The sequence below is a fragment of the Sarcophilus harrisii genome, chromosome 5 (assembly GCF_902635505.1).
Source record: "Sarcophilus harrisii chromosome 5, mSarHar1.11, whole genome shotgun sequence".
In the NCBI taxonomy this organism is placed as follows: Eukaryota; Metazoa; Chordata; class Mammalia; order Dasyuromorphia; family Dasyuridae; genus Sarcophilus; species Sarcophilus harrisii.
In genome coordinates this window covers 64906419-65050597 of record NC_045430.1, presented here as the reverse complement: position 1 = coordinate 65050597, position 144179 = coordinate 64906419, and the positions used below count along the sequence as shown (strand labels likewise).

Genomic DNA, 144179 nt, shown 5'->3' with positions numbered 1-144179 from the left:
TGTCATCTTGGCTCTACATTGTTCAAACAACGCCTTTATTACATCTACCATTTAAAAAGCCAGGCGTGGGTCAATTGTCCTGTTGGTGACTATTTTCTCTGATTCTTCTCCTGTCAGCCACCACTGCGCTGATAGACACTACCAGCACTGTATTCATAGACTTTCGGACTAAACTTCTAAGGGTACCCCCATCTCAAGACTGCTTCTTGGCCACCCACTCAAGAAAAGAAATTCAAAAGATAAAAAACTAGGCAGGGGCCCAAGGACAAGCTTGTAATTGACTCCCTCTGAATTACCTGCCTCATAGGTGTGGTCACCAAGATGCCAAGATGGAGAAAGGTCAGTCTTTCCTCAATCCTCACTGGCTACAGGAGAGTTGAAGGCTGAGTTTGAAGCTGTCTCTTTTTTAACTGATATAGCATCCTGCCCCACCTTTTGCTGTCAGGATAAGGGCAAGATGAGTAGCATCCAGGACCCATTCATAACAAAGCAATGATACCTCTAAATGCTGAACTACCATATGGATGAAAGGTCCCAAATTCCAACATGATCCCTTGGAACCAGAAAAGGCACCTCTGAGCTTGACTTTCGTTTTTGTTTGCTGCTACAATGTTCTCTTGGTTCTGCTCATTTCCTTTTTTTCCATCACTTCAGATAAGTCAGAAATTACTCTGATGGTCATTTCTTACAGCACAGTAGTATTCCACAATCCTATACCATAACTTTTTCAATCATTACCCAGTTGATGGGCACCCCATAAGTCTCCAATTTTTTGCCACTGTAAAAAGTTGCTGTAGATATTTTTGTACATAGAGATCTTTTTTCCTTTTTGTTTGATCTCTTTGGAATACAGATGCTTTTATCATTTTGAAGTATGTTTTTTAATGTGGAAAGCATAGTCAAAATCATTCCACTCATTTTAGTTCTGATGCCTTAACTAGATTAAAATACATCTCAAACTATCCACACCTATAATCCCTAAGCTTGGGAAAGGATACTTTGTACCAACTATTCTTATTATATCACTATAGCAAATACCTCTTTCTAAAAACTACTTAAGTCTAACTGACTGAATAATTCACAAATGATAATTTGGGGGAGGTATACTGGTTGAGGATCAAACTAATGGCTTTAGAGATATACCTCTGAGTCCTCAGAAGTATCCTCTAGAACCATGAGTGGAGATGTAGTTATCCAATATTTGGAGTCCCTAGTCTCCAGAGTAAAATTTGGGATAAGGATCCTCATAACCTACATGGACTACAAATATTAAATTGGTAAAGTTGCTTTTAATTGGATTTTTTAAAATTTAGGAGTGCTTGTTGTATGACAGATCTACAATTTACTGGACTGATCATTGAAGGAATCTTTTGAATGTTGGAGTTGGTTGATGGAGAACAAGAAATTTCCCAAATATAGGATAGGGACTAAAAATGGATGCTGCATTCTAAATGTTTCAGAGTTGTATTTTACTTTTCATCCCCCTGCTTAAATTAAAACACTAAGCAATGAAGTTTTATTTCCTTGACACCAATAATTTCACTGAATTGGGCCATCCCACATCCATAGAGAATCTTTGTTTGATAGGACCACTGTACCGGTGTCTGGGGTAAAATGCCTCCTGATGAACAAAATGATAAATTATCTATAAAACCTTGCCAGATAATCCTAAGATACTCTGCTTTCTGGAAATGTACAGGTCCAGCCTGTCTTATTGCTTCTGAACCTGAAGTGTAATCTGTGAAGGAAATCATTTTGAAAAATATAACTTCAGTCAATGCAGTGACAGGCTAAATTAGGAATCATTCTTTCTATTCCTTGGCAGGGAGGGGATGGATTAAAGAGAAGAAAAAAAGGGAGGAAGAGAAAGAAAGAAAATAAGGAAGGAAAAGGAAAGAAGAAAGGAAGGGAAAGAAAGACAAAAGGAAGAAAATGACCCAAGGTGGAAAAATCTAATGTTGACAAACAAATTACATATCTACAAATCTTGATGAATGTCACAGAGTATCTTAATACAAACCAAGTTTTCATCACCTTCATATATCTCTAGAGAAGGGTTGCAAACAAGCTGTAATATTTTTTGATCTTCTTGCACTTTGTCCTGGGGTTTGGTTTTCCTCTCTTATATTTCTGGATGTTCAGTGCTGAATACAATTCATTTTGCCTAGACTCAGAGTCATTAGTGAAGATAACACTGATTAAATTCTTTGAATAGAGAACCTAATGAATAGAGCTCTGCTTCCTGGGAGAGGAAGTATCAGAGTCCATTAAAGGCTATGACTGGGGAGCAGGGTGGAATCCTTATGTTGAGATGCTTTTGCTCATTTGGATTTTCTTTTCTGTCATACTTTAAGAGGAAAAGATTTAATCTTGTAATATCAAAAAACCTCCCCAACTTTTTAGGAATGCTTTTCTCTTTTGATAAGATCAGTAAAAAGATATAACTTCATATAACTTATGCCTAAAAATATCTTCCCTGCTGTACTGTATCATTGTCTGAAATTCCAGCCCTACATCACTTCTTCAAGTTAAGGCACTGCATATCTAGAAATGTTCTTCTAAAGGGGAGTAATCTACTAAACCAGGGGTTCTTAAACCTGCAACCTGTGAATTTGAAAGGGGAAAAAATTACATCTTTACTTCAATAAAATTGGTTTCCTTTGTTAAAAAAAAAAAAAAAAAAAAAAGGAAGGAAGAAGGAAAGAAATAAAGAAAAAAGGAAGGAAGGAAGGAAAGAAGGAAGGAAAAAAAGAAGGCAAAAGGAAAGGAAAAGAAAACGATATCAATTTTTAAAAATATATAAAAACCAGGGGCAACTAGGTAGTGCAATAGATAGCACACCAGCCCTGAAGTTAGGATGACCTGAGTTCAAATCTGGCCTCAGATGCTTAATACTTCCTACCTGTGTGACCCTGGGCAAGTCACTTAACCCAGTTGCCTCAGCAAAAAACAAAAACAAAACAAAACAAATATATATATACACACACATACCTTTTGCAAGGGGGTCCCACAGGGACCATGGGATTATAATTCTTCCCAGTTTAGGAAGAGGAGACACTTTAGTCTTTGGTCTTATTTTACTGATGGTCATGGTGGAACTTTGTGTCGTCGTTCAGTTGTTCAGTCCAACTCTTTGTGACCCCATGGACCTTGCACATCAAGTCCTTCTCTCCTCCACTATCTCTTAGAGTCTGTCCAAATTCATGACATTATTTATCCATCTTATACTCTGTCACTCTACTTTCCTTCTGCTTTCAATTGTTCCCAACATCAGGGTTTTTTCCCATTGAGTCCAATCTTCTCATTATGTGGCTAAAGTAGATAAGCTTCAGCTTCACTATTTGACCTTTCTGTGAATGACTTGGATTAATTCTTTAAGTTTTGATTAATTTGACCTCGTTGCTCTTCAAGGAATTCTCAAGAATCTTCTCTAGCATCATAATTTTAAAGGGTTAATTTTGCTGCACTCAACTTTCCTTTTTGTCCTACTCTCACAGCCATTCCTTGATGCTGAGGAAATCATAGTTTTGGGACTCTTAAATAGAAAAATGACAGGCAGCATAAGTATCTGCCATATCTGCAATTTTTCAAGATCATGAGAAATGACTTCTCAATGGACAAATAGAGAGGTATTTGACTCTGTGTGTATGTGTTAAAATTCTGTTGAAGAAAACATTTGTCAGATTTAATACTATTTCTCATACCTATGGTTAACCCTGTCCTTATCTTTTCTGGTTTTCCTTTATTTGGGACATGAAGGTACAATAGAGACAGTTATTAAAGAGTTCATTCTCTAACTGGGTATATAAGCATAAATCATATCATAACTCCATAAGTGCAAAATTACTGTGAATGAAGGTCATAGTTTATAAATCTGCCCATAGACATGAGTCAGTATTACACTGTGGTAATCTCATCTTGGGATCTAATTTTTTCTTGTTGTTTTTTCCATATTACGCAAAAACCCGTAATACCAACATTACCAGGATTTATTTCTCATCTTGATTTTTAAGATGAATTTTGTTATTATTTTTTTATTATTGTCATCATTCTTATTTATCACTTGAGTTGGAAGCTGACCTAATTTTGAGGAAATTTTTGTATATCAGTTATCATGAATGCTATGCTGTTTAGATTTTTCTGAGATAATTTTTTTCTTCTGGTTTTAGAATTGATATTTTTTCAGATTTTACTTAGTGGGATCCTCATATATTAGTCAATCATTTATAAATATTAATGATTGATATTTGGTGTCGCCAATGAGAATGTCATTTGTGTTGTGACCATCTTTAATATTATAACTGTTAAAATGACACTTGCTTATGACTAAGTTATTTCTGCTGTTGAATTATATAAGATTTGTCTAAATTGCTTGGTCAACCGTATATTATTTTTAAGTAAGTCAACTGTATATTTTTCTTAAATAAGTGGTTAAATATTGATATTATAGAATGGCATTTTGATTCTCTAAAAGAGTTCTTGGCAAAATATTTCCCCACCTTAAAAGTATTTACATGTTTGACTGATGTTTGTAATAGGCCATGTATATGAAGTGAAGATTTTATACAAGTTTTAAAATATATTCATTGTAAGTGAATTAGGAGACAGGAAGATAATCAATCTAGGATCTTCCCAGGGTTAGGGCAAACTACTATGAATGTGCTATATATAAATAGTCTGAATCATGTGAACATAATAAGTTAGAAAAAATTCAAATAGGGCCTGACTACTAGAGAGTGGTTTGGTATATCCCCACTCCTTCATACCAAGTAGAGGAGGCCTTTAATAAAACTAATATGATAACTCTAATGAGCAAAGGGGCAAATAGAACACAAAAATTCAGAATCAAGCTTAAAAATACTGGATTTTTTCCTTGTTCAAGAAGTTAAGGAAAAAACTTGTCCAGCTTCAATAGAAAACAGATATGGTAGTGATGGTAAGGCTGTATTCCCTCAAATAAAGAGTTTGTTTCTATTTGTATTCAGAAGTCCAAGATAGGATATTTCCCTTGAGAATGATGTCAGTGTGAGATCAAGGGAACAATACAATGCCAGGTCCAGTCAGTCAATGGAAGACAGATGGATGGAACCTGATAGGGGGTGGGGTTGGAGTTGAGCCAGTTCCCTTGAGACCCACAATGAAACCTTTTCTAAAAATAAAAAAAAATGGAAGAGGCCTGCTGGATTAGCCAGAAAAGCTCCTCTGATGGCAGGTATATCGTAGCAGAGAGAGGCCAGAGATCCAAGTAAGAAACTTTCTCAGGAGAAGACCCTTTTTTGGAGGTATGGCTCTTAATTCAGGTTCAATGTTGGGATGAAATGAGGCATATCATAAACTTTTGTACATTTACAGAAGATTTACTTTGTATTCACATGCAACAGTGGCAGTTTCTGTAGATCTGGTCCCTGTCATTTCCATATGGAAATGGGCTTCAGAAATCTAACAAATGGGGCTCTAGAGTCTGTGTCTCTGGGAACTTTTTTTGCCCTTAGATGACCAGAAAGCTGCATCAGGGAAGCCAGAGATAGCTTTGTCCTAGGTTACTCCATGTTAATTGGGAGGTGAAGACTAGTAGCAATAATTATTAAGGGATTGGAAAAGAAGGGAAGATACTTTCCTTGAATTTGAAGAAAATAGGAGAGATCTAGCAGGGAAAAAGAGACTTAAAGGTTATATAAGAAAAAGCAAGCAAGCATTGTAATCAACATTGGAAAATAAGTTCAAGGTTGTTTGGAAAGATACCCTGAATGCCCAATGAAGGATACCTAAAATAGCCCAGGAATGCATGTTAAAACAAGGACCAAAATTATGAGACAGAGGAGTGACATAGAAGCTAATAAGAAATGTTCTGAAGGAAAACACCAGAGACTATATCGTTCTTAGAAGAGTCCGAGCCTGAGGGAATGGAGACCATGAAAGACTGATACACATGCACCATAATCTGGGGAAGTTCTAGGAAGTAGATTCCATTCCATATACAACCTGAATATACTCAAGAAGAGAATGGGACCTTAGAATTGCAGAAGCTGAGAATTATAGGACCCATTTTAAGGAAAAGAAAATAGGGGAGGAGACCCACCCAGCCAGACCCACCCAGCCAGACCCACCCAGCACTGACAATGATCTCATCGGCTAGTTCTACTTGCTCTTTTCTATGTGGATTTACACAACCTTCCACAGAATTGTCTAAAAATTGGAAATGTGGATTATATTGCTATTTGAACAATGGCGATATGGGACCATTATGTTTTAGTCATTCTGTGACAAACAGTCACATACAAGAAGAACCTAGTCAGACCTTGTATTTTTGAGCTTGCAGGAATGACAGGGAGAACTTCATGGTTCTACTATTTTCTTAGAGAAAAGATGTTTGTATCTTTGGGCCTGGATGTGTATGTATGTATAAATGTATATGTTTGTTTATTTATACATACACCACACACACAGAAACACATACACACATGACATCAATATATTCATACAGAGAGATTATATATATTTGTGCAATTATGTTCTGGAAGTACAATATGGTAAGGCTGTGAATGGTGAATCCTAGGACTGAATCAGGAACCCCAGTGCTTGAGAGAAGATGTGAAAGCTGAGGAGAAAAGCACCCACAAAGTGAAGTTCACAATAGGTCCCTTTTTTTGTAAACTTTAGACAATGGATTGTTGCCTGATTAGTCTCCAGGGGAAGCTAAACCCAGTTTTTCACTCAGCAGGTAAAAAACAAAACCAGATACTCTATCTACTGTGACCCAGCCCAAGCACCCATTTAGCCTCTTTGATTTTGTGGTAATGGGGCATGGGGATCAAACCACTTTACTCCTCCCAAGTTCTCTCTTCCTTCTCTGGAGGTATCTACCTCCTTTCAATGACTCTATGGTTTTTGGAACTTTCTCTTTGTTACAGATGGCCTCAGCTCTCAAGGAAATTGGACTTACTCTCCTCTTTCAATTCCTCCCACTTACACCTCCACAAAAAAAACCCAAACCTCAAATCCCAACAGCCATCCCCTCCCCATGAATTTTAGTCTATATTTTTTTTGTCCTTGGAAATTTTGATATGCCAGATACTCCTCATTCCCATCTGGGCAGATCAGCACAGTATTTTAGGGAAATATTCCAGGTGGGTAAGCAAAGAGCTTTCCAGATTTCCACTAGCCTGAGGGAGGAGGTTCTACCATTTGGCCAAGCCCAAATCCTGTTGTTTTGGAGCAAATGATGAAATTATCTGGTTATATGCCAGCCTAGTTTGCCCAACCCTGCCACTCCCTTTGCCTCCTAGAGCTACACATATCCCAGGAACTGCTCTTCCTAGCACTCACTAGCCTTTTAGCCAGTCTAACCTTTGAACAAACTAAATTGCCCAGTTGGGTGGCTTATTAGGTTTGGGATGGTCAAGAAGTTCAATTCTCCCTAAAATTGAATTATAACTTCACTATTCATTTGAGTCTACCATATTTATAATTCAGGGATCATTTTTAAATTTATTTTAAAAAATGTTTTATTATAACTTTTTATATACAAAATATATGCATGGGTAATTTTTCACCATTGACCCTTGCAAAAACTTCCGTTTCAACTTTCCCTTTCCTTCCTTCCACCCCTTCCCCTAGATGGCAGGGAGTCTCAAGGATCATTTTTGACTCTTCTTTCTTCCTCATTTATAGGTTGCTAGGTGAAACAGTGGAGAGAGTGGTAGACCTGAAATCAGAAAGACTTATTTTCCTGAGTTCAAATCTGGCTTTACTCACTAGCTGTGTGACCCTAGGGAAATCAATTAATTCTGTTTGCCTCAGTTTCCCATTTGTTTTATGAGATGGAGAAGGAAATGACAAACCACTCCAGTGTCTTTGCCAAGAAAACTCCAAAGTGGAGTCATGAAGTGTCAGACATACCTGAAACCTTTGTACAGACATTCACTCATTCTGTTATTCACTCAGGAAGCACTATCTAGGCAAATACTCTCTTTTTAGAGTTCCATTGTTAGATGAAGACATAGCCTAGTCAAGATCAAGCACATAAACAAAGATCTACTATCTGAGACCCTTGTGCCTTGTAAGTGATACAGATCATATTACATGAGCACCCAGTATGGAAGTATAATCAGGGAAGGTATCCTGGAAGAAATGGCATTTGAACTTTTAAAAAGAGCATCTTCATAAGAATAGATCTTAAGATAGAGAAATGGCATTCTAAGTAAAGAGAATGGCATGAGTAAAGGTAAAGAAGAGAATAAAACATATTCTAGAAAAAAAATCAATAATCCTATATCACAGGAAAACTATCTCAGTACCAGATTGTGAAAGGCGTTGAATAATACCTAATAACAATAGCTAACATTTATATAGCATCAATTGTGTGGCAGGCATTGTGTTAAATGCTTTAAAATTATTATTTCATTTGATCTTCACAACAACCTTGAAAGGTAGGTGCTATTATTATGCACATGTTACAGTTAAGGAAACTGAGACATATAGGGTTGAGTGATCTCCCCAGGATCACACAGCTAGTAAGTGTCTGAGGCCAGAGTTGAATTCAGGTCTTCCTGATTCTAGTTCAAGCTCTCTAATTGCTGTGTCACCTAGCCACCCCAAGCTAAAGAGTTAGAACTTTCTTCAGTAGGCGATGAGAAACAACTGATTTATTTATTTATTTTTTGGGAGGAGAGTGACATAATATTAACAAAAATAACTGACTTTTTTTTTAGTGTTCTAAATTTGTAAAGTGCTTTACAAGCATTATATCATATTATCCTCACAACAACCTTATGAAGTAGATATTACAAGTATTATTACCCTCACTTTATATATGAGCAATTTGAGCTTTAATTTTCTTATGCCATTTGCCTATGTCACACAGCTAGGGAGTGTCAAAAGCAATATTCAACCCCTATGGCTGAAGCTCTGCTCTTTTTACTACATCTTCCTGCTCCATGGCTAGACATGAGACATAATTAAACATGACACAATCAGATCACACATTATCTCATGAGGTCAGAACAGCTGTGATTTAGGAAGATTAATCTCAAAGAAGAATAAAGAATAGATTGGTAAAAGACAAAATAAGACCATAAATTAGAAGTCTTATTTTTATAGTCTAAATATCCTCCTAATGGGTCACCTTTCGTTGATATCCCTTCTAATCCATCCTCCACACATCTGCTAAAGTGATTTTACTAAAGTACAAGTCTGTTTCTCTCTCCTACTCAATAAACAACTTCTAGGATAAAATTAGGCAGTTAAATGGCACAAGTGAATAAAGTACTGGGCTTGGAGTCAGGAAGCCGAGTTCAAACCAAGCCTCAAACTCTAACTAGCTGTATGACCCCAGGCAAGTCACTGAACCCTGATTGCCTCCATTTACTCATCTACAAAATGAGCTAGAGAAAGAAATGACAAACTATTTTGGCATCTTTGCCAAGAAAACCCCCAAAGGGGTCACAAAGAATTGGATGTGACTGAAAACGATTAAACAGCAAGGATAAAATTTAATTGCCTTGTATGGCATTTTAAGCCCTTCATAACTTGGTTCCAATAGGTCTTTTCCCCAAACCCTGCCTCTCTCCAAACTTCCCTATGACTGTTAAGAGCAACACCATCCCTTCAGTCCTCAAGGTTCAAAACCTAGATGTCATCTTCAAATTCCACCTTATTTCTCATCCTGCTCCTCTCAACCCCCTCTCCACATCCAATCTGTTGTCAAGACTTTTGCACCATTTCTTGCACATGCCCCTTTCTCTCCTCTTGCTCCATCACCAGACTGGGACAGGAATTCATCTCCCATACCAGGATTACTACAGTATTCTCACAGTGAGTTGCCTGCCTCAAATCTCTCCCAATTCCATTCAGCCAACAAAGTGATCTTCCTAAAGCACAGATCTCACTGTCACCCTCCCTACCTTCCCTTAGTGAACTCCAAGATCAAAGACAAAATCCTTCAAAGTCCCCCCACCAAGTATCACCTCAACATTTTCAGTTTTCTTTCTCTGGCCTCCCCTACCCCCAAGCATCCTTTGTTTTAGTGACTTTGATCTCTTCATTCTTCTATGAAGAAGATACTCTGTCTTCTTGATGGTCTCTGGCCATTTCCTTTGACTCCATATCTCGAATCCTTCCCTTTCTTAACTCTGTTTTCTGGCTTCCTAGGTTTCCTTCAGATCCTAACTAAAATTCCCCCCCCCCCCTTTTTTTTTTTGCTTTTCCAAAATCCTCTAAATTCTAATTCCTTCCATCCTTTAGTTATTTCCTCTTTCTTCTGCATGTAGTTTGCTTATAAATATATTTGTTTGCTTCTTATGTCCTCTGTTAGACTGTGAGCTCTTTGAGTCATGATTGAAAATGACTGAACAAAAACTCCTACTTTGTAAAATCACATCTACTATTAAATAATTAAATGAAACTGAAGGTGGTAATCACTGGCTCCTTCACAAATGGGGAATTTGAGCTAGTAAGGGCTAAAAAAGAGGCTGCCTTTTGCCTTTTTTTGTATCTCCAGTGTTTAGCACAGTGCCTCACATAGTAGGCACTTAATAAATATTTATTGACTGATGGATTGACTTTCCAGACATGCTCAAAATTACAACCCTTTGCACACTTCATAGTCTCTCCAAGTTGACTTTCTTGCTTCTCACTCACAACTCTCTTTTGATTTGCTGTGTCCCTGTACTGGATATCCAGTTGGCCTGGAATGAATTTCCTCTTTATTTCTTAGAATCTCTATCTTCCTTCAAAGCTCAGATTAAGAGTACCTTCTGAATGAGGTTCTGTTCTCCCAACTGCTAATGCCTTTCTCTCCTCTTCCCCCATTTCCTCATATTAATTTTGTATATAGTTAAGATAAATACATGTAGAATGTAAGCTCCTTGAGAACTGGAACAATCTCATTTTTGGTTTTGTAACATGACATGCTCCAGTTTGTCATTATATTTCATAAAAGATAGTACCTATATGTAGACAAGGACAGAGTATATACAATTCTTATTTTTTCAACAATCTTTCTATCTCAATAATGTAAACATAAGCAAAATGAGTTAATTTTTTTCTGCTTTCTAATCATTCATTATTACTCTATCCACCCCGAACAGCAGTGCTACACCTTGTTTCCCTAGCATTGCTAAGAACAGACCACTTGTGTTGTCCTTAATTCATTGCCAGTTTTAGCTCTTTATAACACTATTCTTTTTTTTTTTTGTCTTAGTTTTCTTTTTTAATTTAAATGACCTTTGGTTATGTAGTATATAGAATATTGTTTTTTTTTATTATAGCTTTTTATTTACAAGACATATGCATGGGTAATTTTTCAGCATTGACAATTGCAAAACCTTTTGTTCCAACTTTTTCCCTCCTTCCCTCCATCCCTTCCCCCAGATGGCAGGTTGACAATACATGTTAAATATGTTAGAGTATAAGTTAAATACAATATATGTATACATGTCCAAACATTATAACACTATTCTTAAGAGATAGTGTCCCTCTTTTTCTTCCTTTGCTTCTCACTTTTGCTTTTGCCATCTGATATTTTTGTATCTGGGTTGGCTAAGGAATAGAGAATCTAGGAATGATTCCTACTTTTCTTCTGTAATGGAGGTTTTCCATCTCCCCATAGAGATATGATGGGATCCCTGATCCCTACTTCTGGGAAAAATGTAAGGGAAATACTTTCAAGAGGACTACAGGCTACACAGACATTCTAGCTTGGTTCTGATAAGGGAACCACATGGTAAGGAGGAGCCCCTTTCACTGTATAAAGAATCATTCATAAAAGGCCTGTCAACTTAAGTCTCATTTTCTGACTCAGCACTCTTGGGGGAGTTTGGCAAGTGATGAAAGGGGTGGAATCTAAGACCCTGTGGGTTTGAAAGGTCTAAAGGGATCTTTGTTATCCTGGTATTCCAGGATCTGGGTTTCACAACTGGCTCAGAACTGAAACCACGAAGAGCAAGGAAGGATTTGGGGAGTGACTTTTGACATCCTATGGCAGCAGTAAGGGAGATCCAGGATCATCCATCAATCTTGCCTCATTTGGATATGAATTTGTTGAAAACAAATGCCTTGAAAGAAATGAGCTGCACTTCAAGTTTGCTCCCAGAGACTGAAGTAGTATAGGGGAAATCATGCCCCTAACATCAGGAGAAGAGATAATGCTCATATGCTTATATTTTTGATGTTAAAAAAAAAATCACTTTGTAATGTGGGAAAGCTAGTTGGTGCAGAGGACAGAATGCCAGGATAGGAATCAAGACTATCATCTTTCTGAATTCAAATCTGGTCTCAGACACTTACTAGCTGTGTGAGCTGGACAAATCACTTAATCCTATTTGCCCAATTTTCTCATCTCCTAAATGAATTGAAGAAGGGAAACCATTTTAGTGTCTTTGCCAAGAAAACTCCAAATGGGGTCATGTCTGACTCTAACATGATTGAAAATGACTGAACAAAAACGCCTACTTTGTAAAAGCACATCTAATATTAAATAGCTAAATCAAACTGAGGGTGGTAATCACTGGCCCCTTCACAAATGGGGAAGTTTAGCTAGTAAGGACTAAAATGATATTAGAGAAGTTCTCCAACCACAACAAGCATACAAGAACCTGGAAATGGGTTGGAGGCAAGCACGATATAGTGGCTTGGTCCTGAGAGATTAGGGCCAGAACACACTTGTTACTTCCCTTATTAGAATTTTTGTATTTGTGTGATTGTGATTTATACTTCTCTGTATGATTTTTCCCGTAGAACTTTAGGGAACAGTAAATCAGGCCAGGACCATGAGTTCTATAGGGAGGAGAAAAGTCTCACTCAGACATAGATGATTTTTAAAAAAGTCTGGTATCCCAAATAAAGTGCTTCCAATCAGCAAGGTTACATGGGTCATGAGGTTTTTCATCAGTGAAGAGTTCAAGCACAGAAAATTCCAGAAAACAAAGGGACAAGGTTCTGGGTACAATAAATAGACATATTTAGAACTATGGAAGAAATACAAAGCCAAGAAAACCCAAGAAAATTTCTGCATCTCTATAACTGGTATCAGAAAAATAATGATGATCTATTTGCAAAGTGCCCAGTTCTGGGCCAAAAGACAAGTTCACAACAGATGTCTGGATGTGGAGCTAAAGCTCAATCTTTTTTCACTGATCTTAGACAGTATCTGATCTGGTGAGCGTTACGGCCTCAGGGAGTGAAATGAAGAATGAGACACCACTCCTCCACCACTACCACCAACCTAGAAGAGCTGATGTTACTTTTTGTCTCACTCACTTCCAGGAAGGAAAAGTGATGTCAGTCCCATCATGTGCAGGCACACTCAGTTCTATCTTGGTCTTTCTGAGTCATTCAGTTTTCTAGGCTCTGAAGGCACTTAGAAGACTTTTCTAAGACTTGTAGCAATAGCTCTTAATACTCATGGAGTGACAACAACTCCCTAAAGTTTCCTCATGGATTAGTGGGAGAGAAAGAAAATCTGAACATGATGCTACAAGAACTGGGTCTTCATTGGCCAGGTCCTGCCCATTACATAAGGAAAAGCAACAGCTCTATTTCATACTATCAGTAGTGGGAAATGAAGGTTGGGAAGCTTTGTGTGTTAGGAAGAGGGATTGCTTGGGAAAATATCAGGGAGCAGGGAAGGGATAGAATGCTGGATAAATCAGCATTTCAATAAAATTAGTCCTTTTCCCCCAAATAGTTCCCCCAAAATATCTTTGTCTTTTTTCATAGACATACACTTAGATTTATAGATTATTAGATTTGAAAGAATTTTTTAAATTCCTAAATATAGAAACTGAGACTCTTCCATTCAATATCATTATTTAATATTGCTAATAAGTTCCTATCATTTTATCTATATAACATATATTATAATATATAATACATATCTATATAAGACACATATATATCATATATTATATATATAATATTGGACATGGACAAAAGGAAGATTAATCATAATATAATAATAAAAAATGGCTAACATTTATATAGCAACAACTATGTACCGGGATCATTATGTTACTTGATCCTCACAACCTTGGGAGGCAGATACTATTATTATTATTCTCATTTTAAAGAGGAAGAAACCAAGGCAAACAAAACTTTTTCAAGGTCATATTAGTGTCTGAGTTATTCCTAATCCCAACTCTAAAGTTCTATCATCTGTATGATTTAGTTGCCCCCAACCTATCCCAGAAAAGAGTCCTCCACTTTATTCTGGGTTGGTGACTGAATCAATCTGAGTTTCTGAAACTTTGGTAATTTTTGAGAAAATTCTAGTATATAATATACATTTTGAGAAAATTCTAGTCTGCTTTTGTATCTATAACAAGACAACTAATAAGGATAAAAGCCAGTAGTGAAGAGCTGATGAAGTTGTCTCTAGACCATATCTCCCTATTTGCTTACAATATACTTTTAAAACCCTAGTGAATCAGTAAATAATCTCATTGAGACAATTTTTTAAACAAAATTGAAGGTTACAAAATATATACAAATACAAAAATAGCAATATTTTAATATAATAAACCCAAGAAAAAAAAAATCTTGTTCAAAATAACTAGAAAAGATTTGGGAGTAAATCTATCAAAGCACACTCAATACTTGAATAGATTCAATTACAAAATACTCAAAGAAATAAAGAACAACTTAAATCATAGAAAAAAATATTCAGTGCTCAAATTTACGTCTTCCTAATGTAATAAAAATGATAATACTACCAAAATTAATTTCAGTCATTTATTTAAACAATTAATAAGTACCTGCTCTTGCCAGGAATTATGCTAAATCCTGGGGATACCAAGAAAGGCTGTCAAATGAGGGAAGCAAACACATACAAATAAGCTGAAAGGAAGAAAAACCACCACAAACTTATGGAAAATGACTGCTGACAAATTATAAATAATAAGTGAAGAAGAGATATGAGAAGAAACTTCCCCCAACTACTTCATGAGGTAAAATAAGCATGATGTGAACACTGTATCTAATGTTATTTTAAAATGTACTTAATAGTTTTGATGATTTTTTTTCCTTTTCTTCTTTTAAAAAATTCTTTCTTATAATTTGTGGCTCTCTGGGGGAAGGGGGAAAAGAGATGCCTGGGGAAATCTAGGCAATCTAAAAATTAAAGATATCAGTAAGAATCCGTTTTCGAAAAAGTATGTATTATACTCCTCAAGAAAAACTGCTGATAACTTCTGGAGCTGTATTTGAAATCTTATTTGTGATTTTTGTTTTTCTCCAGTGGAACATATGATCCTCAAAAGCAGTAGTCAATTTCATTTTGGTCTTTGTAACCTCAACACTTAACACAGTGCCTGGCAAATAGATTCAGTTAATACTTGTTGAATAGAATGGAAGTGAACAAGTCACTAGAAAGCTATATCTCCTCTTCTTTAATTGTGATACTCAAGCCAAACTTTTCTTATCCATTAGTAGCCTGATCATCATGACCTTAGGAAAAGATAAGAGAAATCTTCCAGTGAGGTTTAGAGAAATTCTTGAAAAGCCTTGGTAAGAATTTCTGACTTAGAAATCTATCACCACCCTCAAGTCTCTAAAACAAGTCTATTGTTTTGAATTTCTTTTTAAAATCAAATTGCAAGCATTTTATCCTTCTACTCTCCCTATCCAATTGAACAATTAAAAAAAATGCATTGTACAATAAAACAAATACCCATATTGCCCATGTTCAAAAATGCACGTCTCATTCTTCATTTTAATTCTTTAACAAGAGGTGAGTAGTAGTGTGCTTCATCTTCAGTCTTCTGGAATCAATTTTGTTATTGCACTGATCAAAGGCTTTTTTTAATCCCCCTTTATAATTTTATCATTGTATAAATTGTTCTCCTAGTTATGCTTGCTTCACTCTACATAAATTCATAGAAGTCTTTCAAATTTCCTCTGAAATCATTTCATCATTTCTTATGTTGCAATAATAATATTCTGTTACATTCACATAGTGTAATTGTTTAGCTATTATGCAGTGGGCACTTCCTTTGTTTCCAGTGTTATGTTACTATGACAAAAGCTGCTATAAATATTTTTATATATAGGAGTTCTTTTCTTTTTTTTTTTTAAATCTTTTTAGTGACATAGTCCTAGTAGTGGTCTTGTTGGGTCAAAGGATATGGACAGTTTAATATTTTTGGGGAAGTAGTTACAAACTGCTACTTAGAAGTTCATTATCCTTGATTATTTGCCTTATAAATTTTAATCTGTATATACACATATATATAGATATATGTATCTATCTACATATAGATATATAACACTGTTTTTTTAAGACCTTTATCAGAGAAACTTACTGCTACATACTTTTATTTCAGTTACAGAGTTCATTCTCTACTTTTACATTTCTCAATCAATGAATAACCATTTATTAAGTGCCTACTATGTGCCAGACACTGTGCAAAGTGCTGAAGATATAAAAAAGAGGACAAAGACAGTCCCTGCCCTTAATGAGCTTATAACCTAATAGGGGCAAAAAAATATGCAAATATGTACAGATTAACTATATACAGGATAAATAGAAAATACTTAACAGAGAAAAGGCATTAGAATAAAGAGAGATTGGGAAAGATGGGATTTTAGTTGGGACTTAAAGGAAGCAAGGAAGGAGTATAATTGATGCAGAGGATGGAGATCATTTCAGGCCTGAGAGAGAGCCAGGGAAAATGCTATGAGCTGAGAAATAAATGTATTACTTGTGGAACAGCCAGGAAAGAGTACTTGGGAGGGAAGGGGCAGAGTAAGGTTTGAGAAGTCTGGAAAGATAGGAGGGGACTAAGTCATGAAGGGCTTCTAATGCAAACTAGGACATTTTGTATTTGATCCCAGAAGCAATAGGATCCATTGAAATTTGAGGAGAGGGAATACATGATTGCACTTAGACTTTAGAACAATCATTTTAGTGGCTGAATAGAGTAGGGATTGGAGTGGGGAGAGAAGTGAGATAAGCAGACTCACAGCAGGCTATTGTAATAAACCAGGTGTAAAGAAATGGGGACTTCTACCTGAGTGATGGCAGTGTCTAAAATGGTATATTTGAGAGGTATTACAAAGGTCAAATAGCTTGGATAAAGGGGTCACCCTAGTAAGGAATCCAGGATGATTCCTAGGCTGTTCTGGAGCATCAGGGAGGATAGCGTTACCCTCAATAGTAATACAGAAGGTAAGAGTAGAGCAGAGTTTAAGGGAAAAGATAGAGTTCTGGCTTGAATATATTGAGTTTTAGATACTTATTGGACATCCAGTTCAGGATGCCCTAAAGGCATTTGGAGATGTGAGATTGGAGTTCAGAGAGAGATGAGGGCAGGATAGGTAGACAAGAGTTATCAGCATAAAGATGATAAATAAATAAATCCCCAAGAGGTGATGAAATCACCAAATGAAGTGGTATAGAGAGAGAGAGAAGGGCTAGGACAGAACTCTGAGGGATACATAGAGCTTATCCAAGGGGGATTCCAAAGAAAAGACTGAAATTTAACATTTTGAGTGGAAATTTGGGGGAAAACAGAAGAAATAGAAGAACTATTCACTAGCCTCTACTCTCCCCAGCAGCCACAACTGCCAGTTTGGCCAAATCTCAGCTTCTATCTGCTTCCTACTCTGCTTACATCTTTCCTCTTCTAGCTCTTTAACTAGAAGATGGTTTGTTATATTTCTACTGGTTATGACCTCTTGCCTTCCCTGGCTGGCACCCCCAAATTTGGACAGAAAGCTCTTCCAGGATCCCAAAATGAACTGGGTTTTCCTGTATGTCTGTGACTAATCCAATCCAAAGATTCTCTCTTATCTTGGCAAAGTCCTTTAGAGGCTCTGTGGCCTTCAATTTCAAGATTCCAACTGACATGAAAGTTGACTGTATTTATATTTCAGAAACTGGCAAATACTACAAATCAGAGCTTGATTTATTGTTCTGTCTAGTGTCTAGACTTTAAAAAACATTGGAAAACTAATAAAGCAAATTTAACATAAAAATGGTTTATAAGTAATTCATGTTTCTCTGTCCCAGTCAATTGTTATTTACCAGCATATCCCTAGCTACATAATTATATACAAAGTAAATATAATGAAACAAGGGGGAAAGGCTGCCAAAAAACTGGTGACCAGTTTAGCATAGGGATCAGCATTTAAGTAGAGCCATAAAGTGAGATAGGAGTTGCAATACTTTTAATACTCCAAAGCTCTCAGATTTTGTTGAAATGTGTTCTTCCCCAACTAACATAGCTACTAAACTGTCTTTTTTTATTTTTGGGAGGAAATTGGGGTTCAGTGACTTGCCCAGGCTCGCAGTCTAGGAAGTGTTAAGTGTCTGAGGCTGCATTTGAAATCAGGTCCTCCTGACTCCAGGGTCATTGCTCGATCCACTGCACCATCTAACAAACTAACAAGTTATCTAATTCAACAAGTTTGAAGTTATCTAGTGGAGTGAGCCAGGTATACACTAAGATGAAGATGGCTCTTGGCTGGAGGTATAAATAACCCTCTGGACCATAAGAGTTTAATTCTGATTCTGATAATGAATAGAGTTGGCTTGTTAGTAACCCAGCTTTTATGTATTTGTGATGAAGTATAAGGTGATATTTGAATATATACCTATTAGACTCTTTCCTATGTATTTTGAGTGTGTGAAATATAGAGAATTAGTGTTTAATTTTAGTGACAATGTGAGAGAGATTCAAAGAGACTATCGGTACAGATCCTTGGGGAATCTGAGGGTGCATTGTAAAGAACCCCCAAATTTATATTTAGAGTGAGTTGGGTTGTTTGCACGTAGGGATAATTAGAAGTTGGCTTTTTCACCCATATAGATGGCTGGAGTGATTGTAGGGCTCTGGAGTTCCAGTGCCAGTTGCCACAGAGCTAGTATGACCAACCCAAGATAATGGGAGCTATCTGATCAATACAATTTTGAGCCCCTGGTATTGGAACAGGTTCAACGAGGGAAACTGTTAAATAGTCTTCATCAAGCCCATACTAGATGAAGCTTGCTTCTTATCTAAGGAATTGGAAAAAAAAGTCTGTGTGCTGACTTGTGTTTGCTACTATGTTTATAATCTATTCCAATGCCTCACCATGGTGTGGAAAATGGCTTTGGGTGTTCATAAGTTATGATAATGGCATTCAGACTCTTAACAGATTTACTTACATGGAAACGGTGGCAAAAGTAAGCTGGTACTTTATCCAGTACTTGTAAGTTTGAAAATCACTTTATGTGATCACATTTGATTTTCACAATACCTGAGAAACAAATAAGTATTATTCTCATTTTACAAATAAAAAAAATGAGGTTCAAAGAAGTTAGTTGATTTGGAAATATACCCAAAAGATATAAACTATACATTACCCTTTGATCCAGCAATATCACTACAAGGTCTCAAAGAGATCATAAAAAAGGAAAAGGACCTGTATGTACAAAAATATTTATAGCAGTTTTTTTAGTGGTGGCAAATAATTGGAGACTGAGGGGTTGCCCATCAATTGGGGAATGGCTGAGCAAGTTGTTGTATAAGATTGTGATGGGATACTATTGTGCTAAAAAAAATGATAAGCAGATGGATTTCAGAAAAAACCTGGAAAAACTTACATGAACTGATGCTTAGTAAAGTGAATGAGGACAAGATTGTACACAGTAACAGCAAAGATTATGTGATGATGAACTATGATAGACTTACTTCTTCTCAGCAATTCGACGATCCAAATGATTCCAAAAGGCTTGTGAGGGAAAATGCTATACACATTCAGAGAAAGAACCATGAGTCTGAATACAGCTTGAAGCATACTATTTTCACTTTATTTTTTCTCATGGTTTTTCTCTTTTATTCTTGTTCTTATTTCACAGTATGACTATTGTGGAAATATGTTTAACATGAGTTTAATATGTATAATAACTATTTAAGATTGCTTGCTGTCTTAGGGAGAAGGGACAGGAGGGAGAAAAATTTGAAACTCAAAATCTTATAAAAAGAATATTGAAAACTATCTTTAACATGTAATTGAGAAAAATTATTAAGAGGCGAAAAAAATCCTCAAAAAATTATTTGATTTGTTCATGGTCACAGAGTTAACAAATTTAAGAGGTAAGATTTGAACCCAGAGTTTTTCACCATATTACTCACCTTTCAAAAGGTTTCAATCATGATTCCAGTGATAGATCAATCACATGTTTGCTAAATATAGACAGACTTATTAACAGTAAGTTGGTCTTTAGGTCTTGAAATCTATGGCCATGGCAACCAATGAAACAAAGTAAAATGCAATATGGCACTCAATACTATATGGTTGTCTTGTGCTACTGCAATGACCATGGCAGATCGAAAAGGAGGATGGAAAGAATTAAGAACCTCTGTTTTTAGATGATCTACAAACTTTAACTTACTTTTTCTAAATGTGAGATCCAACAAATTGACATGTTATTAGAGGGATTAAGCCATATCAATACTGCCATTCCTGCTAGAAAAAAGAAGAAAAAGATATAAGGAAATTCCAGCTGAATTGTAGTCATAGTGTTTCCTTTTAGGGACAAATCAAGAGAGCTGCCTGAATTGGTTTAGGTGTTAGATACATTTTTTTTTTAAATGAAGTTTTTATTCTCTGAATCAGAAAGGCAACAAGATTAACTGTGCCAAAAATTGTCTGTGCCTTGGGGCTTTAAACAGTTAGGTTTTGGAGACAGTTCCACAGTACAGAGCGGTTGAAGCAAGAGATAACAGTCTGTAATTAAAAAACAACAACAACAACAACAACAACAAAAACAAAAACAACTCTTTACCTCGTGGGGGAAAAGAGAGAATTTCTCTACTGAAGAATCAGTTTCAGAATGCTGGAGGCATAATTGGGGGAGCAGGGTGTAGAGATTGCATGTTCTCCAAAGACATGCACATAGAAAGGCAACCAGTTGTGGCAAGAAGTAGCTTTAAGGAACATGATTCTGCAAGCAAAGGAAAGGGTTAGCTCTACATTCAAGTGAAAATGAACAGTTGAGCTTTATGAGGACTCCACTGGGAAAGAAAGGACTTTGAGACAATGTAGTACTAGATGAGGGAGTAGTTTTGGCCATGTATTTCCTATGTTTATTTTGCTACCATTGTATTTTAAGGTTATATTCACTCAGCTCCCTAGAACACTGTGTATTTGTGGGAAATGTGCCCTAAGTTTATGGGAGGGATGTTTTATAGTCACTGTTTTCATACTTTAGTAAATAACTTTACTAAAAAGTAATGGTCTCTACTGACTCACTTTTAACTGAAAACACACTAACAGGAGTGGTGAGCAATAGTTTCAAGAACGTGGACCACAGGATACGCTAGAATAGGATTTCTTTAACTTTTTTCATTCATAATTTTGCACATCCAGTTACAGGATCCAACATGGAATCATGAACCACAGTTTAAGAAGCTGGGACCTAAAATGCTAAATAAATTATATCCTAGGAACTCATCTTGCAAAGTTGTAAGCATTGAGTTGGGGAGGTAGCTCAAAGGTGGAAATAAAGTGTTGATGTGGATTATCATTATTTCTTTTCTTTTCTTTTCTTTCTTTCTTTCTTTTTTTTTTTTTTTTTTAAAGAAACTGCTATGAAACAATTATCCCACAAAGAGTATCAAGAGACTTGAAATGGACTCCTTGCCAAGCAAAGAGACATTACTATTAGAAATGTCACATGCAGTCACACTAGTCTCATTAACCCACTCTCACCACACCCATAACACCTTGACTTTCTCTTCCCAAAATAGTTAGAAGAGATAACCAAAAAGACTTGTCTACACTTACCTGGGAAAGATGAACTCTTCCAAACCACCCAACCACTCTAGACACTGTCTTTGACCTCCTACAACCCTACAATAGTTGTCTTGAACTTGCTCAGGCACTCTGTACTTCTTTCCCTTTCCCTTGTTTTACAGTTATACATAGCTTCTTGACACTCAGAAACAATTCTCCTCTGAAGCTGAATCCCAATGGACAATGATAAGCTTTTAAAATTAAGTCCTCATTGATTAACATACTTCTACCCCATCATCCCTTTCCATCTCATCCTAGAAACCTATTGTCATTATTCAGACCTCATTCTCTGCTCCTACTGGATGTTTCCCTATTCTTTCCCTCCTCAATGCATCCCCTTTCCTCATGTCATACTTAAAAATTACCCATCCTTTCCATTGGGTCCATCGGAACATCTGCTCAATAAGTTACAAACTAATTTTCACCTTAATTTTTTTTCCCTTCCTATTCATTCCTTTGTCTCTCACTTGAATTTGGGTTCTCCTCCATAGCCTTCCTTTTCTATAACTAACTGGGTTATTCTTTCATTCATGCCGAACCTCCTAACTTATTGTTCCATTGAGTCATTTCCAGACTCTCCATTTACCACCATCACTCAGAAACCACTTCTTTGAAGGTCATCTGATCCAAAGTTTCTCACCTCATCATGTTACTCTTTTCCTTAACTAATTATAATTAAGTGTCCAGCTCACTCTTCTTTTGGTCCCTTTCCTCCACAAATCCTATCCTTCTACTAGAGGACTTCAAAATATATGATATTCCCTCTCCAACCACCCAGTTTTTCAGTTTACTTATCATTTACTACTCTTCCACCCCACTCCATTAATATACAGACATGATCAGACCCTTGATCTTGCCATCATCAATAAGAGCTTTACCTCCAAATTCATGAACTCTGAAATTTCTTCATCTGATCATTTGTTGCTCAGTTGTTTTTCAGTTTGTCAATCCATTTGGGTTCTTCTTAGCAGAGATAGTAGAGTGTTTTTCCATTTTCTTTTCATCATCACAATCTGTTGTCATTGTACCTTCCCCTCTATCTTGTACCTCCAAGAACTGGTTCCTCACCGGAGTAAGGCAATCTTTGTATATTTCTCTAATGATTCATTACCCCTCTCACCACAATGGCTTTTCTGAACCTGTTATCCCTCTTCAAATCTATAGCTTCTCATTCATCATGCCACAGTGGAGAACTTTGTCTCTTACTTCACTGAAAAAAAATTGAGACCATTTGGGGAAAGCTCCCTTTTCTCCTTTCATTTTCTCAAACTACCCAGATGTCTTTATTTACTATCTCCTACTTCATCCCTTTTTTGCATGAAGAAATGGCCTTTCCCTTTGCAAACCCTTTAAAATATACTAGTGATCCCATTTCATCTCATCTTCCAGCAGATTGCTCTTTCATCCCCACCCTCTTGCTTATCCTTAATCTTTTCTTACCCACAACAAACAGTCATTTATTCTCAAAAAATGCTCACTTGATATGTCCATCTCTGCTAACTATCATCTTATATCTCTCTTCTCTTTCATGGCTAAAGTCTTTAAAAAGGACCTTTGGCATTTCTACTTCCTTTCACTTTCTTTGTAATTCTCTACATTCTGGTTTTCAATACCATTCATTTGAAACTGCTCAGTCCAAAGTTACCAGTCTATCTTAATGGCCCAAGGAGTCTTTTCTTAAACCTTATCCTTCTTGGGCTTTTTGTAGCCTTTAAAATTGTTGATTACCTTTTCCGCAATATTCTCTAAGGAGACCCATTGGTCTCCTTTGCATGAATATCACATAGATCTGTCCTGACTCTTCTATTTTACTTGGTTACCTTATCTACTCCAGTGGATTTAGTTGCCATCTCTATACATCCATGTAGATGATTCTATAATATATTTATCTCTATACTTTCTTCTTACCTCCATTAAGGAGGTAAGAAAAACTGGAGGCAGTCTTTAACTGCCTAATGGAAACCTTGAACTGCAGTCCTACAGATATCCTAATCTCAATGCTTAGAACTAAAAGAATTATCTGTCTCCCTTTCCCTGAAAAACAAAAACAAAAACAAAAACAAAAACTTTCCTCTTCTTATTTTCCCTACTCCTATCTTTATTTGGGTGAAAATTGTTGCATAATTGTTCTCCTATAGCTTCTGGGTGTATCAATTGCTAAATGCAGCAGATTGCTATTGCACCATAAGAAATGATGAAAGGGACTATGTCAAAGTATCTTGGGGGGTCTTGAACTGATGCAGAGTGAAGCAAGCAGACCCAGGGGAACAATTTGCCCAAGAATAATAACATTATAAAGAAAACAATTTTAAAAGACTTAAGAATGCTGATCAGTGCAAAACCCAACAATATTTCCAGAGAATCTTTGGTGAAGCGTCTTATCTATCTCCTGACAGAGGGAATAGACTCAAAGGGAAGAAAAACATTTTGGAATGGCCAGTGTATGAATTTACTTTGCTTGAGTATGCTTATTTGTTACAAAGTTCTCTCCCCCCACCCCATCATTTTTTAAAGTTGGGGTGGAAGCTTAAGAGGGGAAAAGTTAGGGATAATAATGAAAACAAGAAAAAAGGGCCTAACGTTAAAAAAAAAAAAAATGCACAAATGGGAACAAAATAGTTCAGAAGGAAGCACAGATAAGCCAGATACTTTTGAAAGTAATTTGTAGAATTTATTACATATATTTATATATATATATAAAGCAAACCGTATGAAATGGAACTTCACAGTTTCATATATAATCTAAAGACAAACTTAAGAATCGATATATGTAGCAATGGAATAAGCAACCACATCTTCACAGGACTTGTGATAAAGCATGGTATCCACCTCATGACACGTAAATGGACACATGGTACAGACACACATGGCAACTGGTTGGATTTGTCTTTAATTGGGTGGGAAGAAGGGATTTACAATAGTGACATTCCCCCACAGAATTTCTGCAGAGAAGGAAGTTCAGAAGGAAAGACAGATAAGCATACATTTTGGAAATAACATGTATAGTTTATTTTGTTTGGTCCTGTCCTCCCCTCCCCCCTCCAAAGGAAGGAGTATAAAATGGAAATTTAGTATCTTATAGAATTTTTTTTTTTCTATTCTGCTTCATGAATGGAATATTCCTTTTTGGATGTTTAAACTCAGAATAAAAGATGTAGAGAGAACTAATACAAATATGGAACACCAAAACTTATTGCCAAATGCAAATTAACAACCACATGAAAGATTATTCCAAATCATCAGTAATAAGAAATTCAAATCCAAACAACTCTGAGAATTCACTTCACAATCTGCATATTGGCAAAGATGATAAGAGATGGGATTAATTAATATTGAAGAGGGTGATAGTAAACTAATGCACTCTTGGTGGAACTGAGAGTTGAAATTATGCTTGCAGAAAGGATGTGCTCCATATCCTTTGGTCCGGAGAGCTCATTATGAGGTTACCCAAGCAGATCAAAGATAGAAAGGAATGAAATGCATCCAGATATTTATAGCAGCAATTTTTGTAATAATGAAATAAAAACAAAGTAGATGCTCATAACTGGGAATGACTCAACGATGTGGCATGTGAATATGGTAGTACAATACCATGCCATAAGAAATAAATATGAAGAACACAGGAAAGACTTACTTGAACTGGCGTGAAGTTTAGCAAATAATTTAAGCAAATAATATGACAATAATGTAAATGGATAGAATAACAAAAGTCAAAACTGAATGCAGTATAAAACTATAAACCAAGGTTCTCTGAAAGACATATGAAAAAATACTTTACTTCTTTTCTCTGTAGAGATGGGTGATTATTGATGAGGAACACTGCATATAGAGTTGGATTTGATTTGCTGTATTGGTTAGTTTTGCTCACCTTTTAAAAATTCTTTGCTATAAAATTAGAATGTTTCTCTGTGTGGGAAAGGGGGAAGGATCTATTGAGAAATGAAAGTAAAATAAAGACAGAGATAAAAAAATCTTAAATGTCACCTTTACTTTGAAATCATAAGTTAAATGTGGCCATTATTTGTAAAAATATCTTCTGGTGAGCATACCAGGGTATTTTAAAAGTTCAACAATAATTTTAAACTCTTTGCCGAGAGATAACTGTGAAATATTCATGTGGAGAAAATGCCAAGTGTAAGTAATCTTTTTAGCTTAAAAGTTCTTTGGAGGTTTTTGGTTTGTTTTGGTAACCTTTCAAATACTACACAGTAAAGGGTTTGTGCTTTTCTTAATACACGAGCCTAGAACTCTGAAAATGTTTTTGTGGTATATTGTATAGCTCTTCTCAAATGTTTTTCAAATACATATCTTAATGTTCCTATGACTTGTTTCATGAATTTGGGGATCCAGTTAAATTTGGAGGTATTGAAACCAAGCCAGTAATCTCTCTAATATTCAAACAAATCTGCAATGTCACTATTTTGGAAGTTTCCTCAAAAGATTTCAAACATTCATTAAGTACTTACCATATGAAAGTTACTATGGAGGCATGAAGGATACAAAGAAAAAAACAAAAAAGAGCCAGTTCCTGCTCCCAAGGAGCTAATATTCCCATTGAGGGAGACAAAAGGAACATAAATATACCCAGAATACATAAAAAATTCATAAACGAAGTAAAAAGGACCTTCAACCAAGAGTCAGAAGATCTGAATTGTCCTGTGTCAATCTCCAACTAACTGGGTGATCTTGGGCAATGTCCTTATCTGTTAATGTTACCCTCTTCCCTGACACTGTCAACATCCTGATGCAGCAGGGAACTTATTAATTCATACTAGGATCATTGCAATAGGTTGCCAGCTGGTCTACCTGTCACACATCTCTTCCCACTCCAGTCTATCCTCCATTCCACTACTAAAGTGATTTACAGGCCCAATCACATCACCCATAATAAACTCCAATGGTTCCCTGTGACCTCTAAGATCAAATACAATTATCCTCTATTAGGCATCGAAAGCTCATTATAACTGACTGGGTTATAGCCCCAATTTCCCTATCAGTCTCCTTACATCTTATACCACACATTTTTTTGATCTGGTGGCCCTGGCATTCTAGCTGTTCCATGAAAAAGACCTCCATCTTTTGACTTGCTCCAGGCTTTTCTTCCATCTTCCAGGTTTAGAATGTTCTTTTCATGTCAGCCTTTTAGCTTCCTTCCTTCCCAGATAACATTCCATCTTCTACAGGAAGCCTTTCCAAATCTTTCTGAATTCTAATGGCCTTCCTCTATTGCTCATTTCCAATTTATTGTGCATAGATCTTGTTTATAATTATTTGCATATTGTGTCCCCCATTAGATGATGAGCTCCTTGAGGGCAGGAAATGTCTTTTGTCTTTTTGGTTTTGTAATTCTCGAAACTTAGCACAGTGCCTTGCACTTAGTAAGCACTTAATAAATGCTTCCCGATTGAATGGAAATAAAGTCCAAGTCCCTACTTTATTAGCTTCTGTAAATAAAACTAAGGGGATGTGAAAGTGCTTTAAATATTATATATTAAGTGCCATAGGTAAAGAGTGATATCATAAAAATATAGTTGGAGAATCAGTGGGATTCTCAACCTTAATACTTGGGGACTGTGATTGAAACAGTTCTGATAACAAACAACTTTGGGTTCCAGCTGCTTTTGATTTTGTGGGAAGGAAGGTTGAAGTTTCTTAGACTGAGATTCATATAAGCTCCTTTCCATAGGAACTTAGACTGTTATAGAACAATTACTTTTCCCATCCTATTTTTAAAAGACAAAAACTGAAAAAAGAAACAAAAAACAAACAACCTCCAGACTTTTTTATTTTTCAAATGCTTATCAACAAAAAGAGGATCTTTTTGGTATCTACCTTATGGTAAAAGAGGAAGGAGTACTAGTTCAGAAGCCAAGAGAAATAGGCTAGGAGAATAGTCACTTAATATTTTTGGATTTCAGTTTTTTCACTTATAAAATAAGGATGTTGGGTTAGGTGGTATTTATTTTTTTAGCTCCCAAATTCTGATTTAGGATGAAAGCGTAATACAAATATATTTAACATTAGCCACTAAAGAAATGAGACCTTCTGGAAAATAGTTCTTATGAATCCATACAACTGGGTCTTTATACTTTGTTTCATTTGAAATGTTATCACCAGGTGATAAAACTCCTCTCTTTACTAACTGCTCAGCTGAAATTCTGAAATTAATGGATGCCACACAATAACTGGAAGTATGTTATAGTACAGTATTGGTGGAGCTATGAATTGGTCCAACCAGTCTAAGAAACAACTTGGAATTAGATTCAACAAATGACTAAGATATCTATTCCAACATATTAAAATTTTAAAATGCACTAAGACTTTTGGGATATTTTGTACATAAGGTCCTATGGTTGGCATCAGTTGTTTTGGCTTCATTTTTTTTTTTTTTTAAATAAGCCAATTTGGGCTTATCATAGTATTTTGTGGGGTTTACAGATCTAGTCTGAAGCTAATGACTAGGAAAACTTGATTTTAATTTTCCTTTGTTGAAACATCTTCTTGTCTATAATTATTTCAAGAAGTATAACAATGTATATAAGAGCAAAAGTGAAAAAGGGGAACGATGAGTGGGAGATAATATCCCTACCCTGAAGGAGCTTATATTCTATTGGGTGGAAAAAGACACATGTAGAAAATTAAATCCCATTGGGAAGCACATATAAAAATATGTATGTATGTGAATACATGTAATAAGGGCTAGCTTTAATTGAATCTTGTGGAAATATGGAGGGAATTTATTTCTACATATTCATATGACTGAAGGGCTTGCATTGGGAGATGGTTAAGAGTACCCTGATTGGCTGGTAAGCCACAAGATTCAGGGGATCTGTGAAAAGACAAGTTTCTGGTTGAGGTCTCTTCCTTATGGCTCTCCAGGTGAATTGATGACTCCAGAAAGGACAGGGCAACAGCAACCCCATCCATGAGGCAGGATTTAATTAGGAATATTTTGCGGGTGCCTGGGGGCTTTCACATCTCTGTTCTTCTTGATGTCATGTAAATGAATGACCCAGGATGAAAGTGTCTTGTGAGTTTCAGAAGGTCTAGAAGAAGTGGCGCTGGGCCATGGCAGGGGAAGGTGCTACCATTGGCGAGTTTGGTTGCACATGAGACAGCCCCCCCAAAAAAGACCACATTGAGCTGTTTGACTGGAAAGTATCCAGCACCACTATGAAATGTGAAATGCTCAATTAGCAGTATTGCACAACTGCTGGATGTTCAGGAGATGCTCAGAACAGTTCCTCTGTCTAATATACTAAGTAATTTCTAAAGGCAGGACAACCGCAACCAGGGAAGATTGATTCAGTTTTCTATTGGAGGGGCACCCGAGCTAAACTTTGAAGGAGTTTGGGATTCTTTGAGGGGGAAAAATGCATCAGATGTCCAGTGAAGGGGGATAGACTGTCAGGTACAAGGAGCTAATAATAAGTAAGGTACGTGAGGTAAATCTTGAAAGCCAGTTTGGAATCAGATCATGGGGAGCCAAAGAGAGGTATTTGTATTTTATTCTGAAGATAAGAGGGGGCTACTAAAAAGTCTCAAGCAGCAATGACACGGTTACATCTTTGTTTTGTAAATATCAAGTTGGCAGCAGTATAGTGGATGGGAAAAAGAGACTGATTAGTCCGACAGTCTAGGCAAGAAATGAGAAGGTCTAGTATAGAGATCAGGTGAGAAGAAAAAAAAAAAAGAGGCCTAATGTGAGATATACATTATGAAGATGGAATCACTAAGATTTGGCCATTTTTTAGAGTGAAGGTTAAGAGGGAAAAACTGTGGATGACTCCAAGGTTGAGAAGATGGAAGAATAATGCTCTCACAAGAAATAAGGGCATTAAGAACAGTAGAGGACTGGGAGTGAATGGAGAGGAAACAGAAGGTGAGTTCTGTTTTGAGCATGCTGAGTTGGGGATGACTACAGAATCCCCGCTGGAGATGGAGATTAGGGTTGGATATGTGGACCTAGGAGACACCTGTGCAGAGAAGATAGCTGAACTCATTGGATTAGGAAGGGATCCAATGGGACTATAGTGAGAAGGCTGGTACACTCATACATGGAGGCAGAACAAGAATGACAGAAACCTGATAAAGAAGGCCAAACAGGTGGGACAAAATGAGAGGGGATCAAACACAAGGGAGGAAGAGACTTTAGGAGGAGAAGGTGGCCAACAGTGTCAGCGAAAGACTGAGAAAAGGCCAAAGTTGTCAATTAAAGCAATCACTGCTAACCTTGGGAAGATTGGTTTCAGGTGATTGATGAGTTCAGAAGCCAAATTTCAAGAAATTGAGGAGGTGAAAAAAATAGAGAAAAACAGCAAAAAAAGGAATTTTTCTAGAAGTTTGGCTGTGAAAGAGAAGAGAATAGAAATAAAGGTTCACTTCAAGGGAATAAAGTAAAGGTTTTTTAAAGGATGGGAAATATTTGGACATTGAGGAACTAATGACCAAGAAGAATTGAGAGAGAAGAGAGAAGATAATGGAAAAGAAAAGTCCCCAGAAGAGATAGGAGGGAATGGAATCAAGAACACAGTAGAAGGGACAGCATCTGTCAGAAAGTGCAACCTGGGAGCAGCTAGGTAGCTCAGTGATAAGAGTACCAGGCCTGAAGTCAGGAGGACCCGAGTTCAAATGTGGCCTCAGGCACTGAACACTTCTTAGCTGTGTGACCCTGGGCAGGTCACTTAATCCCAATTGCCTCAGCAAAAGGAAAAAAAAAAATGCAACCTTGCCTATGAAGCACCATCTCCCTAGTGGGAGATGATGCTGAGATGATTTGGAGTACAGAGTTGTAGGAAAAAGAGGGCTTGGGATAGAGAACCTCATTTTTTTCCCCAAAGAATTATTTGTTAAAATCTTCTACTGAGAGGGAGAGAATGGAGTGATGCAGGCAATTTGAAAAGAAGTGAACTTTTTCAATACATCAACATGACCTATATTTACATTACACAACATATATATATATATATAAATATATATATAAATATACACATATACAAGAAACTTTTGGGGTGAGTTTGTGGTTTTTTTTAATAGTATAATTCATTTATACAGACACCCCCTCACTTGGTTTCATGTATTTACAAAATTTTCCAACTCTTTTTTCCCTTGCAAAAGCTGTGATTAAAATTTTAGCCAATGTAAAGATGTGCCAGACATGTTTTTTCAACAGATGGAAAGCAAAACTCTAATTACTTTTTGAGATACTTTAAAACCTGGAAACATTCTGGAAAGATGTCCCAAGTCTATTCCCTATGATATTAAACCATTGAAATAATACCACTAGCTAACTTTGTCAAGATTTAATTTTCTTGTCACTTCTTTTCTTATTCACTGTTCTTAACACCTTGCAAATAAAAGTTCATCTCCCTCCAACCCTCTTCAACTTGCTTTAGACCTGCTTTGGTTTGTCTCAGTACTTTATTCTTTCACATTCTGGCAGAGACCAGCTATTTTACTTTGAGACAAAACCACTCCCTTTTTCCTTTTTGAAACTTATTGATCTGACCTTCTCCTCTCCTCTTTTTTTACACTAAGACTTTCACTGTGCATCATAGCAATCCTCTTTCAGTAGTGTAGAACATAATCAAGAATTTTAACTCCCCAAATGATACATTTAAAAGATGCCAGCTTTTGTACTGGCTCAAGAAACAGTATGGCTAAAATTATTTAAAAAAAAAAAATATATATATATATATATGTATACACACACATATATACACATATTTTAAGACATGGAAAGTCAAACTTTAAAGAAACTCCAACTTGAAAAGCCATCAAGTATTTTTAAAAATAAAGAAAATCCTTAGCAGTACTCTACTGTACAATGGGGAAAAAAAAAAGTAAATAATTGTCAGGTTATGTGAATGAAAAATGAAGAATGTGCAGTAAAAAAAACTCCAAAGAGTTCCAGTTAAATAGAAACTATCAAACTACTTGGTCTGTTTTCCAAAGAATTTCTATTTCAATTCAGATTTTGGAATTTTTTAAGTGCCTGTGTAAAAAACTCAAATTTTAAGAAAAGGTCAGTTGCAAGGTTTGTGGAAAAAATACTGGTAAAGAAGTAGTATAGGGATAACTAGGTAGTGCAGTGGATAGAGCACCAGCTATGAAGTCAGGGGGACCCGAGTTCAAATCTGGCCTCAGACACTTAACACATCCTAGATGTCTGACCCTGGGCAAGTCACTTAACCCCAATTGCCTCATGGGGGGAAAAAAAGTAGTAGTATCTGCAGGGCAAGCTAGATGATATAGTGGAAAAGAACACTAGCCCTGTAGTTGAGTTCAAACCCTGCCTCAGACATGTAACACTTCCTAGCTGTATAACCTTGGACAGGTCACTTAATCCTAATTGCCTCCCAAAAACAAAAATAAAAGAATTAGTATTTGCAAAGTTATGAATTTTGCTGACATTTCAAATATCACTGTTGGTATCAAAAAGCCATAGTATATATTTTTTAAAATTTATTTTTCTTGTTTTTCCCTCCCCTTAGTCTGTTTTCTTTCACAACAATTCTTTCTAATACAAAAATGTTTTGCTTGACTGCACATGTATAACATATCAAATTGTTTGCCTTCTCATTGGGGAAAAAAAGGTATAGAAAAATAATTTGGGACTCAATTTTTTTTTTTTAAAAACAAATGCTAAAAATTGTTTTTACATGTAAATGAGAAAAATAATAGGAAAAAATAAGCCACAGGAGATTGGAACTCATTAACAATCTATCTTTTAAATTTCTAATCTAATTATGCCAAGCTTTAAAAATGTCTGATTTTTGGACAAATTAAGAAATTATAAATTCCATATTCTTTAAAAAACAGACCTTAGTTTAACAAAGTTATTATGATACCAGTAGCTGCCATTAAAAAAAGTCATTCTAACATGTTCACATTGAATGAAAGGAAAATATACATATTTATAGTCTTTTCTTCAGTTGGTACATGGTCCCATTTACACCAAAGTCTCTTTCCTTTTATCATTCAGTTGGGCCTTCTCTTGTGCTTTTTGGGACCCAGATTGTATTCGGTATGGTTTTATACCTGTGGAGTCTTCATTTATAGCTACACTGGAAGCATATTCTGGAGAATTTTCATCCACTTCTAGAGGAATGAGACCAGAAAGTGTTGATGACTTCCTTTGAGCCTTGATGTGTGATGCCAAAGTATTGTTCTTTTCACATCCCTTATTGAGCTCTGACAAACCCTTAAATTCTGTTGGGCTGGTGGTCTGATGAAAGGGGGCAATGGCGGTTCGGATACAATTGAACCACTGCTGCTTATGGAACACATCGTTAGCTTGTAAAGTGTGGGACTGTCCTGGCAAAGGATCTCGGAAACGAACTCTGAAGATATTTTTAGCTGGAAAAAATTAAAAAAAAATTTAAATTTAAATTTAAAAAAAATTTTAAAAAAGGAAAGGAAATTTTAATTTTTAAAAAAAAGATTATACCAGTAAAAAAAAAAAAGATTGTGAATGACAACCTTACTTCCCTTAAAGATTTTATAGGCACACAAGCAAATTTGGAGACTTAAATTTTCTGCCCTTTTCACATTTATCAACATCAAAACATTGATGGATGCTGGATATGCATTCATTATAAATCTCAAAAAATACAAACACACAAATACTTACAGTCTTTAACTAACTACTTGTTCCTACTTGAAGTCTGGCTTAATTTCTGTAATATCTAGTTTTGTTTTTGTTTTTTTAAAGATCTGATGAAGCAACTTCTTTGATTAAAACAGACTAGTATTTCATCTGAAATACAGGCTTCCCAGTATGTGTCAGGAGCAGAATTTTAACACAGTTCTCTTCTTGATGCCAAAGCCAGTTCTCCCTTTCACTTTTGAAATGTTACACCATTTAAAAGAATACTTATACAAAATGGTTTTATTTTGAACATTGAGGGAAAAAATGTTTTTCTAGAACAAAGAAACTTTGGGTCATGCTTTGATGAACTGCAAGAAAAAATGCTACACACCACATCTCAGCACCGGACCCAATTTAGAATGATTTAGAGTTAATTAGCTTAGTTATCTTTAGTCAGCAGTATTTGTCTACAATTAGTGATCTAACAACTTATGCTTACAAAATCTCTAAAAAACTCATCCATATATTAACAAAATGAAATATATAAAACTTTATTATTATTATTTTTTTTACCTTTGTCTGAGTTGCTAAAAGCACCTCTAAATGAACCTCCCATTCTCACATCACCATCCTGCAGATCCTCTAAAACCAACTCCTGGACAGGAATAGGCTGGCGGTAAACTTGGTAAGAGTGGCGTTCATTGCGTATGACAGGACGAGTCAAAACAAGGATGTCTTGAAACAAGAAAACATAGAGTTTCTGGGGAAATGAGAGGGGAAAAAAAAATCTTAAGACAAAACTATTATTTTTGAAGACTGGCACCATATTGTTAGGGGCAGCTAAATGGCTCAGTGGATACAGTGCTAGGTCTGGAATCAGGAAAATCTGAATTCAGATAGGGCCTCAAACCTTACGAGCTGTGTGATCTTGGGCAAGTCAGTTAACCTTTGTCTGAAATGGCAACAAATCACTCCAGTATCTCTGCCAAGAAAATCCTGAAGGCAGCATGGTCCAGGGGTCATGATGAGCCAATCATGACTGAACAACTACCATGTCCACCTCCACAACCATGCTGCTAATAATGAGTTGATTCCACAATACTATTTGTCTCAATAAATTATTCTTTTGAAAACTGTCTTCATTATCCAAGGAAAATATTCAAAAAACGGTCTAGTTTGCTAGGTATAAATAGTTTTCTTCAGAAAATGTCTAATATCAAACTGTGACTCCTGTTCTCAACAGCAATATGTGATATAAGACCACAAACATTAAATTAATTTGTACACTTTGTTTTTGAGATGCAAATGATAACTCAATTCAATTAAGTGTAATTTTATTACGTACCTATAATCTTCAAGACACTATGCTAGGTGCTAGAGATGTGAAGACAAAAACAAGACAGTTCCTGTCCTCAAAACACTATAGATATAAAAAAATACTAACAGATTCACAACAGTGAGCCTGATAATCAATCATTCAATGAGATAGCATATTTTAAGTCTCTGGTACATTATCTAGCTCTGAAATCACAAAGAGGTTACATTGTGGAGGACAACTGCTACATATATAAGTATAAAATAAATACAAAGTAATTAGGGATGGAGGGCAATAGCAGCTGATAATTTGTATTGCCACTTTAACAGAGATGAAAATTGCTTTATTTACATGATCAGTTATAATGTAAATTTTTCAAAGTAAAGCTGGGATAGTCCAATTCAAAGATCAGATATCCTTTTTGCTATCTCTGTATAATGATTTGAAGAGAATCTTCAAATCTAAGTTGAGAAAATGCTACAATCTGTGGGACTTTTACAAAAAGTTAGTTCAATTTAGGCTTCAATCTTCTAGTCCAAAAAATGAGAAGTTTGAAATAGATGATCAAGTCATGTCAATAAGCATTTATTAAGTTCCTATTATGTGCCAGACACTTATCTAAACAGAAGATACAAAAGCAAAAAATAGTCCATGTTCTCAAGGAGTTCATAATCTAATGGGAGATGGGTGTGGAGACAACATGCAAACTATGTTCAAAAAGATCTATACAGAATGAATTGGGGGTATAGTTTTAGAAGGAAGGCAGTAAAATTAAGGACTAGGAAAGCCTTCTGGCAAAAGGTAAAATTTTAGCTGAGACTTGAAGGAAGCCAGGGAAGCTTGGAGGCAGAAATGAGGAGAAAGAGAGTCCCACAAATGGAGGATAGTTAGTGAAAATGACCTAACTGTTCTCTTCTAGTTTAGAAAATTCCATGATTTAAATAAAAGTATTTAGAAAATAGTTTTGACTATCTTAGCAAATATTTGAAATTTACTTGGAAGTTGATTCCAGAAAGGAAAGAAATAATGATCCTTTTTAATATGACAGCTATCTTTCAAATACATCTCTAGTTATATAAGATATAAAAAAGTAGTGAAAAGAAAACAATATTAAAACCAAATGATAATTGCTTCATATTATTTTATATCAGTAAGGAAATAAGCTCACATGTCCATTTTTATTCTTTAGTTCTCCATGGCAAAGCAACACCTTGCTAGCATCAATCCTAGGATCTTTTTGCTTATCATCCAGATATTCCAATTTGTCAATGTAATATTGGCATTCTGATTCTCCTTTCTTCAAGTTAATATCAGAGAGTACTCCTTGCATTACCAACAGCTAAAAACAAAAAATAGTGACAATTTTAGCAAAAATTGTAACATCCTTAAATATTTCACTTGCCCAACTATATTAAAAGGCAGAATTTGCCATTTCCCTGTGTGCACAAGCACAGTACATAATGCAGATGGCATACATTAAAGGTTGATGTTAATGATTAACTTGAAGGTACCATTTTACATCATTACTAATAAAATATTTTTAAAAATGTACATGATTAAATTGCTTTTATTACTTACAGATTCTTCTAGAAGTTTTATGTCAGTGTGGTCTTTGGGTGTATGTCTGAGAATCTCCTTTAATAACAAAGGGTATTTGACTAGGCGACTTCGGGGAATATCCAGGAAGCTCCAGAGGTCTAATTTTCTACTAAAAGGAGACTCAAGACATCGTTGAAGGAAATCTTGAACTCTTGCATCTTGCTTTTTCTGATCGAGAAGAGCTTTAGCTGCAAGCTGGTTACTGCAGTATCCTCTATAAGCATTTAAACCTGGCAACTACAAGATTGTAAAACAAAATTTAAAATCATTTTAAGATAAAACTGAAAGCCATTTATACACACAATAATTTTCATAAGTTTTAAAAACAATTTACAATTTATAATTGTGTTTGGGAAGCACTAAATTCACATCATAAATTTTGTTTGGGGACAGAGTTTCCCCAACTCAAACTAAATAACAAGTTTTCCTCTCTGGACTAGAAACAAAAAACATGGATATAAGTTCCTGATCTGTCATTTAATAATTGTGGGATACTGGATAAAGTACCTAATTCCTGTTAAGACTTAGTATACTCATTTGTTTAAAAAAGAGAAAGGGGTAGGATGGAGATTATTGTGTTTCCTTTTGATGAAGATTAAATGATGTAACACATTAGGCATTTTGCAAATGTGTCTTATCTGTAGCTGGTTCAATGATTCACATCTTTTAAAAATTTGCCAATAAATTTCAATAAACTATCCCTTCAACAAATTAATTGAATTAAATGACTCATTACATACCCAGTTCACAAGAATATGACCAATTTGCTCTACTGTCCCATCTGGCTTTGTTGCTTCTCCTAATCTTGCCAAGAGATCTGAAATTTTAAAAAGGCAAAAAATTTTAAAGTTGTTTTTAAAATGACATGCTATAGATCTTCATATGCAATTGAAAATTAAATAAGATTTTTACCTTCATGAAGTGGTATGTAGGCATCTAAATCTCCAAATATATGTGTGAGTTCTTCCTCTGACATAATAGATAACTTCAACATGGGGTCATGGTAGGCCTATTGATAGAGGAGGAAACTTGTCAAATGCCAAACTAGCTAATTACATTAAGATTACTACCATAAATTAATATTCATATGTACAGGTGATAATTGTGTAAGATGATTTTATTTCAAAAGATAGGAATAGATATTTTCCACTTCCAACTATAAGTATTAAACATTTTAAAGACTTTTTAAAAAGTGGTGGTAAAGTTGAGGAGAGAGGTGGTAGAAATTGGGGAAATAGTATTCTTAACAAAAACTATTTACGGACCTTTCTGGCAAGTTTAAGATCCTCAATTAAGTCCTGTTCTCCTCGGAGCATTTCATATATTGCCTGAAAAGGAAACGCATTACATAAATTAATTCTTAGTTGCATCTCTCAAAATTACTGAAAATCTCTGTAAAATTCAAAGCACAAAATCAAAATGATAGTTTAAAAGTGCTATGTCCTTTTTTTGTTTGTTTGGCAGTTAAATGATATGATGTATAGAATGCTGGGCCTGGAGTCAGGAAGATCTCAATTCAAATCCAATCTTAAGTCAGTTACTAGTTATATGGCCCTGGGCAAGTGACATAATTTCCATTTTCCTCAATTTCCTCAACTGTAAAATGAGGATAATAATAAGCATCAACCTCCAAGGATTATTGTGAGGATCAAATGACATAATATTTATAAAGTGCTTATCAATGCCTGACATTAAATAAGTGCTACATAACTGCTAGTTATGATAATCATCATCATTATTATTTTATTTATATACACACACACACATATATATATTATATTTTTTATACATAATCAATGCGATACATAATATAAATTATTATCCAGGATTTGATATAATAATGAGTACCAAGGTATAGGCATTGGGGAACCACTTACATGATTTGAAATAATATAAGGTCATCTAGAATTATTTGAAAATAGCAAATTCTTTAATAACATAACTACCAGACCTTTTTAAAATGGAAATCCCATCTAAAAAAAAAGCTATATTTGTCAAGAAACAGTTATTAAGCTGCTTTCTACTGTTATAGGCACTGGAGAAAAAAACTGAAAAAATCTCATCACACAGAATTTATAATCTAATGGGGGAAAGGTGGTGAAGTAGATTATAGAGATGTGTGCAGAACAAACTTAAGACAATAAACAAAGTAGCTAAATATGAAGTTCTTTGGGGGAGGTCACTAAAAGTTGGGAAAAGGTATCATGAAAGGCTTTACATAGTCAGGAGTGTTTGAGCTTTGTTTCGAAGGAAAGAAGCATTTTGAGGCAAAGCAAGTGGCCAGGACAAGGACATGGAGTTGGAGTGTCATACATGAGGTATAGAATGAAAGCCAGTATGGCTGGATCACAAAATGTAGGGGAAGGCTAGAAGATGATGGGCTTTAAAAGACAAACAGATGACTTCATATTTTATCCTAGAGCAATATAAGGCATTGGAATTTACTGAGTAGGGCTAGGATATAGTCAAATCTGTACTTAGGGGAACAATTTCTTTGGCACTAGTGTGAACAACAGACTGGAGTGAAGAAAGTCAAGGACACCAATTAGAAGACTATTGAAATAACATAGGCAAGATGGTAGACATGAGAGATATTTACTTTAAAGTTATACCTTGGTAATTTACAACCTATACTTCAGGGCTTCAAGTATTAGTGATTTTTTGGTAAGTATAATTGTTCCCTTTACCAACAAAAACCACAATTCCAATATGCATTACAGTAGGACTTTTAAAAATGAGTTGCTGAGGCTGAAAGAATCATAATTTAAATGACTAAGCCTACTGATAAGTCTCTCAGCTTACTTAGGTTATTTCTTGGATTAGAGATGTATAGCTATTTCACTGCTCCTTTCCATCACTAATTTCATTTTCAAATGAAAACATATGTATTTTAGGGTATATGGAATCACTAAGGTTAACATGTAAGCTAAAGCTAATTAGAAGTATTAGATTCAACATTCTGTTGTTACTATTTCATAGCTATTTTGCTAGTCTTGCAAATGAAATTGAGAAATTTAAAGAAATTCACTTACATATAGTAACAACTTCCTAAAATTCTAACAGGGTTTTTTCCTTCATCAAATGTCATACATCAATGAATTTGCTTCTACTTTTGGATATACAACTTACCTCTTGACGCTTGATTTCTTTGGTGGTTAAAGATTCTTTCATATTGATATCTAACATTTCTGACCATCTTACACTGTTTCTTCTTTTAGAAGGAGTTGGAACAGTAGCCCTGTTAAACGGTTTCTGGGCAGAAGCAGGAGATCTGTTGTCACCACGAAGTGTAAATGACTATCAAAAGAGCAGGAAACAACAAAAAAAACACCTCAATAATCAGAAAATATTTTAGAATTTAGTAATTTATTTTTTAAAATAGGAAATCAATAAAAAATAAGAGATTAAGACATTCTCTCACCATGTAGTATATTACTATAATTTTGGGGTACTTGATCATTCAAAAAAATTCTTGTTACAAAGTGAATTATGATTTTTATTTGTGTTGATAACAATGTTATTTAGCTACTTAATTATTCCAAGATATGTTAGTATATTTCCATTTCTCATTAAAATTGGCAGTATAGCAAATAAAGTCAGAATCAATAAGAATTTCAAGTATCTGTGACACTCAATATGCCCTCAATAACTAGTTAAGAATGTAAGTTAAAAACCAGTTGTCTACCAAGAAAAAGCTTTTACAATGGAAAGGAAGAGAGGGAGGGGAAGGGGAGTGAATTTTACTCTTATAAGAATTGGCTCAAAGCCATCTGCATCCAGAGAGAGAGGGCTGTAGGGACTGAGTGTGGATCACAGCATAGTATTCATTTTTTCCCCCCCTTTTTGATCCGATTTTTCTTGTAAAGCATGATAATTGTGGAAATATATTTAACATATATTGGATTGATTGCCAAATAGGGAAGGGAATGAACAGGTTTTGCAAGGGTGAGTGTTGAAAATTATCTATGTATATGTTTTGAAAATAAAAAGCTTTAATTAAAAAAAGAAATCTAACAGCTCAAAAAAAAAAGTATTGGCTTAAAGAGGAAATAACATATATACTCAATAGGCATATAGAAATCTATCTTATTCTGCAGGAAAGTAGGAGGAAAAAGGAATATGATAAGGGGAAGCATGTAGGTTGACAGAAGAGAGGGCATGTTGGGGTGGTCAGAAGCAAAACACTTTTGAGGAGGGACAGGGTGAAAAGAGAGAAAGAGAACTGTTTTTAGATAAAGTAATGAAACCAATCTATAGCTTATAAAATGTTCTAAAATCATCATTGATTAGAGAAATCTAAATTAAAACAATTCTGAACTAGTCACATACTTATTTTAGATTGACTAATGGGTCAGAAAAGGAAAATGACAAATGCTGGAGGGAATGTGGGAAAAATAAGACATTTATACATTGTTGGTGGAACTGTGAACTGATTCAACTATTCTGTAGAGCAATATGGAACTATGCCCAAAAGACTATAAAAATCATACCTACTCCTTTAAACCTAATAATATCATTAACTAGACATGTATGTCAAAAGAGATGCTTTCAGTAAAACCTGAAAAGACAAGAGCTGATACAAAGTGAAATATACAGTGTACAAAGTAAAAGCAATGTTGTAAGACAGTTGGCTGTGAATGACTTTACTATTCTCAGAAATACAATGATCCAAAACTGTTCTGAAAAAATGAGAAGGAAAACAAAATGCATAGTTCTGAAGAATTTATATGATAAAAAATGTTATCCATACTCAGAGATAAAACTAATTGCATCTGAATACAGATTGAAGTATACTTAAAAAAACAAAAACAAAACAACTATTTATCTTGAGAATTTTTTTTTTGGGGGGGGGGAGGGAATGGAGATCTAGCTTTTCTTTTGCCATGACTTATGAAAATGTTTTGTACAATTACACATGTGCCTTCTCAGTGGGGATGGAGTAGGGATGAAAGGAGAATCTGAACTCGAAAATTTTAAAAACAAATGCTAATTTGTCATATGTGTAACTGGAGAAAGCAAAATATTAAATATAAATTAGAAAAACAAAAACCCCACGATTTCCAGTTTCCTCAACAGCTATTAATTCCCCTGTGAATGAAATCACAGACCAAAAGTAAAGCAAAATAACAACTTCTACTAAAAAAAAACAACCAAAAAAAAACATTGTTCCATTTCTTCAGGATGAAACTTTCTCCTTACTTGTATTGTTTGACCAAAACGTTTGACTGCTCCATTTCTCACAGGAGAAATTAAATTTGCCAATGATGAAACCCGGGCCAGAGATCGAACTCTTTTATTGCTTGGTTCCTGTGAAAGCAAAAACAGATTATACTAAACATGGGATATTCACACTCACGTTTTGCAAACAAGCCAGGACAATATCGAAGCAATAATACCTGTTTGTGTATTATAAAGAACAAATGTGACTTTCTGAAATAGTTACATCGTACTTAGCTGAAAAAGTCCAAAAATCACTTTTAAAACACAACATTCAGTGTTAGGGATACATCAACTTTTCTAATTCCATTTGAATATTGACAAATACAATGTAAAATTTGCATCAGTTTTAAAACAGAACAAAAAGAAAAAATATTTTCTTTTGTTATCTTAGCTATATATTTTGATTTTAATTTCTTTAATCAAGTGTTGTTCCTTAATACCTAGAAATGAATTGTGATGAAATATCTGAGGGAGAAAAAAAAATAAAAACACTTGTCCTTCAAGGAGTAAACATTCTAATGGAGAAAATAATATATGTAAATAACTATGTATATAAACAAGACATATAAGAGTATATGGAAAATAATCTCAGAGTGAAGGTAATAGGGAGATAGGTCAATGGCTATGCCCAACATATGTATGTCTCTATACATTTTGCCAATTGTTTTATTGTGATGAGTATGAGTACTATACTTCATTGTAGAAACTCTGGGGATATGGTTTGTCATTTCATTGGTCAGTTAGTTTTTAAGGCTCTCAAAAGTTGTTTATCTCTATCAGGTTGCTGTCCTTATAGAAATGGTTCTCTCACTTCACTCTTCATTGATTCATACTACCTAAGATTTTTTGAATCAACCCTGTCATTTCTTAAGGAGAAACAATTCTTTATTACATTATTACACTGCAATGTGTTTAGCCAAATTAATTCTTTGCTTCTCATCACCTCACCTCACCTCACTTACCCTTTTTACTACTACCTTTTGGGATTAGGAATTTGCTTTACTTTCAGTTATTTTCTCAGTACTAATATCATTCCATTTTACCAACCCTGTTTGTTTCCCTGTCAATTATATTTCAGTAAGTATGGAGATCACCTAACATGGATGGAGATGTCTCTCACAGAGGACATTGTAGCAGCCCTCTTGGTGTGTGTTCTTTCTAATTTCAAATGTAACACTCTATCCATGGTAGCCATCTAAATGTCTTCGAATACAATATTGTTGTATCTATTCTATGTTACATTATTAATAATCTGATGAAGCAAGATTAGAATAATTAGAATTTATCTGTAAGGAGCCTTAGACATCACCTTGTCAGTAAATCAAGAATTGGAAGGACCTCAAAGAGAATCTAGCTCAACTTTATTCCTTTTTTAGAAGAAACTGTGGTCCAAAATGCTAAGTGATTTGCCTAAGGTTATATATACAAAGTAAATAACAAAGACAGGATCCAAATTTCTCCATTCAAAACCCTCATTTTATATAAGAAAACTGAAGCACTAAAAGGTTGTTTCTGAGATCAGACTGATAAGCAGTTTGATGCAGAAATGGTAGAGATGGAATATTCTTTGTTCCCTATGGCAGCTTCCAGATTCTGCCTCTGCAGCCATCATTCAGCAAACTTTATTCCTTTGAAATTTATTTAATCCAATTTAGATTCTAATCACTTTGGTAGCTATTTGGCATCTAAGTTATTCTCCCTTTCTCACCGAGTTCAGTATCTAGATCATTCCACTCCACTTCGCTTTTTCTCATTCTATAGGGCTTCATCATTCATTTTAATATTTTCTCAAATACTCTATTTTCCCGTTCATGAACAGATCAATTGTCAAGACCTTTACTCCAAAAAGGGGATAACTGTATCCTGAAACTTGACATCACTTACAAGGTTTACTTCCATGTCTCAAATAGTTAATTTCCTTTATGTGATCACAATCATTTATCTCTCCACTTCACCCAAAGCTTTTCTACTTCTCTCCTGAATTTATTCTTTGATTTATCTTGCATGACTTCTAATCTCCCCATGCTTCAATAGTAACTCAGGCCATTAATCCTATTATTCTCAATCCCCTGATGAACCAACTCCACATTATACTCCATTCTTGAATCCCCTATTATCTTGTTTTATTAACTTAGCTATTTCCAAAATTCCCTCCTACTACCTACGTTTTTTGCAAGATTATCCTATCAGTTTTCCCTTATTGATTTCCTATTCCACCACAGGGTTCCAAATCTTTTCTTTTCTCCTTAAGCATTCCATGATAATCTCACCCTACCCACCTCTTCCAAGGACCTCACTTTATACTTTGCCTCCAAAACTGATGGCATTCACTGTAAACTCTCTCATCTTCCCTTATTCTTCCTATATCCCTTTGATACCACCTTTTAACATCTTCTTCAGTCCAGCTGCAGACAATGAAATGGACCTTTTATTTGTAAAAGCCAACCCCACCCTCTAGATATACCCTTAGATCTGACCCTTCTTCTTCTGTTTATCCCTATTGTCCCTATTCTCTTCCTCCCTCCTTCCCTCTCCCTCCCTAACAAATGGTTCTTTCCTGCTGCCTATAAATATATCCAAATCTCTCCCATCCTTTAAAAAAAAAACCCCTCTCTAGATCCTATCATGCCTGGTAATTATCATCCTGTTTCTTCTCAGCTAAACTCTTAGGGGGGGAGACCAGATTTGGGGTCTTCACTTCCTCTGCTTTCACTTGCCTAATCATTCAATTGAAACTGCTCTCTTCAAGTTACCAATTTAAAAAAAAAATGTAATGATCTTTTCTTAATCCTTATCTTTAAAAATTTCTCTGTAGCATATGATACTTAACCACCTTTCTGTCCTGGATATTCTTTCTTCCTTGGGTTCACATTTGTGACTCTGTTTTCTCTTAGTTTATCTACCTGTGTTTGACCACTCCTTTTTGCTCTCGTTGGATCTTCATCTGTCATAATTATTCTGTGGTATGTTCCCCCCCTCTTCCTCCCAAAGTCCCTTATCTCTAGAGGTTTATGCTTTTTCATATGTATTTCACCACTCTTATGAATTCAACTGTCATCTCTATACAGATGATTATCAAATATATTTATCTAGCCTAGTCTCTCTCCCTAATTCTAGTCCTGAATTATTAAACTCTTTGACGGCTACAAGGACTTTCAAAATGAACATGTCCAAAATAACTTTACCTCTAAACCTTCCTTTCCCTCAATTTCCCTATTATTGTTGAGAATATCAATATATTCCTAGTCACTTTAGTTGGCAAATTCAGTGTTATCCATGACTCCTTTTCCTTGGAACACTTATATATCCAATCAATTATCAAATCTTGTAATTAAAAATAAAAAAAAAAAACATCCTTCATACATGTATTTACTCGTCTTTACTCACACAGTCATTCTCATACAGTTCAGGACCCCTCACCTGAACTACTACAATAGCCTTCAAATAGGCAGCTAGGAGACAGAGGGGATAGAGCACCAGACCTTGCTAAATTCAAATCCAACCTCAGAAATTTACTAAGGACCTGGGCAGGTCACTTAACCTTTATTTGCCTCTATTTCCTCAACTGTAAAATAGGAATAATAGCACCCACCATGCAGGGTTGTTGTGCTGTCATATAAGATAATATTTGTAAAGCACCCAGATTGGCACATGGTAGGCACTATATAAATGTTTATTCCCTTCCCCCTTACCTGACTCCAAGCTCTCTGCTTCAATTTATCCTTCAATCAGCTCTCCAAATTACTAGGTCTGAGGATGCTACCAGGACCCTATTTAATAAATTCCAGTGGCTCCTTATTACCTCCAAGATCAAATCCTCTGTTTAGCACGTAAAGCTCTTTTTAACCTTTCCAATCTTTTTCCATTCTAATCTCCTCCCTGGAATTCTATGATCAAATCATGTTGACTTATTTGCTGTTTCTTGCTTTACCTTCTATGTTTAAAGCTTTGAACTGGCTGTTCCTTATGCTTGGGCTGCTCCTTCCTTACAATCTTGGCCTCTTTAATTCCTAGTTCCTTTAAGATTTAGCTCAAGAACCACATCTTTCCAGAGACTTTTCCTGGTTCCCTCAGATACTAGTACCATCTTTTCTCTAAGAGTTTTTTTCATCACTTCTATATTTAATCTTCTACATTGACTTCTCTTTGGAAATGTAAGTTCCTTGAGAGCAGGGCTTGCTTCTGATATTTCTCACACAGTAAATGTTTTATAAAAGTCAATATCTGAAAACTTCATTAATTTGTCAATTATATTCCCATATCAAATATTGTTTTTTATTAATGCAACACACTAAAAAAGGAGTAAGGAGAAATAAAGGATATTACAATACATATATAGTCCTTTTTTTTCTGGGAAATAATTCCATTAGATATGTAAAATAGAAACCTCAACCTCTTGAACATAATTAAGTACCTTCAGAATTGAATGTTACCTTTAATGCTGGGATTACAAAGCATCTACTTAATAATAATGATTTAAATATTTTCAAACTATTTAATAATCATTATCATTATTCTAGTTTTACTAATGCTTGGAATTTGATGATGCTTCTATTTTAAGAGCAAGAGAGGTTCAGTCATGAACAAATTCATTCTCTTTTTATAATGTATCTACTTAAAGGTTACTGTTCGTATTACTATATTCAACAATTCTGGTGTGTTCATGTAAACCAATGATTTTAATATTCTAAAAGTTGATCATAATCAGATGTGATTATTGAATTTTAAGCTCAAGAATATCAAGCAGATTATTTTTTGCCAGTTTCCTATGACCTTAGTCTCTAAAAGAAAAGGTAATGACTGACATCACATCAATGCTTTACATGTTTTACTTTAAAAGAACCAAAACAGAATAATCATATATTTAATGTTTAGAATTAATCAAGAAATAGGAGGAACAAGGAAAAGATAGCAGAAGAAACAAAGTGTATAATATTAGTATATTTTATCTTCTTTAAGATAAGAATTTAACAAATGGGCCCAAATTTCAAATGACCATAACTTATATTTAGTAAAGTTTCTGTACTTCATTTCATAGTAAATACTAGAATATGTAATGAAACTTTGTAATCATTAAAAACAGCAACGTTAATTCCAAGAGCATAGTTATAGTTAAAAAAAATAAATTCCAAGTTAAAGAATATTAAGCAAACGGAGCAAATGATAAGTGGATTGAAAAAAATAAGAGGCCTTCCAGATATGGGGTTAATTGACACATGGTAGTAAAGAACATATGTGACTCTCTTTACACTACACATCTGTGCAAGATGAAAGTGACACATGCATGTGCAAAAGGTCCAGCATAAGGCATTCCTTTCCATTTAGTAAAAAGAGTATAAAGGGACTTTTGTTAGACTGGATAGCTACCATTCCCCTAGAACAAACTAAGATTCATATTAAGAAGCTAATATTAAGTAGAAACAAAACAGGTGTCAGTTTAGTTCTTTTTTGGGAACTAAATTAACTCCCTTAAGACAAAAGAGGATTTGGCTTTCCTAGATGTTCTTCCAGTGAATTTAAAAGGGAAAAGAAATTTGTCTAGGAGAAAAGGAAAATTTCTTGATATTATCTACAACTTAAGTACCATATGACTATATAGTAAATCACTTTAAGTAACAAAAAATTATTTCCTTACAATAAAAATAAATGCTGAATAAATATTACAGAAATATCATTGAAAAAAAAATTTTTTTCAGGCAGCAATGGGTATGGTATTTTTCTCTTGGAAATCTGAAGAGTTATAAAAATAACTATTAATGTTTGTAAAAAGTTAGGACTATGCAAAGTTTAAATAAACATCAAATATCTTGCATGAGTATGAACCATTACTAAAATTATATAATTTCTATGAAAGTTGTAGGTTTGGCTATTTATTAAACAGAAAGAGTTTGGGTTAGCTTTAGGATCAGGGTTGAAGTCTTGGGTGCGGAGGGAGTTGATTTTGGTTTCTTAAGCCATCTTTCATATTACCAACATGCATACAACTCAGATATTTCTAAGTACCAAAGGTAATTTATATGACCGTTATACTAATCAGATCAATGCAACCAAAGCCACTGTACATCCACATGCATACAGAGAGCTGGCTTATATTGGGTCAACTTGTGATCCAAAAGAAGTGTGATTTCTAGGCAAGGACAACCCAGTGTTGCCACTTTTTCCATTTAGTCGCACTTGCATCCTTACAACTTATTATTAACTATTCAATTCTGGACCAGAATATTTTATCCTATTAAATATAAAAGTTTCTAAAATGAATTTATAATATTTAAAAGATTTCTTTTAGGGATGAATTATCATTTGAAGCAGTTTTTATTGGGGGGGGGGGTAAGAAGCTTTTAGAGTGCTTCTATTTCGTTGAAAACAATTTTGCTTCTTTGCAAATTACCACTTATTACTCTTTGTAGGTTTACATGAACCTTTCTGATGTATTTGATTTTATTGTTACAAACTGCTAAGTCTAAGCTGGCAGCAGTGATTGATATGTGATTTTCTGTAAAGGTATGTACATATATACCTATACCTACCCTACACACACATACACACACAAACGCGCGCGCGCGTGTGTGTGTGTGTGTGTGTGTGTGTGTTTTGCTCCCCTTACCCCATTACTGGGATGAAAGACATGTGAGTTCTTGTGACTGGATTTTTGTTGTTTTGCTTTTTGCCTCTTTTTTTTGTATCCTTAGCACTTAACACAGTGCCTGAAACATAGCAGGCCCTTGATAAATTCTAATTTTTCTGACAAACTGAATAATCCTTCTTCTCCTACCCAAGCAATTGCTGGCAAAAGGTTTTATGTGGGGTTAAGATGGAATTACATATGAAAACACAAAAGAAATGGAGGAGAAAAATCTTCTACTTCAAGAAGCTTTCATTACAGTACAAAGAACAGCAATGTATATTACATGTGTAAAAGGACTTTCTCCTATAAGCAACCTTTAACCAAGAGTAAAGGTCACTCATAGAGGAGGGCAAACAAAACAAAACTCTGCAATTTAAATTTCGATTATTAGTACTGCTACATCTTTCCTCAGTATACCTTTCTTTCTACTTACATAGCCACCTCCCTAATTCTGTCCTTTGTCCTAATTACAGAGAGCCTAGACAATTGCAGTTGCTCACTAATTTGTCTGGTTTTACTGTCTCAAGCCTTTCTCCATTGCAGTCTATTTTCTACAAAATCCTTAAAAGATATTCCTGAAGTGTAGGTCTGACCATATCAATGTGACACTCTTTCAATCTCTCCCCTTCCTCACCCTAATAAACTCCAGTGGTTCCCTATCAATTCTTGGAACAAATATAAACTCCATTATTTGGCATTTAAATCTTTTCACAACTTAGTCCACTCTTACCTTCTCGTCCACATCACATACTACTCTATTTCACACACACACACACACACACACACACACACACACACACACACACACACTAATAGTCAGCAAGGCTGGCCTTATTATTTCTCACAAACAATACTCCATTTCTAGCACCTGGGTCTTTGTACTGGCTATTCTCTAGGCCAGATTTATGTTAAAACTCATTTCAAATATCATTTTCTACATGAGGCCATTTCTGGTGGTGACAGCCAGTGTTGCCTCTGCCAGGCAGTTATATGTGCTCTGTATGTTTACTGTATATACCTTTATGTATGCATGTTGAATCCCTCAATAGAATGTAAGCTTCTAGAGAGCAGGAATTATTTAGTTTAGGTCTTTATGTCTCTATCACCTGGCATTTCATAGATGTATGATTGAATTGATTGCCAATTTAACCAACATTTTATCTTCACCTAGATGTTAATATGAGAAATTGATTTTTTTTAGGTTTTGCTTATTATAAAAATGAATTTAGAATTAAGATATAATTATATTCAAATATAAAATTATCAAAGAGTACAGGATTTTTAAGAGTGTTTTATTTGGAATCACTATAATTAAGATAAATTTTTGGCTAAATATATTCTCTGACCTTTTAACATGTTTAAATAACTTTTTGCTTTGCATTAAGCTATGGTACCTGAGGCCACATATAATCAGAGAATAAATCTGTTAACAAAAGACAAGGCTGTAAAACTCACAGGACTTACTTTAAAAAAATTGAATATGGCTTACATAACTTCCACAGAGACAACGTAAAATTATGAAATAACTTTCAACTTTATTATTTAAAAGAAGGATAAAAAATGTGTTGTGGCCATATATTACATTTCTCTCTCTCTTTTTTTTTTTATAGGAAAATGAGAGCTACAGAAATTCAGTTTAGCTACTTGGTTCTAAAACTTGTTCTTTAATCATCTGAATAAACATATCTAAAATGAAGCAGGTATTTTAAATCTTAATAGGGAAGAAAATCCCCCCCCCAACAAAACTAGTTGATAATGGAGAACAAAATTATCAAGTATTGTTATTGCTAAATTCCTCATCAAACACTATTGATAAACAGCCCTTCATTTATTTATTTATATTTATGCATGGCGATGAAACACAAGTAAAACATGCCAAACAAAAACTGATCTATAAAGGAAGCAATTTTAAACACCAATAGGTATGTTTAAATGCAAAAAGAAGTTTATCAGAGTTCATAATCTGCCTTTCTAAAAACAGAGAACGACTAACACATATATCTTGCTTTAAAAACTGTCCGATAAAACACTCACCAATTTGTTTACAGATATGTTTATAATAAAGAATTTTACAAATGACTACTTCAGACAACTAACAAAAGAGTGAAAAGACTGGGCTTTCCATAGTCTAACACACTGCTTTCCTTCTGAGGAAGGACAACATAAAAAGAACCTGATAAGTTGAGAATGAAAAAAGCTAAGACAGCAGTCAACTTTTTACTTCCAATTCCTGCTACGACATAAATTCTTTATATTTCTTAATTAATTGACTATAAAGTAATGGATATATTTTAAACTATGTTGGTAAAAATATACAGTAATTAAAGTTACATTTGAATCTATTTCAAATATTCATTATAACCTGACTGTAACATTTTAAACTGAGAAAAGCACCAAAACCATTTTCAAAGGCTTACCTCTTGTAAGGACGTATTATTTATATCGAGGACCCGAATAGTCCTTTTAATAGGCAGGAAACTTCCAATTTCATCATGAGCCACCATGCTTTACCAAATTTCACTTACAATCTTTTGAAATAATCCACATGAGATCCGGGTCTACAAAGAATGACTATGGAATCAGGAGTGGTTTCCACCTAAGCGTTCAGCCACCCTTATCTGCCATTTGCCCAAGCTTCTGGCTATGCTAATGCTCACAGCCTCACTGACTTCAGGGAGTTCAAAGCACAGGAACCTTTAGGAGGAGGGGCGGCGGCAGCAGCCCCAGCAAACTAGCTTAATAGGCTGGCTCCAGGAATCACATGACATGAGTTAACTGACAGCTGCTGGCACACCTAGGCTGCTCAGTTTTCTCAGTAGGAGAAAATCCTTTATAGCAGACGTTTGGAATGTCTATAGTTATTTCAATGAATATTTTCTTATTCTGTAGAAGTTACTAGACTTGGGTAGGGTGGATGCATAACTAAAAATGATCCAGTATAGTTGCATTATAATGAAGGATTTTAAAATGCTTTCAATGTAACTCATCACCTTTCAGGCCCTTCCACATTTCCTTAATTATTAGTTTCTTCCCCATTGTAGGTATTTTATTTAAATTGAGAAACATACCAAACAAAAAAAGAACCTTTCTAGGGTACAAAGAACATTAAAAAGAGATTTGTATATGAAACTATATTTACTGGCTATCTTGGAATGCTCAGCTCTCCCTTTGGCTTACTTTAAGAGTCAAGTCAAATCTCATTTTTTATAAGAGGCTTCTTTTCTATGCTGGAAGACCCTCCCCTTCCCTCATCCTATCCCTTACCTGAGATTATTTTCTATTTGCATAATATGTACCTTGTTTGTAAAGTTTATATATCAACCCCATTAGAATGTGAGGTCCTTGAAGGAAAGATCATATTTTCAACCTTTCTATATTCAGTGCTATCCAGTACATAGTTTGTTGATTTTTTTTAAAAGAATGTACAAAACTTGTGTACCTTTCAGAATTTTCTTATACTTTTTCATATATAACTTTAAATGCTTCATTATATTTATTTTCCTTTTAATCTTATATTTACTAATAAGTAAATGAGAAGCACTTATTAGATACTGCAGTGAAAGTGACAAATATTTCTCTCAATCTCTGGAGATACAAATATTTAAAGTAGAAAAGATTTGCCTTCAAGGAACTTGCATTCTATTGGGGAGAGACAAAATATTTTTGCTCAGTCCTCAAGGAATTTGCATTCTAATAGGAGTGGTGGTGGCTAGGGAAGTCACAACAATAATTAAATGGGATAAGGCAATCCACAACACACACCTTTTGATAGCAGTGATTATAGTTCTTAGGAAGAGGAGTGGAAAGGGGTGGAATACTCATGTGGCAGAAAAAGGCCAGTGTGAAAATGAGTCTCAGATACTAGGGAGTACAAAGTCTATTGGCTTGGCTTTCTCCCAGACGTGACCTCAAGTGGTCTGGTTCTGAGCAACACATCACAGAGCTTGTCTGTAAATTGCATATCCCACCAGAAGAGTGTAAACTCTTGATTTTAGGAGGTTGAATTTTTATATTATATTTGTAATATATACACAATACACTATAACGAGGTTTTTACTAGCTGCTGGCTAATTGTTACTCAAGATGAGATAGGATATTGAAGGAACCGAAAGAAAAATTGATGCACTTTTTCTTCTCTGATACTGCCCCCATCTGGTCTTATTGGTCTCCTTGCTCTATGCCTTTCATCACGGTAAATACTTTCCATTCTGCAAGTCAAACCAATGTTTCTAAAGCACAAGTCTCACTATGTCATTCTTTCTAGTCAATAAAGTCCAGTGGCTCCCTCCAGTGGCCTAACTTTAAGATAAAATATAAAATCCTTGGCTTTTTAAAGATTGGTCTCTTCCTACCTTTTTAGTCTTCCATCTTATTCTATTCCTGATACTCTACAAATTAGTTACTCTGGTATTACAAAAGATATTCTATCTCCTGATTCTATGTATTTACAATGGCTGTCCTGCCCGGAATTCTCTCCCTTTTTATCTCCATTTCTGGGGTTATTTCAGGTCTCAATTTATGTTAGTCCTTTCCCTCTAGGATTATCTCCAATTTATTCTGTATATTTCCTCTTTATCCAAGTTGTTTGCATGTTGCCTCCTCCATTAGATTAACTCCTAGGGAGCAGATACTATTTTTGTCTTTCTCAGTATCCAGAGGGATAAGCATAGCATTTGTCACACAGTAGGTGTTTAATTACTTGTTGAACTGTCTATACTACACACTAAGGATATAAACCTTTTACTAGACAGAAATAACATATATACAACTAAGTATAATACAAGGGAAGGAGTGACAGCCACTGCTGTAATTATCACGGATCAGATGAATAATGGTGTCTGATATTGGAATATTGCAGGGGGTTAACATGTTGATAATTGTTGTAATAAAGTTAATAGCCCCTAGGATAGAGGAGATCCCTGCTAGATGGAGTGAGAAAATGGCTAGATCTATGGATGCTCCTGCTGGGCAAGACTGCCCGCTACAGGTGGGTAGACTATTCATCATGTTCCAGCGCCTGCTTCAACTGTTGAAGATGCCAGGAGAAGGAATGATGGTGGGAGCAGTCAGAAACTCATGTTGTTCATTTGGGGAAATGCTATATCTGGGGCTCCAATTATTAGTGGTACTAATCAGGCAAAGTCTCCAATTATAATAGGTATTACTATGAAGAAAATTATTACGAAGGCATGGGCTGTGACGATTACATTGTAGATTTGATCATTGCAGATCAGAGTTCCAGGTTGGCCAAGCTCTGCTCGGATGAGAAGACTTAGGGCTGTACCAATTAAGCCTGCTCAGGCACTGAATAGTAGGTAAAGAGTTCTGATGTCTTTGTGGTTAGTAGAAAAAAGTAATTGAGTAAAGAAACCAAAGAAAGAAAATCTGAGAAAAAAACTGGAAAATGGGGGGAGGGGGTGTTAGAGAAGCCTTTCAAGAAAGAATTAGTATTTGAACAGATTCCTAAAGGAAGATTCTGAAAAGCAAAGGAACAGATGAAGAGGGAAATACGTTTTGCCAAGAATGTATAACAGGTAAAATGAAGATATGTGAGAAAGGGCTGGAAAGGTAGATGAGAGTCAGGTGGTAGAGATTTTAAATCCATAATAAAGAATTTATATTTGATTTTAGAGGGACCATGGTGCCACTGTTCTAGGTCCTAGGAGTTCTGTGCCTTAGGAAGATAATTTGAAGGTTGTTGAGTTAGGATATGCTATCAGAAAGATTACTTTAGCAGTTTTGTAGAGGATAGACTGGAGATGGGAAGGCTGGAGTTTACAAAAAATCTAATCAAAAAAGTGATTGATGAAGGCTTTGAGTGGGTATACAAATATGTGAATGGAAAAAAGGAAATAAATGTGAGACATGCCCTTTATGGAAAATTAATCACTGTAGGGAGAAAAGAAGGTTCATATCCTACCACTTAGCATCCCATGGGGGCAAGATTTTATGGAACTTACAAAGGACCTTCTCACATTTAACTGTTTTCAATTTTTGTTTGTTTTTAATTAACTATCCAATCTTCTTGATATAGCCAGTATTAATAGAAAAAATGGGGGAAAACTACACTATTCTCAGTGACTACTCCCTCGCTTCCCTCAAAAGTAGTATTTCTGTGCTTTCTATAATAGCATGGGAGTTTGTGAAACCATTGTTATATAACTATTGTAGGTGTGTATTTACATAGAAGAAAGGGGATTCCTTTAGTTGATTTGGTGTTAATTCTGACTCACTGAATGTGAGTCCTTATTTAACCCCATAAAAGAAAGTCCACAGAGGCCTCTAAGTGGACAGGTTTTATGATTTCCCTGGTGTATTTCTAAGGGAAGGAAGAGTTTTGGCAGTGGGCTAGGGAATATTGTATGAATAGTAGTACAAGGAAAGCATTGGTAGCAACTTAGATCCTGGGACTGATTACATACCAGAGGCTTAATGAGTTCTTAGTCATTTTGCTACAGATGACCTTGATGTGTGATAAGGATTAGTTGACTCTGATAGAAGTATCTGTGCTCTGGCTCTGATGTTACTGGTGCTGTTCCAGCTAATCATTATCATCGAACATTTGGAGATCTATTCTGAACCTCAAAAATGTGGTAACACATACCACATGGGCTAGATTGAGATTGTAACTTGATTATTTAGGCTAAATGATGGGAGTGGGAAGAATAATAACTTTGGAGCTTTTGGCTTTTGGGGAGCTTTCTGGCTGTTTTTTTAAAATACAATTTTTCTTCTTTTTCTTTATGGTGATTCTTTCAGGGGAGGAAAGTGCTATGATCTTTTTTGCTTCTTAGTACTACCTATACCAGGAGGATTATGTAGTTAAAAACCTTAAAAGCATTCAAATGGTGGCAGATTCTCTAGGGGCTCAAAGAGGATTTTGACATAATGGTGGGGTATATCAATTCCTTCCTTTCTCCTCCAGCATGGATTAGGTTCTATTTACCCTAAGTGGTCACAAAGCCATGATTTTATTGGAACAAGTTTCAAATCTATGCCTTTCTTTTTCTTTTGTTTGCTTTTGTGTGTGTGTGTGTGTGTGTTTTTAATGACAATTGGGGTTAAGTGATTTGCCCAAGGTGACAGCCAGGAAGTGTTAAGTGTCTGAAATCAAATTTGAACTTGGGTCTTCCTGACTTCAGGGCTGGTGCTCTATCTACTACACCAACTAGCTGCCCCTTTATGCCTTTCTTAAGAAAGTATCCTGGTGACTTCTGGCTTTGTTGATGTGGTTTCCCGATCACCTGAGGGATATCCACCTACATTCTACAAACTTGGGTGGATTCTTGATGACCATGAGTCACCACACCCAGAGATGACCAGGTACATTTCTATATGGAGATGCTTCCTCCAACCTAAGTGCTATGGCATATTCTCGTTATGTTAGGGCTAAGTAAACCTTTTGTTAACTGTTCAATGACCTATGATGATCTCATTTTGCTCCTAGATTGAATGTTAACCCCAAAGGGCATTGTTGTCAAATCAATCTGTATAGTTCATTACATATTGTCTTCTTCCCCAACACATGCATATACACACAGATACTTCTGAGGAATATACTGTTTCTCTTCAATATCAATGTATGTGAATTCTGTCTTATCTTTCTTGAGCCCCAATTCCCACACTTATTTTCCTATCAAGCTACCTCAGGCCAAGTCCTGGGTGAAGCCAAGGTAGCTGGAAAGAAAAGAGTAACATTTGATCCCTCCTCCTAGCATTGGACTGGTACTTTGGAACAGAAGAGTCAAACACTTGCCCACAATAGTTCAGAATGTATCAGGAACCAGATTAAAATATTATTGGAAAATATTATAAATAAAAAATACAATAGAACATATACAATGTTAATAGTTTTTTCTAAGTGAATATAGCCTTTCCTGCCTTACTGTGATGGAAGGGATGAATAATTTAATGAATCTATATAAACTGTGCCACACAAGGTCACCCAAGATGGACAGATCATAGTAGAAAGTTCAGATGAAAGGTAATCCACTGGAAAAGGAAATGATAAACCATTCCTTTTTTTTTTTTTGCCAAGAAAACTCCATAGACAGTATTAAAATGATAAAAAGACATGATATCTGAAGGTAAGCCCCTGAGGTCAGAAGGAGTCCAACACATTACTGGGGGAGGAACAAAAGCCAACTACAACTACAGAAAGAATAATGCAGCTTGGCCAAAGCCAAAGGGAAACTCAGCTGTGGGTGTGTCTGGTGATGAAAGAAAAGTCCAGTACTGTGAAGATCAACATTCCACAGGATCCATGAACCAAGTAAGATAAATTGGATATGGTAAAGTAGGATTCGAAAAAGATTAAACATTGACATCTTGGACATGAATACATTTAAATGGATGGGAATAGATAAATCTAATTCAAGCAATTATTACATATGTCAGTGTGAGTAAGAATCTCTTATAAGAAATGCAGCAGCCATCATAGTGTACAAAATAATGAAAAAAGCACAACCAGGTTATAATCTCAAAATAACAAAATGATATTTGTTCCAGTCTGAGGCAGACCATTTAACATCAAAGTAATACAAATCTATGCTCTGACCACTGATATTGAAAAAGGCCCAAATTGCTCAATTCTATGAAGATCTACAACATCATCTAGTAGAAACATCCCCAACTGTCACATTCAACATAAGGGAATTGGAATGCTAAAATAAGAAATAAAAAAATAATTAGAATAAGAGAACTTTGGCCTTGAAGTACAAAATGAAACAGGTCATTGCACTCTTTTTTTTTTTTTTAAGTTTTTTATTTTTTCAAATACAGAGAAAATTTTCAACATTCACCTTTGCAAAACCTTGTGTTCCAAATCTTCCTCCCTTCCACCCCTTCCCAGACAGCAAGCAATATAATTAGGTTAAACATGTGCAATGCTTCTAAACATATTTCCATATTCATCATGCTGAACAAGAAAAATCAGATAAAAAAGTAAAAGAAAAAAATGAGAAAAAAAAACCAAGCAAACAACCAACAACAAAAAAGGTGAAAATACTATGACTGATGTACATTCTGTTTCCATAGTCCTCTCTTTGGATAGTGGATGGCTCCATCACAAGTCTATTGGAATTGCCTTGAATCACCTCATTGTTGAAAAGAGCCAAGTCCATCACAGTTGATCATCACATAATCTTGTTGCTGTGTGCAATGTTCTCTTGGTTCTACTCATTTCACTTAGCATCACATGTAAGTCTTTCCAGGTTTTTCTGAAATCAGCCTGCTCATCATTTCTTATAGAACAATAATATTCCATTTGGGGAATGGCTTGTAATCTTATAAATTTGAATCAATTCTCTATATATTTTAAAATTGAGGGCTTTATCAGAAACACTAGGTGTAAAATTTTTTCCCCAACTCTCTGCTTCCTTTCTAATCTTGACTGCTTTGATATTGTTTGTACAAACTCTTTTTAATTTAATTTAACCAAAATTATCCATTTTGCATTTCATAATGTTCTCTAATTTTTCTTTCACCATAAATTCCTTCCTTCTCCACAGATCTGAGAGGTAGACTATCTCTTGTTCTAATTTAGAGTAGTGGACAATATTGAAATCAGACTCATTATATAGGTTGTAAGCCAAAGGTGGAATTTAGAGTAGTGGACAATATTGAAATCAGACTCATTATATAGGTTGTAAGCCAAAGGTGGAAAAGCTCTATACAGTCAATTAAAAAATTCAAAATTCAATTAAAAAACCAGAATTTAAGGCTACTGGGAGAAATACCCACAATTTCAGATATGTAGGTGATGCCACTTTGCTGGCAGAAAGTAATGAAAATTAAGAAGCTTTTTGATGAGAGTGGAAAAGGAGAGTGCAAAAGCTGGTTTGAAGCTCAACATTAAAAAAAAAAAAAAAAAAAAAGATTATGACAAGTGATCCCATCACTTCCTGGAAAATAGAGGGGAGAAGAACTGGAAGCAGTGTTAGAATCTTTATTCTTGGGCTCAAAGATCATTCAGATGGCAGCTGTAGTCATGAAGTTAAAAGATTCTTGTTTCTTGGAAGGAAAGTTATGGCAAATCTTTATAGCATACTAAAAAGCAGAGACATCATCTTGCTGTCTATATAGTCTTATAGCTATGTTTTTTCTAGTAGTCATGTATGACTGTGAGAGTTGGACTGATAAGGAAAGCTGAACACTGAAAAATCACTGCTGCCAAATTGTGGTACTTAGAGAAGACTTTTGCAAGTCCCTCAGACATCAAGTAGATCAAATCAGTCAATAATTGAAAAAAGTTAATTCAGAGTATTCATTTTAAAGGGCAGCTAGATGGTGCAATGGATGAAGTACAGTGCTTGGAATCAGACTCATCTTCAGTTCAAATTCAATCTCAGACAAGTCATTTAACCCTATTTACCCACATTTCCTCATCTGTAAAATGAGCTAGAAAAAAAAAAAATGGCAAACCATTTCAGTATCTTTGTCAAGAAAACCCCAACATGGGGTTATGAAGCGTCAGACACAACTAAAACAATGCAACAGCAACAACATTCATTGGAAGAGCAAATGCTGAAGCTGAAATATCGTGACCACATAAGTATGGCTGACCTCAGTGGAGTCTAGGACTCATTGGAAAAGATCCTGAAGTTGAGAAAGAGTGAAGGCAAAAAAAAAAAAGGGGGGGAAGGGGAGGAGGGACAGCAGAGAATGAGATGGATAGATGATGTTGTCAAGGAAACAAAGAATATGAGCTTGGACAGACTTCAGGAGATATTATGGGGCCTGGTGTACTATGAGTCATGGAGTTGGACATAGCTGAACAAGAAAATGAATATAGAGCCCACAGGGATCCTATAATTTAGTGACCCATTTCTGTCTGAGTTTGACATCACTGCTCTGGATCATGTTCCTGATCTCTAATCTATATCACAATTTTGATCTTTATACTGTCTTCAGGTCCCCAAATGAGTTAAACAGGCTTCTGTGAGATTTCTAGGGAACTGAATCACTTGGGTAATAACAATTGAAGTTTATAAAGAACTTTCTTATGACCATCCCATAATTATTCCCATTTTATAACAAAAACACCAAGAGAAGCAAAGACTCAGAGAAGGCAGTGACTTATTAAATCATACCAATTAATAGTAGTTTTAAGCATCTATGATGCACCAAGCATTTCACTAAACATTGGTGATAGTCAATCACAGGAGACATGGAAACATAAAAGTATATGATCAGAGGGGCACTAGCAAATTGGGGAAGACCAGGAAAGATCTCATGGAGTTACAGCATTTGTACTGACCTTTAAGTAAGCGAGGGATTCTAAGAAGTGGAAAGGAGCAGATTCCAGACATGAAGTATGCTTGTGCAAAGGCACAAGACAGGAAATGAATTGCCTTCTCTGAGGAGGACACTTTGGCTGGGCTTTGAAGTGTGTCAAAGAGCTGTAAGTAGGAGTAGTTTTAAATATCAGACAAGTATTTTATTTTTGATTCTGGAGGCAATAGGGAGCCATTTGAGTTTACTGAGTAGCCATGGTGACATGATCAGACCTGCATTTTGGAGTGTGAAGAGGCTTGAGGCATACTGACCCACCAGCAGGATACTGGTATGAGGTGCTAAGGGCCTGTACTAGGATATCAGAGGGAAAAAAGGGGGGTATATTTAAGAGATATGGCAAAAGTGAAATTGGTCAACCTTGGGAACAGATTGGTTATGAGGGTGTGAAACAGTGGGGAATCCAGGATGATTCTAGATTGTGAGTCTGAAGTACTGGGTAGATTACCCTCTACAATAATAGGGAAGGCAGAAGGGAGAAGGTTTAGGAAGGAAGATGAGTTCAGTTTTGGACATCCACTTGGATTTAAGATGTGTGCTGGATATCCAGTTTGAGATGAAAAGTCAGAAGTGATTGGGGGGCAGAAAAGGTAGCTTTGAGCCATGAGCATAGAGATGGTAATTAAATCCATGGGAACTGATGAAATCATTGAATTAAATAATTTATAGAGAAAAGAGAGTACTCAGAATAGATCCTTGAAGGAACACCTATAGTTAGAAGTTGTGATATGAATCAATCACAAGCATTTATTATTAATTACCTATTATATGCCAGGAGACACAAAGACAAAAATGAAAAAATTCTTACTTCCAAGAAGTTTTCATTCTACTGGAGAAGACAGATATATAAGTCAATATACAATATATACAAAATCAAGACAAAATAATATTAGGAAGCACCATGAGGGAGAAATAGATCAAGAAAAAGTGGAGCTATTAAATTTTTGTCAGTATTCCCAGTGCCTAGCACATAGTAGGTGGTTGATAAATGCTTAATTATTCTTTATTGATGCTTCCAGTTTTAAATTCTATGATATCCCAAGTTAGGTTATTTCAAAGGTAAGGGGCAAACCTAATAGAACACACCATAAAAAACACAATCAGCTGAAGGTCTTTCCTGGATGGCTTATCCCCACACCTTCACTATTACATTCTCCATTACATCACTGTTTCAAGAGAGTCTGCCTATAACACAAGATGTTTTCTTTAAAAATAATATATGCCTATATAAGATTCTTGATCTTCTTACTAAGAATGATAAAGCTGCTAGGGCAACCCTAATTTTTTTTTTTAATTGAAGCTTTTTATTTTCAGCAACCCTAATTTCTAACGACAAAATTGTGCAAGACAGAGACAAACTTGGCTCTTATTACAGTGAAGAACTCTTCTTTGCTCCTCACCAAATATTGTATTCATTCATTTGTAAATCACTGCACATGCAGTTCTGAACCCCACTTAGTATCTTACAGCACCTACCCAACTTCATTACTACAGAAATTGTATGGTGTAGACTTGCCTCTTTTCAATAATGAGGTGATTCAGGCCAATTCTGATAGACAGGTGATGAAGAGAGCCAGGTGCATCCAGAAAGAGTACTATGGGGACTGAATGTGGGTCACAATATGATATTTTTCATCTTTTTTATTTGCTCGATTTTTTGTTTTCTTATTTTTTCCCCCTTTTTGATCTGGTTTTTCTTGGGCAGCATGATAAATGTGGAAATATGTATAGAAGAATTGCACATATTTAACATATATTGGATTGCTTGCTATCTAAGTTGGGGGGGGGGGGGAGGAAGGGAGAGAAATTTGGAACACGAGGTTTTGTAGGGATGAATGTTGAGGACTGTCATTGCACGTATTTTGAAATGAGAAATTGTGTGGTGATAGCGCTGGGCACTGTCTCCAATATTTTTGGGTCTCACTGTCTTCTATCAGTGAAAGGTTTAGATGCAGTGACATGTAAGACTCCTTCTAGCTCCAGCTTTGAATTTTGCAGAACCTGACATGCCAAATCCTATTTTCATTCGTGAGGGTATGATTTAAGGTTCACAAAGGACCTGCTTTAAAGTCCAATTTAATTCTTTCATTAAACTGTCGCTGATCACTCCAACCATACTCTAAGACTCTTATAATACTAGTCATATACCTCAATTTGGCACTTACCCTTCTACAGATTTACTGTACATAATATTATCCTAACCAGGATCATAATGGAAAAAATATGGGGTCTAGGTTCAACTTCTGACTCAATTTATGCTCACTGGGTTGATGGAAAAGTCTCACTCTACTTCTCTGGGTTTTATTTTTTTTTTCCTCTGTAAAACTGGAGGAGGGGGGAGGGAATTGGACTAGAAAAGATCAAAGATTCCTTTTTTGGGGGGGGGACTGTCCTTTTCCCTTTTTTATACCTTATTTCTTTTATTATTGATTTGTTTTCCCTTTATTTTCTAAGATGCTTTTAAAGTCTATATGTATGAGTCATACATATGACTCAACCATATTATGAAAGGTGGTATAAAACAGCAGATAAAAGGCTGACTTTAGAGTAAGAAAGAGGCTGGGTTCAGTTCTACCTGTTACATACTAGTTGTGTAACCATGAGTGAATTACTTAAAACTCAGAGAGCACCAGAAAACTAAGAATATAAAGTATAGGCAAAATGACACACACATCAGAATAAGGAATTTCCATACCATGGTCTCTCCATATCATTTAAATCAGAGATCTTGACCAAATGATACTATGCCATTTCACATTGATCACATGTCATTAGTATTTGTCAATGTTTTGAAAGAAAACACCAATATAAAGTTATTACAAGATGCAAATTTGACAGTAGACAATAATATGGACTATTTGCTTCCTATAGAACTGTTTCATATAATACCATGTTTTGTTAGAATCGAATAACCACATTGGAAGGAATAAATCTGTACCATCTTATTTTATTATTAATTGATTTGTGTATTATCTCCAGAACTAGACTACGAGTACTTTGAAGGCAGTAAGTACAATGAAGCAATCATCCTTCCTTTATTCTTGATGTTTATTAAACTTGGACTTTCCATTATTATCTTAGGTGCTTATATAAAGAGGAATGAGAAAACCTATTCCATTGGTGAGAAAAGGACTGAAGAAATTTGTAGAGTCAAAAATAAACTTATTTTAAGGTTATTCAAATAGTATTTTCAAAAAAAAAAAAAAAAGACAATTATAAGACCCATTAAAATAAATAACTGATTTTTAATTAAGAAATTGCTATATATCTGGCACTGAAGGAAAAGGAAATTCTTTTTTTATAATCACAAGATAATACATTAGCTGTGTGCTCCTGGGCAAGTGAATTAAGCTCTATTTGCTTCAGCTTCCTCACTTAGATGACAGTGATATCATTGGGGAAGCCTATGTTTAGTAGTTAGACACTAGAAATTAAAGTACATTTCGTAGGAATAAGCGTCTAGAAGAGAGTCAGAAAGTGCTGTTCATAGTAAGCTGAATGTCAAGAAAATAGAAACTATATCTTTAAACATTTTTTTATTTATTTCATTAAATATTTCCTAATGACATGTAAAAAATTAACAACCAAATTTTAATATTAAGAGTTCCAAATTCCCTTCCTCCGTCCTCCTTGAAAAGGTAAATAATTTGATTTCATTTATACATGAAATCACGTAAAAAACATTTCCACATTAGTCATGTTGCAAAAGGAAAAACAAGCAAAATAAAAGAACAAAAAAAGTTTAAAAAGTATGTTTCAATCTTCATTCAGGGTTCGCTATTTCTTCTATGTTTTGTTGCATGATTACGTATGTATAACCTATGTCAAGTTGCTTATCATTTTAAGGAGGGGATAAAAGAAGAAGGGATGATTTATGTAACTCAAAATTTTTAAAAATGGATATTAACATAATAGAAAAAATAAAATATCATTCAGAGTATATCACCTCTCTCTGCAGGGAGACAACATTTTTCATGACAGATCTTGTGGATGTCTTAGATGACTGTCTTAATCAGAGTAGCCAAGTCTTTCACAGTTGCTCATTAAATAACATTGCCATCATGTACAATGTTTTCCTCGTTCTGCTCACTTCACTTTGTATGAGTTCATATAATCTTAAATCATCCTGCTGGATATTTCTTTGGGCATAGTAACATTTCATCACAATCATATATTACTTCTTGCCCAGCCATTGCTTATCTGACAGGCATCTCCTTAAATTTCAATTCTTAGTCACCACAAAAAAAGAGCTGCTATAGTTATTTTTGAACAAATAGGCACATTTTCCTCTTCTAATATACTGTGAGTTGTTGGCCCATGCCTAACTTCTGCCAAACTGCTTCTCTCAGCAATTTTTTAAATCACCTGTTGATTAAAAAAACTCTTCAGATCTTTGGGTTTATCAAATACTAGATTACTCTGGCAATCTACTATGTGTATTGTGTATATAATTTTAATGAGGAAATTTGGCTCAGAAGAATAGATATATAAATATATCTTCCTCCCTTTTTGGATTGTAAGTATGAAACATTTCTACATGATTCACACCTATGATAATGCAATTATAAGAGAGCATATAAGCTGGGAGCCTCAGCCAGAGTCAGAGCCAGAGAAGACAAAGGACTGGAGGAAGGAGCTCAAGTCTCAGAGCCAAGGAGAGAGATTCATTCCATTTTTGGTCAGGCTCCTGGTGGCTCTCCTGGGGGACTCAGACTCAGAGCCAGATTCATTCACTCCATCTCACAACACTGTGGTGGCAGGCTCTCCTCCTTCATTTTCCCACTGAGACCAAGGCTTGTCAGAGCCAGAGATAGACTCAGTAGGCTTGGAGAGAGATTCCGAAGGGACACAGAGACAGATTCACTGCATCATCCACCTTTGTGGTGGCTGGAGGCTGAAAGAGCACAAGCCCTCGGACTCAGAGAGATTCATTCTATCTTCATCAGTCCCGTGGTGGCTGGCCAGTCTTCCTGCTCCCCCCACTGAGACCAAGGCCAGTCTGAAAGGCTCCAGAAAGATGGCCAGGGCCCCAGGCAAGGAAACTAGATTGTGAAGGAGATAATAAAAGACTTTGGACTTTAACACCAGGCTATTCTTGTGGTGATTACAGAACTGAAACAAAGGATGCTCCAAGACCTCAGAAAACCAAACAGGAACACTACAATGCATTAAGAAAGTGATTTCTCAGTTAAAGAGTTCAAATGTTTTAGTTGTAAAATAGAAAAAAATATAAATATATATAATTAAAATTGCTTTTAAGAATGGAAAGCTCCATTTACAGTTTACTTTTCTGTAGACTCCCCAACATTGCCTATTTTTTTTTTTTTTTATCATTTTTCTATCATTATGTTATTCTTTTATTGCAGGTGAAATGAAATTTCCAGGTTGTTTACTTTTCATTTATCTTATTATTAGTAATGTGGAATAATCTTTCATTTGGTTGTTAATTGAGAACTGTTTGTTTACAAGATTATATGATGATCAACTAAGATGGTCTTGGCTCTTTTCAACAATGAGATGATTCAGGAAAATTCCAATAAATTTGTGATAAAGAGGCTATCTGCATCCAGAGAGAGGACTATGGGGATGAATGTGGATCACAACATAGTATTTTCACTTTGTTGTTGCTGTTTGCTTGTTTGTTTTTTCTTTCTCATTTTTCCTTCTTTGATCTGATTTTTTTTTTTTTTTTTTTGGCAGCATGATAAAAGTGGAAATATATTTAGGAAAATTGCACATGTTTAAATTATACTGGATTACTTGCTGTCTAGGGAAGAGGAGGAGGGAGGGAGGGAAATCTGGAACATAGGGTTTTTCAAAGTTGAGTGTTGAAAATTATCTTTACATGTATTTTGAAAAATAAAAAGCTATTTTTTTTCAGAGAGAGAGAGAGAGAGAGAGAATTGTTTGTTTATATTCTTTGACCACTAAACCATTGGAGATCAGCTCTTGGTCTTATATTCTATTCCATGTATAGCTTAGGTATCAGACCCTTACCAGAAATAGCTAATATCAAGACATTAATTGCCCCGACTCTTCCTTCTTTTTCTAGATACACTGATTTTTGAACAAGAATACTTTAAATGTACTACCTAGCTTAAAAAAAAAAAAGATGAAATCACTTTCCCTAACTATTCAGAAAAAGAAGGGTTCGTAAAACATGTATCTTGGAACTTATATTTCAAAAAGCAAAAGACCTGGGATTGTATCCAAGAATAGCTTATTCGGCAAAGTTAAGTAGAATCATGAATAAAAAATAATGGATATTTTATTAACTGAAAGACTTTGAAGTATTTGTAACAAAAAGAATAAGAACTCAATGGAAAATCAACATCAGGAGAAATATAAGGAAATTAAAATAAAGACTAATAAGGGAATGATTAAGGTCAAACTATTTACTTAAAATATGAGTATATTACTAATAATAGTAATTATTAGGTATTAATAGCAATAAGTCTTAAAACTCATTAGAGAAATAGTTTGAAAGAAAGGTTGGAGCTCAGTTGAGTATGATGAGCTAATTCTAAAAAACGAAATTGGGTAAGAAAAAATTAAAAGGAGAAATTACAGAGGAAACAATACATCTGAAGAGGTATAGAAATCTTCTAAACTTCTAGAGAGATGAAGAAACAGAGGGAATTTGTAGGGAAGGGACTTTTAGAAGGGCACATAGGTTAAGATTAAGACGGCAGGATGAATAGATAAGATGATAGGTAGGGAGGGACTTTTAGAGGATGGGTAAAATAAAGGTAAAGGATAAAAGGTAAAGGCAAGAGAAAAGATAATAGAGACAGGATTAAAAGAGAGGTTGAGAGGAAAAGAGTGAGTAAAAATAAGTGGGTATAGACCAATATTAAACACATTTACCAAGATAAGGTCAAAATGGATATATGAGAGATTTTACAAAAAAATTAGATGATTATAGAACATATTATTTATCAGTCTTATGCACAAAAAAAAATTATGAATAAACAAGAGATAGAGAGCAATTAGGTATAAAATGGACAATTTTGATTACATGAAATTAAAAAGGTTTTATGCAAATAAAACAAATCTAGCCAAGATCAAAAGGAAAGCAGAAAAAAAATTTTTTGGGGGAGGTGGTTCTATCAGAAAAAGTTGTCATATCTAAAAAAAAAAGTAAAATCTTTAAGAATACAAGCCATTCCCAACAGATAAATGACCAAAAGATATAAACAGGCAGTTTTCTGATGAAGAAATTAAAATATTTTATAGGCATATGAAAAAATGCTCTAAATTATTACTTATTAGAGAAATACAAATTAAAATAAGCTTGAGATATCATTTTACACCAATCAGATAGGCTTAAATGATACAAGGAGAAAGTGATCAATATTGGCGGGGATGTGAAAAACTTGGAAGATTAATTCATTGTTGGTGGAATTGTGAAATGACCCAATCATTTCAGAGTACAATCTGAAATTATGCCCAAAAAGTTATTAAACTAACAATACTCTTTGACTCAGTAATACTATTACTTGGGCCACTTTCAAAGATAATTAGGGAAAAGTGAAAAGAAATATATGTTCCAAAACATGTGGTAGCAAAGAACTGGATGCTCATGAATTAGGGAATGACTTAACAAATAGGGATATGATTTTATGGAATACTACTGTGTTATAAGAAATAATGAGCTCAATGATTTTAGAAAAACATGAAAGGGCTGGCATAAAAATAATTCAGAGTGAAATGAGCAGAATCAAGAGAACACCGTATATAACAGTAATATTGTTTTAAGAACAACTTTGAACAAATACATTAATTTGAATATTATAAATACCCAAATTAGCTAAAGGGCATATGAAAAAAGATACTATCTGTATCCAGAGAAAGAAGTGATAAACAGAAGTATATATAGAATAATTTTACATAAAAATACATGTATATATATACATATACATACACACATATTTACACAAATATATACACATACACACGCATCTATTCGTATTTAAGGATAACCAATTCTACAGGTGGGAGGGAAGGAAAAAGAAATTGAAATAATTTTATTGTTATTTTAAAGCAAAAGCAAATTGTGCATAGTAGATTTGCAATTTCGTATGCAACCATCTTTTTATTATACCATGTGATGGTGATGCTTTTCTTATTTCATAAATTAAAAATGCTATCAAGTATTAGGGTTTATAAGAAAGCCAGGCTGACAACTGACAAACACAGATGAAGAACTTTGGTCAAAAAACAACCTGACTCATTTTACTTCCTGAAGGTAAACATTCCCCTTTGTGTTTTCTTTAAGATAATAATGGCAATAAGGACACACCTTGAGAAAGACAAACATTATGTTCTTTTAAAAATGAATCATTTAAAACCTAATAAAATAGTAAAGGTGGATTTACAACTGAGTATAATAAAACTTTAGTTAAGAAAAAAATGAAACAATCATAGTTCAATGATGATTGCCACTTAAGAGGAATATTAAATTACAATAAAATAAATGTTTAATTTCTTGTTATATGGTTTCTAAATAATACACAAAAATAAATAGATCATGTTTCATTATTTACTCAAAACAGTCAACATTTTTCTTACATGCTATTTCAGTATAATAATTATTCAATGTAATGTTTACGTTATTATAGTTACACTGAAAACTGCAAGCTATTTTCACCTTTTTGGCTTTTAAACAATTCCAATAGGTAGGTGGTATAGTGGATAGAGTGTCTGAGAGTTAGGAAGACCAAGTTAAAATCTAGCTCAGATATTTACTTATAGTGAGGTCATGAAGAGTTGGACAAACTGAAAATGACTGACCAATTGTAATAGCACATTTTTTTCTTTCATTATTGGAGGTACCTTTTCCTGTCTTGCTTCTCCTCTTCAACCCTTAGGGAATCAGAGGAAGAACGCATTCAGGAAAATCAGGACTTTCCATTTGGCCTGGAGATGAACTTTCTTTTATGTGTTATCTCCTTCAGAGTAATAGTTTTTAAGAGCATGACCTATCCCTCTCTGTTTATATATTGTTGAGTCATTTCACTCTTGCCTGACTTTTTATGATCCCACATGTGTTTTTCTTGGCAGAAAAACTGGAGTAGTTTGCCTTTTCCTTTTTCAGTTCATTTTATAGATGAGAAAACAGGATTAAGTGACTTGACCAGGATCATAGGGCTAATAAGTGTGTGAGGGTAGATTTGAACTGAGGAAGATGAATCTTCCTGATTCTAGGCCAGGCATTCTATCTACTGTGCCACCTAGTTGCTATCTATCTATCTATTTCCTTCCTTCCTTCCTTCCTTCCTTCCTTCCTTCCTTCCTTCCTTCCTTCCTTCCTTCCTTCCTATTTATCTATATCTCCTCTTTTTAATTCCCTATCTCTTCATTTTCTTCCTGTCTTTCCTCCCTTCCTTCTCTTTTTTCCAGTGTATAGAGAGGTGAGCCTAGTGTTCAGAACTTCTTGCCCCTGACTACAGAGTCTTAACTGTTCTAGACTTCATTTTCCTAATCTGTGAAATGAAAGGGGTTAAATTTAATGGCCTCTAAGGTTTCCTACAACTTTAAAACTTATAACTTTATATGTGTGAAGTCCCACATAGAGTTCCACATACAAACAAAATCACAGATCCTTCACTCCCATATTTTTTCTTTCATGGAACTCAAAATTTTGTAAAATGAATGCTAACAATGGTTTTGACATGTAATAAAATAGTATTAAAAAAAATAAAATACTATTAAAAGAAAAAGTAATTCTATATTACTTTCAGCTGAAAATTTGATGTCAAAATTTTTGATTCACCAGTTGCAATACTACAATAATGTAAAATATATCAAAAGATGAATTATCTATCACTGTAGGAACAGAGATTTCAATTTTTCAAATGTAATAGGCTAAAAATTGCAAACAAGCCCACAATTAAGAATGCTGACTCATATAAGAACAGAATTAATCATTGCACTGAAGAGTAACTTTACCCTGAAAACAGATGAACAATTCTGAAAAAAAAATCTCAACTAGTTTTAGCTAAGATTCATCTTTGCCTGTGGCCATTGAGCTTACAATGAAAATAACAAATTAGGTAACTTGATTTATGTTTTTTCCACAAAAGGCTTTCATGAAATATTTTAAAAAGTTTTTTCGTTTTTGCTCTAAGCAGAACTGTAATTTTATCAATGTAGAATTTCCTCTACTTGAAAAGCAGAATTGTCCAGATGGAAAAAGACAGAAATTTACTGAAGAGATGAGCTCCTTAAAGAGTTGGCCAAATGGAAAAGAAGGTACACAAGTTCACAGAAGAAAATTATTCCTTAAAAATTAGATTGTGGGGAGGAAGGGGCAGCTAGTTGGTACAGTAGATAGACTACCAGCCCTAAAGTCAGGAGGACCTGAGTTTAAATCTGGCTTGAGACTCTTAACACTGCCTAGCTGTGTGACCCCAATTGCCTCAGCAAAAAACAACCAAAAAAATCCAATAAAATCAAAAATGGAAAAAAAAAAAAAAAAAAAAAGAAGAAGAAGATGCCAACAATTGGCTTCTGTCTCCTTTACCAATTTATAGCCTTTGAGTTGATTAGGGCACTGAAAATTTAAATGACTTCTCTAAAATCACAATGGTCAATTATGTCAGAGGCAAGAGTTTAATCCTAATTTTTCTGACTATGAAGACTAACTCTCTTTCCACTAGGGCAAGGCAAGTTTATTCTTACAAGTAAAACAGTGTTATAAAATTTCCAGGTCTGTCTCTGTCTTCTCTCTCTCTCTCTTACACACACACACACACACACACACACACACTTAAAATTATATCTGGTAGTTATAATAGGAAAAATGAAAAAGAGATCTGATAAATTACCCCAAATCCAGAAGGGTATAAAGGTAAAATCATACGGTTTTTTAAAAAAAAATTAATATATTATTTTTTAAAATTACATGATAAATACCCTTTGATCCAGCAGTGTTACTACTGGGATTATATCCCAAAGAGATTATAAAGAAGGGAAAGGGACCTGTATGTGCACGAATGTTTGTGGCAGCCCTTTTTGTAGTGGCTAGAAACTGGAAACTGAATGGATGTCCATCAGTTGGAGAATGGCTGAATAAATTGTGGTATATGAAAATTATGGAATATTACTGTTCTGTAAGAAATGACCAACAGGATGATTTCAGAAAGGCCTGGAGAGACTTACACGAACTGATGCTGAGTGAAATGAGCAGGACCAGGAGATCATTATATACTTCAACAACAATACTAGATGATGACCAGTCCTGATGGATCAGGCCATCCTCAGCAACGAGATCAACCAAATCATTTCTAATGGAGCAGTAATGAACTGAACTAGCTATACCCAGAAAAAGAACTCTGGGAGATGACTAAAAACCATTACATTGAATTCCCAGTCCCTATATTTATGCACACCTGCATCTTTGATTTCCTTCACAAGCTAATTGTACAATAATTCAGAGTCTGATTCTTTTTGTACAGCAAAATAATGTTTTGGTCATGTATACTTATTGTGTATCTAAGTTATATTTTAATATATTTAACATCTACTGGGCATCCTGCCATTTAGGGGAGGGGGTGGGGGGGGGTAAGAGGTGAAAAATTGGAACAAGAGGTTTGGCAATTGTTAATGCTGTAAAGTTACCCATGTATATATCCTGTAAATTAAAGGCTATTAAATAAAAAAAAAAAAATAAATAAAATAAAATAAAATTACATGATAAAAACAATTTTTAGTCTCAAGTTCTCTCTCTCCCCCCTCCCTGTCTTGCCCCTGCTCTACTGAGAAGTAAAGCAATTTGATAAAGTAAAAAATATGCTTTAATCTGTATTCAGACTCAATTAATTCTTTCTTTGGAGATGGATAACATTTTCCCTCAAAAGTCCTTCAGAATTATATTGGAGCATACTGCTGAGAATGACTAAGTCACAGTTGATCATGTAGTATTGCTGTTACTATATACAATGCTCTCCAGGTTCTGCTCATTTCACTTTACCTCAGTTCATATAAGTTTTTCCAGGTTTTTCTAAAAATCCTGCTTATTATTCTTTATAGCATAACAGTATTCTATCACAATCATATACAACTTGTTCAGTTCCCAAATGATAAAAATATATATATTCACACACACATCTTTTTCCTTTTTGGTTTTTTATCTTTGGTATATAGACTTAGAAGTGGTATTACTTGGTAAAGATTATGCATGCCCTATAGATATAGTTCCAAATTGCTCTACAGAATAGTTGAATCGATATACACATTCAGCCAACAACGCACGTGTCTTAATTTCCCCATATTTCTTCCAACATTTGTCATTTTCTTTTTCTGTCAAAATAGCCAATCTGACAGGTATAGGATAGTACTTAAGAGTTATTTTAATTTGTGCTTTTCTAATCAATAGTGATTTAGAACATTTCTAATGATTATATATAGTTATGATTACTTTGTCTGAAAACTGCCCATTCATAACCTTTGACCATTTATATATATATATAATTGTATTTTATTTATTTTTTGCTGAGGCAATTGGGGTTAAGTGATTTGCCCAGGGTCACATAGCTAGAAAGTGTTGTGTGTGACACCAGATTTGAACTCAAGTCATCCTGACTTCAGGGCTGGTGCTCTATTCACTATACCAACTAGCTGCCCCCCTTTGATCATTTATAAACTGAAGAATGGCTCCTACTTTTATAAATTTTAACTTAGTTCTCTATATATCTGAGAAATGAGACCTTTATCAAACAAACTTGCTATAAAACTTTTTTTTTCCAGTTACACTAACCTATTTCCCTCCATACTATCTCCCCCATTTATTCTACTCTCTCTCCTTTCACTCTGTCCATTCTTAAAAATGTTTTGTTTCTGATTTTTATCTCTCTTAATATGCTTTCCTTTCTATGAACAACCACCTTTGCCTTCTCCCCACTCCCAACCTTCTGTCTCCTTTCCCACCTACTTTCCTGTATGGTATGATATATTTCTGTGCCCAAGAGAGGGTATGTGTTATCACTCTTTGAGTCAATTCCTAGGAGAATAAGGGTCTCGTGTACCTGCTCTCCATCTCTCCCATCTTCTTCTTACTGCAAAAGTTCTTTCATATCTTTTATGTCAGATAACTTCCCCATTCTATTTCTTCCTTTCTCCTTTTCTCAGGGTATTCCCCTTCCTCACCACTTAATTTTTTTTTATAATCATCCCCTCATATTCAGCTCATACCTGTATCCCCTGTCTAAGTATATATTCTAATTGCCCTAATTAACATGGAAGTTTTTAGAAGTTACAATGATCATTTTCCCAATGTAGGAATATAAATATTGAATCCCTTATGATTTTTCTCCCTTTTACCTTTTCAGAATTCTCTTGAGTCTTTTATTTTAAAGTCTAATGTTTTATTTAGTTCTAATCTTTTCATCAAGTAGGGTTAAAAGTCCTCTTATTTCAATAAATATTCATTATCCCTCGCCCCCTGAAGAATTATACTTAAGTTTTTCTGGGTAGGTGATTTTTGATAGTAATTCTAGCTCTTTTGCCCCTAGAATATTATATTGTAAGTGCTTTGATCCTCTAATGTAAAAACTTCCATATTTTGTGTTATCCTGATTGTGGCTCTACAATATTTGAACTGTTTCTTTCTGGATGCTTATATTTTCTCTTTGACCTAAGAGCTCTAGAATTTGGCTATATCAAACTTTTCATTTTGGGATCTCCTTCAAGAGGTGATTAGTAGATTTTTCAATTTCTGTTTTAGCCTCTGGTTCTAGAATATCAGGACAGATGTCCTTGATAATTTATTGAAAGTTAATGTCTAGGCACTTTTTTTTTTTTTTTTGATCATGGCTTTCAGGTAGTCCCATAATTCTTAAGTTATCTATCTTGAATCTATTTTCTAGATCAATTATTTTTCCAATGAGATAGTTCATACTGTCTTCTATTTTTTCATTCTTTTGACTTTATTATTTCTTGATATCTCATGAAATAATTAGCATTCCCTGGCCCAGTTTTCATTTTTAAGGAATGATTTTCTTCTGTGTGCTTTTGTACTTTCTTTCCCATGTGATCAGTCCTATTTAAGGAATTCATCTCTTCAGTAAATTTTTATCTTTTTCTATCTGGACAATTCTGTTTTTCAAGGTATTCTTCTCTTCTTAGGATTTTTATACCTCTTTTCTTTTACAATTTGGCCTACCCTGTTTTTTAAAGTGTTGTTTCTTCATTCTTGTGTGTGTGTGTGTGTCCTTTACCAAACTGTTGCCTTTTTTTTTCATAACTTTCCTCACTCTCATTTGTCCTCTCAATTTTTTCTCTATTCCTCTTTCTTGACTTTTAAAATCTTTTTGGAGCTTATCCATGATCTGAAGGAATTAATATTTTTCTTTGAGGCTTTTAGATGTAGCAGTTTTGACTTTATTATCTTCTTCTGAGTTTGTATTTTAATCTTCCCTATCAACACATTAACTCTCTATAGTAATTTTTTCCTCTACTATTTGCTCATTTTTCCAGCCTATTTCTTGACTTTTTACTCTAAAGTGTGGCTCTCCACTCTGAAGTGAAGGGGTCACTGTCCCAAACTTCAGGTTTTTTGTGTACATGTTTTCAGAGAGAATTCTGGGGACCAATAAGTTTTTGGTTTTTCCAAGATGGAATGGCCTAGGGAAAAGTATATTTACTTCTCTTCTGGCCTGTGCTCTGGTCTATAAGCAACCACAAACACTCTTTTCTACAATGGAATTATGAACAGGGTCCCCTGCAGCACCAAGCTCTGATGTGCTATTCTTCCTCCTCACCCTGGGACTGTAACCTGGACCCAAGTATGGGCAATGCAAGATTCTGCACCTTTTATGCAGTAAAAGGACCTCTATAATTTCCTTCTGATCAGTTGTCTAACTACTTTAAGAGATTCAGAAACTACCATTGTTGCCATTGATTGTTACCCCCAAGACCTACTGGAGATTTACTGACATGTAGTCTCTATTCTCACCCCATTGCAAGAGACCTTACCTACTAAATTGTCTTGGGCTGGAAAATTGTTTCACCTCAATCTTTCGTAGGTTCTGCTACTCCAGAATTTGTTCTGAGATATTAAAGTTTGTTTGAAGGGGTTTTGGGGAGAGCTCAGGCTAGTCCTTGTCTTTTCTCCACTATCTTGGTTCAACTCCCTTACAAGTGAAATATCTGAAAATATTAAATTCCTAATTAATATGTTTTAAGTGCTACAAAAATTTTTTATTTCTAAAATGCACAAATTTTAGAGAATATATTTACAAAATTGATTTGCTGCAACCAAACATGTTCGCTATCATTTGTCAAGCTCATCTAGACCTGGATGGGCAAGTGCTGGGTTTGCTTTCAGTAAATATTATATGCATATATAAGTATCATTTAATCATTTAAAGCTCAATATTCCTTTGCTATCTTTATTTTGGTTTTAGATAATGATATTCAAAAAGGAAATGTCTAATTACAAAATAAGACAGAGAGAACTTATATTACGCAGGAGGAATCTTTGATATCATTATTCCAAGTTTGTATCTTACAACATGTTAATAAAATGTTATTTGAATATGTTCAAACATTCAGATATAATCATTAAGACCATAAATTATAGAAAAAATTGTTGAACTGCTTTGGTTAAAGAGTTTCTTCACTGTGAGATCCTGAAAACTACAGATCCAGACAGGATTTGTATTTTTATATTTATTTACCTTAGCAAAGACACATAAACTAGAAAATCAGTTACCTTAAGATCCAGACTGCTAAGACTTACAACATCATCATCTTTTTCTCTTCGTTTTCTTTTCTATAAAAAGAGAAAAATTCATTTAGATTCTCAAATTTCATAAATCTTTTAATAAAGGGTTAACACTTAAAAACAAACAATTCCACATAACCTGAAAAGTCATATAAAAAAAGAGTGAAGTTGCACAATTACAAATATACTCTTACACATAAAAATTTGGGAAGCAAGTCATAAGAAAATATGGTTTTCTAAAATAAAAGCTAAAATGGCAGGATAGTTTAGTGAACAGAAAGCTCAGAATCAGGAAGGCCTTGATTTCAGTTCTTTGATTCAAGTTGACTGTGTAACCATGAGTAAGCCCCTTAACTCTCAATTCTCTAGGATTATGCAACTCTATGACTATAGTTTGCAGATGAGCTTAACCTGCATTGAAACTAGAGGTTTAGTGTTTATGTCTTAATAACAAAAAGCAGAAAGGGGAAAAAAAATGGCAGGCTTAATTTATTTACCTGGATAAATATTACTTCTAATAGTGTTTTGCTACCATCCGCCTGAATAAGCTGAATATACAGACATACAGTGTTTTGTCATTTTGTACAATGTTTTGTTTAGAGAGTTATAGGGCTATATATTGAGAGAGTTATAGAGAGTTAGGGCTAGGAAGAACCTTGGAGATCATTTAATCAAAATATATTTTAAAAACAGGAAATAAAAGTTAAAATCCAAAATACATTTTTATTTTTAGTTTTGAAAAAAAAAATCATTTTCTAAAGGGAATAAAGCAAATGCCTCTATACCTAACCATCTTTGCCCTTTGAGGATACTACTTCATTTATTTTTCTTAATCAAATGATCTCTTATTAAGCATGTTAAGCAGGATTATAAGTAAAATTACTCTCTGGAAGAGAAGGAATGGAACATCTCTTACTAAGTTTATCAAAACAGATTATTTAAATAGAACATAAAATTCTTAAACAAGAGAAAGATTAGTAAAATTGTTTTGTAGACAAGTCTGGTTGAGTTCAACTAATTTACAAAGCTATTGTATTCAATATTTTCCCTCTTCTTAGGGAAAAAACTAAACATATTACTTCACATATTCACCAAGGATTAAGAACTACTTTATTTAATAACAGATAAATGTATCTGTGAATCAATTAACTTAATATGTGTAATTATTCATTTATTAAAAGTGAGGAAATTAACACCCCCAAATTAAAAAAATTTAAAATGAAAGTTCTTATTCATGTATGTATGCATATATGAGTCTATAGCACTCTCTTCTTGTTTCTCTATACAACTTCACTTAATGATCTCATGAACTCCCATGTAATTACCATCTTCATGCTGATGATTCTGAAATCTATCTATCCTGCCCCGACCTTTCAACTGATCGTCAATTTTTAAGCTCTAAACTGCTTTTCAGGCATCTCCAAATGGATGTCCAGAACTTACTATCTTTTCCCCTAAACCCTTCTGTTACTGTTAGGGACAACATTATCTTCCCAGATATTTAGATTGGCAATCTTAGAGTCATCCTCAATTCTTCACCATCTTTCACCTCCCAAATCTAGGCAATTGCAAAGGTCCGTTGATTTTACCCTTGCAATATCTCTCATATATGATCTCTTCTCTTCTCTAATATTGGGATTACTCTAGGAGAGACCTCATCTCTTCATACCTGACCTATTCCAATAGGATGTTGGTGGGTCTGCCTGCCTTAAGTCTCTCTCTACTTCAATCCATCCTCCATTCAGCCATAAAAGTGATTTTCCTAAAGTGCAGGTAAGATTATGTCAAACCCCACTCCATTCTCACTCAATAAAGTCCAAATGATGTCTTCTCACATCAAGGATAAATACAAAGTGAGCTATTTGTTATTCAAAGTCCTTCAAAATCTAGGCCTCTCTTATCTATTCAGTCTTCTACCTTACTCCTCAACATACACTCTCTGATTCTGCAGCACTGGTCTGCTGGCGATTCTAAGAATAAGACACCCTGCCTCTCAACTACAGGCATTTTCTCTATCTCCCAAGCCTGAAATGGACTCTCTGCTCTGCTCTGCTCTGCCTACTGACTTTCCTGGCTTCAAGTTCCAACCCCAAATCCCAAACCCTTTTAATTCTAGTGCCTTACCTCCATTAATTATTTCCTATTTATTCTGTAGATAGCTTGTTTTGCATGTTATTTGTATACAGGTTGTTTTCTGATTAGATAGTAATTTCCTTAAGGGCAGAAACTACCTTGCTTTTTTTTGTATCCTCAGCTCCTAGTATAGTGTCCGGATAAAGAGTAGGCATTTAGGATGTCCATCAGTTGGAGAATGGCTGAATAAATTGTGGTATATGAATATTATGGAATATTATTGTTCTGTAAGAAATGACCAACAGGATGACTTCAGAAAGGCCTGGAGAGGCTTACACGAACTGATGCTGAGTGAAATGAGCAGGACCAGGAGATCATTATATACTTCAACAACAATACTATATCATGACCAGTTCTGATGGGACCTGGCCATCCTCAGCAATGAGATCAACCAAATCGTTTCCAAAGGAGCAGTAATGAACTGAACCAGCTACGCCCAGAGAAAGAACTCTGGGAGATAACTAAAAACCATTACATTGATTTCCCAATCCCTATATTTATGCCCACCTGTATTTTTAATTTCCTTCACAAGCTAATTGTACAATATTTCAGAGTCTGATTCTTTTTGTACAGCAAAATAACGTTTTGGTCATGTATACTTATTGTGTATCTAATTTATATTTTATATTTAACATCTACTGGTCAATCTAGGGGAGGGGGTGGGGGGTAAGAGGTGAAAAATTGGAACAAGAAGTTTGGCAATTATTAATGCTGTAAAGTTACCCATGCATATAACCTGTAAATAAAAGGCTAGTAAATTTAAAAAAAAAAAAAAAAGAGCAGGCATTTAATAAATGTTTAATGATTGACTGATGTGTATAGGAAGATCTTGAACATATGGCAGTGGGACCATTCCTGGTCTGAAGTAATCATATGTATTTTAAAACTATAAAGATTTGGTTTAAAAGTATGTTTCTAAACAGAACTAAACAGAGTTCATTTTTAATGCACAATCTTGCAAAATTTTGATTTTAGACAATAAGGTCACATGCACTAATCATGAAGAAGAAAACTATAACATGAAAATTTGGTGATCCTTAAGAGATTCCTTAATGTTAGAAGAAACAACTATACAGGTAAATTTCTTATGAAACAACATCATTTACATATAGTTTCTGATAAGTATAATTTGTCATCTATCAAAGCTCAAGTGGTATCTTATGTTAAATCTTTAGAGACAAAAAAATTGAGCAAAAAGGTACATAAAAACTAAAAAATATATATATGAAACATGAAGCTTGACATGTTAAATTAGTTTACAATCCAATGTAAAAAATGGAACTACAAAGAATCAATAAATATTATAAACAATTTCCCCCATTTTCTCTTTATTTCTCATTTTGTTGGGTTTTTTTTGCTCTTACAATTTTTTTTTTTTTTTACATAAGACATAAAGTACTAACTGAACTGCTATGTCTTTTAAGGTTTTATTATCTTAAAGAATGGTAAACATTTTATAAAATGGAAATAATGAAGAAAGAAATATAGGATTTTTCAGTTGCACATTTGATTCACTGATTTCCCTCCCTCCTGTTGATTAAAGTATTTAAAGATAAAAATTTCTCCAAGGACTGCTTTATTATTATTATTTTTTAATATTTAACAGCCTTTTATTTATAGGTTATATATATGGGTAACTTTACAGCATTGACAATTGCCAAACCTCTTATTTCAATTTTTCCCCTCTTTCCCCCCACTCCCTCCCCCAGATGGCAGGATGACCAGTAGATGTTAAATACATTAAAATATAAATTAGATACACAATAAGTATACATGACCAAAACGTTATTTTACTGTACAAAAAGAATCAGACTCTGAAATATTGTACAATTAGCTTGTGAAGGAAATCAAAAATGCAGGTGGGCATAAATATAGGGATTAGGAATTCAATGTAATGGTTTTTAGTCATCTCCCAGAGTTCCTTCGCTGGGCGTAGCTGGTTCAGTTCATTACTGCTCCATTGGAAATGATTTGGTTGATCTCATTGCTCAAGGACTGCTTTAGCTATGTGTAGTAAACTGCTTCATCATAGTCATTTTCTTTAATGAAATGGTTTATTTTTTCCATAATTTGTTCTCTGACATACCAATTCTTTGTAAATAAGTTACTTAGTTTTAATGTGAAAATGTTTTGCTAAATTGTTCACATAAAATCTACATCAAACTACTTACCATCTGAGGAAGGGGGTAAGGATGGGAAGAAGGAAGAGAATCTGGAACTGTGGGTGACCTGGTAATCCTTAATAAAAACAGGAAAATTCAGAAGAGGGTTTTGGGGAAAATAAGAGTTTTGTTTTAGACAAGCCAGTTTAATGTGTTTATATGATATCCAGTGTGAAATTCCCAATACAAAGTTGAAGATCATAGTTGGATAAATATATCTGAGAATGATTTGCACCAAGATAATAATTGAATACATAGAAGCTGAAGAGATTACTAGAACCAAGAGAAGGAGAATACAAGAAGACCCATCACGGAGTCTTAAGGATACCCATGGTTAACAGCTAAAATCTGGATTAAAAATTCATCAAGGAAGATTGAGGAAGAAGGAAAAGAATCAGGAAAGAGTAAGGTCACAAAAAATTAAAGAAACAAGAAGAAGGTGTTTGATCAGGTCAAAGGTTACAGAAAGTTAAACTAGGAAGAGGATTAAAAAAAAGCCATTAAATAGTATTGATAACTTTGGAGAAAGGTATTTCAATTGAATGGGGAAGTCAGAAATCAGGTCATAGAAAGTTTATAAGACAGTGAGAAGAAAGGAAATGGAGCAGCCATCCTTCATTCTCTATATTTCTCCACTTTTTCCTTCTATATCTCCTGCTTTTCAGCTTCCCTTTTATATATAGTCTTTCATTAGTAGAATTAAGCTCCTTGAGAACAAAAACTGCCTTCATTTTACTTGTACTTGTATCCCCACAGTATAAATACTTAACTCAATGGAGACAGTTTTCTTTAAGGAGTTTAACTATAAATGAGAGGAATGACATAGGAAAGACAACTCTAAAAGAGATAGAGCAAATGAAGGATTTTTTAGGATAGAGGAGACAAGGACATGTTTGTACAGTAGAAAAATAGGGTGAAACTGAAGACAAAGGAGAGGAAGAATAATAGATGAGGCAGTCTTCTGGAGAAGACAAGTTGGAATGGAATCAAGGATGCATGCAGAGGGTTTGGCTTGGCAAGACAGAGTTACTTCTTTATGTAAGTGTGTGAAGGAAGAGGAAATAACAGAAAGCACACAGGGGATATGAGATGAGGAGGAAGGGAAAAAGTAGGGCCAATCCACCATTGGTTTCAACTTTACAATGAAATATATGACGAGATTCTCTGCTAAGAGAGTGGAGAAGGGAGAGCTATAAAAGAAGCATGAAACAGGCATTTATTAAGCACCTATCATATGCCAAACATTTTTCAAATATTTGATCTTAACAATTTAGGGGAAGAGAATGATTTGGGGTACTATTATTATCCCCTCTTTACAGTCGAGAAAACTAAGATAATTGGAGGTTAAATAGGGTTGTCCAATGTTACACATCCAAGTAAGCTGAGGTAGAATTTGAACTCAGTTATTCCTTATTCTAGAACTAGAACTCTCAAGGTTTAAAGAGAGATAAAATGATCCAGAAAAGTCACTGTGGTGAGAAAGTGAATCAATTAGGCAGGCACAGAAGGATTGCCCTGCTGCAGTTATGTAACAAATATGTAATAGAACCAGTGAAGCATTTTCCTATTCTCTAGCATGTGAGCAGGAACAATGGCAGTGGAGGGTAGGAGTAATCCAAGGCTAAGGCTTGGTAGGGGAAGATCTTAAGAGGAAAAGGAGGGATGGGACTGACAAAGCAGACTGTGTAAGGTTAAAGTGATTTTAGAGAGTCATAAAACCTACAATTGATTTAAAAATTTATTATTTGGGTTTCTGGAGTTGTTGTTGCTTAATCTAAATGGGCCTCTCAGTTTGTTCCTTCTACATGCCAATTAAGCTTATTTGACATTGTTGCTATTTTTACTCAAAATTATGCTATAGCAATTGAAATAATACATCAGTATGTACTTTATGAAGAATATTACATCTATAGGATTCCAATTGCTAAATTTTAAAGAACTTTGTTAAATATATACCCACCAAAGTGAAATCCCAGTGTGGTCCAGGTGTTAGAAATGTGAAGGAACTGCCTCGTCGAAGGGAGTATCTATTAAAAGAAAATACATAAAATAAATTTATGAGATACTGAGTTACAGTGGCAGCTAAAAATAAAGTTGATTATAATTTTAAGGATACCTTTGAAGTAGTCTGAAGAAACAGTTAAGATATTTAACAACAAAATTAAAACCTCAGCTCCATTTGTTCTCTTTTCCCCTCCCCCATTGGCTAATACATTTTCAGCAGTACAATTAATGTTATTTTTTTTAAAAAAGCACATTAAGTAGAGTTTCTTACTATGATTTTTTCTAAACTGGCAGGAATCATAAGTAGTTATTTAATTTATTCTCCTATTTTTATCATCTAAAATCTGAAAAAATTGAGTGCCTGTATTTATAACTAGTTTATCTTTGAGAAATTCTATAGTATTTTTTAATGTTTCCAAGCTTCTCCTGAAAGAAAGGTTAATCACTTTAATATCAATATTAATTCAAGGATACTATATGATTATAAGTCATGGAATATTACAATCTCTAAAAATTAAAAGATTAAGATTATAGAACATTAGAATTTCTAAAGAATTAAAAGTTGAACATCACCCAAAGAATAATGAAGAAATGCATGGTAGGTATGAATGTATTGTAATATATTACTAATAAGAACTTATAAAGGATGAAGGATAGCATGAAGGCTATTACAACAACAAACAAAAATATATGACAGGAAAAAGTAAATTAGCCACATAGCAAAAGCAGCTAATTTATGGGCAGCCCAGAGAATCAAAGTATTTTAGAGTTGGAAGGGACTCTATTAGCCATTTAGTCTAACTTATCCCAGAAAGAAATTCTGCTATAATATAGTTGAAAAGTGCTCAGCTCCTCAAAATTCTCCAGTGAGGGGAATGCACTACATATTCTAGTTTGGAACAGTTTTAATTGTTGGGATCTTTTGCTCTATGTTAAATTTAAATATGCTTCTTTGTCACTGCCATTTACTGTCGGTAAGTATATGATCCTTAAAACTGATTCTCAAATGATTACATGAACAAAAATATTCAATGTTTATCATGCACTGTGATAAGTACTGGACATAAAAATATAAAAAGTAAAATGGTCTCTGCCCTCATAGAGCATATAATCTAATAGAGGAAAAGAACACCTAAAGGAGTGGTAGCCAGAGAGGAATATTTTTGGTCAGGGATATTATAGGGATGGTGAATGTATTCATAGGACAACTGATTGACATGCTCTTTTCTAGCCAATCAGAAGCCAAGGATCCCAAGACACTGGTAATGGAAAAGAGATTGAATAATAGAACATAGTCATATGGTACTGGACCACAAAAAGACTCTGATAGTAGTATCCCTACCTATTTTTCAAAGTTTATGTAATGTTGAAAAGAATTGTTCCTTAACCATTTAAAAGAATTCACTTGTGGGGACAAAGCCAAGCTGGCCGAGAGTAGACAAGTCTTTATCTGAGCTTCTCCTAGTCTTCCTCAGATCAAGTATCTGAAATATTCGTTTTGATGTGACAGAACCCACAAATATTTGGAATGTAACAAATTTCCAGAAGAAGATACTGTGGAAGAACTTCAGAAAAGGTCTATTTCAATCAGGCAGGGGGAGAGGGTGCTGTGGGGAGTCAGAGGCAGAGAGCCAGGGCTTTTCAGTGTCCCACACTAGTGGGACTAGTCTACTGGAAGGCTCTTAGGCTGCTCTGTCTTGGTTGCAGGCCGGTGGATCAGCAGATTGTCTGTGAGACACCCCAAGCAGTTGCAGCGGGCTGTGAGCATCTGAATCCCAGAAAAAAGGGAGACTTGGCCACGTCTACTCAGCACCAGCCCCAGTGGTCACTGTCCCTCTGCCTTAAGAGCAGACCTCAACCTTAAAAAAAAAAAAAAAAAAATCAAAAAAGCAAAAAGAATTGTAACCATAGGCAGCTTTTAAGGAGAAAGAGAAGAACAGACCTCAAACCCTGAGAATCCTAAAAGCAAATCATTTCCAGATGAAGCCCCAAAGATAGAGTTGGTCCTCATTTCACAAAGATTTCTGGGAAGAATTCAAAAAGGATCTTAAAAGAGAGAAAAAAAATAAGGAAGGAAATGAGAACTTGGAAAAAGAGTTTGGAAAAGGAAACACAAATTATCTGTAAGTTTGGATGTTATTTAAATTATGTCCCTGATTTTTCCTCTTATAGCAAATTTCTATAATCAGTGGAAGATATGAGACACAATACAGGTATACAGATGGTATTTTGTTTGTAGCCCGCCCCTGGAGAATTCTCTGGTTGCTGTTATAAAATCTTTTATCTCTTTTGCTTCCTGCAACTAGAGTTTCTTTGTTTGAAGGCCCAATTTGCCTAAATATTTGGAGCCACATTCCACTTTCCCTTTTGCTAACCCGGAGGGAAGGCAGACAATCTTACCAAACCCAGATCAGGACAAGGTTTTTAGGACCCTGAAGGCTAAACTAATTTTCTTAGAGCCTTTTACATTGTACATTGATAGAAGGCCAGGCTAGTCATAGGGGTCTCTGGAACCCTATCCTAGACCTCTTGCTTACTTCTGAAAGATCTATATATTGACTTCAAATGAGTTTTTCATGTCTTGCAGGATGGGGGTGGGGGTGGGGGTGGGGGAGCTATATGGAAAGAAAGGGGATTTTTGACAGACAAACAATTCCCCATCAAATATGCAGAGAAAACAATTACTGCAAACTGTCCATGGGCCTAGAGAGGTTTCTGTTGTTTCCTAAAGGAAGGGGAATTCACTTCAGATAAAGGGAAACAGGCTTACAGATCAGCTGCTTGTGTTGCTGATTGTTTGCTCCTGACCATGGCAAATTTAGTTCTCCAGTTCCTGACTGGTATTCCCTCATATAGTTCCCAGGCAAGAAAATTCTAAAAGGACTACACATGTGCCCCTTGCAGGAGTTTCAACTGCTTTCAATTTTGTTAACACCTGTACTAATTGGGTAAAAGCCTCACCTTGTAAAACTCTAGGGTTTTTGTTGGGGGATATCATACTCGCTGAAGGGCACAATGTTCCACCCATTGCCCCTACTCCTTTGAGGAAAGAAAAGCAAGAATTTGGGGAAAACATTCTTTGGTATCTATCCTAAGAAAAGCTATTTGGAAGAGAGACATTTATGATAGCCTCATCTTCCCCCCAGCCTTCCTCTGGGTGGAGTTCCTGGTTACTATTACTGTCCCTAGTAACCTCTCTATTAACTTCACTTTTGTTTATTCTTTCTCTTTTGCTCATATTTAGTCCTTGTATTTGTAATATACTTGTGAGAGCTGCTTCTTGCAGACTCCGAGCCTTGAAATTCCAACAACTTGGTCCACCTGAAATCACTTGAGACCTGATTGTGACACTAAGCACTGGACGCCTCTGCTGCCATAGCTTATAACTCACTCATCTCCCCTCTTCAGTGCGGACTGCAATGGGTAGGACCAGCTCTACGCCCCTTGTCAGCCTGAAACAGCTCCAGAATATGAGACCTTTGTCTCTTTGTCCCAAATGAATCTGGGTCTGAACTGCTTGAGGTGGGAAGGATGTGAAATGGCCCCGATTGCAGCAAGTCATCCCCAGGATAATACATCATGATCAAGTAGAATATATATCAGAAATGCAGGGCTGGTTCAATATTAGGAAAACTATTAGCATAATTGACTATATCAATAACCAAACTAACAAAAATCATATGATTATCTCAGCAGATACAGAAAAAACATTTGACAAAATCCAACACCCATTCCTATTAAAAACACTAGTGAGTATAGGAATAAATGGAGTTTTCCTTAAAATTATCAGTAGCATCTATTTAAAACAAGCAGCAAGTATCATATGTAATGGGGACAAACTAGGACCATTCCCAATAAGATCAGGGGTGAAACAAGGTTGCCCACTATCACCATTATTATTCAATATTGATTAGAAATGTTAGCTCTGGCAATAAGAGAAGAAAAAGATATTAAAGGAATTAAAAGTAGGGTAATGAGGAAACCAAATTATCATTCTTTTGCAGATGATATGATGATATACTTAAAGAATCACTGCAGAATCAACTAAAAAAAATTACTAGAAACATCCAACCATTCTGGAGAGCAATTTGGAATTATGCTAAAAAAGTTATCAAATTGTGCATATCCTTTGATACAGCAGTATTACTACTGGGCTTATATCCCAAAGAGATCATAAAGAAGGGAAAGGGACCTGTATGTGCTGAAATGTTTGTGGCAGCCCTTTTTGTAGTGGCTAGAAACTTGAAATTGAATGGATGCCCATCAATTGGAGAATGGTTGGGTAAATTGTGTTATATGAATGTTATGGAATATTATTGTTCTGTAAGAAATGACCAGCAGGATGAATACAGAGAGGCTTGGAGAGACTTACATGAACTGATGCTAAGTGAAATGAACAGAACCGGGAAATCATTATACACTTCAACAACAATACTTGTATGAGGATGTATTCTGATGGAAGTGGATATCTTCGACAAAGAGAAGATCCAATTCAGTTCCAATTTATCAATGATGGACAGAATCAGCTACACCCAGAGAAAGAACACTGGGAAATGGATGTGTACTACTTGAAATTTTGTTTTTCTTCCCAGATTATTTTTACTTTCTGAATCTAATTTTTCTTGTGCAACAAGAGAACTGTACGAATCTGTACACATATATTATATCTAAGATATACTTTAACATGTTTAACATGTATGAGACTGCCTGCTATCTAGGGAAGGGGGTGAAGGGAGGGAAAGGAAAAGTTGTAACAGAAGTGAGTGCAAGGGACAATGTTGAAAAATTACCCATGCATAGATTCTGTCAATAAAAAGCTATGATAAAAAAAAAATTATTAGAAACAATCCACAACTTTAGTAAAGTTGGAGGACACAAAATAAATCCATTGAAATCATCAGTATTTTTATATATTACCAACAAAGTCCAGCAGTAAGAGATACAAATAACTATCATAATATAAAATGTTTGGGAATCTGCCAAAGGAAAATCAGGAATTATATGAACACAACTACAAAATATTTTCTATACAAATAATCAATTGGAAAAATATCAAGTGCTCATGGGTAAGCCAAGCGAATATAATAAAAATGACAACACTAAATAAATTTACTTATTCAGTGCCATACCAAATTTTCAAGAAATTATTTTACAGATCCAGAAAAAATAATAACAAAGTTCATCTGGAAGAACAAAAGGTCAAGAATCTCAAGGCAATTAATGAAAAAAAAATGCAAACGAAAGTGGTCTAGCTGTTATCAGACCTAAAACTACATTATAAAGCAGCAGTCATTTAGTACTGGTAAGAAATAGAGTCGTTGATCAGTGGAGTAGATTAGGTTCCCAGAACACAATAGTCAATGACTACAGCAAGACTACAGAGAACTAGGATTCACATAAATTGATGCTAAGTGAAGTGAGTATTTGTACACAGCAACAAGATTATGTGATGATCAATTTTGATGGATATAGCTCTTTTCCATAATGAACTGATTCAGTAGACTTGTGGAGAGAGCCATCTAAATCTAGAAAGAGGACTGTGGATCACTATATAATATTTTCCACCTTTTTTGTTGTTTGCTTGCATTTTGCTTTCTTTATCTTTTTGATCTGATTTTTCTTGTGCAGCAAGATAATTGTGGAAATATGTATAAAAGAACTGCACATTTAACATTAAAAAAAATTAATGAAAATAACCACTCAAATGCCAAGTACCTGATAATATATTTTATAGGTTAGTGTGTGTTTGCTTTTTAAACTCAGGAAGAAAGGAAGGAAAGAAGAAAGCTGCTTTCTTATATACCATAAAGGAGAAAAACAGTAACAAAATTTAGGACCTTCTCAACTTTGATTTCATTTAAAATACAAAATTAACTTCTAGTGCCACCTAGAGGAAGATAGTCTCAACTATTGCTTATTATATTCTACAAATCATAAATATTATTGCTCAATTTTAAAGTAAATTTAGAAGGAATATTCTTTTATACTTTGCTAGAAATTAAAGAAATTCTTTTAATAGCTATAACTGTACAGCAAAGTATTTTTTCTCGTGACTTTTTTTTTTGACTTGGGGTTGCAATTTAAATAAGTTAAATAGGTTACTTAGAAAATCTCTGTAGAGAAATAATGCACAATTCTTATCCTTAAGGCAAGACATGAAAATAAAATAGTACATTATATATGACAACCGTACAGTATCTTAAGATTTGTAAAAGTGTATTCTCCTAACAACTTTATCAAAAATATGTACTGTTTTCCAAATATTATTAATTTTTTACACATGAAGAACTGAGCTTCAGACTAGTTAAATGACATTGATTCTGTAACAGAGATTTAGAACAGACCCTGAGGGAGTTCTCCTAAAATGGAGGCTAGAGAAATACCAGGGAATTGCTGCTGGGAGAAAACATTCTGAGGTTGCCTGTTCATATGAGCAACAATCTCTTTTCATTGGCTAAGCAGCTCAAACTGCCTGAATCTAAATCTACCTGACAGAGGCAGAGTAGTTCTTTCTGGTAGCATCAAGGAGTAAAGGTTTCATTCATTCACATCATGGACACCTTCCTTTTCTCCTTAGGTCCTATGGTGCCAAAAAGGAGTATTAATCTGTTTCATTTGTTCTTTTCCGTTTTAGATGCAAAAGATGGAATTCCTGAACTTGAAAACTTAAACTATGATAACCTTAGAGCATAAGATTCCAAATTAGATGTTGAAGCCAGGCCAGCAGAGAAGCCAGGGTGCTGGGATACAAAGCCCAAGACGCAGGAGTTTGGACTTGTAATCTGATTGGGTTAATGTTACATAAAAATGGAATAAATTTAACACCATCTCTACTCTCCATAGTAGGAAGGGATTAAGATGACAAGGTGTGGAGGGGAAAGGAAGGAATGTTTCTATATTTATTCTTGCTATACCTCTGAAGTAAATATTTCTTTGTAAAAGCTAATCTGTTAGTTGGATAAATGAAACTCAAGTAAATGGACTCTTAAAATTGAGGAACATAATAAGTAGGGACTTGAGATGATGACAGGAGACTAGATACTGCAGAACCAGGAGAAAGAGATTTAATATAACAGACCTGACTTAGGCAGTGAGGGCATTGTCCTCTGGGAAAATAAGCAGATTAGGTTCACAAGTTAACTCAGTTCAGTAAAGCACAAGTTGGCAAACTACTTACCTCTTTTGTATGACCTCTATGCTAAGAATAATTTACCAGACTGTAATATAGTTAACATCTGACCCAGAACCTTAGATTCCATGGATATCATGGGGTCACAGGGCCTAAGAGGAGAGGAAACATTCTCCCATCAACTTAGTACAAGGTATCCATGATATGAGAGAAAAAGACCTTCATCCATATACCTACTTTAGATATATTTAAAAATGTTTCCAGTTCTGATGATGCAGTCAAAGGCCACTGAAATGCAATATATCTTCTACCAGAAGAATGTCCATCTTCCACATGGGAACACCCATTTGAAGTGAGTTAGGCATGTATCAAAGTCATGCCACAATTTATATATTCATTAAACAAGAAGTGATCTATATTTTTCTTCTATATATTCTAGGCACCAAGGACATAAAAAATATTCCTAAGAGAATATAAAACATAAGAATATAGGGAGTATACACAAAAATAAGAGTCTCTATACTCAAAAAAGCTTACATTTGATCAAGGGGAAACAACATATAGCTAAGTAAATATAAAATATGTGTGAAATAAATGCAAAATGTTTGTGAGGAGTAGAAAAAGGAACCTAATAAAAGGAGAAAATAAAGAAAAGTTTTTTTGAGAAAAATAGCTTTAACTGATCCTTAAAGAAGGTTAGGAATTCCAAGAAATGGAAGGGAGGGAATCAAGAGTGTTCTAGAAATGGGGAATAGCCTGTAAAAAATATAAAAAAGACAGAAAATGGAATTGTCAAGGTCAAGAATGAGCAAACAGGCTTGCACTTGTGGAACCAGAGTGAAAGAGAAAGAATAATATGTTACTAGCCTGGAAAGACAGGTTACAACCAGAATATGAAGGTTTTAAATGGCAAACAGAAGAGTTTGTAATCTCTAAAGCTTCTATTAAAACAAAACAAAACCCACTTATTCATGTCTTTTGTTTTTACACTGCAATCCTTCTTTCATTCAAATATGATTTTAGGGCAAATAGAATCTTGCTATACGGTGTTAAGTGTGGGTCCATGCCTAATTTCTGCCATACTAATTTCCAGTTATCCCAACAGTTTTTGTCAAATAATGAGTTCTTATCCCAAAAGTGAGGATCTTTGGGTTTGTCAAACACTAAATTGCTATAGTTGACTATTCTGTCTTGTGAACCTAATCTGTTCCACTGATCAACTAATCTATTTCTTAGCCAATACCAAATGGTTTTGGTGACTGCTGCTTTATAATATAGTTTTAGATCAGGTACAGGTAGGCCACCTTCATTTGATTTTTTTTTTTCATTAATTCTTTTGAGATTCTTGACCTTTTATTATTCCATATGAATTTTGTTGTTATTTTTTCTAGATCATTAAAATATTTTCTTGGAAGTCTGATTGGTATAACACTAAATAAATAGATTAGTTTAGGGAGTATTGTCATCTTTATTATATTAAATCGAACCTATCCAGGAGCACTTGATATTTTTCCAATTGTTTAAGTCTGACTTTATTTGTGTGGAAAGTTTTTTGTAATTTAGCTCATATAATTCCTGACTTTCCTTTGGTAGATAGATTCCCAAATATTTTATGCTGTCGACAGTTGTTCTGAATGGAATTTCTCTTTGTATCTCTTGCTGTTGGATTTTGTTGGTGATGTATAAAAATGCTGAGGATTTATGGGGATTTATTTTATAACCTGCAACTTTGCTAAAGTTATGGATTATTTCTAATAGCTTTTTAGTAGAATCTCTAGGGTTCTCTAAGTATACCATCATATCATCTGCAAAGAGTGATAGTTTGGTTTCCTCACTGCCTATTCTGATTCCTTTAATCTCTTTCTCGACTCTTATTGCAGAGGCTAGTGTTTCTAATACAATATTGAATAATAATGGTGACAGTGGGCAACCTTGCTTCACTCCAGATTTTACTGGGAAAGATTCCAGTTTTTCCCCATTGCATATGATGCTTACTGATGGTTTTAAATATATGCTCCTGACTATTTTAAGAAAAAGTCCATTTATTCCTATACTCTCAAGTGTTTTTATTAGGAATGGATGTTGGATTTTATCAAATGCTTTTTCTGCATCTGTTGAGATGATCATATGGTTTTTGTTAGTTTGCTTATTGATAATATTTTTATTTAAGATTTTAGCATCGATATTCATTAGAGAAATTGGTCTATAATTTTCTTTCTCTGTTTTCAGCCTACTTGGTTTAGGTATCAGTACCATGTCTGTGTCGTAAAAGGAGTTTGGTAGAACTCCTTCAGTCCCTATTTTTTCAAATAGTTTATATAGCATTGGGGTTAATTGTTCTTTAAATGTTTGGTAGAATTCACATGTAAATCCATCTGGTCCTGGGGATTTTTTCTTAGGGAGCTGGTTAATAGCTTGTTCTATTTCTTTTTCTAAGATGGGACTGTTTAGGATATTTATTTCTTCCTCTGTTAATCTGGGCAAGCTATATTTTTGAAGGTATTCTTCCATTTCATTTAATTTATTGCCATAAAGTTGGGCAAAATAATTCCTAATTATTGCTCTAATTTCCTCTTCATTAGTGAGTGGCGAGTTCTCCCTTTTCATTTTTAAGACTAACAATTTGATTTTCCTCTTTCCTTTTTTTAATCAGATTTACTAAGGGTTTGTCTATTTTGTTGGTTTTTTCATAGAACCAACTCTTAGTTTTATTAATTAATTCAATAGTTTTTTACTTTCAATTTTATTGATCTCTCCTTTTATTTTTAGAATTTCAAGTTTAGTGTTTGACTGGGGGTTTTTAATTTGTTCCTTTTCTAGCATTTTTAGTTGCAAGCCCAATTTATTGACCTTCTCTTTCTCTATTTTATGCAAGTAAGCCTCTAGAGATATGAAATTTCCCCTTATTACCGCTTTGGCTGCATCCCACACATTTTGGTATGATGTCTCATTATTGTCATTTTCTTGGGTGAAGTTATTAATTATGTCTATGATTTGCTGTTTCACCCAATCATTCTTTAGTATGAGATTATTTAGTTTCCAATTATTTTTGGTCTACTTTCCCCTGGCTTTTTGTTGAGTGTAATTTTTATTGCATCGTGGTCTGAAAAGGATGCATTTACTATTTCTGCCTTACTGCATTTGAGTTTGAGGTTTTTATGTCCTAATATATGGTCTATTTTTGTATAGGTTCCATGAACTGCTGAAAAGAAAGTGTACTCCTTTCTGTCTCCATTTCGTTTTCTCCAGAGGTCTATCATATCTAACTTTTCTAGTATTCTATTTACCTCTTTGACTTCTTTCTTATTTATTTTGTGATTTGATTTATCTAATTCTGAGAGTGCAAGGTTGAGATCTCCCACTATTATAGTTTTGCTATCTATTTCTTCTTGCAGCTCTCTTAATTTCTCTTTTAAGAATTTAGATGCTACACCACTTGGTGCATATATGTTTAATATTGATATTGCTTCATTATTTATGCTACCCTTTAGCAAGATATAGTGCCCTTCCTTATCTCTTTTAATTAGATCAATTTTTGTTTTTGCTTGATCTGAGATCAGGATGGCTACCCCTGCTTTTTTGACTTCACCTGAAGCATAGTAGATTTTGCTCCATCCTTTTACCTTTATTCTGCATGTATCTCCCTGCTTCAGGTGTGTTTCCTGTAAACAACATATTGTAGGATTCTGGCTTTTAATCCATTCTGCTAATCGCTTCCTCTTTATGGGGAGTTTACCCCGTTCACATTTATGGTTAAAATTACCAATTCTGTATTACTTGCCATCTTGTTAACCCCTATTTATGCTTTTCTCCCTTCTTTTCCCCTTACCCCCCTTCCCAGTATTAAACTTGTGAGCACCACTTGCTTCTCACAGCCCTCCCTTTTTAGTATCCCTCCTCCCCACCTTAGAGTTCCTCCCCCTATCTTACTCCTTTCCCTCTCAGTTTCTGTATTCCCTTCTGCTTAGCTTATTCCTTCCCTTTTCACTTTTCCCTTCTCACTTTTCAATGAGATGGGAGAAGTTTCACCATATATTGAATATGTCTAAAATTTTTTCTCTTAAAGTCAATTCTTATGGCAGTAAAATACCCACTATATTCATCCCCCTCCATTCTTTCTCTCAGATATAATAGGTTTCCTTTGCCTCTTTGTGAGATATAGTACCCCCACTTTACCCTTTTTCTGATACAATGTCCTTTCCACCTCTAATTTCTAGAACAAGGTATACATGTATTTTTTATACATCTTTACAGCAGAAATATAGTTCCCAAGATTTCTTTTTACCTTTTTAGGTTTTTCTTGAGTTCTATATTTGCAGATCAAACTTCTTGTTAAGTTCTGGTTTTTTCACCAAAAATAGGTGAAATTCACTTATTTCGTTGAATGACCATCTTCTTCCCTGGAAAAAGATGCTCATTCTGGCTGGGTAAGTTATTTTTGGTTGCATACTGAGTTCCTTAGCCTTTCGGAATATCATATTCCAGGCCCTTTGATCTTTTAATGTGGATGCTGCTAGATCTTGGGTGATCCTTATTGTGGCTCCTTTATGTTTGAATTAGGTTTTTCTAGCCGCTTGGAGTATTTTTTCCTTTGTTTGAGGGTTCTGGCATTTGGCCACTATATTTCTTGTGTTTTGATTTTAGGATCCCTTTCAGTGGGTGATCGATGAATCCTTTCAATGTCTATTTTACCCTCTGTTTCTATGACTTCTGGGCAGTTCTCTTTGATAATTTCCTGGAAAATAGTGTCCGGGCTCTTTTTTTCATCATATTTTTCTGGGAGTCCAATGATTCTCAGATTGCCTCTCCTAGACCTGTTTTCCAGGTCTGTTGTTTTCCCCAGAAGGAATTTCACATTTTTCTCCATTGTTTGGTTTTTTTGGTCTTGCTTGACTGATTCTTCTTGTCTCCTCGAGTCATTCAATTCCATTTGTTCTATTCTTATTTTCAATGAAGTGTTTTCTTCACTCACTTTTTTATATCTTTTTCTAATTGTCCAATTTGTTCTATGGAATGTTTTTCCATTTCGCCCATTTTAATTTCTTTAGAGAGCTATTTTCTGTTTCCAGTTCACTAATCCTATTTTTCAAGGATTTTATTTCTTTATCCATTCTGTGTTTAAGTGAGTGGGATAACTTCTCTAGACTCTCTTGCCAAGCCTCCCTCTCCTTTTCCCATTTTTCTTCTAGCTCTCTTGTGAGAGCCTTTTTAATTTCTTCTATGAGATTCATCTGTGCTGAGGAACAGATGATCTCCTCCTGTGGGGATTCACCTGGAGACAGTCTGTTTTTAGTCTCCTCAGGGTTTAGAGTCTGTTCTCTGTCTGTATAAAAGCTGTCAATCGTTAAAGTCCTTTTTAACTTTTTGCTCATTTTGTCAGAGAAGAATCAGAGACAAACTAGCAAAGAAAAAAAAGGAAAAAAACCCCAAATGGAATCTGCTTTTTTGGGGGAGGGGCTGGGTGGCTTCCCGAGCTTCCTCTACAGACTGCGGGGGCAGCAGCGAGGCACTAGCAGGACTCTGCTGCGCCTGCGCTCTGAGACTCTGAGAGCGTGCTGAGACGCTGTGGGGGAGGGGTGGCCGGTCCCAAGGAACTCCAGCTGTTAGGGGTTGTATTCTTCACCCCTGGTGTTTTAGCTTCTCTGCTGGGCTACTGACTTGCTGCCAGGGCAAAGTATCCAATCCTGTAGTGAAGCTTTCCCCGCAGAGCCGGCTGAGATCACACCCCAACCCCCTCCGGTCTGCTCGGCTGTGAGCTGCCTGCCGAGCTCCTGCTGCAGCTGCCCTCAGCCTGTGCCCGATCTGAAACCGTCCCGCCCTCGAGCAAAAACAGACCTTTCCTGGCTAATCTCAAGGATGTCTTCTCTTGGTAGCTGTTTGTGGGTTTTTTTTTCAGTCAGGCATTAATTCAGAGGCTTGTAATGAGATGGGTCCTGAGAGAAAATGCGGAGCTTACACAGCTGTGTGCCTCCTCACCACCATCTTGGCCGGAAGTCCAAATAGAATCAATTAAGTAAAAATATCAGATACAGAAATCTTGAGAATAATGTATACAATAGTATGGCGCAATTTCCATACTTCTGATAGAGGGAGAAAAGAAATAAGCAATTATATGTCACCTCGCAGATCGTACTAAGTACTTTATATTTGATCCTTGCAATTTGTCTCTGCAAAATAGATGCGGTTATTATTCCTACTTACAGCTGAGGAAACCTGAGCCTGAGAGAAGTAAAATGATTTTGAATTTTTCTATTAAGTTCAGGTCTTTTTGCAAAGAAATCCTGAAAGTCTGACAAATTCATTAAACATATTCTATTACCATAAAATTAAATATTCATTAGTGAAATTGGTTTGTAATTTTCTCTATTTTAGTTCTTCTCAGTTTATCTGATGAAACTCTATTTGTGTTACAGAAGAAATATGAGAGAACTCACCTATTCTTTCAAATAGTTTATATAATATGGGAATTGTTCTTTAAATATTTGATTGAATTTGCTTGTAAATCCATCTTATCCTAAGAGTTTTTTTTCTTAGGGAGCTCATTTTTGTTTTCTCCAATTTCTTTTCTAAGATAGTTACTTAAGTATTCTATTTCTTCTTCTGTTAACTTGTACAGTGTATATTTTTGTAAATATTCATCCATTTTATTTAGGATACTAGTTTGACCACGTAATTGGGCAAAATAACTTCTAATAATTATTTTAATTTCATCTTGTGCATTCACCCTTCTTAATTTTTGATACTGGTATATGATTTTCTTTCTGTTTATTATCCCCTCCCATAAAATCAGATCCTATTTTTATTTATTAGTTCAATGGTTTGGTTTTTTTTTTTTTTTTTTCAATTTTTATTAAGTTGTATTTAGTTGTTTTCAGTCAAATTTAACTCTTTGTGACCCCATTGGGAGTTTTCTTAGCAAAGATACTGGAATCGTTTGCCATGTCCTTCTCTAGTTCATTTTACAGATGAGGAGAATGAGGCAAACAAGGATAAGTGACTTGCCAGGGAACACACAGCTCCTGAGTGTCAAGTATCTGAGGCTGGATTTGAACTCAGGTCTTCCTGACTACAGGTCTAGTGTTCTATTCATTGTAATACTTAGCTCCCCCAAATAGTTTTTAATAATTTATTTCTTCTTCATTTGATGTGAATTCTCCTTTTTCACTTCTGATACTGGTAATTTGGTTTTCCCCATCTTTAAAGAGTCAAATCAGTTGATTTTATGGAATAAAAAAGGAATAACATCTTTATGTATTTCATTGCATTTATTCAAAAGAATTTTACTTTTAATTTTGTTGGTCTCTTTATGTGGTTATGCAAAATTTCCTCCTTTGGTGTTTGTTTAAAAAAAAAATTAGTTTTATAGGATTTTTAAAAAAGTTGCAGTGGTAATTAATTGATTTGTTCTTTCTTTTGTTAAAAGTGTTTAAAGATGTGAATTTTCTCCAAAGCATGACTTTGGCTACCTTCAACAAATTATGGTACACTAATTGTGTTAATGCTGACATTATCTTTAATGAAACTTATTTCTATGAATTTGTTCTTTGGCTTTCTTAATGATTTAAGATATTTTTAAGAATTAATTTAGTAGCTCCTTACTGAACAAAAATTTTATGGCATAGAACGTTTAATGAATTTGTCAGACATTCAGGATTTCATTGCAAAAACACCTGCACTTAATAAAGAATTTGACAAACAAAATCTAAGAGAAATATATGGTAAACATCAAAGACTAATTATAAGGGATTCAATAAAGACAAACTTTTTTCTTTTAGTACGTGGAAATGTAAATCATTATGTCTAAGATTGTGATTAGTAATTGGGTAGTTTGAGAGAAAGGAATAGAGTTAGGAATGTGATTCTAAAAAGCAAAACCACATAGGAAAAGGTAAAAATCTTATTAAAATGAGATGTGAAAGGAAGAACTGACAAAGGAATTAAGATAGGGGAGGAAGAAAGGCAGTTTTGGAATCTCACTCTCTTCAGGAATGGTTTAAAAATGGGAACAATACATATATATGTAGAATAGTTAAAAAAAAAAGGAAAAAGACATCTTCTAAATTCAGAAAAAAGTAAGTCTGAATGAAGTGGGTTGTGGTCCCTTTAAGAAACTAGTCCTTTCAGATTGATTTATTCTGATTTATTCCTTTCTGATTCCCAACCCCTCCTTGCTGATGCATTATTAATTCAAGAAGCTAGGACCTTTGATTCACAAATCCTGGTCAAAAGCATCCCTTTGAATTCCAATAGGAGATCTGGGCTTGTCCCAGCCCCTACCTGATCTGAGCCAACTTGGGCTCTTACAACCTTCATGGGATCTAAGCCAACTTGGGACTCCACCCATGGGTCCCTTTTAAGCTAAATCTCTCATTATAAAAGAGCCAAGCTGGAGCCCTCTCTTTGTAGAGGTTCCAAACATGCCAAACTTACACCTGGCATGCCAAGGGTGTCTGCCCACTGGAATAATATTTCCAGTGCCCTCTTCTCTTTACCTAACACCTTTTACTAACTAGACTTTAACCTTATTTCCTATGCCCATAATAAACCTCCTTTATCAATCTAGTTTTTCGGGTCTGTAAATTCCTTTACAGGGGACTCTTGTGCCGCCACTAGACCTCATTTAACTCTCTACCCTTGCCCCGAATCCAAAGGCGTTGCAGGGGAGCTCAATTTGACTCCCTGTTCCCCAAACCTGCCACCAGACCTCATTTTCACTTGGGTAACCCAAATCTATATCTCATCATGAGGGGATGGGGAGAGGATAAGGGAAGTATTTTTAGAGGGAACTCTCTCGCATCAGATCTGGGTAAAAGAAAGATCAAGATATATATTTAGAAGGGAATAAAAGTCTTCTAAGTTTATAAAGAAATAAGAGTTTGAGGGAATAAGATAAGGTGTAGGGTACAGAAAGGTAGGGAGAATAATGGGAATGGGATAAAAAGGGAGTAACATGGAAGACAAAAAAATCTTTATTTAGACAGAAACAAGAGGGCAAGGGGAAAGTGTGGAGGAAGATAAAGGAGGGATCCTTGAAGGGGTGGGTAGATCAAATATAGGAACATAAGGTAGAAGATAGAAGCAAAGAAGAAGAGTCAGGAGGAATAGGAAATAAGAAACACAGACAGACATACAATAAAGTTCAGGAGTAGCATTTGTTATATAAAAAGAGCAGGGATAATAATCATGATCTCAGACAAAGTTAAAGTTAACAGATTTAATCAAAAGAGAAAAAGAAGGAAACTATACTATATGTTAGCCATATTCACCATATTGTTTTAGGTATTTAAAATAATTAGCTAATATACTATTTGAATATTGCTTTAGTATAGGAAATGATAAGCTGGTGAAGTTAGAAAGATGGAGACTTATGAAAGAAGATAGTATCCACCTTCAGAAAAACAGAAGATAAACAAGCATAGTACAGTCTTACATAATTGCATATGAATGTATATGTGTAAGATAGTAGATATTTATATATATGCACGTATGTTTATTTGTGTGTGTGTGTGTATATATATATATATATATATATATATATATATATACACATGCATCTGTCTAAATCAATATATTTGTACTTAATTGTAGCCTTTGTGAGGGAATGGGAAAAAAAAAAATAAAGGAAAAAGTGCACAGTAGAGAACAAAAGAAAACCTACAAGGAAGCAAAGAAAAGATAGACAACTGTGAATATAGTCTGTATTATTCATTAAACAGGCTTTCTGGAAATGGAAATTTAATTCTTTGCTTACTATTGAAAATTATTTAGCATTGGAATTAAATACTCTTTAAATGTTGGTAGAAAAAAGGTATCCTTTGTATTCTCATTTTCTTTCCAGATATTTATCATATCTTGTTCTGGTCATCTTCTTGATTTCTTTCTTTACACCCTCAGAAAATCATCACATCAACTTTGATCAGGACTCACTGTGGGCCCTCCCTCCCTGGACTGAGAGAGGATGGAAGGTAAAGAAGAGAGAACTCCTTTCAGAATTTTATCCAAATCATGCATACACAAATTAATCTTGAGGTTATGTAATAATAGTAAGGAACAAGCAGACTTTCTCAAGTGTTTCATTTCCTTAATAGTATGTCATTACCATCAGTGGAATAGATTAGATACACATAACACAATAATCAAGGCCTATAATAATCTAATATTTGATAAATTCCCCAAACTCCAGCTTCTGGAATAAGAATCACTTTTTGACAAAAATTGCAGAGAAATCTGGAAAATAATATGTCAGAAATTTGGTAGAGACCTACATCTCACATCCCATACCAAAATAAGGTCAAAATGGATACATGATTTGGGCATAAAGGATGATGGGAGGACAAGGGATAATTTAGCCATTAGATCCTTGGAAAAGGAAGGAATTTATGATCAAAGAAGAATTAGAGAACATTATAAAAAGCAAAATGGACAACTGATTACAAAAAGTTTTTGCACAAACAAAACTGAGTGGGACAAGTGAAGACAAGTAAAGTAGATTAGGCCCTAGGCCTAAAGTTCAAGTTCCTAGAAGGCATGTGATCACTAATGGAATCTGCTCCACATCATTATACACTGGTCAATAATCCTTCCCGTGTAACTGAAGAATTCAGTCCAACCAATGAAATTAAAAATCCATAGGGTAAGGGGGGACCTGCAGCTTTTCAGCTGCACAGTCCAGCTTCTATCTCTGCACTGGGCCATGTACTGCTGAGGGTATATACTGGCCCGCTTCTTGCAAGAACCAGATAAAGGCGTTCTGTTTGTATCTGGAGACGCCTCTGAGCAATCAATTTGGGGAAAGGGGTTCTAGCACCCTGTCCCACACAAAACCAACAGAAACAAGATTAAAAGAGAAGTACAAAGCTGGAAAAAAAATCTTTACAGCCAGTGTTTCTGATAAAGGTCTCACTTCTAAAATATATAAAGAACTGGGTCAAATTCATAAGAAAACAAGTCATTCTCAATTGATAAATGGTCAAAGGATATGAGCAGAGTTTTCATATGACAAAAATGAAAGCTGCTATATGAAAAAATGCTCTAAATCACTATTGATTAGAGAAATGCAAATTAAAACAATTCTGAGGTACCATTCTCACATATCTCAGATTGGCTAAGATGACAGGAAAAGATAATGATAAATGTTGAAGGGGATGTGGGAAAACTGGGACATTAATACATTGTCAGTGGAGTTGTGGACTGATCCAATCATTCTGGAGAGCAATTTAGAAATATGTCCAAAGGGCTATAAAACTATGCATACCCTCTGACCCAGCAGTGCCTGGGTTACTACTGGGTCTGTATCCCAAGGAAATCATCAAGGAGAGAAAAAGACCCACATGTGCAAAAATGTTTGTAGCAGCTCTTTTTGTGGTGGCAAAGAATTGGAAAATGAGTAGATTATCAATTGGGGAATGGCTGAACAAGTTGTGGTATATGAAAGTAATAGAATGTTATTATACTACAAAAAATGATGAACAAGCTGATTTTAGAAAGGCCTGGAAATATTTACATGAACTGATGCTGAGTGAAACAAGCAGAACCAAAACTGTATACAGCAAGATTGTGTGATGATCCACTATGACAGACTTGGTTCTTCTCAGCGGTTCAGTGATCCAAGGCAATCCTAATAAACTTTGGATGGAAAATGCCATTTTCATCCAGAGAGAACACTATGGAGAATGAATATAAATCAGCACATCTTATCTTTGCTTTTATTTTCTTTTTCTCTCATGGTTTTTTTCTTTTGTTCTGATTTTTCTCTCCCAATATAATTTATAAGGAAATATGTATGTTTAAAAAAAAAAAAAAGAATGTATACATATAACAACAACAACAACAAAAAAAAACACCCACATAATTTTTACATGTAACTGGGGAAAATAAAAATTAAAAAAATAAATGCTAGCCATTGCAATAAGACTAGAAAAAAGAAATGGGAGGAATAAAAGTAGGCAACAAAGAAACAAAACTCAACTCTTTGCAAATGATTTGATGGCACTTAAAGAATACTAGAAAATCAACCAAAAAACTAGTTGAAATAACAATTAGTAGAGTTACAAGACATATAATAAATATATGTCACCAGTATTTTTATATATTACCAACAAAACCCAGCCAAGAGAAAAATTCTATTTAAAAATAACTGCAAACAATATAAAATACTTGGGAGTCTAACTGCTAAGACACACTCAGAAACTATAGGAACAATTAAGAAACATTTCTCAAAGTTTAAACAACTAGAGAAATATTAATTGCTCACGAGTAGACAAAGTCGATAAAATAAAAATGAGTATCAATACTAACTAAATTAATTTACTTATTTAGTGCCATACCAATCAAACTACCAAAGAATCATTTTATAGAGCTAAAAAAATTAATGAAATTCATCTGGATGAACACAAACTCAAAAATATCAAGGGAAAAATGAAAAAGAAGTGACAGAATATAACCTAGCAGTACCAGATTTCCCACTATATTACAAAGCAGTAGCCATCCAGACAATCTGGTACTAACTAAGGGAAAAAATGGTGGGATAAGTGAAATACATCAAGTACACAATATACAGTAGTGAATGGCTACGGTAATCTTGTTCAGTTATGTCCTATTCTTCAAGACCCCATATGGAATTTTCTTGGCAAAGATACTTAAGTGGTTCGACATTTTGTTCTCCAGAGAATTAAGACAAACAGGGCTAATGACTTGCCCAGGGTCACATAGCAAATGAATACCTGAGATTTCATTTTGACTCAGGTTTTCCTGACCACAGGCCCAGTCCTCTGTCCACTGAGTTATCTAGCTGCTTCCTTTATAGTAATCTAGTCTTTGATAAACTCAGAAACCCAAGCCTTGCGGGGCAAGAACTCAATATCTGACAAAAATTGCTAGACAGTTTGGCAAAGTTTGGCACATTACACCATATACCAAAATAAGGCCAAAATGGTAGATGATTTAGATATTAAAGATAATATCATAATCAAAATTTTGCTTGTCAGATCTATGGATAAATGAAAAGTTTATGGATAAACAGAGTTTATGAACAAATGAGAGATGGAGAAAAACACAGAAAATAAAGTATATAATTTCAGAAAGCTGGTGCCAAAATTAGAAGGAAAACAAAACTGAGGAAAATTTTTTCACCAAAGTTTCTCTAATAAAGGTTTCATTTCTTAAATACAATTGGAATTAAACTGAATATATAAGAATCATTCATCCACCATTTTAAAAAAAGGACAAAGTATATGAACGAGCAATTTTCAGAAGAAATCAGATCTATTAATATCATATAAAAATGCTCTAAATCATTGTGGTTTAGAGATGCAACTCTGATGTATGACCTCACATCTATCAGGTTGACTAACAAAGGAAACTGACAAGTGCTGGAGGGGAATATGGAAAAATAAGAACAATAATGCACTACTGGTGAAGCTGTGAACTAGCACAACCATTCTGGAGAACAATCTGGAATTATTCCAAAGGGTTATAAAACTGTACAACCCTTTAATCCAATAATACTACTACTCGGGGTGTATACCAAAGAAATAAAGAAAAGAGGGAAAGATTTATATGTACAAAAATATTTATAGCAATTCTTTTTTTGTGGTGGCAAAGAATTGGAAACTGAATCCATCAATTGGAGAACAGCTGAATAAATTGTGGTATACGACTGATTGGAATACTATTGTTCTAAGAAATGATGACTTCAAAAAAGTCTGAGATTTACACAAACGGATGCAAAGTGAAGTGAGCAGGAGCAGGAAAACACTGTATATAGCAACAGCAATGGTTTAATAATGATCAATAATAATTGTAATAGGCTGAAGTTTGAGTTGGTGCACTTAGGTCCCAAGTACATGAGGCTAAATAGTAATTGGACTATACTCTATTAATAAATAATAATAAATGGCAAAGGATTTGGCCATTCTGATCAATACAATGAATCAAGCCAGTTCCAAGACATAACGAATTTTGGGTGCATCCTTTTCTCATCTTCCTTAGTTTTCTTGCAACATGGTTAATAAGGCCTTTTTTTTTTTTGCATTTTTTTGCATTTTGCATGATTTCATTGTGTACAAATGATATGTTGCTTGCCTTCCCAACGAGTGGGGGGAGAATTTGGAATCCCAGTTTTTAAAAACGAGTGCTTATCGTGTCATATATCAAAAAGGGGACAGCGGACCGGATAAAAGACACACAAGGGTCCATTCTGCTCCAAGTTTTCTACTTCATTATATGATCACGGGATCACAGAGCTGGAAGTGGCCTCACAAATCGAGTCCAGCTTTCATCTTGCAGATGAGAAAACGGAGGCTGAGGAAAGCTCAGTAACAATCTCACAGCTACTACGTGCCTCCGGCGGGACCCGGACCCAGGCGCGGACCACGGCCTGCCCTGCAGTTGCCCGCTCCGCCCCGCTGCTCGCTTTCGGTGGGCGCCCCCTCGCCCTCAAGCTCTGCAGGAGGGCGGGGGCCGGAGAAGACTGTCCGCGGGGGTCCCGCCCTAGACGTCAACAAGCCTGCCTTTGCCTCAGTCAGCCCGGGGCTACCCTCTGCCCCACCCAACCTCAGCTTCCCCTTCCTCCGGGAACCCACCTCCTCCGCGGTTCCGGCCCCGACCGGGGATCTTCCGACCGGGGATCTTCCGACCGGGGATCTTCCGACCGGGGATCTTCCAGCCGGGCCTCGGGATCGTCCGCACTGGACGCCCGGCACGCAGTCAACCGGCCGCTGCGCCTGCGGGGCTGGGGCTGCTCGGCCCCCGGGGCCGGGCTCTCCACTGCCGCGGGCTCCGGCTCCATGACCGTGAGAGAGGGGCAGAGGTCTCGGGGAGGGGGCTCTTCTGAGGCGGGGAGAGCGGAAGGAGGGAAAGGGCTTTCTGTCAGGAAGGAGCCGCCATAGTCAACATTACGGCGTTTGAAAAATGGCGGCAGGGGAGCCGCCGGCGAATCAGCGAGGCCCTGTAAAGCGTTGCTGGGAGACGCGGGAGTCCCCGCCTTCCATCGAGTTGCGTATAGCAGAGGGCGGGGCTGCGGCTCGTTCGGGAACCCTTTAAGTGGGGGGAGGGGAGAAGCCGGAGGGGGAAGGGAGAATTCGGAGAAAAAAAAGGGAAAGGGAAACTGAGGGAGAGGGTTAGGTTAGTAGGTAGAATAAAGGAAGAGAAGAAGGGAGGGCTGGGTTCAATTAATTAGTTTATATGTTTTTTTTAATTAAGTTGACAATGGGGTTCCTTATGGAACTTATTCCTGACTTCATCACCAGCTTCTCCAAGAATTTCAGAGTAGGAAGAAATCTTTTTAGTTCAATCCATACCTAAACAAGAATTTCCTGCGCGGGAAAAATGATAAACTCCAGTGAAGACCAACCCCTGCCTCCCAAACAGCTCTTTCCACTTTGGGGTAACTGATTGCTGCAAAATTCTTCCTTACATTCAGGAGATGTTTTATATATATATATATAATATGTTATATATATAATAATAATAATATTGATAATAATTGTATATGTCATATAACAATACACAATTATTATATATTATTATAGCATTATAATATAACATATATAATATTAATATAATATAAAATATAATTATATTAATATAATATATTATAATAGAATGTATTAATATATAATAATATTAATAATTGTATAATATTATATATAACAATACACAATTATTATATATTATTATAGCATTATAATATAACATATATAATATTAATATAATATAATATAAAATATTAATATAATATATTATAATATAATGTATTAATATATAATAATATTAATAATTGTATAATATATCATATAACAATACACAATTATTATATATTATTATAGCATTATAATATAACATATATAATATTAATATAATATAAAATATAATTATATTAATATAATATATTATAATATAATGTATTAATATATAATAATATTAATAATTGTATAATATATCATATAACAATACACAATTATTATATATTATTATATTATAATATAATATATTAATATATAATAATAATATTAATAATAATTGTATAATATATCATATAACAATACACAATTATATATTATTATAGTATTATAATATAACATATATAATATTAATATAATATACAACATAATTATATTAATATAATATATTATAATATAATGTATTAATATATAATAATATTAATAATAATTGCATAATATTATATCATATAACAATACACAATTATTATATATTATTATAGTATTATATGACATATATAATATTAATATAATATACACTATAATTATATTAATATAATATATTATAATATAATGTATTAATATATAATAATAATAATAATTGTATAATATATCATATAACAATACACAATTATTATATATTATTATAGTATTATAACATATGTAATATTAATATAATATATAATATAATATATCATAATAATATATATTGTATATTTTCAAATTAAAATTAATTATATATAATAAACATAATATGTTTATTATTATTTATTTATTTATTATTCGTTCATTCATTTATTTATTATTTATATTTTTATATATTATATATAAATAAATATATTATTTATTGTTTATAAATTTATTTATTATTTATTAATAATATTATTATTTATAATATATAACATACTATAATAATATATATTATATATATTTAAATTAAAATTAATTATATATAATAAACATAATATATAAAAATATTTATAATGTAAAATTTAAATATTTATAATTATATATAAATATATAAATTAAAATAAATAAATAAAAATATATAAAAGACCTGAAGCTTACAAGTCCGTGATCCAGGGTTTAAATATGAATTTCAGTGCTTAATGCCTGCATGACTTAGAAGAAAAAAAACAACGGTCCTAAGTCTCCGTTTTCAAGAGGAGAAATTGAGACGAACATGGGTGTAGCGGCTTTAAGTTACTAAACCCAGGGGCTTTCTCTTAGTTCCCGGATCAAATATAAAAACCCCAGACTTTCAACACCCTTCACAACCTAACCGTTTCCTACTTTTCTAGTCTTATTTAAAAAATAAAATAATGTTTTTACACATCGTGTGCAAATTTGGAGAACTAATCCCATGTTGTATTAATTTGTTCCTTCTATTACCTTCCCCTCCACACACACACAGAGTTATTTTTTAAAATATTTTTAATCCTGAAATATAATGCTCTCAAAATCTAGATGACTAGTAATCTGTTCCTTCTTTTATTTACTCCTCCACACACACACAAAACATTTTTAAAAATTTTTTTTCTTTTGTTTTAATCCTGAAATATAATGCCCTCAATACCTAGATAATTAGTCTGGCAAAACAAATTTCCTACATTGGACAACTCTTCATGTACAACACTATGATATTTTCTAATACCTATATTATACTATATACTAATAGCTATAATATAATATTTTCATATGACACAATTTGTTTAGCCATTACCCCATAAAACAACCTCCTTAGTTTCCAGTTCTGAATCATCACAAAAAGAACTATTATATATATTTTTCTACATATTTGTCTTTTTCCTCTTTGGGGGTAATCTCTTTAGATCACTCTTGATATTTTTAAGCCAAAAGATATGCACAGTATATACTTGCTTTCCAGGATGGCTAGAACAACTTCACCCACAGAGCACTAATATGTACTTGTTTTCAACCACAATCCCTCACAGTAGTGTTTGCCATTTTCTCCTTTTATCATCTTTGTAGTCTAATGAGTGTGAAATAGAACCTCAAAATTGCTTTTCTCTAATTATTAATGATTTAGAGTATTTTTTTCTTATAGTTCTTGATAGCTTACATTTTCTTCACTTGAAAACTACCTGCTCATATCCTTTCATTACAAATTTGAATTAGTTTCTTATAAATCTTGAATATGAAGCCTTTATTTCTGCTGCAAACATTTTTACCCAGTTACTTAATTTCCTTCTAAATTTAACTACATTAGATTTATTTTGCACAAACTTTTTATAGTTCAAATTATCCATTTTATCTTCATGATCTTTTCCCCTATTCATATATCCTAAAGATAATTTCTTCCTTGTTCCTATAATTTATGTTGTAATCTTTTAAAAAGTGTGTTATGTATCCATTTTTGTCTTTTTTATGGGTTTTTAAAATCATGTGGGGTTTTTTGTTTTTTAATTTTATTTTTGCTTTCCATTCCAATTTTTCCCCCTCCCTTCAGCCTTCCCTCTCCTCCCTTTTGTCCCGCAATTGAGAGGGCAACAAATGTAATGCTTATTGCATATATCAAGTCATGCAAAACATATTTCTGCCTTGACCATGTTCCCCATTTTTAAGCACTCTTCCCCTCAAAAAAAGTAAAAAAGATAAAGAAAGTGGGCAAAAAAAAAAAAAAACCTGTTTCAATCTGTATTTTCTTGGTCTATCAGTTCTGTTTAGAGAAGATAACATTTTTTATTGAGTTCTTTAAATACTTGTAATGGATAATTGTATGGATCAGTTACTAAAGTCTAGAAGGAAATAGCAAACCTCTTCAGTATCTCTGCCAAGAAAATCTCAAATGGGGTCACAAAAAATCGTATATAACAAAAGAATAACAAAATTGTTTTAATGATTATTTCTTTATAGTATAATTTGAGAGCTTATACTAATCAATTTTTTATTCCTTCCAACTTATTTTTATTATTATTTTTGAGATTGTTTCACCTTTGAATCTTCTAAATAAATTTTATCATTTTTCATCTCTGTAAAATATTCCTTTAGTAGTTTGGTATAGGCCTGAATAAATAAATTAATTGAAATATGAACACAAAAAGCCAGAGAAATCTAGAAAAGCATTTGTGCAATTAAGAGGAATTGTATAATAATATAATATTAACATTTGAACATAATGAAACAGAAGAAACAAGTGTCCCTTCAGAACTTTAATACAATCAAAGAGTATTAAGTGAATTAAATAAGAAAAATAGTGAATCTGAAGAATGATTCCCAATGTCCAATTCTTTGCCCTGACAAGAGAACTGCTAAAAATATTTTTGTACATATAGGACCTTTTTCTTTTAAAAAAAATCTCTTTGGGATTCATGCTTAATAATGGTATCGTCAGGTCAAAGGATATAGACTTTTGGGCATAGTTCATATGTTTTGATCACTTATCAATTAAGTAATGGTTCATTTTTAAAAAATAATTTGAAAAATGAGGCCTTCATCAGAGAAATTTGCTTCAAAATTATTTTCCCAATTACTATTGCTAACTGTATTTTCCCCACTCCCATTTATTCTATTCTCTTTTTCCTTTCAGCTTGTTGTGCCACAATTCTCTTTAATTATCCTCTCTCAGTTTCCCTAATTGTCTTGCCTCAGTTTCCCTAAACAGTCCTGCTTCAATTTCCCTAATTGTTCTGCCTCAATCTCCCTGGTTGCAATCCCACTTTTCTGTTCATTAGGCTGGTTACTCTAAGGTTATATATTGTAAATGTATAAACCCAGACAAGGGGGAGTTCAGACTTTCTGGCTTTACTCCTAAGTTATCAAGAATTTATGGTTCTACCCCAGAACCTGTCAGAACCGGATTGATGGTCCCTTCTTCGAAATTTTTGCTCACCAGAGTTTGGACTCCATCCCCCCTGCCTTTGTCTACCTGAGCTTAGAGCCATATATATTTCATGGGAAACTCACATGTGCTCCTGGATACCTTGAGACTTATTCAGCCCTGGGGGCAACATGGATCCTGTTTTGCCCCCAGCATAATCTCTTCCTCTCAAATAAAATATGAAAAACTCTCTAATCTCTATTTTGCCTCAGTTTCTCCAGCATTACATTTGGAGGCCCCAGTGAGATATGAGAGCAGGATTAGAGATTAGAGACCTTTGGGTCTCTGCCTTGGGCCTTTGTTGGAAGGCTGGCCCTCTGGATTACCCCAGAGTCTTTGGGAAGAGACCAGTTTTTCAGCCTCAGTAAAACCCGATGGTGGATGCCTCCATTTTGGCCACAGGAGAGTAAATAAGCCTTTTTTTTTTTTGGCACTATCTGGTAATATGTTAAATGTTTTATTGAAAGTTGTAATTGTGCAGTCTACGTTTGTGTGATTAGTGTTCTGTGTTCTGTGTGACTTGTCTGTCTGTTTTGTTGATTTAAGAGCTCTATAAAGTTTTAAGAAAAAAATTGCTTGTGGTTCTTAATTTCTTAACCTGTTGCATTAATTTGTAAGTTAAAGGGAACTGTGGCACAACAACCTTAACCCTCCTCAAAAATGTCAAAAATGATTCCTTCATTATACCCTCTTTTCTATCATCCTCCCCGCTTCTCATGTATATTATTTTCTCCTTGAGACAGTTCTGATGAGAATAAGGTTCACTCACTTCTCTTCTTCCCCTCTATTGTAAGAGCTTATTTATGGCAGATGATTTATACCATTCCATTTCTCCCTTTCCCATTTTTCCAGTACGTTCCTCTCTCCTTAATTTTATTTTATTTTTTAGATATTATCCCTTCATATTCAACTCACACCTGTGCCCTCTGTCTCTTTCTATATTTTTTTCTATATTCTATATTTTTTCTATATTTCTTATAATTGACATAATAATGAGAAAATTATAAAGCATTTCAAGTATCATCCATCCTGCCATGTAGGGAATGTAAACAAATAAACCTTAAATCCCTTATGATATCCCTTTTCTGATTATCTCCCTATGCTTCTCCAGAAGTATGTATTTGAAAATCAGATTTTCTACTCAGCTCCAGTCTTTTCATCATGAATGATTGAAAGTCCATAATTTCATTGAATATCCACCTTTTCCTCTGAAGGATTATAGTCAGTGATTCTTGGTTGCAATCCTAGCTCCATTGCTTTTTGGAATATCATATTCCAAGCCTCAGATCTTTTAATGTGGAAGTTGCTTAATCTTGTATTATCCCAACTGTGGCTCCACTATATTGGAATTGTTTCTTTCTGAATGCTTGCAATATTTTCTCCTTGACTTCAGAGTTACAGAATTTGGGTATAATATTCCTGGGAGTTTTTATTTTGGAGTCTCTTTCAAGGAGGTGATTAGTGGATTCTTCCCATTTCTATTTTTACCTTCTGGTTCTAGAAAATCAGGACAGTTTTCCTTGATAATTTCTCAAAAGATGATGTCTACATTCTTTTTTTTTTTTTTGAACCTGGTTTCAGGTGGACCAATAATTTTTTTTATTATATCTTTTTATTTACAAAATATATGCATGGGTAATTTTTCAGCATTGACCCTTGCAAAACCTTCTGTTCCAACTTTTCCCCTCCTTCTCCCCACCCCCTCCCTTAGATGGCAAGTAGACCAATACATGTTAAATATGTTAAAGTATATGTTAAATACAATATATGTATATATATCCATACAGTTATTTTGCTGCACAAGAAAAATTGGACTTAGAAATAAGGTAAAATTAACCTGAGAAGGAAATCAAAAATGTAAACAGACAAAAACAGAGGGAATAGAAATGTTATGTAGTGGTTCACACTCATTTCCCAGAGTTCTTTCGTTGGGTGTAGCTGGTTCTCTTTATTTTTTAACAAATGGAACTGCTTTGGTTCATCTCATTGTTGAATAGAGCCACGTCCATCAGAACTGATCATCATATAGTATTGTTGTTGAAGTATATAATGATCTCCTGGTCCTGCTCGTTTCACTCAGTATCAGTTCGTGTAAGTCTCTCCAGGCCTTTCTGAAATCATCCTGCTGGTCATTTCTTACAGAACGATAATATTCCATAACATTCATATACCATAATTTATTCAGCCATTCTCCAATTGATGGGCATCCTTTCAATTTCCAGTTTCTGGCCACCACAAAGAGGGCTGCCACAAACATTTTTGCACTTATAGGTCCCTTTCCCTTCTTTATGATATCTTTGGGATATAAGCCCAGCAATAACACTGTTGGATCAAAAATTTTTGTATGCACAGTTTGATAATTTTTTGATCATAGTTCCAAATTGCTCTCCAGAATGGCTGGATGCATTCACAATTCCACCAACAATGTATCATCAGTGTTCCAGTTTTCCCACATCCCCTCCAACATTTAGCATTATCTTTCCCTGTCATCCTAGCCAATCTGACAGGTGTGTGGTGGTATCTCAGAGTTGTCTTAATTTGCATTTCTCTGATTAATAATGACTTGGAGCATATTTTCATATGACTAGAAATAATTTCCATTTTTTCATTTGAGAATTGTCTGTTCATATCCTTTGACCATTTATCAATTGGAGAATCATTTGATTTCTTATAAATTAGAGTCAATTCTCTATATGTTTTGGAAATGAGGCCTTTATCAGAACCTTTGACTGTAAAAATGTTTTCCCAGTTTATTGCTTCCCTTGTAATCTTGTCTGCATTGGTTTTGTTTGTACAAAAACTTTTTATTTGATATAATCAAAATTTTCTATTTTGTGATCAATAATGATCTCTAGTTCTTCTTGGTCACAAATTCCTTCTTCTTCTAATTTATTTATAATCTCATTCTTTATGCCTAGATCATGAACCCATTTTGACCTTATCTTGGTGTATGGCGTTAAGTGTGGTGGACCAATAATTTAAAAAATTATTTCCTCTGGATCTGTTTTCCAGATCAGTTGTTTTTCCAATGAGATAGTTCATATTGTTTTCTATTCTTTTGGTGATGTTTGATTGTTTCTTGAATTCTCATAAAGTCATTAGCTTCTATTTGCTCAATTCTAATTTTCACTTAATTCTTTTTTTTTTTTTTAATTTTATTTTTTGGTGAGGCAATTGGGGTTAAGCAACTTGGCTAAGGTCTCACACAACAAGGGAGTGTTAAGTGTCTGAGGCTGGATTTGAATTCATGTCTTCCTGACTTCAGGGCCAGTGCTCTGTCCATTGCCCCAGCTAGCTTCCCTTCAATTCTAATTTTCAAGGAATTATTTTTTTTCGGTGAGCTTCTATATCTTCTTTTCCATTTGGCAAATTTTGCTTTTTAAGGCATTCTTCTCAATAGCTTTTTTGTATTTCCTTTTGTACCACTGTCAATTCTCTTCCCAATTTTCTATTTCTCTCTCTTACTTGATTTTCAAAATCCCTTTTGAGCTCTCCCATGGCCTAAGACCAAATCTTATTTTTCTTGGCGGCTTTGAATGTAGAACCTTTGAGTGTGTGTTTAGATCTTCCTTGTAACTTTCTATGATTAGAATATTTTTCTGTTGTCTGCTCATTTTCCTAGTTTATTACTTGGCTTTTAGCTCTTTATTAAAGTAGGGCTCCATTTCCAGGGTGGAGGGTGCATTGTCCCAAGTTGCTTCAGAGATTTTATGCAGCTGTTTTCAGAGATCCTTCTAGGGACCTGATCACAAGCACTCTTCACTGCGCTGGAATTATTTGGAGTGTCCCCACTCCATTGTAGCTTTAAGTTCTAATGTGTTAGAGCAATAGAGTCTTTACTGCTAGTAAAGATATTTCCCTTGAGCAGAATCCTCTGGAAGCTGCTCACTTCCACTGCCACTCATGCCTACTCCTAATTTCCCAAGGCTCTCACTCCATTGACAAACTTTTCTATTCCCATTCATTATTCTCCAGAGAATGAATATAGCACATTTTTCTCAAATTATGTTCTTCTCCTAACTTCTTTCTTTTTTACTTTATGGTTAAGTGTATCTAAATCTGAGTGGGATGAATTGAGGTCTCCTACCATTATATTTTTATTATTTATTTCCTCCTATAACTCATTTAACTTTTTTCATTAAGAATCTAGATTTGGTTTATATAGGTTCAATATTGATGTTGATTAATTGTCTATAGTACCCTTTAGTAAATTGTAGTTTTCCTGTTTGATCTCTTTTATTTAGCCTATTTTTGGCTTTGCTTTTTTTTTTTTTTTAAGTCACGGTTGCCATTCCTGCCTTTTTCACTTCAGCTGAAATAATACTAGATTGTACTCCAGCCTCTTACTTGAACTTGGTGTATCCTTCTGTTTCAAATGTTTCTTGTAAATGACATATTAGTAAGATAATGTTTCTACTTCACTCTGATATCCTCTTGCATTTTATAGATAAGTTCACTCTGTTTACATTTGCTCCTGGGCTCAGAGACATACCTAAGTTTCTGGAATTTGTTTTGTGTTCAATACTCTGGGACAGATAGATGGTACATACAAAGTCAGGAAGACTCATTTTTCTGAGTTCAAATCTGGCTTCAGAGACTTACTAACTATTGTTCTGGGAAAATCATTTAATCCTGTTTGCCCTAATTCTTCATCTGGAGAAATTGAAACTATTTCTAGTCATATGAAAAGATGCTCCAAGTCATTATTAATCAGAGGAATGCAAATTAAGACAACTCTAAGATACCACTACACACCTGTAAGAAGACAGGAAAAAATAATGATGATTGTTGGAGGGGATGCAGGAAAACTGGGACATTGATGCATTGTTGGTGGAGTTGTGAACGAATCCAACCATTCTGGAGAGCAATCTGGAATTATGTCCAAAAAGTTATCAAACTGTGCATACCCTTTGATCCAGCAGTGTTACTACTGGGCTTATATCCCAAAGAGATTATAAAGAAGGGAAAGGGACCTGTATGTGCACGAATGTTTGTGGCAGCCCTCTTTGTAGTGGCTAGAAACTGGAAACTGAGTGGATGTCCATCAGTTGGAGAATGGCTGAATAAATTGTGGTATATGAAAATTATGGAATATTACTGTTCTGTAAGAAATGACCAACAGGATGATTTCAGAAAGGCCTGGAGAGACTTACACGAACTGATGCTGAGTGAAATGAGCAGGACCCAGGAGATCATTATATACTTCAACAACAATACTATATGATGACCAGTTCTGATGGACCAGGCCATCCTCAGCAACGAGATCAACCAAATCATTTCCAATGGAGCAGTAATGAACTGAACCAGCTACGCCCAGAGAAAGAACTCTGGGAGATGACTAAAAACCATTACATTGAATTCCCAATCCCTATATTTATGCCCACCTGCATTTTTTATTTCCTTCACAAGCTAATTGTACAATATTTCAGAGTCTGATTCTTTTTGTTCAGCAAAATAACGTTTTGGTCATGTATACTTATTGTGTATCTAATTTATATTTTAATATATTTAACATCTACTGGTCATCCTGCCATCTGGGGGAGGGGGTGGGGGGTAAGAGGTGAAAAATTGGAACAAGAGGTTTGGCAATTAATGCTGTAAAGTTACTCATACATATAACCTGTAAATAAAAGGCTATTAAATAAAAAAAAATTCTTCATCTGGAAAATGAGTAGGAGAAAGAAGCAGCAAACCAGTCCAGTGCCTTTGCCAAGAATACCAAATGGGATCATGAAGAATCAAATACTTCAGTCTCCCTGCTTTGCTATTAATTTTATTTTTACTTCTTCAGTCCTGAAGATTTATATATCAATAAGTGTGATAAAAGATACACTTAGGAATAAATTCAACCATCTTCTGTTTCTAGCAGATCAGAAAAGCAGCAAGCTGCTGTATCATTTGTCAATGTTAACAAGCTGAAAACAACTTTTGGCCACTAGATGGTGATATTGATATTCATATGTAGCCTACTACCATTCATTGTTCTTGTACACTCAACTACAGTGTCATTAAGAATTCTTTAGTTCCAAGGAAAATCTACTGGTATGATACAAAATACATCCAAATTACCCAATTGGAAATCTCTGTTTAACCTACTTAAGTATTATTGAGTACTTACCAGGGGTCCTCAAACTTTTTAAATAGGGGGCCAGTTCACTGTCCCTCACCACTGTTGGAGGGCCGGACTATAGTAAAAACAAAAACTTTGTTTTGTGGGCCTTTAAATAAAGAAACTTCATAGCCTTGAGTGAGGGGAATAATCATCCTCAGCTGCCGCATCTGGCCGGGGGATCGTAGTTTGAGGACCCCTTTAACCTATCCTCTCATGGCTGCCTTTATCTACCACAATACCTTTCTCCAAACTCAAAAGATTCTATAATTCACTGTTAATGGCCTTTTGGTAATGTATCATAGAAAATGCAAGAAAATAATAAATTGGAGCCTCACATGAGAGGCTTTGGTATTGTCACAGCTTCGGTTCATTTTCTCCCCATTCTTTTTCCAACTTGATTTGTATAGAACAGAAAGGAAAAGGATTGGGCAGGAGATTAACAAAAATTATCCTCATATGAAAATTTTCAGTAAGTGCTATGAGAAAACAAGGGAAAAAAGAAACTTTAGAACCAGAATTTTGCTTTATCTCATCAATGCCAGCAGCAAGTTTTATTTAGTATTTCATTGACAAAGTCAGCCACTCATTGATTTCTCCAATTGCTTCTATTAATGAATAATGTCATAAAGTGATTTCTGTTCTCAATCAGTTTTTTCATGCTTATAATTGTTAGGACAACACCCTTGCCCTGGATTCCTGGATAACAGCTCTGTGAGCATTTAGAATTGTTGGGCAGTTTCTCCTTGCTCCTCAAAATCTTTGTGTGAAATTCTCTGCAAGAATAAAGGCCATGGGGAAAGACTGAGTAAATTGGTAAATTTCAAGCTCTCCCATTCTCCCCACAAATAGAACAAATTTGTGCCTCAGGCAAACACAGACTTCTGAAAAATCAAGAAGACTTGGGGAAGAACAGGGGTCCTCCTGATACAACCTAAGAAGTTCCAAAGAGAGAGCCGGTGCTGGGAATGATCTGTGTGATGTGCAAACAGTCTGGGTTAGCTCCCCAGAAACATCAAGTGGGGAGCTCCAGGGCGAGCTGGGTGTGGCTGGAACCTCAGCAGGAGCCACAGAAACTTTCACCCCTGGGATTGTTTGTCCAGTCTGGGTCTGAGTCTGGGAAGCCTGAGGGAATCTGGGCTGATTAGGAATGCCAGGCCTGGCTGTGCTGCCCAAAGTGGCCCTCTGTGAGAAGGAGCCAGTACTAGTGAGTTCTGAGACAGTGGGGCAGGGATGCTGTTGGCTGCAAACATTTGCTGGAGGGTAAAGCTTTTGTTTTAGGGTTCCTGGCCAGAGGAGAAAGCTGAAGTGAAACTAGAGGTACCACCCTCCCTTATCCCATGAGCTGGCAAAGAAGAAAGAACCTTCCCTCCGAGAAACTTACTATGGGAAGAGGGGGTCATCTTCAGAGGAGGACACTGAAGTAAAAAGAAAAGCTTCTACCCAAAGAGTAACATGAAATGACTCCCTGCCCAGAGAGAATTTATGGAAGAACTCAAAAAAGAATTTAGAAGTCAAATAAGAGACATGGAGGAAAAACTAAAAAATTAACTAACTAAATAAAAACCATCCAAGAAAAACAAGATTATGAAAAAAAAGTTAACTAGAAAAGAAGATACAGAATCTAAAAGATGATAATAACTCTTTGAAAATTAGAATTGGGCAAGGGGAAGCCAGTGAAGCTATGAGAGACCAAGAAATAACAAAAACAGATTATAAAAAAAATGAAAAAATAGAACAGAATATGAAACGTCTTGTAAGAAAAATGAAGATCTGGAGAATAGATCAACAAGATAAAATATTAGAATAATTTGACTGTCTGAAAGCTGTGACCAAAAAAAAAGATCCTGACACATTAATGCAAGGAATAATTCAAGAAAATTGGCCTGGAGTGACAGAACATGAAAGGAAAGTAGAAATAGGAAAAATCTATTGATCACTATCTCACTCTTTATAGGCCCTTTATTTAACTTTTATTGCATTATTTCAATTAAGAATGTATTTAACATTTTTGCTTTTTTGCATTTGCTTGTGAAATTTTTATGCCTAACAATTTTTTGCAAAGGTACCATGGCCATTAAGAAATATTTATAACCCTTTCTGTTCCCATTCAGTAACTACTAGATAGTTGACTATGTCTTTTTCAACTCTAGATTTCTGATCCTGTGGTCATATCTAATTTTTCCAAAATTCCATTAAGAATTTAAATTTATTTTTCAGTTATCTTTTCCTTAGATTTGTTTAGATCTGAGAGGATTTCGTTGAGACTCCAAAATATTATATTTTTACTATCTTTTTTCCTACAAATCAATTGACTTTTTCCTTAAGAATTTAGATACTTTGCTATTTGGCGCATTTATATTAAATATTTGTTTAAATTAATTTTCTGTGGTTACTTAAGCATAGTGAAGTTTCCTATAATTTTTTCATAGACCTTTTCCCTTCCAAACTTCTCTTATACTGTAGAAGGTACCACCATCCTCCCAATGGCCTACGCAAGAAACAGGTATCATACTTGACTCCTTACTATCTCTCCACTCCTTTCCCCTCCAAATCCAATCTATTGTTAAGTCTTCTGCATTTCACTTTTATAACATTCCTTGTAATACTTTTTTCTCCTCTCAGACACTGCTATCACCCTGATATAAGCTTTTATCTCTGTATCATGGGATTATTGCAGTAATCTGTCTCAATTATCTTCCATTCCAATCCATCCTCCATTTATCCACCAAAGTGATTTTCCTAAAGTACAGATCCAACCATGTCACTTACACACACACACATACACACACACACACACACACTTCAATAAACTCCAGTGTTTATCACCTTTAAAAATCCTCTCTTTGGGTATTGAAGGTCTTCTACACCTTGCTCTCCCCCCTACCTTTCCATTCTCCTTACACTTTTTCCCTATAACTTATATACTAATTTAAATTCGATCCAGTGATACTGGCGTCTTTGCTATTCCCAGCACTCCTTCTCCCTCTTTAGTGATTTTCTCTGACAGCCTCCGTGCTTGGAGTGTTCTCTTTCCTCATCTCTGCCTCCTTATTTCCCTGACTTCCTTTTAAATTCCAACTAAAATCCTTTCTTCTTCAGGAAACCTTTCCCAATCCCTTCAAATTCCATCATCCCTCTTCCAATTATTCCTTTTTTATCCTATCTATAACTTGCTTGTATGTATTTTTGCATGTTGTATTCACCATTAGATTGTGAGCTCCTTGAGAGAAGGGACTATATTGTGCCTATATTCTTTTTCTCTTCAATGTTTATTCCAGTGTCAGGCACATAATAATATGCTTATTGACTAACAAGGTGCTAGAGCCTTCTTTGCAGTGACAGTCCCAGTAACCCTCCATAAAGTATCCGTGACCAGCAGAGTGTGTTTTAAATCACTCTAGATTCTTTGCATTTGTTGGAACAGTATGAGAAAAACCTCCGTTTTGTCAGACAAGGACCCCTAAGGATCTGGGACACATTCTCTTTCTTTTTGCTGGAATCAGCATATAATGAACTCCTTTGATTTCTCTATAATGACTGGGGATAGGGAGAAAAAAAACAGTATATTAATGACGACTGGCCTCTGAATATTGCTGGGGACTACTCCTTGAACCATATAAAAAAGTTGTAATAATATGGTTAGGGGAAGAGAGTAAGAGGTGAGAATAATTGTATTTTTCTTTTTCCTTTTCTCTTATAGTGGCAATTGTTGCTAGAAGTCCATAAATACCTGCTGGGTGCCTTGAATTCTTGGCTGCTTCTTCTGCCCTTCTGTTTCCTTCCCTCAGCCCAGGCCAGTGACCAGAAATCCTGATTATTCAGCTATTTGTTAAGTTTGGAATTCTTGAGTTCCTAAATCAGATGCTCAGCACAAGATAATTCCCAATTCTAAACAAGCTTCTTAGAAAAAAAGAGTATCCTACAAGAAGGTTCCTGCAGCTACAGCATCAAAGATAGTTATAACTGACTGACCAGAAGCTTTAGAATTTGTGACTTGCTCAAAGAAAATCTGAGATGAATAAAAGCATTACAAATGAGAACTTGATTTGTTGTATGTCAAGAAAAAGTCCAAGGAGAACAAAAGAAGTTATGTTATACATTTAATCAACTGGCATTTATTAAGTACTAATTTGTGCCAGATGGACATTGTGATAAGAATGGGGGATATAAGGGCAAAAATAAAACAGTATCCTACCTTAATGAAACTTCTATTCTATCAGGAAAGACAATATGGACATACAATAGTATATAGAAAGCAAATACAATATAGTTTTGGTGGAAGGCAATGGCAGCTAGGAAGATCAAGAAAGGTCTCATGTAGAAAAAAACATGGACGATAAATTCTGAAGCATCTTAGGGATTCTAAGAGTTTTGAGAGATTCTAAGAGAATGCATTCTAGGCATGTGGGATAGCCTGTGCAATGCAGAGAGATAAAGAGATCCAGTAAGTGTCAAGGGAAAAAGACAACCCCAATAAATAAATAATTAAATAAACGAATATGTAAATAAATAAATAGATAAGTGAATGCATAAATAAATAAATAACTTATAAATCACTCTTGATGATATATGTATGCACAGATGATACTTCAGAGAGAACCTAAAAAGTATTTCCAAAGATGACAAACTCTTAAGCAAAAAAAAAAAAAAAAAATTAAAATCTTAAAATAGCAGGTTTTGTTTTCCTAATGATTATCATTGAAGTGAAGGGATACAGAAAAAAAAATTTATTTGGGGAGTGAACAGCTAGCTATGAAAGTGCTATATTTGAGATTAGAATGTCAACTTCTGAACTGTGTTTAAAATATATGGATAACAGATTCCTGGTTAGGGGTGGAATATACTCCCCAAAATACTAATAAAAATTCATTTGCCTGGTGGTTTGCAATTCAATCAGTTCAAGATAAAATAATCAAAGATCAAAAAAGCTTTAACTAGAAAAGATGGAGGAGGAGGATATCTAGCAAACTAGATGTTATATTTAGTAACTATAAAGAATGAAGAATAGTATGTGAGACACCTAGAATTTTACAACATGCAAGAAAGCAATAAGATCAAAATGCACAAAGTTTATACATCAAATAAAAGGAACTATAAGTCCTAAAGCAAAGAAAAAAATTAACCCATGAATATAGACTATGGCTCTGGATGGATATACATTATTCAAAACAAATAAGAGGAAAAGAAAGAAAAGGTTGATTTAGCATCAAATATTTAGAAGTCATACTTATGTGAGGAAATCCAAGAAGTTGTAAAGGGATAGAGCTAGTCAAAAATTTCCTATGGGAGAATATCTCTCTCTCTGGCCAATCTAGTTATTGAATGTGAGGAAAACTTTGATTAGACTTAACACTTTAATATTCAGGTGACTCACAGTTAGGAGTATTAGTGGTAAGAAAGGGTTGGGGATAATCAAGAATGAAATCTTGAAGATTTACAAGGCAATATTTCTAATGAAGAAGAAAATGGGATTTGTCTGAAAAGGTATGAAGAAACTTGCTAATCAATTTAGATTTTTGAAAGAACTATACTAAAGATGGAAGAAATTCAACTAACTGGGGCATAGAGCAGTCCTGCAAAAATTGTATCAAAAGGACTAAAGTTCAGAATGAGCTAAAGTTGGCAAAGAAAATCAAGGATTACAAAAAGATGGATGTTATTTTGTTTTTCTTTTCATTTTTGCTCTCTTGGAAGAAAAAAGTAGATCAAAGAAGGATAGAAATTTTGTTTAGGTGCATAGGACTATAATCAACAATAGAGGGAAGGCAGAATTGCTCACAAGAAGGAGCTTTTGTTCCTGCTTTTGTTTTTAATAATAAGCTTTATTCTGCTTTTGTTTTCTCTGTCAAGGAGAATGCCTTTTTTATACTGAAAATAAGAAAATAAAATAGGCTAAGAGGGAGTTGACATAAAAAAATAAACTTTTATGAAGAGAGCACATTGTTGACTTAGATGATTTAAAGTTACTTGTCCCAGATAAATTTGCAGATTTGATTGAAGAGCCATCATCACCAATATTTGGAAAATTGTAGAAAATGGAGGAGTACCACACAAAATTGGGAAAGGGAAAATGTTCCAATTCTTAAAAATAAAAAGTATAAAGCATTAAGACCATAAGCCAATAATCTTGACTTCATTTTCAGGGAAGATTTTGGAATGGATCATCAAAATTATTGATCAAGATTTAGAAAAGGAAGTTATTATTATGAAGAGTCATCTAAAATTCACCAAAAATTGGTCATATCAAAATAACAAATTTTCCATTTTTGGGATTACAAAACTGATACATGAGGAGACTATAGTTTATCAAGATTTGAACAAGGTTTTTTGATAAAGTCTCATACTATTCTTGTGATCAATAGGGAGAGATATAAATTACAAAATATTAACATTAATTATATTCAAATCAGTTGGATATCTGAACTCAAGAAACACTCATTAATGGTTCAGTGTCAACATGGTGAGAAACCTCTAGTACCACAGGGATAAAACTTCTGTTGTTTAACATTTTGGTCAATGACTTGGTTAAAGGTAAAAATAGTATACTCATTAGAATTTTAAAATATCCTAATAGCTAGAGTTTTGAACTGAACTTTGATGAAATTCATTAGACAGTAATTTGTATAGAAAAATTCCAGGAGTCTTAGTGGACTTAAGGTTCAAAGTACATCAGCAGCGTGTATTAGAAGCTAAAAAATAGTTTAATGTGATCCTAGGCTGCATTGAGGATCTTGGCTCTAAGATAGGGAAATGAGAGTTCCTTTATAATATCCCCTGTTCAAAACTCGTCTGGAATATTGGGTTCAGTTTGGAGCTGTACAATTTAAGAAGAACATTGCTAAACCAGAGATTATACGCAAAAGAACATCTAGAATTGTAAAGTCCTTGAATCCATATTATACTAGAATCAGTTGAAGAAACATTTGCCAATTTTTAGCCTTGAAAAGAAGTCTTAAGAGGGAGATTGAGAACTGGATGGAACCTCAGAGTCCATCTGCAGATAAGTTAATAAGGCACAGGGTAGCAATGAGATTTGCCCAAACTCACAAAAGTACTGAGTATTAAAGGCAAGATTTGAACCCAAGGTCTCTAACTTCACAATAAAAATTCTTTCCCATATACCATGGTGCTTCTCAATATTTCTGTTAAAATATCTAAAAGGTTGTTATGTGAAAGAAGGATTAAAATTTCTCTGTTTGGCTCCAAAAAGTAGAAGCAGAAATTTAGGGGAATCTTTATATTGAAAGACTTGCCACAAGATGTGATGAATTCCCTCTAGTTGGAGGTCTTTGGGCAGGTATTGGAAGGTCACTACTCAGGTTATGTTGCACTGGGGATTCTTTGAAGATAGGAGGTGGACCAAATCCTTGGTGAGGTTCTTTCCAACTCTCAAATTCTGTGATTTTGTGATGTTCTCTTTGGGTTATCCCTTGGAAGGAAGATGCTATGACTGTCATTGGGTGATAAAGATTAAGTTGGAAGATGCCTTAGAAATAATATGATTTAAAAGGCTTCACTTCACAATTTAGGAAATTGAGGCTTAGAAAAGTTTAAGTGATTTAATCAAGATCACAGAGATAGTATCAGAGCTTCTGACTTCAAATATAGCACACTTTTATTTTCTCTCTGTTTGTTACTTGTGCTTTACAGAAATTGCTCTTTCCCTTTATCCCCTTTCAGAAATGAATCTAGCTTATTATCATGGGTAGTTCTTGATATTGGGAATAGCTTCAATTAACAGCACATATAATCTAAAGCCAGCCTCATCTCTCAACATCCTCCTCACCACCACCAACACCACATATGCACAGCTGTCACACAGCATAAACTTTCCCCAAAGCACAAATTATATATTATCTTCTTTTTGGTATTGAGTAGGAAGCCAGTCTATTTGTGAGTGACCAGAACTATCAGGCTTCACTTTTCTTGACAGTGGGAATGAAACACAGTAGAAAAAAGGAACTCAAACAAGTCAGAATGCTTTATTAGCTTTAATTGGTATGGAGAAATAGGATTTGGGTGAAAGATGAGGAAAAATCAGTCACCTGCTTTGGAAGAAGAAGGGTTAAGATAGGATGAGAAAGAGATAAACACTGGCAATTCTCTTTATAGATAAAGGGTTAAAGGGGACATGATCAGAGAAAAGAGAAACATTAGCTTTGTTTAAGTCAGAGGGATGGAGGAAAGAAACACAGCAAGTTGTAAAACATAATTTTGTTTATATGTACAGAGAAAAAGTAGTCAACAGGCAGACCCAAGAAGGAACAAGAGACATAGATAAATCAGGAGTAGATCCCAACCATTATACATACCAATTACATGGTATGTATACCCTTCATCTCTCCTCACTCTAAATACATGCTTAACCTCTCTGTCATGCTTCTCATTCCCTTCAGCCTCTGCTTGACTCTAGGAGCATCTTTATTTTCTTCGCCCAATTTGTGCCATAAGATGAGCATTGGCAGCTGCTTTAGCCTTCAAGTTCTTAGCCTTAGCTATGTTGAAGAGGATATTCATAATGTTGGTAGGGACATCAAGGGACAGGGTGAACTTAGTTCGCCGATCACTCTGGGCCTTGTTCTGGTATAACTTCCTGGTTAGCTGTGCCTGGGACTGGTACTTATACCTGGTACCCTCAACCCCTGCCCCAATCCCATCCCTACCCCCAGATAATGTTCTTTTTTCCTTATCTTCTTCATCCTCTTCTTTCTCCTTCTTGTCTTCCTTCTCAGATGATAGTTCCTCACTGGGAATGTAACCAAAGCTCCTCTTGCTCAATGAGGACTCATCATCCAGTCGACTTTTAGCCCCAGACAGGGCTGCATTAATACAGCTGAAGATGGACTCTGTCTGGTAGAGCTTATGGGAGTTGCTTGTTCTTGAGGTTCCTAGAAGTAGCAGTAGGAACAGAAATCGAACAGGAAACAGCATTCTGCCCTATATTGGGAAAAAAAGACAAGACGAAGACAAAAAAGAAATAAGATATTAATTACATGTCAGATAGCATTTATGGTATTCACTGTTTTATGGTAAACCAAGATACCTTGGAGTGATACACATTTAAATGATGCTGCTAGATCTAGAAGGATCCAGAATGATAGCTTAGGTAACCTATGACTTTTAATTCTTAAACCTTAAGAAGAGGTACAGACTATGGATGTGGGAACATCCAGTTAGGAGCATCTTGTTTCCTGGATTGGTCATTTGTCATCTGTTTTTTGACTTTATGGCTCAACTAAAAGTAATCTCTCCAAAGCTACCAATCACCTTTTTTCATTTCTCACTTTAAAAAAATACATATCTGTACTGTTTGATGCAATTGATTCTATTTGGGTTTTTGTGACACTGTTCTTTGTTGTTTTCCCTCTACCTGTATCCCCATTCCCTATAAATTTTTTACTGATTCATCCTTCATGTCATACCACTTTAACATAGTTACATTCCAAAACTCTGTCCTAGATTCTCTCTCTCAATAAGTAAATAAGTAAAAATACAACATTATCTATACATACTATGCTATACATATAATACATATAATAAGATAATGTTACTACATGTTTTTCTAAGTCAGAGATATTTATGTCAGGTTTAGTGGTCCTCTTTTTCTATATGAGTTTAATATCTCTGATTTAGTCCATAGGCTCCCAACTTCCTCTTCATTTAGATTGTAAAGTCATCAGAAGGAGTTAGCTAACCTGAAGAACTAGAGGCTGGTATAGTTGATGTGTACTGCTCTTAAGAACTGGACAATTGTGCCTGTAGAAAGAAAGAAAGAATATAAAAGTTCATAAGATTTGGTGTTGGAAAGAGCCTTGCACATTTATTTCCATCCCCTTATTTTACTGAAATACATTAAGATCAGAGAGTTCAAGTTTCTTGTTCATGATCTCACCAAAAGCAAATAGAAAAACCAGGATTCAAAGCTAGGTGCTCTAATTCTAAAGCCAAATACTTTTTTCTATTTAAAATCTCACTGTTTTAATAAAGGAAAGAAGAAAAAATATTTTGTGCCATCTTTTAAATAGTATAATATAACAATAAGATAATTAATTTAACATATTCTCTACATATTTAAAGGACTTGATAGCAAATTCTCTGTAACTTACAGCTTTAGGGAGTTGCCCTAGATAGGTTAAGTTTTTGAGCTCAGAAAAAAAAGTTTCATCACACCATTGTCTCTGGGTTTAAATATTTGCATTTCAACACAGTTTTTCTTGAGGTACCCAGGTAGTTCAATGGATAGAGCACTGGTTCTGGACCAAGAAGACCTAAGTTCAATCATTAAATGTGTGATCTTGGTAAAGTCACTTAACCTGTTTGCCCTAGTCCACCAGTCTCAATGAGTAGGGGAAAGAGACCTGTTAAAGACCTTAAAAAGGTCACAGTCTCCCATTGCATCCAGGACCATCTTCAGCCATCTTGATCCATATCTAGCTACTGAACCCAGGTGGTTCTGGAAAAGAAAGTGAGGCAAGTGAATCTGTGCAGCCCACCCTCACTTAAATCCAATTTACTTGTATGTCATGGCATCACCTCCCTGATGTCATGGTCCTCTTCAAGAAGGAAGGACAAACAATCTCTGTGAGGGAAGGAAATTGCAAACCACTCCAGTACTAATCTCTATCAAGAAAATCCCAAATGGAGCCAAGAAGAGTTGGAAACAACTCTACCACCAACAGTTTTCCTGACTCAGATATAGCACTTTAGCCACTATACCCATGGTCTTCATATATATATATATATATTTTTTTTTTTTTTGGACAGGGCCTTCCACAGTAAGAAATTTCTGAGCATGCACTCCTAATATGTGCACATTTATTTGTTTTTTTTTCATAATTATAACTTTTTATTGACAGAACCCATGCCTGGGTAATTTTTTTTACAACATTATCCCTTGCACTTACTTCTGTTTCGACTTTTCCCCTCCCTCCCTCCACCCCTTCCCCTAGATGGTAGGCAGTCTTATACATGTTAAATATGTCACAGTATATCCTAGATATAATATATATGTGCAGAACTGAACAGTTCTCTTGTTGCACAGGAAGAATTGGATTCAGAAGGTAAAAATAACCAGGGAAGAAAAACAAAAATGCAAACACTTTACATTCATTTCCCAGTGTTCTTTCTTTGGGTGTAGCTGTTTCTGTCCATCATTGATCAATTGAAACTGAATTAGATCTTCTCTTTGTTGAAGAAATCCACTTCCATCAGAATACATCCTCATACAGTATCATTGTTAAAGTATATAATGATCTCCTGCTTCGTGCATATTTATTTGTAAAGTATATACATTTCCTGCTGTACTAATAATTATATACTTTATAAAACTTATACAAAAAATAGAAATTTTAAAAAGAGAAAATAATGTTGAATCCTAGAGTCAGTAGACTGAAAAAGGTTCTCATCTGTGTAGATACTAGGTCAGGACTAAAAAGAACAAAGGATAAATAACTCACATTTAAGATTTTGAAGGCACTTTCCTTATAACAGCTTTGGGCATTTGGATTATTTCCATTTTCATCTCTATGAAGAAATTTGGACTTAGAGATTTGTCTAAAGTCACTCACCTAGTAAAGTGTAGTGGGGGCAGGAGGCAGGAAGTTGATTTATCAGTGATATTCTGCTTAAGTTTCTTATTGGAAAGTGACCTTGGATTCTTGAAAGTTATACCAGAAGAGCACAGTCCTTAGAACTGTCCATAGACAGTGCTTAAGCTGTTTCTACTTAACTGCAGTGTCTCACTGAGAACAGCTTCCATGTAGGGGTTGTTCATTTTGCAGCTAGGTAGCACAGGAAATAGAGTTCAAGGTCTGAAGTCAGAAAGACTTAGGCACTTATTAGCTGTGTAACCCTGGGCAAGTCACTTAACTCTGTTTGCCTCAGTTTCTTCATCTAGAAAGTGAGTTGGAGAAGGAAATGGAAAACCATTCTAGTATCTTTGCCAAGAACTGCCTCCCCTCAAAAAGGGGTCATGAAGAGTTGGACATGACCAAAAACAACCCAAAAACAACCGGGATTGCTTGATATTTATTTAACCCAAACCTGGAGCAATCTCTCAATTTACAAATGATTGATGAACCAAAGGATCTATAGAAATTCAGAATAGTGTTCATAGTGACTTTCCTTACTACTTAGTTCTATAATCAGTCAATAACCATTTACCATATTATGTGTAAGGCAGTGGGGGCAGGAAGAAAGACAACAATGGAAAAATCATTGACATTAAGGAACTAACAGTTTAGCTTAGAATATAACACATACAGTATATGTGTACAGATACAAGATCATTTGTGAGGAAAGCAGCAGCAGCTGGCAGAATCAAGATAGGTTTCATATACATGCTGGCATTGGAGCCAAGTCTTGAACAAAATCAGGGATTCTAAGAGGCAGAGATATTGGGTGAAAGTGTATTCCTGGCAAGGAGAATAACCATTTAAAAGCGTGAAATACCATGTGAGAGGAATATAAAGTTAGGTTGAATGGACTCCATTGGTAAGTTATTATTTTCTGTTATGGTTTTTTAAGAAGCATTTACTATATGTATAGGTGTATATATACATATACACCTAAAAGGTATCCAGTCCATGGATTGATTTCAAAGAATCTGTAAAAAACTAAATTATATCTATAATGTTCAGGAATCAGAATTAGGAAAAAAAATCATTATATCTATAACTATCTGAATTTCTAACTATAGTTTAGACTTTAACTACAAATTTGTAAAAAAAAAAAAAATTGTTCTGAGGAGGGATCCATAGACTTCACCAGATTGCCAAAGGAGTACATATAGATCATGATGCACAAAAAAAATTAATAATCCTTGATTATAGTGCCATTATTTATATATCTTACAGATAATAAAACATTTTTCCAGCACTTAATTCAGTTATCTTATCATCTATGGCAAAACATTATTCTTTTGCCTATCTCTAGGGCATACACCTGTATGCTTGAGAAGATAAATGATTTCTTTCCTTTAGATCCTCCCCTACATCTCTATCTCTGTTCCTTAATAGGTAGTCTTTACTGAGTAAATGCACCTAATAAATTCATTAGCTGGTCAACTATGTATCAACTGATATTGTAATTGAAGAAATACAATCATTGTTGTAGATACCTTTCAGGTATCTTAAGTATATAACTGAATTAAAGATTTTCTTGAATCTGTACCTTAAAAAGTCATAGCAGAAAATGATAACTTAAGCAACTTACTGTTTACATATTGCTTTCCTCAGGATAAGTAATGACAAAATTATTATTTCCATTTTGGAAACTGAGATTCTGAATGACTTGTCCACAGTCACATAGCTAATTAATATTATAGCTGGGGTTCTGATATAGGTAATCTGATTTCAAATTCAATTCTCTTTCTACTATGTTTTTCTCAAACAGCTTTCCACAGATTATATAGGGAGATTTCCAGGAAGCATTTCTCTGAACTCTATCCCATTAGAATGTAAACTCCTTGAGAACAGGGTCCAAATTTTTTTCCTTCTAGAACTTAGTAAAATGCTGCCACATAGTAATACTTTTAGTGTCCTCATCTATAATGAAGATGGTATACTAGATGATTTCTTATATTTCCTTAGCTCCCCCTTCCACCCACCCAAAGTTTTTAAAATTTGGATTGAAGCTAGTCTCACCCAGCTTTCTTTTTCACTGTCTCACAGTTTTTTCCTTCAGCTTGCTTAGATTGGAGAGGAAGGGTTAATAGAGGAAAGAAGAAGAGGAAATGAGAAGGTGGCAGTTTTCGTTGTTCATCCAATACTTCGTGAAGAATTACGAAGCAACTAGAACTATTCTTAACTGCAAGTTCTTGTTTTGATCTAGAAACACTTTACTGTCTTTAGTTATTTTGTACCTGAAATAAGTTTCCTTGCAGTCTGATAGAAAGAATAGGCTATTTTGAAACCTAGATTATTTCACCAGCAGTTAGTCTGGGACAGCATACAGTTGTGAAATCTTTTTTGTTTCTTAGTGTAATTGAAGGGAGATGATGTGTAAGAAAAAAGAAATCTAGCACAAAGGAAATACTGCTTTCCTCAGAAGGCTGGTTTTAACCAGGTGTTTCTAACCTGCCCCTTAAAGGACAAGAGTGTAATCATGGAAAGGAAGCATATTAGATTCAGAGTGGAAGGATATGGATTTAGCATACTGGCTCGCTGCTTATTATCAGTGTGTTCATAGGTAAATTAACTAATCTCTTACTTTCCTTATTTGAAAAACAAGGGGGTCAAATCATATGACCTCCTGTCCTGTTCTAAATCTATGGTCCTAGGACTTCCACTAGTCAGATTCCTTATCCTTGTCAAAGTGCCAAGGGGGAAAGATTTTAAGAGTTTTCTTATCAGCTACCACCCAAATGTTCTCTGCAAGTTCAACTGTTTGGTGGTGACTGTGGTGATAATCTATATGATCTAATTTAAAGAATTAGGAAAACTAACGTGCTACATAGGCCTGAAATTTTACTCTCAGAGAAACATTTTGGGTTTAACAGTGACATTCTAGGATACTTTCCTTCGCCCCCCCCCCCTTTTTTTTTTTGATTTTTGCAGGCAACTTGGGTTAAGTAACTTGCCTAGAATCACAAGGCCACATTTGAATTCAGGTCCTCCTGACTCCAGGGTCACTGCTCTATCCATTGTGCCATTTAGCTGTCCCATTCTAAGATACTTTGTGATATACAAGTCATCTTTAGAGAAATAATATATTGAGTCCCTAAAATTTATTGACATGAAGGAACTGGGTCAGGAAGAGAGTACTAGGCTCTAGAAGAAAGGAAACAGTGCTAGATAGAGAAGATTTTAACATGGACCTAAAACTACTTCAGTTTTGACAGGGAATCAGCTTTGTCTTCATGGGAATATAAAAGGATATAGCTGAACTTTTCTCAAAAGATATTTAGAACTTTTAAAAAACATACCATTTTAAGTTCTTTTTTTTTTTTCTAAAAAGAAGATATGTGGAATCAAATTATCACATTTCTAAGAAAAAGTAGGTGTGCTGGAAAGAATGTCAAATTTGCAATCAGTAGATTCTCACTTCAAAGACTAGCTTTGCTATTTACTGCCTGCATACCTTTGAGCCAGTCTCTTTATCTATAAAATGAGGGAATTCTATAAAGTTATCTCCAAGATCTTTTCCAGCTCTAGATCTTTTTACATTCTGAAAATTTCAGGTCCAAGGAATTAGAAGGGAGAGATACATAAATTCAATCAGCAACAATTGTTTAAAGTGGGACTGAAGTGAAAAGCAGGTGGTCCCTGTTGGTTTTTCCCTAAGAATGGCTGCACCAAGGAAATGGGTATATTAGCAGTCTAGTTCATTTTTGAATGTGTAACCTAATAAGATTCCAGCAATTCTGTATTTTCATGCTGTTTAATAGCAACTGGGGATGGGGGGAAGATTGCAAATTGGATCTCTTATATAATTCCTAGATATTTGCTAAATCATTATTCTCCTTCCTTTTGGTGCACAGAAGGAACTGTCCCACTGAATTTTGTAGAATGACTCTTGTTTCTTCTGAATTGGTTCCCAAGTTTGGAAACCAGAAACATGACTACATATACACAGATGGTTTTGCTCTCAGACAAGTAGACTTTTAATACTTTCTGACCTTGAAGTTGCCATTTCCTTTATAGCCCTGCTTTTCCTTCAGGTCAACAAATGAAGTACTTTTGCCTCTGAATAGTTTTCTAGATTCCTATTTTCTCACCATTTGAAAAAGAATTACTTTTGTTCAATAAGACTTAGCCCAAAATGCCTCTGCACATTTACATAGGTATATACAAAGCTAAATAGTACAAGATCTTACACTTGTAAGTTGAGTCTCACTTGGTGAAAATTAATTTGCCTTTCAAAAATGAATCTCAAATCAAATACTCACCGATAAGTTGAGTATACTCTGTAGGCTCGGCCAACAGCAGCAGACAGGAGCTTCAGGATAGAGAGGGATAATGCATCAGAAACGTTCATCTGACATCTGTCTGAACTTATGTTGCTGTCATGGTCACCGTCTTCTCTTTCTTGTGTTCTTATTAAGTGGGCTGTGATATTGTCTCTCTATGGAAACCACTTTACTCACTGGAGTATATATAAAAGTGATAGATCACGGGGTTGAATCATAATTCCAGTTGCACTATCTTCATTTGGTTGTAATGAAATCAGAACAAGGTGTTCACGTCATGTAGCTCTCATTCCTCTCTTCAATCTACTTTCCTCTTCCTTGCTGCCCTCCCCTCCCTTGTTCTTCTCCCACTTCCAGGTTCATTGATAAAAATGCTTTGCCCAACTAGGAAGCAGTGTTGCTTTGGAAAGTAGAGAGCTGCAATGCTGTAATTGCATTCACTACTAAAGGCTTTGCCTAAATTCTTTCAATCTAACTATTGATGTCTTCAGAGGAGACAATAGAACAATGAAACCTCAGGAAGTTCCCTGTGTATCCTAGCCTGGAGTTGGAAGCTTATTTAGCTTTGCAGGACTATGGGGCTAAGTATTGGTCATAGATGAATTATTGAATCAGATTACTACATCAATTTTGAGAGCAGGAATTATTATGCTTTATTTTTCTTGTGTTGAAATGAATTAAATTCAATTCTTCTAGATGGTGTCTAAAGGGCACTATTGTGAACATGTTAAAGAGTAACAAGTGGGTTGAGTTAGTTGAATCAGAAGAGAGTGAATCTAGAAGCTGGGGAGGGAAAAGTGCCAGTTTAGACAGTAACACCTAAATATGAGTATCAGAGAGAAAACTCTGGTTGTCAGAACTTCCCTGAGGGCAATACAGTCTGAAATGAGGAAATGCCGAAATCCTATCCTATGTCTGGGAGTGTGAGCCCTAGCTAGAGAGTCAGAAACACAGCAGAAGGGAGATGTACTTGCATTTGGGGAATCAACAAAGATCTCATATAAGAGATGGCATCTGAGCTAAAATTTGAAGGAAATTAAGAAATCTAAGAGACAGAAGTTATGGTAAAGAGGGAGTGCATTCTGGGCATGGTGGGCAGCCTTTGGAAAGGCTGTGAAGCATATCAAGAGAAAGCTGTAGAATTAGATTGGAACAAGATTGTAAAGAACTGTAAATCCAAAACAAAAGCACTTATATTTGACTTAAGAGGTAACGGGGAACCATTGGAATTTTTTGAATTGGAGGGGAGCAGAGAGTTTACTTAGTCTGACCTATTCTTTAATTAGACCACTTGGGAATATGGGGGATATAGACTGAAGAGGGGAGATACTTGAGGAAGTTAGACCAATTAAGAGACTGTTGTAATAGTCCAGATGAGAGATGATAGAGATGTTGGTCGTGTGAATAAAAGGGACAAATGTGTAAAGATGTTGTGGACGTATAAATGGCAAGAGTTAGTGACTGGATATATGGGATGATGGAAATCAAATAATTGAGGATGACTCTGAAGTTGTAAATCTGAGTGACTGGAAGAATAGTGGAGCTTACAATAGAAATAGGGAAATTTAGAGAACTGGGTTTGGGGAGAAAAATGATAAGTTTTATTTGGGACATGAGTTTGAGATGCATTCAGGACATCTAATATGAAATGTCCAATAAATAGTAGATGATAACTATTTGTTTTTAATAATAGCTTTTTGTTTTAAAAATACATTTTTTTAACATTCACCTTTACAAAACCTTGTGTGGTGATTACCCTTAAACTCAGAAGTTAGCAGGACTAGATATATAGATCATGAAATCATCATCATAGAGATGAACCAATAGGAGCTAATGAGGTCACCATCAGACAGTTTAGAGAAAGAGAAGAGAACACAATACAAAACTTAATGGTACACTCAGAATTAGAAGGCATAATATTGATAATGATTCAGCAAAGGAGACTGAAAAGGAGAAATGAGACAAATAGAAGGAGAACCAAGACAGTAATGTAATAGAAATTCAGAAAAGAGCATAACTAGGAGAAGGTAGTCATGAATAGATCAATGCTATAGAGAGGAGGAAGATGGGTGAAGATTAAGAAAAGGATATAAAATTTAGCAATTAAGACATCATTCATAGTTTTGTAGAGAGAAATTTCATTTGAAAAAGATTGAAAGACCAGTAAGCAGAGAGAAAGGAAATTGAGGAAGGGGAGTATATAACTTTTTTCCTAAGAGTTTGATTGAAAAAAAAAAAAGGAGAGATATAGGATGATATGAGTCTGGCTCATAGATGTCCAATGTCTTGGACAGAACCTTTCCATAAGAAGATTTTAAGGAACTTTATTATGACAGAATTGTGTAACGAAAATGCATTGGAAAGACTGGAACATGTGTAGCCATTCTGTAAGTGGCTAACTAGTGAACAGAAGACTCTTTGCAGACAAAGGAAAGGAGTCATTCAAAAAATATTAAAAATGAAATCTTAATACAAGATCACTTCCAGATCTTGATGTAGCACTAGAATTGGGAGAGGGGAAAGTGTTGTGCATCACTTACAAAGTATAGTTATTTACAAAGATATTTTCCTTGATATGTAAGAAATAACTGGTGGCACAGTGGAGAAAGCATGGGGTTTTGAATCAGAATAACCTGAGTTGAAATTTGGCTTCAGACACTTATTAGCAGTGTGATCCTGGGCAAATTATTTTCACCTCTGTTAGCCTTAGTTTCCTCAATTGTAAAATGTGGATTAAAATAGCACCTATCTTACAGAAGTGTTGCAAGGAATAAATGAGCTAATTTTTACAAAATTAAAAAAAAAAAAAAAGAAATCTTAGCCTGTTCTTTTGCTCATTTCTTTTCAATTGTGTTCCGGTGATTTGACTTTCCACAGATAGTGTTCAATGAGAGATGATGTAGCAAAGGAAGGTCACCTCCTTACTAAGGCCATGTAGCCCTGCAAAAGGGTTTTTGTCTTTGGCCTCTGCATTTGTTCTTTTCCATTTTGGGTAAAAGAATTGGGGTCTTTGATTTTGTGAGTCCTGGAAGGTCAGGAGGTCATTCTGGCATCCTGGAATCCAGGTTTTCAGCCATCAGAGCATTGATATCCAAGGAGCCAAGGGTAGACTTTGGGCAATAGTGGATAGCATGCTGGGTCTGGAACACCAGAATGCAAATTATTAGCTGGGTGAAACTAGACAAGTCATTTAATCTCTGTCCCTTTGAAATTCTTCAATTGTAAAATGGGGATAACAACAGCACCTATTTCCCAGGGTTGTTGTGTGGATCAAATGAGATAATGTTCATAAAATATTTAGCATAGTGCTTGGCCCATAATAGGCACTTTAAAATGACTGTTTTTTCTTTTTTTTCATTCCTTTCAGATCCAGGTTACAGGTTGTTGAGTTGAGCCATGCCGCATCTAGACATGAACTTAATGGAATCAATGTTATATAATGACTGCACTAAGAGTGAACCTATTCTTCCCTGATACCAGCGTAGTGTAGGGTAAAATATGCCCCAAAAGTGATATGGGAAATATTTGGTTTTTGTTCTTACTAAATCTTCAACATAAATGTCCCTTTGTAAAAACTACTTTGATATTAAGCAGTGTTGAATTGAAGTAGTTCTCTGCTATAGGAACTGCTATAGGATAATTTTTGGCAAAATTTTATGGCTTTTGGCAAAGATAGGACAATCCTCTTTCATGCCATTATGTATGTGTCTGTGTCTCTGTGAAGAATGTCTGTGTCATGTTTGTCCTGTACACTATATTTTGTTGCCTGGAAAGATTTAAAATGCAACCAGCAAAAACAAAAACAAACCCCAATAAACTTCTCTGCTGTAGTTAGAATGCTGGGAAATGTTCTTAAAAAACCTTTTTTTTCTGTGGACTTCAGTTCTGGCCAAGCTAAGGGCTACATAAAACGTTAGCTAATTATAATAAAAATAACATATTATCAGAGTTTCAAAATTTTGAGAGCAATGATTAAGAAGTTCAGCAATTAGTCATTTTTAGATTGCAAGAAAAATTCCTGAAACATTGGGGATAATTCCAGGAATTTATCCCCATTCTGGAAGAAAAGAAAAAGGTAAAACAAACCAGGTAAATAGCAACTTTTTACTAACTCTTCTTTGACTCCTATCTTGTCTGGAGTCCCCTTTTGCTCCTTTGGAAAAGCACTCCAAGAAGGGACCCTCTCCACTCCAGTCCCCAGAGAGTATTTCAGTTGTGGGAATTGCTAACAATATCAATATACTCCAAGTCCCTCTGTTTGCTAACCCCTCTTATCTCAGATCAGATTAAAACTCATGTTCTGCCTCACCTGTAGAAATAGGGGAAGCAGTCCCATGGGGACTCCACACAAAACACCTCCCCACCCCAGCTTGGGAATGGGGATGGAGTGGGGGTAAGGATCAATGCTCAGCATTCTCTGAGTCCTGGCACCTCAAATACCATCAAAGGGATATCCTGGCACCAGTCACCCCAGCTTTCAGCAGGTTCTGTCTAGAAACTGCCTGGGAAGAATTTAGGTACTTGTGCAATACCCAGTGTGCCAGTGTGAAGTTCCACTCAGCCTCTGCTTTTGGCTTCAAGCTATGAACTTCCAACTACTTGTTCAACCTGAATACCATGGGCTGACTGACCTGGCCACTCAACATCCTCTAGATGTTGCTGCTGCCATTTTTAGATCTCCCATTTCCCCTCTTGGGCTGAACCCCACTGAGTAGGGACAGCTCTGTGCCCCTTATCAGCATGAAGCAGCTCCAGAAAATGAGACCTCTGTCCCTTTGTCCCAAGTGAATTTTGGGTACAAACTGCTCGAGAGGGGAAAATGATGTAATGATTTTGTGGCTCCCTGATTTTGGGGGAGAGGCTTCTGTTCTAACAATAATTCAGTAATCCTAAATCTTCTGGCTTTAGAGTCTGCCTCTGGGACTTCCCATACTCCCAGTCTAAGAATAGCAATATGTCTGATTCTGAGTAGACCACTCCTCAATTCATTGCTGACTGATAATCTGGTCAGTGAGAACCAAATTCTGGAGACTATTCCCTGGTCTTCCCTCTGGGCATTACAATTACAATGAAACTTTGCCCCTTGACTAGAAAATGGATTCAAGCCTGAAAATTCTTTTGAGACACCTCACGACATGTCTATGACCCCAACCTTTTGGGGCCCCCTTTCCAACCTCAACATAATCACAGGTCATTGAGTCTGCAGCTACTTATACTCTGCCAAAAATTGGAAGGCTATGATCGGTAGACGTGCCAAGCCTATTATTAACCTAGCGACAAAATGATACTTTAAGAAAATGAGAGTAGTAGTTAATTGTGTAGAGTTCATTGGAAGTATGTTTCATGAGCAACAGCAACATATTTCTGTTATATGCATATATTTATGACATGGTTTAGGATGTCATGCAACATGCTGTTGAACTTTCTGCCATTGATCTGTACCCTTGACATATAATTTTTTGACATGTATCTTAGCATGAAGTTATTATGTATTTGTAATTTTTCTGTGTACATGCACCATTTCTGCATGTGGATTAGATATCTGCTTACTACATACAAATCTATTACATATACGATATATCATGTATTCCATGGTTAAAATTCAAAGTTGCTATCAATGCTGTCAGGATGTGTATTATTTCATTTTATATGTTGAACTTTAGCTAATGACATGCAATTCTAATGTAAATATGAAATATTGACCTTTTACCAACTTTATGTTCATTGTGCTAGCATTCTTAATTTTTCCACCTATGTGATATGCTAATTTCTAAATACAATTTTGTACGCCCATAGATATATTACTGTATTCTTTTTTATGTCCTGGTACTATACACTGAGGAAAGGATTATAAGGATTTGTGTAAAAGCCTCCTCCAACTTTGTTTGGCTTTATTTGCACATGAAAGGACTGGGAATTTGTACAAACTGGTCAAAGAGATTTTGACCTAATCTCCAGAATTAAGATTTGTTTCTGTATACTTTTCCTTCCTTGTCTGCTCATTTGCACAGAAGATTGGAAAAGGCTTAGGGTGATAAAACTGGAGAGCCCAAATCCCAGTTTTACAGTTATTGGACAAATACCTTTACTTGCTTTATTGATACCAGAGATTAAAATTGAGAGATGCTTGCAATGAACTAAAGTGAGATCATGAAGTTTGATCCAAACAAAAAATTAAGCTTGAGGGTATTAATTGAGAAGATTTTTTTTTCTGAAGAACTCTGCACATAAGGATTAGAATCTCTATTGGAAGTTAAGACTTTGTAGCCTAAAGAAGATGGAAGGGAACAAGTAAGGAGAACCTTAAGGAAAAGCTTTTTTGCAAGTTTTCCTGTCTAGATCTATAGCTAGAAAGACTAGTTAAAAAAAAAAAAAAAAAAGTGAAAGCTTTATCTTTCCATTAGGAAGAGAAAAAACCTAGGATTTCAGCTTAGCCAAAAGTTGAAAATAGTGGATCAGGCCAAAGCAATAGGGAGGCACCACTATAAACTATCACTGGTCCTGCAGCATCTAATTTGGATGAGTGGGGACATGACTCTCATGAGTGTGACGTGGCCACATGTTTTCTTTTCATGATCTTTGCATTTGCTACTTCTGTTGATATGTGTATGTATGGGAAAATATACCTCGGGTTTGTGGGAGAAATGTTTTATGACTGTTTTTGTTATCATGCCTTTTTAATGCATTATTATTTTAAGTCTCTGCTTTGAACTAATGGTGTCTTTTGAAAATTAAAGGTAACCAAAAAAATGGGACTTGTGCTCTGTGGTTTTAGGGAATGAAGGTTCTGTCCTGTGTGGTAAGTGTGAGTGAGTGGGGTACAGGTAGGTACTATACATCTGTTTTAGTGCTATTCAACTATATATTTCTCCCAGATTTTCCATTTAAGTAATGGGATGTTGGCAGCTACCTTATCCATTTCCCGTCTGGTAGATCTCCTAGACTTCATCATTGTCTCAAGAAGCTCATCTTCCTACAAAATCTCCTCAACTTTGAAACTCACACTTCCTTAATACCTACTGCCTCTGGGCCCTTCTGATTGGATAGGATGGAGGGTGGCCATCATATTCCCTTTCAGACTCTCCCGTTAAGGAGGAGGCCCGATGAAAGCTAATTCATCATTTCTCACTCTTTTTTTTTGACTGATTGCTCCTGATTTGTATTTCACTTATAGAATAAATTTTTTCCTTCTGCCATCAGTGAGGAAAATTCAGGAATTACTAAGGCTTGTGCCTGTACTTATTGACTGATTGGGGTCAGTCAGTGAGTGTAAGATTGATGGGACAGGAGTGAACAAAGAACCTAATCCCGAGAATGAAATTTTCATTGAACAGTGATTTCCCTTTCTACCCATCAGAGAAGTATTACGGCTGTAAACTGCTATCTTGGTGTTTTTCCTTGGCTTGTGTGAGTGAGTGATGTATTTTATTGCATTCAACATTAAACAGGGAAGTAGGCAATTTACAAAGTATCATTTGTGTACACTGGGGCAGCTGGTTGGTGCAGTACTTAGAGCATTAGTTCTAGAGTCAGGAAGATCTGAACTCAGTCTTGCCTTAAACACTTACTAGCTATGTAAACCTGGGCAAATTACAGCTCTTATTTTCCTCAGTTCCTCATCTGTACAATGAAGACACATTGGAGAAGGAAATGGCATACCGCTTCAGTCACTTTGCCAAAAGAAAACTCTTGGATAAATTCCATGAAGTCATGTAGAGTCATACACAAGTCAACAATAACCCCATACATGTAGGTTAGAGGGTGAATGTAAAAAGGCTTTGTTTCAATCAGCTTTATGAATAGATATAGCTTATATGTATTGAAGTGGTAATAAAGTACCAGAAATGGTAAATAGATTTAGGAGAGCATGATTATAAAAGAATATAAAAAAATAGTATACTAGAGATTAGGTTATAGTTCAAGTCAGACATCCATCATAGATTACAAAGATTTTGCTATTTTATTACATGAATAGCACACAAGAATTAGCACAAAAAAAAAAAAAAGCGGGGGGAGATAGGGTTTTTTTTTTGTTTTGTTTTGTTTTGTTTTTTAACAATTAACAAGGGGAAAGACAAGTTTTCTAGGGAAACTCACAATTAATCAGGAGGAAAAAGTCATTAAAGGGAAGATGCCATGAGGTTGGAATACACCATTGCTTAGTAGACTAAATCCATAAAGAAGTTTAGCAGACTAACCCCAAAAGGGGATTACCAGGGAAAGGGAATTGCACTATTGACTAGTGGCTAACCCTAAGAGGGATTTATCACCTTAAAAGAACTAGCTATAACAAGAAGAAAGACACCATGAATTGAGAGTACCCCCATAGTGGGCTAGCCCTTAAAAGGAATTAGCAAAGATCTATAGGATGAGTGATTTTTTATAGTGTAAATATAACCTGGGACATTTGATATCATAACTTGGCTTTCCATTAGATATAATGAAAATGGGGTTTCTAGAGACCTGTAATTAAAAGTCCACTCAAGCAAAAGATCTACTTAAACAAAAGACTCCCTTAAGGCTGAGATGGTACCCATCAGTGCCCTTCCCTACTTGCCTTAAGGAGTATTACAATCCTGTTAGTGCTAACTCCCACCTAGCTACCCAGGACCTCATTAATATAACTTCAAAGCACATTATTATTTTGTTAATCCTTTTTGGGTCTGAAGCAATGCAAGGCTAGAATTATGAAACAGTCTAGACTAGTGGAAATGGAAAATCTATGTCTTGGCATAATGTGAAGAATGAAAGACAAAAGAATCCCAGAGTCTATGGGATGAGTCTCCAGGTTGACTTCAGGAACCGTTCCTTATTGCCAATATAAATATTTAATGTGTTATAATTTCTCATGGCAAAGAATATTGTGCTATGAGCAAAAAAAGTTTGAGAGCTACTCTAGACATGTGTATTTCAATGTCAGCAATTACACAAAGGGAATCCAAAATAAGACTGAATTCTTGTATCTGATGTAAAAACATTCTCCATTTTCTATTATCAGATCTGCTACTGACTCACAAGATGCTTAAAATCTGTAGCCATTCCATGCTTCATTTTCTACTTTTCATAGCACATCCTTATTGGAGAAATAGCATATAAAGAGGAACTAGAAAAGGAAATTTTTATTTAGAAAGTTGTGGGGATCTTGCATGAAATCTGATTGGCATATCTTTTCCATGAACAATCATAGAGTTGATTTTCATATTGCTTCAGAATTGGAAAACTGAAGACAAGGTCAGAAGCAGCACATGATGTCATAGTTAAGTGATAAAGAAAGGGAGTAAATAGGGAGTAAAATAAAACAGAGAAGATCATAGACATCCCTAAGAGTTTTCCCTTCTCCCAACCTAGACAACAGTAGTACTAGAGAATAATAGTATTTTTTCAGTAGGATGATTTAGTTTTTTTCCAAATGACCTTCCAACAGTTGTTTCAGCTTTTCTTTAAAGAATCAGAAAAGCAATGCCTCTTTTCCAAAAACAAGTTTCTAGCAAAAAAAAAAAAAAAATAAAAAAAAAAAAAAGGCTATGGTGAATTCAGAAGTAAATTCTTACCCAAACAAGTGATAAAAGCAATGACAAAAAATAAAACATCATTTTAACCACATAAAACTACATTTTAACATAGAAATGTTTTTATATGAACAAAATCACTGCATCTAGGAAAACAGTTTAATGGAAGAAAAATCCTTGTTGATATTCAAAATATAAAGATAATTAACAAAAAATATATAAGAATGAGAGTCATTCTCCTTTAGATAAGTGGTTAAAGGATACAAACAAATATTTTCTCAAAGAATTATAAACTATTAAAAGCCATATGAATGGATTTTCCAAATCACTAATAACAAAGAAATGCACATTAAAACAACCCTGAGATTTCACCTTATACCCAGTATATTGGCAAAGATGTTAAAAGATAGGAATAGTCAATATTGGAGGGATTTGTTGGAATCTTTACAAACTTTTAAGCCATTGGAGTTGATAGAGACAATAATTATCTAATTTGGCAGGGTTCAATATGATTGATTTGATCTTAGAAGGAGATATTTTGGGCCAGAACTTGAAACAACTGATAGAAACAATGCTTGTGTTCACACCTTTAGAGAGCTCATAAGTATCTAAGTACTCAATGGAGTTCACACGTTTGGGAGATTTCAGGGCTAAGTATGGCTTAGTATGAGATATCCGAATTCACACCTCCCTTAGGGCCAGAGAGCACTCTGGGAGATAACCCAGAATCCCTCTCTCTCTCCAGAAGGAGGAGTTAACCTTTGGGAGATCATATATATACAGGAAGCTCTTAGAGCTTGAGAGAGTTTTTCTTGGGAACATTGACTGGAGTCAGAGAGGAACACTCTGGAAGGAATTTCTCCGGAACATTGACTGGAGTTGGAGAGGAGCACTCTGGGAAAAATCCCAAGCCCTATCTTCAAGGCAAAAGATTTATTGCATCTTCCAACTTGGTGCTGGCTGGAGGCTGAAGAAAGCAGAGGCAGAAGCCAAGGACAAAGCTACAATATCTCTTGGAACCAAGCAGAGAGATAGGCCTGAGCTAATCAGGCTATGTTGAAGGACACAATAAAAGATCTGAACTTTTATCGCCTAGCTGTGTTTTGGAAAAAGAACACCACAGGGATTGTTGAAAAATAGGACATATCAGTGCACTGTGGGTGGAACTGTGAATGAATACCACCATACTGGAAATATACAAATAAAGTAGCTAAAATGTTCAGAATCTTTGACTCAAAGAATCCACTACTAGCCATAGGAGTTTTTATTTGTAAAAAGAAAGGCTTCATATATACCAGATTACTTACAGCAACATTTTTTGTAGAAGCAAAAATCTGGAAACATCACAAATACTCACTGATTAGAGAGCAGCCAATCATATAGTGATATGTGGATGTAATGAAATATTACTATGATGTTAAAAATTATGAATATGATGCATACAAAGAATCACTAAAATACTTACAAAATCTGATTCTGAGAAGAGCCAAGAAGATAATAAACATATTGATTATAACAATGTAAACTGAAAGAACCACAAAACCACAAAAACGAATGTTGTAAAATTGAAAACAAGCTTTGTTCCACATATGAGATATGAGAAAATATCTTTCTCCACTCCTTTGCATAGGTGAACAGTGGGGAGATGTTATTAGATATGGAACTTTAAATTTATTTTTAGATATTATCCCATTATATTAATTAATTTTTACTGATTTTTTTCTCCTTTTACTTAGTTTTTTGTTTTTATTATAAGGGATGATTTTCTGATATTGGGAGGGGAAAAGATACAGACAAAAGTGACCAAAGATATCATTAAGCTTTAAACTTAGGTGACATTCTCCACTTTTCTTTGTCTTTCATTACCATTATCCAATCTGTTGTCGAGGTCAGTCAATTTTATCTTTCAAATACCTCTCCTATATGCTCCCTACTCTCTGATCACTCTAGTGCAGACCCTTAGCACCTCACACCTAAATAATTATAATAGCTTATTGTTTAATCTGCCTGCCACAAGTCTCTACCCACTCTAGTCCATTTCCTACTCATATGTTAAAACAATTCCAAAGCACAGATCTGACCATGCCAGTCTGTGGCCTCTCTATCCTCTCCACACTTAAACTCCTGTGGCTCCCTTTTACCTCTAAGATCAAACATAAAATCCTCTGCTATCCAAAGGCTACCATACTTCCTTCCTCAACCTTTCCATTCTTATTATACTATATAACCCACTAAGTATTCTTTAATTTAGTGACATTGGACTTCTTGCTGTTCCTCAAAGAAGAAACTGAGTCTTCCTACTCTGGGCTTTTTCACTGACTGTTCTCCATGCCTAGAAAGCTTTCCTACTCCATCTCCATCTCCTGATTTTCCTGATTCCTTCAAGTCCTTAAAAGTCTATTTAATACAAAAAGCTTTTCCCAATCCCCCTTAATTCTAATACCTTCTCTGGTAGTTGTTTCTAGTTTGTCTTATACATAACTTGTTTGCACATAATTGTTTATATCTTGGCTCCCATTAGACTTAAGAGCTTCTTGAGAGCAGGGACTTTGTTCATATTTCCAGGGCTTAGTATAAGTGTCTGGTGCAGAAATACTTAATAAATGTTTATTGATTTATTGTGAATTCTGCAACATTCTAAATAACATTATGAGATTGTCTGAGAAAATTATAAACTGCTTATGAACTTTATATATATATATATATATATATATATATATATATATATACACACACACACACACACACATATACATTTTTCTATTTGTCAGTTCTTTCTCTGGATGCAGAGAGCATCTTCCTGTATAGATCTTTTGTAGTTAATGAAGGTATTTATAATAGTCAGAGTGACTTAGTTGATTAAAGTTGTTCTTAAAACAATATTGCTATTACATGTACAATGTTTTCTTGGTTCTGCTTATTTTGCTTTTTATTATTTTGTGCAAATCACAAAGAGAGTTGTACTTTCTCTGAGTGTATATATATATGAACCTATAAGCTCCTTTCCTTTTTCCCTAATCATCTTTGGAAAAAGACTGAGTAGTGGTATTCCTGGATTAAAGGATATAGTTAATAACTTTTGGGGCATAATTCCAGATTTCTCTCCCAAAATGATTGGATTCGTTTACAATTCCATCAACAATGAATGAGTGTTCCAATTTTTCTCCTTCCCTTCCACATTTGTTGTTTTCATTTGCATTTCTCCAAACAATAATGATTTAAAGCATTTTTCAAATGTTTATACATTGTTTTGATTTCTTTATCAGAAAATTGCCTATTCATATGCTTTGATCACTTATTTAACAAAGTTTTTTTTTTATATATTTGAGATATGACATCTTTTATCTGAGAAATTGTATACAATTTTTTTTCCTCCAATTTTCTGCTTTCCTTCTGATCTTGGTTATATTTATTTTATTTGTACAAGTTTTTTTAAATTTAATATAATTGCAATTAAGAAACATGTTTCATGTTTTTCAAATTTTTTTGGTGATTTCTCTCTTTACATCTAGATCATGTATCTGTTTTGATCTTATCTTTGTAGATGGTTTAAAATATTAATCTATGTCCAATTTCTGCCAGACTGCTTTCCAGCTCTCAATTTTTTTTTTAATAACCTTTTATTGACAGAACCCATGCCAGGTTAATTTTTTTACAACATTATCCCTTGCACTCACTTCTGTTCCGATTTTTCCCCTTCCTCCCTCCACCCCCTCCCCCAGATGGCAAGCAGTCCTATACATCTTAAATAGGTTACAGTAGATCTTAGATACAATATATGTGTGCAGAACCGAACAGTTCTCTTGTTGCTCAGGGAGAATTGGATTTTGAAGGTATAAATAACCTGGGAAGAAAAAAAAAATGCAAGCAGTTCACATTCATTTCCTAGTGTTCTTTCTTTGGGTGTAGCTGCTTCTGTCCATCCTTGATCAATTGAAACTGAGTTAGATCTTCTCTTTGTCAAAGAAATCCACATCCTTCAGAATACATCCTCATACAGTATCGTTGTTTAAGTATCCAATGATCTCCTGGTTCTGCTCATTTCATTCAGCATCAGTTCATGTAAGTCCCCCCAAGCCTCTCTGTATTCATCCTGCTGGTCGTTTCTTACAGAACAATAATATTCCATAACATTCATATACCACAATTTATCCAACTGATGGGCATCCATTCATTTTCCAGCTTCTAGTCACTACAAACAGGGCTGCCACAAACATTTTGGCACATACAGGTCCCTTTCCCTTCTTTAAGATCTCTTTGGGGTATAAGCCCAGTAGTAACATTGCTGGATCAAAGGGTATGCACAGTTTGATAACTTTTTGAGCATAGTTCCAAATTGCTCTCCAGAATGGCTGGATGTGTTCACAATTCCACCAACAATGTATCAGTGTCCCTGTTTTCCCACATCCCCTCCAACATTCCGCGTTATCTTTCCCTGTCATTCTAGCCAATCCGACAGGTGTGTAATGGTATCTCAGAGTTGTCTTAATTTGCATTTCTCTGATCAATAGTGATTTGGAA

General features: G+C 34.9%; 2 protein-coding genes across 3 annotated transcripts; both read right to left on the bottom strand.

Annotated features, from left to right (window-relative positions):
* Positions 1–32552: 32552 nt before the first annotated feature.
* On the bottom strand, positions 32553–103545 carry NET1 (neuroepithelial cell transforming 1). 2 transcript variants are annotated; one of them, XM_031939797.1, is made up of 12 exons: positions 103153–103545; positions 81398–81464; positions 75131–75190; positions 41478–41585; positions 39408–39575; positions 37544–37606; positions 37191–37287; positions 37019–37095; positions 36258–36515; positions 35848–36018; positions 33938–34124; positions 32553–33132 (listed from the first exon to the last, which is right to left on the bottom strand). In XM_031939797.1, exons 1-12 carry the CDS (start codon positions 103356–103358, stop codon positions 32726–32728), a joined length of 1869 nt encoding a protein of 622 aa, XP_031795657.1. In that variant the 5' UTR covers positions 103359–103545; the 3' UTR covers positions 32553–32725. The 2 variants fall into 2 exon arrangements, with proteins under 2 accessions (XP_031795657.1, XP_012406291.1); XM_012550837.2 differs by lacking the exons at positions 75131–75190; positions 81398–81464; positions 103153–103545 and adding an exon at positions 50541–50789 and having other exon boundaries at positions 32726–33132.
* Positions 103546–122225: 18680 nt separating this feature from the next.
* UCN3 (urocortin 3) lies at positions 122226–123196 on the bottom strand. Its single transcript, XM_003772427.2, has one exon. The coding sequence runs from the start codon at positions 123171–123173 to the stop codon at positions 122664–122666; it is 510 nt and encodes a 169-aa protein (XP_003772475.1). The 5' UTR covers positions 123174–123196; the 3' UTR covers positions 122226–122663.
* Between the last annotated feature and the right edge of the window lie 20983 nt (positions 123197–144179).

Bases quoted from the DNA above. Each gene is read 5' to 3' on its own strand.
- NET1 (XM_031939797.1), bottom strand. From the start codon at position 103,358: ATGGAGCCGGAGCCCGCGGCAGTGGAGAGCCCGGCCCCGGGGGCCGAG. The intron at 37,288-37,543 runs GTCCGTAAATAG...CTCTATCAATAG, and splicing joins ATCTTAAACTTGCCAGAAAG to GCCTACCATGACCCCATGTT. The intron at 36,019-36,257 runs GTAAGTAATAAA...TTTTGTTTTTAG, and splicing joins TAAAACTTCTAGAAGAATCT to CTGTTGGTAATGCAAGGAGT.
- UCN3 (XM_003772427.2), bottom strand. From the start codon at position 123,173: ATGCTGTTTCCTGTTCGATTTCTGTTCCTACTGCTACTTCTAGGAACC.